The 144,179-nt window shown below is 38.4% G+C and overlaps 1 protein-coding gene and 1 non-coding gene across 11 annotated transcripts; one reads left to right on the top strand and one right to left on the bottom strand.

Moving 5' to 3' along the window:
* Window positions 1–76,677: 76,677 nt before the first annotated feature.
* On the top strand, window positions 76,678–141,606 carry FOXN2 (forkhead box N2). Of its 10 annotated transcripts, none has more exons than XM_063789872.1 (8): window positions 76,999–77,193; window positions 90,844–90,985; window positions 96,796–96,980; window positions 108,519–109,069; window positions 121,376–121,476; window positions 124,959–125,023; window positions 135,623–135,691; window positions 137,238–141,606. In XM_063789872.1, exons 4-8 carry the CDS (start codon window positions 108,533–108,535, stop codon window positions 137,759–137,761), a joined length of 1,296 nt encoding a protein of 431 aa, XP_063645942.1. In that variant the 5' UTR covers window positions 76,999–77,193; window positions 90,844–90,985; window positions 96,796–96,980; window positions 108,519–108,532; the 3' UTR covers window positions 137,762–141,606. The 10 variants fall into 10 exon arrangements, with proteins under 10 accessions (XP_016803994.1, XP_009440711.1, XP_063645942.1 ...); XM_063789873.1 differs by having other exon boundaries at window positions 77,031–77,193; window positions 96,799–96,980; XM_054677842.2 differs by lacking the exon at window positions 76,999–77,193 and adding an exon at window positions 77,342–77,468.
* Window positions 103,017–103,156, bottom strand: LOC112208311 (U4 spliceosomal RNA). The gene has a single exon (XR_002942713.1). It is a non-coding gene; the product is annotated as a U4 spliceosomal RNA (small nuclear RNA).
* Window positions 141,607–144,179: the final 2,573 nt, after the last annotated feature.

The raw sequence follows: 144,179 nt of genomic DNA, 5'->3' as shown, positions 1-144,179 counted from the left end.
ATAAATAAATAAGAACCTTGAAAACAGAAATACAGATTATAAAGAAAAAATATTTTTATACAGCTGTACAATATGTTTGCATTTTAAGCTAAGTGTTATAACAAAAAAGTCAACAAGTTTTTTTTCATTTTATAAGTTTATAAAATAAAAGCTATAGTAAGCTAAGGTAAATTTATTGTTATTAATTTATTTTTCAGATGGGGTGTCCCTCTGCTGCTCAGGTTGGAGTGCAGTGGTACAATCATGGCTCACTGCAGCCTCAGCCTCCCCAGGCTCAGGTGATCCTCCACTTCAGTTTTTGTATTTTTAGTAAGAGACAGGGTTTCGCCATGTTGCCCAGGCTGGTCTCAAACTCCTGGGCTCAAGCAATCCACTCACCTTGGCCTCCTAAAGTGCTAGGATTACAGGTGTGAGCCACCACATCTGGCCAAAATTTATTATTAAAGAAATATATATATATATATTTTTTTGAGAGACAGAGTCTCACTGTGCCACCCAAGCTGGAGTACAGTGGCATGATCATGGCTCACTGCAGCCTCTAGGCCTCCTGAGTAGCTGGGACTGCAGGTATGTGCCACCGTGTCTGGCTTGTATTTTTCATAGAGATGGGGTTTCTCCATGTTGCCCAGGTTGGTGTCAAACTCCTGGGCTCAAGTGATTCACCCGCCTTGGCCTCCCAAAGACTGGGATTACAGATGTGAAACACCATGTCCAGCATGAAAAAATAAATTTTAAAAATAAATTTAATATGGCCTAAGTGTACAGTGTTTATAAAATCTACGCTAGTGTACAGTGGTGTCACAGGCCTTCACATTCACTCACCACTCACTCATTGACTCACGCAGAGCAACTTCCAGTCCTGCAAGTGCTATTCATAGTAAGTGTCCTATACTGGTGTGCCGTTTTTAATCTTACTGTACATTTTCTATGTTTAGATATACAAATACTTACCATTGTATTACAGTTGCCTACCAGTATTTAGTAGGCACGCTGTATAGGTTTGTAGCCTAGAAGCAATAGACTCTGCCGTGTAACCTAGGTGTGTAGGAGGCTATACCATCTAGGTTTGTATAAGTATATTCTATGATGTTCCCAAATGACAAAATAGCCTAATAACAGAATGTATTCTCATCATTATGCAATGCATGACTGTATTTAATAAATTTTATTCTCATCACTAGTGCAAAGGCAAAGTCAAAAGATCACTAACTCCAAAATAGCAGATTCTGAATCTAAAAGCTGGAGGCATCCTTTGACTGCCCAAGGCAGAGATGAGGTGTGCATTTTAGTTTTTACAAAGAGCACTAAAGGCTTCCCCCATCCTATCCCTAAAGCGACCTAAATTAATCACTTTACACTTCACCACTTCTTGTTCTGGGCCTTGGAGTCTAGGGCATTACTCAGTATTTACCCTTTTTTCTCATGGAAATTACCTATTGTTTAACTCTACTTCATACCTAAAATGTACTGGCTTCTCAAGTCAATCTTCCTGAAAATTTTCCCAGTGTGAAGATGGCACCAAGAAGTGTTTTTTTCTTTATTATTATTATTGTTATTTTTAATGTATAGCCACACAGACCCAACAGCAAGAATGGCACCAAGAAGTGTTTTAACAAATGCTGGCAAGGATGTGGCGAAAAGGGAATCAAAAGGATTCCCTTTTCACACTGCTATCACACTGTTGATGGGAATGTAAATTAGTACAACCACTATGGAGAACAGCTTTGAGTCTCCTCAAAAAACTAAAAATAGAGCTACCATGTGATCCAGCAATCCCACTGCTGGGCATATACCCAAAAGGAAGGAAATCAATATATTAAAAAGATATCTGCACTCCCATGTTTATTGCAGCTCTGTTCTCAATAGCCAAGATTTGGAAGCAACCTAAATGTCCATCAACAGATGCATAAAGAAAATGTGGCATTTTTCCACAATGGAGTACTATTCAGCCATAAAAAAGAACGAGATTCAGTCATTTGCAACAACATGGATGGAACTGAAGGTCGTTATGTAAAGTGAAATAAGCCAAGCAAAGAGAGACAAACATTGAATGTTCTCTCTTACATGTGGGATCTAAAAATCAGGATATAGAGAGTAAAAAGATGGTTACCAGAGACTGGGAAGGGTAGTGGGAGAGTGAGGTGGAGGTGAGAATGATTAATGAGTACAGTTAGAATGAATAAGGCCTAGTATTTAATAGCATAACAGGGTGACGATAGTCAATAATAATTTCATTGTACATTTTCAAATAACTAAAAGAATATAATTGGATTGTTTGTAACACAAAGGATAAATGCTTGAGGGGATGGATACCCCATCTTCCATGATGTGATTATTATGCATTGCATACCTGTATCATAACATCTCATGTACCCAATAAATATATATACCTACTATGTACCCACAAAAATTAAAAAAAAAAAGTGGTTAAAATTGCCAGATGAAAGAGACCTGGGAAAATTACCATTAGTTCCCCAAGTCAGTTTTCCTAGTGACCAGGTATAAATTTGGCAGATGATGTAACCTGTGTTGACAGACTAGAGCTCTGTATCATAAACATACAAGCTGACCACTATGCACAAATTCTAGGCTTAATAATAGAAATATAAATTAATAAAGCTCACCTTTCAGCTCTATGACAATAGAGTCTGAACATGGGCTGACTGTCAAGAGATGTGAATATAATACTGCCCCATCATTAATTATAATCTATATTACAGAGCAATTCAGTGGAATGGTAGGCTAATGGGACCTTCTGCTCAAAATCAGGTGGAGGTGGGGCAGATTAATTTCACCATCTGTTATTTTATCAGTAAAGTTCTACTCTTTAATTTTGAAACCTTTTCAGTTTCGATGAATCCTCTATTGAAATGCAAATAACTCTTAAAGGGGTTATACCAGTCTTTTATCAGTTGACATTATAAAGAGTTTGTATTTCAGCAGAGACAGGTACAAATGCAATACAGGCTGGGGAGAGAAGGAAAAACTGGGGCCGATGAGGGAGGAAGGAGGACACTGAAAAAAAATGTGTTACCCTTACAAAACTGCTTGTTGAGGACCAACTTAATTCTACTTGCAATTACCCCTGCTGACCATCTCTGGATCACGGTTGATGGCTTTCTTGAACAGAAGGTCAGTGTATTAGTTCGTTTTCACACTGCTATAAAGGACTGCCCAAGACTGCGTAATTTATGAAGGAAAGAGGTTTAATTGACTCACAGTTCAGCGTGACTGGGGAGGCCTCAGGAAATTTACAATCACGGAGAAGGGCGAAGGGTAAGCAAGACACCTTCTTCACAAAGCATCAGGAAGAAATGCCGAGTGAAGCGGGAAGAGCCCCTTATAAAACCATCGGATCTCCTGAGAACTCACTCAGTATCACGAGAACAGCATGAGGGAAACGGCCCCATGATTCAATTACCTCCACCTGGTTTCTTCCTTGACACGTGGGGATTATGGGGATTATAACTCAAGATGAGATTTAGGTGGGGACAAAAAGCCTAACCATAGCAGTCAGGCTTCTTAACTTGGATAACAAACATAGCAACCTTACCACTTGCTGGCCTTGAATCCAAGGCATGTCCATCTTCCTTATATCAGTAAATGAATCCATATTTGCTTAACTTTTTAAAAGTGCTCAGGTGTCTAGCTGTGATTTTCACCTGGGACACTCATCTTCACAGAAAAGTGCAACACATGACCCTTTTTTGCTTTTCTCTTTTCAGTAATATCAAAACTATCCCTGCAATGCCAGAAGGCTGGAGATCTGCATTTGAAAATAATGAAGGATAGGGAAGACTTATTTGAAATTTTCTTCTTGGCAGTTCAAAATGTCTAGTCCAACCACTAATTGAATTAACAGACAAAATGAACCCCAAACAGCAGTATTGCTGGTACAAAGGAAGGAAGTTATGAATACAAATTGTGGCCTCATGACCAGTTGCAGAAACCACTCAACACACACGTAATTATAGATAATAACCAATAATAGAGATACTGAGCATGTTTTCATTTGCACAAAGGATCATGGCATTTTGTTAGGTGAGAGCATGTTTGGATTGCTACTGTTGTTTAGAAATTAAAGTATGGATAGAAGGATATGTAGAGATGTTAACTGGCCAAAGGAGTGGAATATGTTAGTGCTGGTGGGTCATTTTTAGCATTGATTCCAAACTCCTTATAGAGGACCTTCCTGTATTGCAGAAGCTGGAGAGCTTAAAACCACATTTCTGATTTCCTGAATTCTAAGGTAGTAGATTGGATACACATCTTATTTCTCTTCCTCTTGAAATCCTACACAAGGTACAATAAAGAGATTTATTTTCTAAAACAGATGTAATCCCTCTGGAACTGGGTGAACAAGAGTAGAGACAAGAACAACAATATTTCAGAAGCTGGATAGTGGCAGTGAAGAAAGCAAAGAAACAAATCAATTTACAATGCAAAAGTCTCAAAAGTTTCAACAACTATTTATACCAGGTAACAATGGAATTGTGGTGAAGGGGCATCATGCTGAAATAAGGAGGATTGGGTGAAAGATGATTGAGAAGTAGTGAAGCCCTTAAAGCTGCTTCCCCCACTCGATACTGCTGGGGAACTGTCCTCCTGTATCCTAGTATAGCCTGGTTGTTTACTCATTTTGAAGGAAAAAGAGAGTATTAAGACGGGGGAATGTCAGGCCCCACTGAGGGCTGGGTTCTGTACCAACAAATGGTTCACCCAGATGGGCCAAAGGTAAATTTCTAGATTGGTAAGGCCCACTCACTTGCTCAGAGCTTCTAGTGTTTTCATTCCTCACTCACTTGTTTTTAGTTTTATTTTTTAAAAATTGGGTGGGGTTTTTAAGGTATAATTTATACAGTAGTGCAATGCACAGATTCTAAGTATACAGTTTAAGCAGTTTTGACAAATGTGTACACCCATGTAACTCACATCCCTACCAGGATATGGAACATTTCCAACACCCGAGAAAATTAGTTCCTCACTTTAAATCATGAACAGAAAACCAAGGATTACCAGACATCTGAGGAAAGACCCTAACATGGAAAATGAACATCACAACAAACAAATAGAAAAAAGACAACTTAGAACAAACAGCCTTTTAGGAAAAATAAACTATATATTTTTTAAAGTATATTAATATCCTCAGAAAGACAAGAGAAGATCTTGCACACAGAATGCTGTGAAAAAAATTCAAAAAACAACAAAAAAAGAGCTCTTAAAAATTGAAAAAGTGATAACAGCAATGAAAAAAGTCACTAGAAATGTGGAATATAAATTTGAGAAAATTCCCCAGAAAATAGAGCAAAAAAAAGGAAGAAAATAGAAGAGAAATTAGAAGAAAAGTGGAGCCCAGTCAGGAGATCCAACATCTAAATAACAGAGAAGAAGAAGAAAGAAGTAATGAATAATTCGAGAGAATTTACCCGTTTCTAGACTGCAAGGGCCTTCTGGATGCCCGACAGAATAAGTGAAAATTAGACTCATACAAAGGCATATCATTTTGAAATTTCATTGGATACAAAATGAAAATCCTACCAAAAAATCAGTCACATACTAGGAATCAGAATAGCTTGAGATTTCTCAATAGCAGCACTTGAAACTAGACATCATGGAGCAAAGCCTTCAACATTCTAAAGGCAAAACATTCCTGATCTCAAATTCTTTATCTAGTTACTGCACCAATCAAGCAGGAAGGTAGAATAAAGATATTTTCAGACAACCAAGATCTCAGAAAATTTAACTTCTGCATACTCTTTTTCAGAAAACTACTGGAGAATGTCTTCCATCCAGTGAAGTGTATGGCCTGTGTCCGTAGTCACCACTACTCGGAAGGCTGAGGTAGGAGGATCACTTGAGCTCAGGAGTTTGAGACCAGTCTCGGCAACATGGTGAAATCCCACCTCTACAAAAAATACAAAAAATTAGCCAGACATGGTGGTTTACATTTGTGGACCCATCTACTTGGGAGGCTGAGGTGGGAGGATCACTTGAGCCCAGAAGTTGGAGGCGGCAGTGAGCTATGATTGTGCCACTGCACTCCAGCCTGGGAGACAGAGTGAGACCTAGCTTCTAAAATAAATAAATATTAAAAATGAAGGGAGTAAACCAAGAAGGAAGAATATATGGGGCTGCATGAAACAGGAGCTTCACCACAGAAGAGAGACAAAGGGAATCTGTCAAATTATGGAGAAGGTGGATCCCAAGATGACTGCTGTACACAAAGTAGAGATCTTTTTAGAAAATGTGAGGCCAAGGACAGTGGAGGGCCCATGACCATAGCTGCCCTTGCCTCCACAGTAACTCATGGGCATAGTGAAAACCCGTGCATGGACAATAAAGATGAAACGATGAGACAGTAACAAAGGACGTTTCTAACACACAGGATACACTGAAGCCTGGGGTCTCTCTTTGTCTTAGCAAAACTCTCCTGACTCTCAAAGACTATAATAAAGGAAAACATTTAAATCTGCCCAAAGAAGAGAAATTCCCCCACATATTAATATGCATGTGTATATGTTGTGTGTGGGTGTATATGTATACGTGTGTCTATGTGCTTGGATATATATTGAATATCTCTGGATGGATTATGGAAGCAGATATGAAGAAAATTTACTTCCCATTATCTTTTTCTTCTTCTTCTTTTTTTTTTTTTTTTTTTTTTTTTTTTACCATATGCAGTCATTAGCCATTCAAAAGGATGATTTTATGACCCAGCGTGCACGTCTTGGTGGTGCCATGGTGCGATCGGCCATGGTCTCCTCTAGTAAATGGGCTCAGTGGCCTAGTGTCTCTGTCACTGCCATCCGTGATCATCAGCAGAGGTCCGCAAGGCATCGCCACTGCATTTCCACCAGCTCACAAGCAAAAGCAAGGCAGCCAGCCCCTCCAGCGGCTCACTCGTGGCCACCCACGACTACTACTGGAGCCACCTGGGTTCCACTTGCAGTAACATGCGGAAGAAGTGCCGAGTATCCTGGAGAAGCCATAGCCCTGATTAGCCTTATGGTAAAATAAATTATGTACATTCATACCATAGAATACTTTGTAGTCATTTAAAAAAGAATGTAAAAAACTCCTCATTCAATGATATAGCATAATATCCAATTATTCTATTAAATGAAAAAGGCAAAGTATAGAAGAGAGTTATGATGCAAAAATAGGAGAAAAATATCTCTGACCCTTGCAAACTAAGTTAGATACATTGTCATTATATTATGTGCTTTGCCTATGTGATGCTCATGATAACAATAATTAATGATTATTGCAGTTTAAAAAAAAAGGGAAAGAAAAACTTCTACATCTCATGCTCCCTTGCAGCTGGTTCTGGATATAAAATAGATTGCACCCATCTGATGTATTGTGCAAGATTTGGAAAACAGAGAGACAGGCACCACTTTTTTATGTTCTTGGCTGTTGCTGCTGCCAGTTATAGTCATGGAATTATCGGGGTTTTCTGCAAAACCTGTGTCCAGAGGTTAGCTACACAGACGTCAAGATGCAGTTGCAGTGGCGCTTCCTGATCCCTGAATCTCAGCCTCTGTGATGTCCTCTTAAACTCAGAAGTTCCAGAGGGGGTGCCAGATTTCCCACCTTTCTGACTCTGGTGCCCCCCTGCCAGGACAGTTCAGTGGTGATATTCTAGTTGTCATTAGGAAGAGCCAAGTCCACCTGACTCTGCTATAGTCTGAATGTTTTTGTCACTCCCAAATTCATATGTTGAAATCCTAGGTATTAAGAGGTAGGGCCTTTGGGGAGTGATTAGGTCTTAAGAGTAGAGCCTTTATGAATGGGATTCGTGTCCTTATAAAAGGGACTCCAGAGAGCTAACTAGCTACGTGAGGATGCAGTGAGATGTCTGTCTATGAAGGAAGTGAGCCCTCACGAGACACCAAGTTGGTTGGCTCCTTGATCTTGGACTTCTCAGCCTCCAGAACTGTGAGAAATGAATTTTTGTTATTTATAAGCTACCCAATCTATGGTATTTTGCTATAGCAGTCTGAACAGGCTAAGACCAAAATTGGTACCAAGGTGCGAGAGTGCTGCTATAACAAATAGGTAAATTCTAGAAGCAGCTTTGGACAGGGTAATAGTAGAGACCGGAAGAATTTGGAGGTTCATCCTAGATTAAAGCCTGTATTACCATGAACAGACTGTTAAGGGGAATTCTGGTGAGGGCTCAGAAGAAGAAGAGGAGAGCTGTAGATAAAGCTTCAATATTCTTAGAGAATCCTTAAGTGGTCATGATCAGAATATTGGTAAAAATATGGATGGTAAAGGCCATTCTGATGAGATCTCAGATGGAAATGAGGAACACTGGAAACTGAAGGAAAGTCAGTCCTTGTTATAAAGTGTGAAAGAACTTGGCTATTGTGTCCTAGTGTTTTGTGGAAAGTAGAGCTTATGAGTGATAAAATAGGAAAATTAATGAAATAAATTTGTTAGCAAAATGTTGAAGGCACAGCATGGCTTCTTTTAAATGCTCATAATAACATACAGAGAGAAACACAATTTAAAAATATAATTTATTGGGGTCGGGGGGGGTAAGGGAAGGGAGAGCATTAGGACAAATACCTAATGCATATGGGGCTTAAAACCTAGATGATGGGTTGATAAGTGCAGCAAACCACCATGGCACATGTACACCTATGTAACAAACCTGCACATTCTGCACATGTATCCCAGAACTTAAAGTAAAATAAATAAATAAATAAACAAAATTTCTTCTCAAAAGAAAAACATAACTTAAAGATTTGGAAAATTATCAGCCTGTCTATATTGTAACAAATAAGAAAGCATGGTTAGAAGAGAACACCAAGGATGTGGCCATCATTTAATAAAGAGGTTAGTATTCATTAGCCAGGTACTATTTATCGAGATAATGGAAAAGTGACCCAGAAGGTATTTCATAGATCATCACTGCTGCCTTTTCCATCACAGGCCCAGAATGAAAAGGCACTGAGGACAGAATGATTTCAAAGGAGGAGTCCAGGGAGCCCTCACCCTGGCATTGCCCCAGTGGTTTTCTTTCTGCAATCTGGCACAGCCCTCTTCTGATACCCTAGATGTGGTGTGAGCTCGAGGGCACAGATGGTAAACCTTGGTGGCATCCTCACAGTGCCATCTCCCATGGTGCATGGGGTACATGAGTCATGTGGGCATGGCTACCTACACCTAGATTCCCAAAGATGGAGCCCACATAGCCTAGCCAGAGGGCCATGACAAGGGCAGGACCAACAAAGGGAATCCCCCCTAGGACATTGCCTAGTGGAGCTGCGGGGTCAGGGTTCAGTTGCGACCCCAGATGTGTAGAACTATCTGCATGTGCTTCTAGCCTCAGGAATCTCAATTACAACCCTTGAAAGCTGCACCGTGGACTGTGACCAGCAAAGTCATAAGGGTAGGGCCAACCAGAGCTTTAGGGACCCAACTCCTACCTCAGTGTGTCCAGGAGGCAGAACATTGAGTCAAAGAAGATTATTCTTGAGTCTTCAGGCTTAAGGTTGTCTCTGTTGAATTTCAAACTTACTTGAGACCTGTTACGCCTTTTTTCTTTCCTATTTCTCCCTCTTGGAACAGAGGGAGAAATGTCTATTCCACCACTGTATTTTAGAAGCATATAGCATGTTTGATTTCATAGGTTTGCAGCTGGAAAGCAATTTGCCTCAGGATGAATCATACCTTGAGTCTCATCCATATCTGATTTAGATGATATTTAGCTGAGAATGTGGACTTCAGACTTTTGAGTCGATGCTGGAATTATTTAAGACTTTGGGGACTACTGGGATGGAATGAGTGCATTTTGCATGTGAGAAAGACATAAATTTTGGCGGGGGGGGGGGCAGGGCCTGAATGCTGTGGTCTGAATATTTGTGTCCCTCGGAATGTATATACTGACATCCTAACCCCCAAGGTCATGGTATTAGCAAGTGGGGCCTTTGGGAGGTGATTAGGTCATAAGGGCACACTTCTCACTATTAAAATTAGTGTCCTTATAACAGAGACCCCAGACAGCTAGCTAGCCCCTTCCACCATGTGAGGAAACAGTTAGAAGATGTCCATATATGAAGGATGGTCTTTCTTGATCTTGGACTTCCCAGCCTCTAGAACTACAAGAAATTAATTTCTGTTGTTTATAAGCTACCAAGTATACGGTATTTTGTTATAGCAGCCTGAACAGACACACTCCTAACAACCTCCCCAGCAATTTTGAGAGCACCCAATTCCCTATTTTAAATGCTCTTCTGCCTATTTTAATAGCAGAGTGGTTTGTTTCCTGAACTGATACAATTGATAATAAAAATTTTCAAACAGAAACTGCAAACCTATTTTAGAATCATTAAAGTAATTCATTTTATTTGTATCTATCCTATACACTGAATGCTACTAAAATGAGTGTTAAGTGGTTTAAAAATGGAGAACTATCTAGGAGATTCTCTTCTGTTTGTACTAACTACTGGCACATTTAAAAAAATTACACATCAGCCTGGGCACGATGGCTCACACCTGTAATCCCAGCACTTTGGGTGGTCGAGGCAAGTGGGTCACTTGAGGACAGGAGTTCAAGACCAACCTGAGCAACATGGTGAAACCCCTGTCTCTACTAAAAATACGAAAATTAGCTGGGTGTGGTGGCATGTGCCTGTAGTCCCAGCTACTCGGAGGCTGAGGTGGGAGAATCACTTGAACCCTGGAGGCGGAATTTGCAGTGAGCCAAGATCATGCCACTGCCCTCTAGCCTGGGTGACAGAGTGAGACCTTGTCTCAAATACAAAACAAAACAAACAAACAGAAACAAACAAACAAAAAACACACATCAAGTCATGGGCAGCATGTTTAACTTTATTTTTAAAGTTTATCCAGAATATAGAATGACTGAATGAGTAGCTATTAAGGATTATTTTCTATAAAGTAATATTTTTACTTAAAAAACTGACAAAAATGAACATGACTGGCAGAAGTACAGTGGCTTACTCTATTCTCTAAGAAATGCCTGGTGACATCAGTTAAAAGGTATGCCAGAGACTAACAGCTGGGTCACTCCAAGTTTCACTCTCTTTGACTCAGCATCCTGAAAAGACTCTCAACAGCCTGGGAAAGCCATTAAAACAGCTCCTGGCCCATAGCAATAACAGGCTTTTTACCTTTCAATCCTGGTGATCCTCTGGGAGCTGATGACAATTCTGAATTTTGTCTCTTTTTACACTGTTTGCAATGTGAATTTGACAGTGAGTAAATGAATAAAAGGGAGTGAAACGTGGGAAATTTTAGCCTTTGAGTACCACTGAGCACTTGGTATTATATTTGCTTGTGAGGCAGCTTTTCATATTTACAGTTAATCCAGTGACATTTTTGGGTGTGCTTTTAGAAGAGAAAAATTGATGGCTAAGAGGGCAAATGACTGAGAAGTCACAGCCCTCTCTGCAAATGCAGACACGCAAATTTACAATTTTCTGGCAGACGACAAACAGCAACAAACATTCAAGTCTACATTTTCAGAGGTTTACTCTGTATTAACCAGGTCACCATACAGTGCAGAATAAGATAGAATTGCTTTGACTCTCAGGCCTTTTAAAGACTGGTTGGAGCCTTCTAATGCTTGACCATATGTGAATTATCCACTTGGTGGATTACTTGAAATTCAGCCAGCATAACCCCAAGTGAACTGCTCTGCCTAAGTTATATTTAGAAAACCACTCACTTATTTAAACATTAGACTACTCAAAAATTTATGGGCTGAATATATCCAAGATAAAGTATATAACTATATATATATAAACATTTCTAAAAGTAAAAGGATTTTTTTTTGGTCCCCGAAAGTTTTGGAATTAAAATTATTTAGAGCTGGCAGGGTCCTTAAGACATTTTGTCCAAGAGTTTCATTTTATAGCTGAGAAAACAGACACGATGAGGTTTACTGACTTGCCAAGCAAAACAGTTCATTGTTAAATTAACATTTTTAAATCATAGCTTCCCTTCCATTATCCTGCACATAAGGAAGTTTTTGGAAATATTTTTAGAATTGTCTGTGATATGGAGGAAATAATCCAAGGCCACACCAAAGCTCCCTAAGAACAGAGTTGGACTCCACGGGTGATGGGCTGATATGCTGGGGTATGCAGTTGCGGGAAGAGCCTGCCAGGTGTTCCTTCACTTGTCCTTGTTAGCCCACACTACAAGAAGTCCTCAGAACCTGTCCTCACTTTCTTTTTATTTTGTTTTATAACTCACTCAGACTGCTTAATTGTCCTTATGCTATCTCTTTTCTGCAAGTAAACCTCAGTTGCCTTCTGTGAACTGTGGAATTTTAGGGAGGAGTTGGACCCATGAGTACGGAGAGGCAACCCCACACACTAACAGAAAGTAAGCACCAGGGCTGCTGGAGAAGAGAGGAGAGTACAGTTCACAGTGTATATTTAATGCTGCTGAGCAGCTGGGCATCAGGGATTGTGAGACTTTTCACCCCAGAAGTTGCTCAATAGTGGTCTGTGGGGCTCTGCTAGAAACCAGCAAGGGAGCCAGCAGAGAAAAGGGAGTGCAGCTGGTGAACAAATCCCAGAAGCTCATCTCAGGACTGCTGGCTACCTTTCAGGCTAATGACCTACAGCTGGGGGCTTGCATCTATTTGCAGATGTACTTAGATTTTAAAAGGAAGTCTGTACCACCTGATACACATTAGCATGGCTGCTATTTTTTTAAAAAAGAAAAAACAGAAAATAATTATTAGTGAGGATGTGGAGAAATTGTACCCTTTGTGCACTGTTGTAGGAATGTAAAATAGTGCAGCCACTATAGAAAACAGTATGGCAGTTCCTCAAAAAATTAAAAATTGAACTATCATATAGTCAAGCTATTCTAATTCTTGATATATACCTAAAGAATTGAAAGCAGGGACTTCAGCCTGGGCAACATGGCAAAACCCTGTCTCTACAAAAAATACAAACTTTAGCCGGGTGTGGTGGCATGCACTTGTAGTCCCAGCTATTTGGGAGGCTGAGGTGGGATGATTGCTTGAGTCCAGGAGGTCGAGGCTGCAGTGAACTGAGATCATGCCACTGCACTTCGGCCTGGGTGACAGAGTGAGACCCTGTCTCAGAAAAAAAAAAAAAAAAAAAAGAAAGAAAGAAAAGAAAAGCAGGGACTTGAACATATATTGGCACACTCATGTTCATAGCAATATTATTTACAATAGCCAAAAAGTGAAAACAACTTGTGTGCATTGACAGATAAACGTTTAAGCAAAATATGTACACACAATGAAGTATTATTCAGCCTTAAAAATGGATGAAATTCTGATACATGCTACCAAGTGGATGAACCTTGAAGACATTATGCCAGTCACAAAAAGACACGTATTTTATTATTCCACTGATAAAACGTACCTATAGTCAAAATCATAGATAGAAAGTTGAATCATAGTTTCCAGGGGCTGGGGAAAGGGGGAAATGAAGAGTTATTGCTTAACAGGTACAGAGTTTCAGTTTTGCAAGATGAAAAGTGTTCTGGTGGTGGATGGTTGCACAACAATGTGAATGTACTTAATACCACTGAGCTATACAGTTAAAAATAATTGGGGGGAGGGGGAAGGGATAGCTTTAGGAGATATACCTAATGCTAAATGACAAGTTAATGGGTGCAGCACACCAGCATGGCACATGTATACATATGTAACTAACCTGCACATTGTGCATATGTACCCTAAAACTTAAAGTATAATAATAATAAAATAAAATAAAATAAAATAAAACTGTAAATTTTTATGTGCATTTTGCCACAATTTTTTTTGAGAAAAGGAAGTCTGCAGTATTCCTAAAGTGTATGTTAGCTGAAATTTGTTAAGTATTTGATTTTTTTTCATTGAAAAGAAAGCCATAGCCTATCTTTCATCATTCTTCTCTTAGTTCCTTCCTCTTTCCTTTCTTCCTTCATCCTTCCCTTCTTCCTGCCTTCAAACATCTACTTGATGTTTGCCAAACATTGTGGGAGGCCCCTGATAAAACATACCATGGTCGGGTGCTGTGGTTCACACCTGTAATCCCAGCACTTTGGGAAGCCAAGGCAAGAGGATTGCTTGAATCCAGGGGTTTGAGACAAGCCTGGGCAACAAAGTGAGAGCCCATCTCTACAAAAATAAAAATTAAAACATTTGCCAGGCACAGTGGCATGTGCCTGTAGTCCCAACTACTTATGTGGCTGAGGCAGGAGGATCACTTGAGCCCAGGAGTTTGAGGCTGGCTGCAGTGAGCTATGATCACACCACCCCTGTACTCCACTCCAGCCCAGGCAACAGAGCAAGATCCTGTCTCTTAAAAAAAAAAAAAAAAAAGATAATATGCCATGCTGGTAATCCAGGTAAATAGACATTATCATCTGACCGAGGTCTGCTCTGTGATAGAGATGTGCTCAGTTTCCCACGGGAGCTTAGAGACGGGACACTAATGCAGCCTTGGAGACAAAGGAAAACCTGTAGGATTTTGGGATTCCTAACTGAAGTCTTGGAGGGTGAATAGAAATTAGCTACCTAAAGAAGGAAAAATCTGAACTAACATAACAACATCAGTAATAATATTTTATGGTAATAAAGCTACAATTAATGCATTATTTATACAAATAATGTTTGTTAAACACTAGGTGCCAGGCACAGTTCTAGGTGCTGAAAATATGAAGGTAGACAAGATAAAATTTCTCTCTCATGAAGCTTAGGGGCAGACAGTCAATAAATACATAGATAATATATGGAATTATCAAATTGTGGTAAGTGCTATGGAGAACAACAGTGCAAGGGAAAAGGAAAGGGAGGTTTGGGTTAAGGGAGGGAGAGGACATTACTAATTTTTATAGGGTAGCTAGGGAAGGCCTCACTAATACAGTGGCATCTGAGCAGAGGACAAAAGGTGGGAAGGGAAGGACCCTGGGGGAAGAAGTAGAGACCAGAAGAATACCATAAGCAAAGTTCTTGAGGTGGGAGCATGCCAGGTGTGTTTGGAAGACAGTGTGACCGGAGTTGCAGCAGGGAGGGAAAGAGTATTTGGAGAGGAAGGGGGTGAGAGGAGGGCAGCGTTCCCATCATGTAGGGCATTTGGGACCACAGGAGGACAGGAGCATGTGCTGCCTATGAGATGGAAGCCACTAGAGGGTTTTGAGCAGAGGAATGGCTAAAAACTTGGCTTTTAAAGGGATCATTTTGTTTACTCTGTTAAGAAGATTGGAAGAGGCAAGACTGGATATAACATCACTAATTAGGAGACTATTACAATAATCCAGGAGAAATTGATAGTGGCTTGAACCAGGATGGCAACAGTTGATACAGTTGATGTTGTCATATTCCAGATATATGTTGAAAGTGGAATCACAAGATTTGCTGACAGACTGGATATCAAGTATGAACAAAAGCAAATAATCATGAATGACTCCCAAGTTGTTGGCCTAAACAACTAGAAGCACAGACCTGTCATTTACTAAGATGAAAATCCTGTAGGACACGCAGATTTGGGGTGGGAGTAGGCAGGTAATCAGACATTTGGTTTTGGACACATCAAGTTTGAGATGCCTATCAGATATTCATGTGGAGATATCAAGTGCTGTTATATGTAGAAAGTTCCAGAGTTTAGAGGAGAAGTGTAGCTAAAGACGTAAATTAGAATCTCCCTGCTTGGATTGCTTCCAAGCCATGACCCTCCCTGGGTGAGATTCCCAAGTGGGGAAGTATAGATAAAGAAGATGTCTAATGATTGGGCCATTGGGTACTTGGGACACTCCACTAGTCAGGGAAATGAGGTGGAACCAGCAAAGAAGACAGAAAGAACAGCCACAGAGCTAAAAAGGAGAAGCAAGTGAGTCTCCAAAACTAAGTGAAAAAGATGTGTTTTGAAGAAAAGGGAGGGAGCAACTGTGTTGAGTGCTGAAGACAGGTCAAGTATAAAGAGGGCTGAGATTGGACCACTGGATTTGGCAGCATGGAGGTCAGTAGTGACTGCAAGAGCTACTTCAGTGGGGCGGTAGGAGCGAGTGCTTGGTTGGAGTGCATTTGAGACAAAATAGCTTTTAACTATTTGAATTCTGTATGCCTTGGTTTCCTTATCTATAACATTTGGAGTAACTCAGTACTATTCTCATAGAGTTTTTGTCATAAAAATTAAAGGAAAAAACACATCTGAAGTGCCTGATTAAGGTGCAGTATGTAGTAAGTCCTTAGTAAACATAAGCTATTGTCATTATTAAAATATTATTTTTATTTCAACCATCCAAAGGAAAAATCGGCATTTACTTTTCTTTACCTTAATCAACTTTTTTATAATGCTCAGATAAGAATTGTCACATTTAATGACCATTTTTCTCTTTTTTACATTTATTTTCTGTAAGTACAGAAATAAAATGAGGGTATATAGACAAATACCATAAAAGGGGAGGAGAGGAAGTAGAAACAGATAGAGATAGGACACCTTTAAGGAGTTTTGATGCAAAGGAGAAGAAGAATCTAGCGGTGCTGGAGGGTATTTTTGTTTTTGCTTTTTAAGTTGAGAAAAATAACAATGTATGGCAGGGAAAATGATCAAGAGGGGAAAATTAATAAAAAAAGATGAGAATGTCTTTGAGAGGGAAAGAGGAATGGAATCTGGTATTCAAGTGTACAGGCTGGCCTTAGGAATGTAGTCAGTTAATCTGTTATCGAGGGACAGGCAGCACCTACAGGTGTAAATGCAGGTGGGTGGGCAGATGTAGCAGAATTTCTCATCTAAGGCTTTTTGCTGCTTTCTTAATAAGACATGAAGCAAGATCCTCAGCTGAGAATAAGGAGGGGGAGAAGTGTTGGGGGTTTGAGAAAAGATGTGAAAAGTGAAGCAGTCATCTAAGAGATGAGGAAAATGAATATATTAAGGAAGGGTAGGAGGATTATCTTGCAGCACTGAGGACCTAATTGAGATTGGTGTTGTCTTAGTCCGTTTTTTGTTCCTCTAACAGAATACCTGAGACTGGGTAGTTTATAAAGAAAAGAAATTCAGTTTTTACAGTTCTAGAAGCTGAAAGTCCAAGACTGAGGAGCTGCATCTGATGAGGGCCTTCTTGCTGATGGGAACTCTCCAGAGAGTCCTGAGGTGGTACAGGGCATCACATGGCAACAGGAAAAGAACATGCAAACTGGCATTTATAACAGACCCGATCTGTTGATAACCTATTAACCCATTCATCTATTAATCCATGAATCACCTCTTAAAGGCCCCTCCTCTTAGTATTGTTACATTGGGAATAACATTTCAACATGAATTTAGAGGGGACAAAATTGAATCCATAGCAGTGGTGATGAATTTAACATGGCACAGTCAGCATATTTTCCAATCATGTTTGTCTATGTGGATACTCATTCAGAGGAATTGGAAAGCTGGCATCATCAGGAGGGATTTCATCAGGTGAGCACAATGAAAGGAGAGAGAGGTAAGAGATTAGGTGGGTATGCAAAGGGTAATTGTAGGAAAGAAACATGCAAACTAAGGTGGAAAAGCAAGGAAGTGAAGCAATGAGGAGGTGAGGTATAATGCAATGGTAGAATCCTGACAAGGTACTAGAGGGATGGCATGGGAAAATTAGGAGGTGGGGTCAGAGAGTAGGTTACTTTAAAATGAGATGGAAAAGAAGTTGCAGCTATTGGTAATGACAAGGCATGACCATGCAGTGGGGGCTAAGGTAGGTTGGAAGACAAGACCATTGGAGGAGAGGAGAGGCAGAGGTCAAAGACTTGAGAGGTCAGTGCATGGAAAGGATTATCTGTATGTCATAGAAATTATTCAGAATTAAGACAAGATTACCTTTGGAGACAATGAGAGTGAGACAAGAGCTAAACTCTTCAAGGAATGAAGTGGAGTGGTCCAAGATCTGCAGATGGCTGCAAAAAGAAGGGCTGGCAGTTGTTTATTGCAAAGAGATTCGAATTTTGTGGGGAGGGGTGGTGCAAGTTTAGGAAGAGCAAGGGAAAATGGTCTTAAAGCAGCAATAGGAACACACAGGTTATGCATCCCTCCTCCAGGCCCAGTGGAACATGGGATGTGACAGAAAAGCAGCCACCTCTTGAGAGAACTGCAAAGGAAGCAGTGCCCCCGCAGACAGCTAATTTTCAGTTAGGCCGAGAAGGTGAAGAGAGTATAGGAAATTTTGCTAATGGTGAACTGCACATTCCAGGGAGCACAGTGAAAGTTCTTGTGTTATGGAGGGGAAGGAAATAGGATCAGGTGAAAAAATATACAGAGCGTTATGGGCATACAGTCCTACCTTGTGGCAATACAGGGCACACATATAAGGATAAAGGGCAGGACGAGACTTGCAGCAATGGTCTCCCAGGTAGACTGTGGCAGTGAGACCATAACTCTGATGGGAGAGGAAGGGATGAGGGTTTTACCAGGAGCACGAAGGCTCTGGGCTCTGTCTTCTCTCCTGTAGGGAGGAGGCTAGGAGAGGTTTGATGCCACAGAAGCATGGGGCTATTACAGGAGCCCAGGTAAGGGATGATGATGGCTTGGGTTATTGTAATAGTGGAGCTACCAAGGAGTAGCTGAATAAGTAATGTATTTTTGAGATAGAGCTCAGAGGACTAGCTAATGGACTGATTGATGGGGCAGGACTGGAAGCAGGGACTGGGAGAAAGGGAAATCAAGATGGTTCTAGGTTTTGGTCTGAGAAATGGATGACTGAGAAACAGGGATGGCAATGAGTGACTAAAGAAAGAGCTTTTCAGATAAAGTTTGAGGTGCCTATTTAATGTTTAGATGGAGATAGTGAGTAAGCTGTTGGATTTATGTCTGAAGCTGTAAGTAGAGGAGCTTGGTGACCTTCAGCAAGTTATGTAATTTCCCTAAGCCTATTTCCAACTGGAAAATATAACTATCTATTATTGTTATCTATGTGATGTGAGAATTAAATATGGTAATACCGTAAGTGCTTAAGCTAGAGCCTGGCTCTTGTGCAGAGTGATGCGTAAGAGACATTTAATTATCCCTGAGGGAAAAATAGGGGTTCACTGAACCCAAAGTGACTTTTCCAGAGCTGCTGAATAGTGAGCCCCACAATCAAGGCTTGAATACCAGTCTACGCTCTCTCTACTACACTAGTGGCTCAATTAGAAGTAATATTTATTGACAATCCTCTGCAGCCAGGGGACAATTCTTACCATAGTATCAAAGAATACAAAGAGATATAAACTATTCTTAGAGTGTTTTCATATCAGGCATCTCACTTGTTTCTCCAGAGAGTTATGATATAGGGAAGAGGAAAGTATAGGCTATGAAATCCAAACTGACCTGGTTCAGATCTCAGATTATAATTGTGCTCTTAGATTATTCATCATAACAGCAGATTTGGGGATCTTCGTTTTCTAAAAAGTAAAATTATTAAGTATTTACTCCTTGGCTTTCTGTAGCAACCAAATTCCATAGGTGTAACCTGCTTTTTAAAAATGTTCTTAACTAACTTAAGATCTACATTTCCAGTTAAATAATTACACACACCCCCACCCACAGTAATTACCATTTTCGGAATACTAGTTCTAGACTATTAGCCTTCTTATGTCAACTTTAGAAATCCTAGAGTCTTGTTAATTTTCTCTACGAAAGAGAAGAAAATTGTCCTCCTAATCAGACTCACTACCACTGTTCAATATCCCATCAGAGATAATCTGCCTCATTTTCCTGTGAAATAGAGCTTAGTTCACAGAAGATGATAGAGCTTACTCAGAACAGAAAATGAGCTCTTAGAGGTCTTTGGGAACATTAATTGCAATGGATTAATAATTTACCTTTAACAGTTTTCAACAAATACTTCTTGAGAAAAATCTTATCAAAATACTATAAGCTTTTGCTGCTGGTTAATCCTGTCTATAGCATGATGAACAAATGGACTCAGCTTTCATAACTTCAGGAATACAAAGCTCATTATTCAACTTCCATCCATGGCTTTAGTAAACAAAGATAGAGATTCTGCCCTTAAGGTACACCCTGACTATAGGGGATACAGGCAAGAAAACAAAGAGGTGTATAGTACAGAGCATAACAGATGCTTAAGTTGTAACAGGGTGGAGTCACAGAAGTGGAACAAGGCTTTGTGGGGATGAGGTTGCTGCCAGGGATCATTTCAGAGAATGGTATACCCATGCTGCAAAGGACAGGCCTTGAAAAACCAAACCTGGCACAACTTGCATTTACAAACTGTTTTATTTAATGGAAATGCCTTTTTATAACTTCTATTCATTTATTTAACATTTACTGGGGGCCAGGCAGAGTGGTTCACGCCTGTAATTCCAGCAACTTGGGAGGCCGAGGCAGGCGGATTACCTGAGGTCAGGAGCTTGAGACCAGTCTGGCCAACAAGGTGAAACCCCGTCTCTACTAAAAATACAAAAATTAGCCTGGCATGGTGGCTTGCGCTGTAATCCCAGCTACTTGGGAGGCTGAGGCAGAAGAATCACTTAAAGCTGGGAGGCGAAGTTTGCAATGAGGCCAGATCGCACCACTGCAATACAGCCTGGGCAAATGCTTTTTTTTTTTTTTTTAAGACGGATCTCACTCTGTCACAGAGGCTAGAGTGCAGTGGCGCGATCTTGGTTTGTTGCAACCTCTGCCTTCCAGGTTCAAGCTATTCTCTTGCCTCAGCCTCCCAAGTTGCTAGGATTACAAGCGCCCATCAGCACGCCCAGCTAATTTTTGTATTTTTAGTAGAGATGGGGTTTCACCAGGTAGGCCAGGCTGGTCTCGAACTACTGACCTCAAGTGATCCACCTGCCTCAGCCTCCCAAAGTGGTGGGATAACAGGCATCAGCCATCGTGCCTGGCCACTTCTGCATCTTCACCATTCTGAAAATAAATGATCTGTACAAATGTAGAGTTTAATCAGAACTCTCCCAGATAGCAGTTTTTACTAAGTATTCATTAAAGTCTTGTCTGGCTAAGAAGGATGTGAGACTACAGGTCCTAATATTACTTAATTTCATATTGAGAAATTCCTGTGCTTGCAACCCTAACTCTAGCCAGCTGACTTACAAATGCCCATCATTGGTCATGACAGGAAAATTATTCACTGCATAATTTTTACAGAAGGTAGGTAAGAGGCGCTATCACCAGATGTAAAGGATGGTATATTAACAGACTCCCACTTACCAACTTCTACCTTACAAAAGCAGACAGATATAACCAAAGCCCTGAGCCAGGGTAAAAGCAGGTTAATTCTGCCCACTGACAGATGGCATTAGTAGTAGCTGCAAGCCTTTCAGTACCTGCTACAGCTGCACACTAAATGATTGTGAAATTCATTGAAAATAAAGTCTGCTTTCCAAACCCCAGAAACAAAGAGCATCAGAGCTGAAAGGGATATGAGAGGTCATCTGGTGTAGGCTTTGCCAGTAGATTTTAAAGCTTTATCTAGCAACTTTCCCCACAATGAACCTTTTGCATCTTGTCAACTTCTCTGATTTTCCTGGAACCTCAACCTGTGTTGAGAATCCCACCCCATATTCCTCTCTTACTCCTTCCCACATTCATGGAATGGCTTAAATATCATCACCCTACCCTGTGTTGGGATTTTACAGTTGCAAAGAAATTAAAAAGTGGCAGAATAATGAGAAAACGTTCTGGAGTGATGATAATATCCTATATATTGATAAGAGTGTGGGTCATACAAACATATGTATTTGTCAACACTTTGGAATGGTACACTAAAGATTTGCAAAAAACCCAAAACACTCTTAAAAATATATTGAACTCTAATAAATGAAGACAGGCTGAAGTATTTAGAGATGAAATATGTTGATGTCCACAAATGTATCAAAAATATCAGATGGACTGATGGATGGACCAAAGGATAGATAGACAGGACAAAGGTCCCCATCCAGACCCCAAGAGAGGGCTCTCGGATCTTGTGCAAGAAAGAATTCAGAGTGAGTCTGCAGTGCAAAGTAAAAGCAAGTTTATTAAAAAAGTAAAATGGTGAAAGAACAGCTACTCCATAGACAGAGTAGGATGTTCCCAAAAGTAAGAGGAGGAACGCACCCACCCTAGGTACAATGCTTGCATATACGGGGAGATGTGCTCTGCTACTAGGGTTTGTGATAGAAAATTAATTTTCTTAATTACTATATTTTGCAAGAATCCATATTATTATCTTTAAAGCAAAATTAGGAATGCCTTTATTCTCCAGACTCGGGATATCTGGACACTCCCAAGTCAGGGTCTGTTTTAGTAAACATTATTAATTTGTTCCCTTAAACATACACATCTAGAGGCTAGGAATGCCTAACTTTCTGGGAATGCAACCCAGCAAGTCCCAGCCTCATTTTCCTAGCCTCACTCAAAATGGAGTCGTTCTTGTTTGACTGCCTCTGACAGATAGATAGATCATTATGTGAGAAGGCAAACATGGTAAATGTTCATTGCAGAATCTAGGTGGTTACATGGATGTTTACTGGATAGTTCTTTTAATTTGATTTTTCTGAAAATTTTTCATAAGAAATTTAAATAATTTATAATTTAATGATACATAAAATGCTAGTAAAAATAACTAATTAACAAATACATTGTTTAAGTAGTAACAAATAAGACATTTAAAATTTTTTACAATAAAATGTTTGGTAGGGGAAAGTGGCAGAATCGTTCTTCTTAGGCCAACTCGTCATTTTACAGATGAGGAAACTAATGCTTAGAGAGCATGTCTGATCCTTCTGATCCTATTATTCCACTTCTTAAGATCTCCAAAGGCTCCCTCATTCCCTTTACAATAAACCCAAGCTCTCTGGCTTGGCACACAAAGCACTTCATAACCTGTCCCTGACTCTTTCTCTGACCACATCTTCCATCCTACATGCAGAAGAGCACAGCCATGAGACACATGAGCAATGTAGCAGGCTAATAATCTGTCATCCTTTTAATATGATAGCTCTTTTAAAACTAATTTTTACTTATCAAAGCAATATATGTACATAGCTTAAAATGTCAAGTAGTTCAAAAGGCTTGTAACAAAAAACAGCCGTATTTTCACGCAGCTCTATCCCACCCCCAACATTCCATTATCCAGAGACAATCACTTTCAGCTGTATTAGCTGTTTCTCTTTGCCTCCAATTCCTGGATTTGTGATTCTCTCTCTATTCATCAAGTTAGATATTATCTATTGATTTCATTTTGTTGGTGGTGAGGCTATTAGCGCTGCTACTCTTCCTCTGCCCCTTCTCCCATTCTCCCAACGTAATTGTATCACATCTTTTGGTAAAATCCATATTCAGTTCAATTAATATGACTGTAAATATTGTTTTCTGATGAATCAAGAAAAGTGTTGAGATTACATTTTTTCTTGCATATCTTTTAATTTATTTTGAAGTTGGCAATTGCTTACGTTTTTTCATTTGCTTAGATTTCATTGAACCAATTGTAAGTGTTCCCACAATAAACCAACAGCTGTGTAAAATGCTTCTCAACAAAAACTTTCACATGACCAACCTCTTAGATAATCTAATAGTAGTTCCATTTTTTTCCTCCTGGCACCATCCTTCCTGGAGCCCCCAGTCCCACCTAATTCACACAGGTTATTTTCTGGGCTTGCCACCTGGCCTAGTCTTATCTGTTGGTCTTCAGGGACTTCCTTTGGTCATCATTCTGGAGATGCCCTTCACCTGACTCCTGTGTGTAATCCCCTGTTCCTTGGATCTTTCTTGGTTTATTTCATCATTTGGTGGAACAAATCATCCAGTAGTTTCCTGAGAAAGGATATGTGAAAAGAACGTCTTTTTGTGATGTTACTTTTATAAAAATGTGTATATCCTATCCTCACCCATAATCAAAGGTTTGTTTTGGTGGGTGAGTATAGAATTCTAGGTTAAAAATCATTTTTACTAAGATTTTCAATGGCATTATTCCATTAGCTTCCAGCTCTCAATGTTGTTGAGAAGTCCGGTAGTATTCTTTTACTCCAATCCTTTGGAATGATTTTTTTTTTCTCTTTGAAAGCCTTTTGTCTTCCTCTGAATTTTTGTTTTTATTCTGCTGGTTTCCACCTACGTTATTGGGGGATTTAATCACATCTCCCGTGATTTTTGTGTATCTTTTCTATTCATTTTGTGAAATGAAAATAAATCTCAGGACCCCTGAAACCACTAAGCCAAAGGGAAAAGTCAAGCTGGAAACTGTATAATACAAACCTGTCTCCCATTTTATTACTAAATAAGATAGCTACAAAGAGTTTTTTTTTTTTTGTTTGTTTGTTTTTAACTACATACCTCCTTCACAATTTGCTCACAAGGAAATTCCTTGTGGATAAAGGATAGACAGAACTCAAAGTCCTCCGTCTGTTCACCTGAGACAACTGCCTATCTGACTGCTTACTCTGCCCTATTGTTTCACTAAGGCGGACTGACATAAGTGTCTACTCCTCTACTCTATTCTCACATGTAAATTGTATATTCAGTGAAAGGCTAATCAGAAACTCAAAAGAATGCAAACTTTTGTCTTTTATCTATCTAAGACCTGGAAGCTTCTTCTTCCCCTTTGAGTTGTTCTGCCTTTCTGGACCAAAACAATGTACATCTTACACATATTCATTGATGTCTCATGTCTCTCTAAAATGTATAAAACCAAGCTGTGCCCTGCCCACCTTGGGCACATGTCATCTGGACCTCCTAAGGCTGTGTCAGGGGCACATCCTTAACCTTGGCGAAATAAACTTTTGAAATTGATTGAGATCTGTCTCAGATACTTTTGGGTTAACAAATTATATTAAATAAAACAAGGCATTTGAAAGATGTTTGGAAGCTATTTATATGTTGGTGGCCCTGTCTTCTGATGGTCTTTACTAGATTATAAACAGATGGCCAGCAAACTTTTTCATTTGGTATCCCTACAATTAATATAAGTAGGTCTCTTCTCCGGTGGTATTCGATTTCTCCAGAGAAGGATCACCCCGTCTCTATGAGTGGAGGGGAAAGAGGGAGTGCCGCTAAACCTGGCAGAGAAGGGCATGGAGGCTCTTACTTTCCTCTTTTCAGACTCTAGCACCTCACTGCCAGCTCTCCTCTGTGTGGTACCTGATTTCCTAAGACTTTCTAGCTTAGCTTTTCCATAAACCCATCTTCCTATTTTGTAGAGTGGGTGGGAACCTAGACATCTAGGGGCTTCTTACACACTCTTACTCCCTATTTTCACTCCTTCACCTAGCCTCTGTCTTCCAGGTACCTGATGCCACCAATTCCTGAGTTTTTCTGCTGTTCAGTGGAGTGGACTATCTCCTTCAAATTAGCCTGGCCCTGGGCAGGTACGTTAGTTTGACCTTCCTCCTCTTTAGTTCAGCGCTGCCCCTAAATGGACTTCTCCTTGGAGGAGATGGCTAGAAAATATAAAGTTCATTGATTATATCTATAAGCACCTACTGAATACCACTGGGTACTGGGAATAAAAAGATAAATAAGATCCAGTCCCTGATCTCAAGGAGCTCATAGGCGAATTGTCAAGAGAATCACATAAACAAACAATTGCAGTACAGTGTTATGAGTGTAGCAGTCCAGATGCTTAGAAGACATAGAGACAAAAGAGGCTGTAATTTCCTCTGCAGGAGCAGTGTTTCAGAGCGGTGACACAAGCTGAGTTTTGAAAAACATAAATACGAGTTTACCAGCCAAATAGGAAGAGGGAAAATGTTCCAAGAAGAGGGAGAAAAACACGGGCAAAGGTTCATTTCTTCATCTGTTTAAACATATTTATTAAGAGCTTGCACTAGGTAGTCATTGGGGATACAATTCTTTTGTTGTTGTTGTAGAGACAGGGTCTCACTCTGTTGTCCAGGCTGGAGTACAGTGGTACAATCACAGCTCACTGCAGCCTCTACCTCCTGGGGTTAAGCAATCCTCTCACCTCAGCCTCCTGAGTAGCTGGGACTACAGGTGCACACTACCACACTGGGCTAATTTTTTCTAATTTTTAAATTTTTTTTGTAGAGACAAGGTCTCACTATGTTGCCCAGGCTGGTGTTGATTTCCTGGTCTCAAGAAATCCACCTGCCTTGAACTCCCAAAGTGTTTGGATTACAGGCATGAGCCACCATGCCTGGCCAGGGATACAATTCTGAACAGAACGAAGTCCCTGTTCTTGAAGTTTGCAGAATGACAAAATCAGACAATCAAATTATCAGACAAATATCTAATTACGAACTGTGATAACTGTCACAGATGGAAAGTAATAAGAATGGTAGGGTTGGGAGGGAGGGGTCCCAGCATGGTGTATTCAGGGAACCATAAGCAATTCTATATGGCTGGATAGGAGCAGAACGCCCAGCTATCTTGGACGGGGCAACAAGTCAATTGTTCCCATTTTACCCTTGGGCTGATCCATACTCGTAAACAGTTCTTCAACCCCTGGACAGATTATTATGAATTCTACAGTTCTTTCCTTCTTTCAGCAAGTTTAGCTTTTCTGAGAATTTCACTTACTTCTAAAACTTATGAAGACTCAAGTGAGACTTAACCTGTCATATGGCTGCTTGCTGCCTCTGTCAACATGTTCGAGTCCATCTGGAGTTTCTCAGAATCTTTCCATGTTTTGTTTTGTTTTTTTTTTTTTAACGTCTCCAAACAATTTAGCATCATCAGCCACATTCTCCAACTTAGAGTTCGCCTTTTCTTGCCAAATGCATTAAGCACACTAACAGTTGGAAATTTATTTTTATTTTTATTTTTTGAGATGGAGTCTCGCTCTGTCACCAGGCTGCAGTGCAGTGGCGCCACCTCGGCTCACCGCAACCTCCGATTGCCTGGTTCAAGCGATTCTCCTGCCTCAGCCTCCCGAGTAGCTGGGATTACAGGCACGCACCACCATGCCCAGCTAATTTTTGTATTTTTAGTAGAGACGGGGTTTCACCATGTTGGCCAGTTTGGTCTCAACCTCCTGACCTCATGATCTGCCCACCTTGGCCTCCCAAATTGCAGGGATTAAAGGTGTGAGCCACCGCACCCAGCCAGAGACATTTTTAAAAGCTGACTTTGGATATACACTCTCTTCTCCTATTAGAAATGACTAGTATGTTTTATTCTCATTTAGCAAACCAAGACTGCTAAGATTTCTGCTTGTGTGATATTATCAAGTTGTGGTGTCACTGGCACTGGCTTCCAGGTTATACCAGGCTGGATTCCTCATTTGCACACTAACGTCTACAGTGTCCAGATCTACATTTATAGAGAATACACACCTAGTGCAGCCTATTAAATGTTTCACCTAGAAATGATGTCCAGGGCACCCCACTCAGACTGACTACCAAAGGCCCTCAGCAAAATGGCCAAGTAGGTATAGTTTGCCTTTGGTGCCTACTCATAGCCCCCATCTTTGCCTCATCCCCATGTCCTTTTTCCCCAGCCACAGTTTTTTTGCGCTCAGCTCTACTGCAAAAAAAAAAATTTAGAGGCACAAGGGAGGCATTGAGAGAGATGAAGAGAATTTTTTTTTTAATGACTCTGACAGTAAATGATTCTTTCTGGGAGCATGCGGATGTTTATGTGTCCACCCCCAAACTGCTCTTACACATCTTCAAAGAGGCCCTCAGAGAAGGAGAAGGGGGTCTGTGGGAACAAGATAAGGGAGGGAAAAGGTTCAGAAAGGAGAAGTTCTGATGACAGCCTTGCCCTTGACAGCAGAAGAGAAGCTATCTACATTTCTGGGTAACAGATAAGGATAAAGTTGAACACGAAGTCAGGTTTTTTTGGAGACTTTGTACTTCCCCATGTTGTTATTTTTGTTATTACCTTCTGTTTTTCCATGATAATTAGTCCCAAACGAATCCCTTAAAATGGAAAGGGTCAGTGTATTTATTTTGGTGCACAGCAAGAAGGGAGTATATCCCACCCTACATTCACTCTTGAAGAAAAATGAGAACCAAGAACTTGAAAGTTTAACTGGGAAGTCTGAGAGTTCCCCAACAATCCTTAGAGCAATGCAACCCTCCTCAACTCCAAATGCTCCATGTTTTAACGTGACCTTTCCTTTCTTACCCTTAATCCAAACTTCAATGTGGGTAAAACAGGAAGAGAGAGTACCTGGATCACCATGGCAAAATCGGAGAAGGCGTCACAGAAGAGGAAGATACATATGCGCTTCTTAATGTGGCATCATCTCTAACAAAATACTTGCATAATGCACATACATCAGCCACAGTACCTGGGTCAGTCTCCACGGTATCTTCAGGGCAAGCATCACTTTCCATTTCCCAAAAGGAATAGCTACTTTCTATTTTGTTTTTGGAAAAGGAAGGTAGGGCAGAGTGAGCCCTAAGAGAAACATCCAGTGGAAACATGTTTTAGAGTCTGCTAGATTCACTTCAGAGCCCATGATTCTCTTGCATGTATTCCTGAAAGTGATTATATTAACCAGACACAAATGGGAAACATTTTACATTAATGACTATAGCTGTGTTCCCTTTATCTTGCCAAAGAAAGTGTCTATATGTTTTCCTTTTATTCTGTTAATTATTCAGCATCAATGAAAAGTACCCTTGCAAAATTTTTTTACCAAAATCAGGTTTCCTATGTCACTTTCATACATAATAGGAAATGAAGACCCTGAATCAGCCCATCAGAAGCAGGAGATCCCTTTCGTCGACCTTCTCATTCCATCTCTATGCCGGAGCATTCTTGTGACCTAACCATATTGAAACAGCCTTTGCAAAATATGACTGAGACACTGAAAGAGGTATAACTTCACCAATTCCATCTTGGTTCTAACCTCCAAGCTCTCCTTGATCATTCCTAGGCATAGGCTGAACTAACTTTGGGAGAAACTTAGTTTATAGTTTACAATTTAAAACAGACATGGTAACAGCCCTTTCCTAAAGCAGGCCTCCTTCTTGCCTGGGAACTAGATTGCCTCTGTAGGACTAACATTAGCCACAAGATTAGAAATTATGGTTTAGGAGTCATGCAACTGGAGGCTATAAGATTCTGACCCTCCCTAAACTGCTCCTAAGATCAGTGCTTGAGATATTTTGCAGACCCTGCACTTGATGGATCAGCTGGCACTACCCAGATCAATAAACTGGCTCATCTGATCCTGGGTGGCCCACCCAGGAACTGACTCAGTTCAAGAAGACAGCTTCAACTCCCTATGATTTCATCCCTAACCAATCAGTACTCCCGGCTCCCCCCATCCACCAAGTTGTCCTTAAAAACTGCTCCAGAGTCTCGGGGAGACTGATTTGAGTAACAATAAAACACCAGTCTCCCGCACAGCGAGCTCTGTGTCAATTACTCTTTCTCTATTGCAATTCCCCTGTCTTGAGAAATCAGCTCTGTCTAGGCAGCGGGCAAGGTAAACCCCTTGGGTGGTTCCAAATTGTTTACCTTCCAGTCTTCTAGGATGACCTACCATACACATCCTCAAGAGTCTCTTGAGTAGCACCCATTTCCTTCTCTAGCTTCCCTTCCCTTTGCTTCTTGGGTTTGGGGCTGGTGGCTGGAAGGAATTAGGAGGCTATAGCCTGTTTTAGGGTAGAGTGCAGTAGAGTAGTGGTTATGAGGGTGGCCTCTGCAGTCTCACTGCCTGTATTACAATCCTTGTTTCCTCCACTTAACAGCAGTGTTGCCTTGAGCAAATATCTAAATTCCCAAAGCCTATAAAATGAGGATCACAAACCCTTAACATAGCCAGGTTGACAGTGGCACAAACCTGACTTCTGCTAAAATAACAACTAATAATCCCAAATTGGGTACCCCACTTACACTTGTCAGTAAAGACAACTGACAGCCCTAATCCTGAGTGGGCATTCCACCTGAGTGGGAAGACAACACTTCTAAGCAGCCCAGCACTTATATAATACCTAATCAATAAAGCCAGATATTGCCAGCCAATAAGAGACACTCTAAGACTTGGTTTTTTAATATAGAAGAGAGCTAGTTTGTGGTTTTAGCTTTAGAAGATGTGGTAGCCAACCCCAAGGTGGCCCCCCAATGATCTACACCTCCAGGTATTCATGCCCTTGGGTAGTTCTCTCCTACATTGTGTCAGAGTTGGTCTATGTGATGGATAGAATATGGCAGACATGATGAAATGTCAATTACAAGGCTAAGTTACAAAAGACATTGTGGCTTCTGCCTTGCTTTCTCTTGTACTGCACTTTCTCAGGGACGCCCATTGCCATGGCTTGAGGCCTAGAGAAGAGGCCCATGAGGCAAGGAACTGAAGTCTTCTTCAGTCTTCCTACCTCCAGCAAGGAACTCAGGTCTTTTCAATGAGTGCAGTCAGCTACCACTCTTGCCAAGAGCCACGAGTGTCTGTCATCTTAGAAGCCAATCCTCCATCCCAATCAAGCCTTCAGATGACTGCAGGCTTGGCCAACATCTTGTCTACAACTTCATGAGACACTGTAAGCCAGGAACGTTCAGCTAAGCTGCTCCTAGATTTCTTACCCTTGGAAACTGTGAGATAATAAATGTTTGTTGTTTTAAGCTGCTAAACTTGAGGTAACTTTTGGGAGTACCCAGCAAAACACAACTAACATGAAACACTTTATCTGTCTTTTTTTTTTTTTTTTTTTTTTTTTCAGACAGTGTCTCGCTCTGTCCCCCAGGCTAGAGTGCAGTGGTGTGATCTCAGCTCACTGCAATCTGCACCTCCCGAGTTCAAGTGATTCTCCTGCCTCAGCCTCCCAAGTAGCTGGTATTACAGGCATGGGCCACCATGCCTGGTTAATTTTTGTATTTTTAGTAGAGATGGGGTTTCACCATGTTGGCCAGGCTGGTCTTGAACTCCTGACATCAAGTGATCCACCTGCCTCGGCCTCCCAAAGTGCTGGGATTACAGGCCTGAGCCACCGCGCCCAGCCCACTTTCTCTCTTGAACCCCAGCCCCTAGGGCCAAAACTCCACTGTATGCCTGGTCAACAGTAAAATAAATTTCCACTCAGATCTCACACTGTGGCAATAATATGCCTATTTCATCAAGTTGGGAAGATTAAGCAGGTAGTGCATGTGAAGCGTTTAGTATGAGCCCAGTACATGGTAAGCACTCAACTAATGCTATTTACCACTATTATACAGAGACATAGGCCTGTGGGCGGTTTCTCTGGCTCTTGGTGTCCAAGAGGCTTAAGGCACAGCATAATTAATGAGGACTTAGAGCTCAAGGGACAGGGAAGGAAATCCGAATGGATCTTCCCCACTCCTAGTAGCTCAGAGGGAGCAAGCCTCCAGCTGCTACAGCCAGGACTCCCTTCTATGGGGGCAGAAGGAACAGGTCAGAGAAGAAACATCCCCTTTTCTTGGTCCCTAAATTGACAAAGCAGTATGTAAAATGATAGAAAAAATGTACCAAGTGAGGAAAGGGAAAGAAACAGGAAGTTAAGGTAGGAAAGTTATCTTCATCTGCTTCTTGATTTTGCCCTGGAACTACCTCGTTTATTTTCAGCTTTCCCTGGGCCAAGCAGAATCTGTGCACAACCATGCATTTTAGAGCTTAGGACAAAGCACAAGTCTACTGTCTAGCATCTGCCTGTGGCCTAGGCCATCTCCGGTATGTATGGGCTGTAAGAAAAGTGGTAGGCTCTGGGGGTGCAAGTCAGGAGGTTTATTACTGGATCATTTATTGTCAGGGGAACCATGCCAGAAGGGAAAGGTAGTTGCTTGGAATACAAAGAACAAAGTGCAGACTCTGATCTGAAAGTCTGTCAATCCATGTGCCAAACTAAAGTAATTAGGCAGGAAATAAACTGAAGAACAATTGAGAGCCAAGAGTGGTCAGAGACAGACTAAAGTAAAATGGGTCACTTGGAGCAATCATGGAATTAATTTGGTGAATGTTGTTTATATGCTGAAGCCATTATTGTTAAATACACTAAATGTAAGCCTCACAATTTTCATCTTTTTGATCACAATTATATTCCTAGTACCTAGATCAGAGCCTGGAGTATAGTAGGTGCTTCATAAATATTTGTTAAGTGAACGAATGAATGAATGAATGAATGCAAATGTGATTCAACACAGCTCGAGAAGTTGGGGTAAATTTAGAAAGACCTATTATTTAAGTATATACACAAATTTATTTTAATTTATACAGTTATGATTCACACTTTTTTTAGGGACAATCTCCCATATAACTCTGTAGTCAATGTGCATTATGCATTCTGCTTGGAGACTTGGTCAGGTTTCAAGTTCTTCCTGACTAAAAACTTTGAGTTCCACTCACCAGTTAGACAAATTAGAGTGTTCTAGCTTTGTGGGCTATGGAAATAGAAGGGAGAAACAAGCTGGCTGTTACAAATATGTCATATGAGGAAATTATAGTTTGAATTCACTGGTCAGTACCAACATATTAACAGAATTAATTGTCCTTCAAGGGTTGTAAGCTGCCATATCTTTAAGGGGTAGAAATACTCAACTAGCTGTCTAACATATGGGCCCCCAAATGATCTACTCTTAGAGAAACTCATTTGATGAGACCAACTGTTTCTCAGCCTAAGACTCTCCAGGATCACTGCATTTCTGTTGTTCCATTTGTATGAATAAACAAGAAACCTAAGAAATGTCTATATTTTCTCTGCTCTTCCCAGTCTGGACTAGAGATGTGAACTCTACTTGTTTGACAAGAATCCTTTACTCTCTACCTTTAGGACTTTCAATCATTTCAGAAATCTCTTGCTCAGTAAACAAATCTCTCTTCACAAGGAGATAATGCAGCACAAAGTTCAGCTCAGAGTCTATGCAGGAAAGACTGCAGTTACCCATCGATTGTCCACAGTCGACTTGGTTTGAGCTTCCCCAGAGCTCAACTTGGGAACAGTACTGTCACCTGGAGCCATTCTGTGCTGAATGACAGCCATCTGCTTTCCATGTGCCCTTTCTATTTGGACAAATAAAAATAATCACCCCACATGACAATCCATAAATTCATAGTTCTTCAAAGACACTTAGCCCCACTTCTGAGTAGTAAGACCTCTGACAGCAATTCTTTGGGTATCAAGAATGGATCACCTAGAGCAAACCTGCGAAATATTGAGAACGTGCATTTCTAACAAGAAAAATGCCCTTGATTCCTGTTTTGGAAACTTTTATTTTCCCATCTGTCTGTAATTGGATTACTCAGATGATGCACAAAGAGTGAGTGAACAATTATTTACATGAACCCTGGCTTAAGACCCTAAATTCTGACCATACTGATACTAGTTTAAAATAATATATGATTTGTTATAATCCTATTATTATTCCTATTCATAACGTGTGTCCTTATCTTCAAAGATAATCCACTATTGAAGTATTAGGCATTTGGGAGTTGTGGATAAAAGAAGTGAATTAAATTCATTCATTCAACAAGTATTATTGTACCTACTATCTTGGCCTGATACCCCTGCAGTGGGATGCAGGGGTGATTTTATATTTATTGAGGGCCATCCTTGTGACTTCCCCACTTTCATCTTCATTCAGAAGATACCTGTGTCTTTATAGCTATCTATTAATTGATTTATAACATTATAGGCAGCACTATACCAATGTGCACTATAATTACTTTTTTAAAGCTGGAGTTTTATGACTCTTATATTGTGTGCATCATGAAGTTTGGACAGTTAGCCTGGAACAAATATATTCACCTATTTAGTTCTCCTTTCTGTCAAAGATTATTTTGTCAAAACAAATATAACAAGGAAAACACATATTTTGAGAATCAGTCTTACTGTTATTACAGTGCTGTAAAATTTGCCACTCAACACTACTGATGACCTAAATAACAACAGTTGAGAAGCAGCCAGAGTCCCAGGCTTCCCACATACCACTATTGCTTAGACAAATAAAAAGCAGGTGGTGAGAAACTTCCAGCATCAAAAAAGAGAATCAAAAGCAAAGGTTTACAGCTTTGATGCTGTCTTGCCTTTGAGAAATCCCTCCAGAGGACAAACGGCACTGGGGTGACTACTGTTTAAAATAAAAGTCTTCCTAGAACCACTATGAATGCAGTGAAAAGAAACAGACTTTAATATACACACATAGCTGGGCGTGGTGGTGCACGCCTGTAGTCCCAGCTACTCAGGAGGCTAAGGGTGGGAGGATTCCTTGAGCTCAGGAGTCCAAGGCTGCAGTGAGCTATGATGGTGCTACTACACTCCAGCCTGGACAACAGAGCAAGGCCCCAATTCTAAAATAAATAAATAATAAAAATACACACATACATATGTACATCATATACATATATGCACACATATATGCACACATATGTATGCACACACATATATGCACACATATGTATGCACATATATGCACACATATGTGTGCACATATATGCACACATATGTGTGCACATATATGCACACATGTATGCACATATATGCACACATATGTATGCACATATATGCACACATGTATACATGTATGCACACCTATGTATACACATATATGCACACCTATGTATACATATATGCATACATATATGTATACACATATGCATACATGTATGTATACACATATATACATACATATGTATGCGCATATATGTATACACATATATACATATATAACTATATTATATAAAGTAGTATATGTCTGAGGGAAAGTAATGGGAAGAAGTAAGGGAACCAAAGGGAAACCGTGTGTGAACTCCTCCCACCTCAGGACTTTGAAAGGTAATACTTGGCTTTTTGAAGTAAGCACCTCTCTGAAGGGGACAGTGATCAGAATGAATTCACACCTGGTGAGCCTGTTTTGTTTTGTTAGCATAGCACTAAGCAGCAGAATATGCTGGAAACTTTCTTTGTACAAAGTGCACCTTAACTTCTGCAACTGCTGTGAAGTTGGTCATTTTAGGATTCACAATTTGGAAAAGAAAATGAAAGTACCCTGGTGTTTTTACTTATTCCAACCACTAAAATGGAAGTTTCATGAGAGCACAGATGTGCTCACAGCTATGACCCTACATCTATAAATTGATGGTCCTTAATAAATATTTGTCAGTTGAAGGCCAGGCACGGTGGCTCACGCCTGTAATCCCAGCACTTTGGGAGGCTGAGGCAGGCAGATCACTTGAGGTCAGGAGTTTGAGACCAGCCTGGCCAACATGGTGAAACCCCATCTCTACTAAAAATAGAAAAATTAGCTGGGTGTGGTGGCACGCGCCTGTAATCCCGGCTACTCAGGAGGCTGAGGCAGGAGAATCACTTGAACCCAGGAGGTGGAGGTTTCAGTGAGCCAAGATCGCACCACTGCATTCCAGCCTGGGTAACAGAGCAAGACTCCGTCTCAAAAAAAAAAAAAAAAAAAAAATTGTTAGTTGAATAAATGGATGAAATGAAGGATCAATCAATGAGATCAATGAGTATTGAGTGCTTTCTATATGTAATGGAGAATACAGGAATAGAAGGCCTAATTGCTGCCTACAGGAAACTTTGCAACCAGATAGAGACACAAAGTTAACCACCATAAAGTGATTGGAAAACAATGTTCAATAGTAATAATGACAATAATGAAAGCTGGGTTATGAGCAGTTCCATTTGTAATGCTCTTAAGGTACTTGGAAACAGAGAGATAATGCTGAATTAGGCCTTAAAAATTGATAGGATTTAAATAACACTGCATGCTTACTAACCCTACTCCTCCAAGTGGCACCGTGGGGATTCTGGGGCACATCCTCAGATAGTCTGGGTCTGGTTCTAATCATTTAAAAAATTTTTAAATGTGTTAAATTAATCTGTCAGATCTACCTGTAAGAGTGGCACTGCCTTCATTAGAGGAAGAAGGAAAGACAAAGAATGATTTTATAATATAGCTATGGTGACCATATATTTAGAGCTCCAACTCCAGTCATACAATAGCACATCATATTTGGAATTGAGACTCTGTAGAAAAATCTATGCTCAGTAAATACTTCCAAATTGTCTGATTGATACAGATCCCATGGCCCTCGTCTCACTCATCACAGGTAATGAGTTATTGTGATATAAAGTGGATGCTGTTTCTTTGCCTTAATGATACTTCAGGAAAGTTAGCTTTCAGAGAGAGCTTTGCTGAAGACTTAAAGACTGATAAGGGTAACAAATTGATCTCCGGGTAGCCCCTTAACATCTTAAAGTCAAAAGATCAATAGATGGAATGAATCAAAGCTGTTTTGTTTGCCTAATCTGAATAGAGTTGAGGATGTAGACCTGCACAGACAGTGAGGGATCCTCTAGCTTCTCAGAAAGATTTTGTGATACCACTAAACTAACACTGCCATACCTATACATATACATTCCCAGGGGTTCCACTTAATATTTTTTGCAAGAATATCTTGAATGGCAAGACTTTTTATTTCCTACTTTACTGGCCTCTTTCTTGTTTTCTTCCTACACTGTCCTTAAGTCAGGTTGCAGATAAAATGTGTGTTTGTCTGTTATTCCAGGAACAGTCCTTGTTGAATTTAATGGAGAAATGGGGTCACACTAGGACTTTTGGAAGACATTGACAAGCGTCCTAAAATGAAAGCAATGTACAGCAAAAGTCTCTTCTAAAGCTCTCTGTGTTTTGCATTATTCTTAAGGAAAATAAAAACAAAAAGAAGACAAACCTTTTGATTGAGAAACAAAAGACAGGTACAGAAAAATATACACAAAAAATGTACAGTATAGCTTTATGAGTCATTATGGCAAACACCTTTGTAACCACCAACCAAGCCAAAAAACAGAACTCTGCCAACCCAACCCCAGCGCAGAAGCTTCTCCAAATGCTCATTCAAATTATAACCTCCTCTTTCCCCAAAAGTAACCAGTATCTGGGTACTAAAGCAATTCACTTTCTTTACAGAATTATCACCCAAATGTAATAAAACATCCTATGTGCATCCCTAGACTATTGTTTTGTCTTGTCTGTTAACATTTTTTTTTCTTTTAATTCTATTCCAAGTTATAGGTTCCTTTTCCAGTTCTCTTCTTTATACTCTATCTGTTGAGGAACCCAGACCATCTACTCCCCTACACTCTGAATGTTGCTGATTATGCACTCATGAAGCAGTTCAACCAGTTTCTCTGTCCTCTTTATGTCCCACAGATTGGCAGCTAGATCTGGGGTTATGAGCATACTCAACTTTGATTCCTTTGGGAAGACTAGGCGATGGTGTTTTGTTTCATATGGAGACATGTCTGCCTGTCTCTTTTTGTACCATCAGCAGCTGTTGGTGCTCAGTGCCTATGTCCATTAAATCATTGGGGGTTAAAAAGTGGTGACACTTTATGTCATTTCTTTTTAATTTACTTGTTGAAATAGTTTTATATAAAGATGGTTTCCCTCATTAACTATTTAGTAATATAATGGCACTGTTCATATAAGGTAGGACAAATGCTTAATTCTTTTCCATTATTAATTTTCAAGACAATGATTTAGCTGTCTATCATCTTCTAAAGAAGACCAACTTAAAACAAACAACTATATTTATACATACATATATGTGTATAAATATATAAACTTGAACACATGTATTTAATTATAATTGATGAGTTTTAATAAATTATTATCAACTTTGAAGCTCAAATTGTTATCATCCTGTGTTTGGCCAATGGAAATCTCTTTAGGCTGGCTCCTGGGTCTTTGGACATGACCCTGGTAAGTCCTTGTTCTGTTTTCTTTTTTTTTTTTTTGAGACAGTCTTGCTCTATCTCCCAGGCTGGAGTGCAATGGCACAATCTTGGCACACTGCAACCTCTGCCTCCCGAGTTCAAGCAATTCTCATGCCTCAGCCTCCCGAGTAGCTGGGATTACAGGCACCTGCCACCATGCCCAGCTAATTTTTGTTTTAGTAGAGATGTGGTTTCACTGTGTTGGCCAGGCTGGCCTTGAACTCCTGACCTCAAGTGATCCACCTGTCTCGGCCTCCCAAAGAGCTGGGATTACAGGCATAAGTCACTGCATCCAGCCAGACCCTGGTAAGTCTTGATAGGTTCCCCACTATCTAGTATGACAAGATAGTTGAGGCTCATCTTGTATATTGACTGCCAGTTATGAGTGTAATTATATTCTCCAAAATTCATATATTAAAATTCGAACCCCAAGTACCTCAAAATATGACTTCATTGAGAGAGAGAATCTTTACAGATGTAATCAAATTGAAGTGAGGTCATTAGAGTGGGCTCTAATCTAGTATGACTGGTATCCTTATGAACAGGGGAAATTGGGTCACAGAAATACATATAGAGGAAAGACAATGTGAAGAAACAGGGAGAAGATAGCCTGGAGCTGTGAGACAATAAATTTCTGTTGTTTAAGACACTCAGTTTGTGGTACTTTGTTACAACAGCCCTAGCAAACTAATACATTTCCCAAGATTTGAAATTAGCCATTTCTCCAAGAAGCCCTGGTTTCTTTAAATGAGAATGCTATTCAAAAATCACAATCTGGCTTTTATGGGTGCTGATCACTACAGGATTGAACACTGTTTTTAGGCCTCTTCTGTGGACAGAGATATCAAGGTTGAAAAAGAAAATATCCTTAAACAAAACTGTTTTTAAAACAACACATACAGAAAAGCACACATTGTAAACAAAAAATACTTCTGAGTTAATAGTAACATTTCCAATTCAGATTCAGGACCACAGTTTTTTTGTTTGTTTGTTTTTTAATCCTCCTGTATTCACACAAGAAAGCCTGGTTCTCACCAGGCATGGTGGCTCATGCCTGTAATCCCAGCACTTTGGGACGCCAGGGTGGGTGGATCACTTGAGGTCAGGAGTTTGAGGCCGGCCTGGCCAACATGGTGAAATCCTGTCTCTACTAAAAGTACAAAAAATTAGCCAGGTGTGGTGGCAGGCACCTGTAATCCCAGCTACTCAGGAGGCTGAGGCAGGAGAATCGCTTGAACCCGGGAGGCGGAGGTTGCAGTGAGCCAAGATCACACCACTGCACTCTACCCTGGGTGACAGAGCAAGACCCCCTCTAAAAAAAACAAAAAAACAAAAAAAAACCTAGTTCTCAAGGGCAGAGAATATCTGATAATTGCTGTTTACTTTATCCTGTATTACACATATCACAGGCTCAGAAAAATATACATTTACTGAGAACAGCTAAAATCGTTTCCATATATTCTTTCCCCCTTCTCCCCTCAGTTTTAATAGATGTACTGTATTGACGTTGTCAGATAGCCATTACGTACTATGCTTTCCCTATTACCACTTGTTTAGTCTTAGTCCTACAAGTAACTATTTGATAATGCTCATGAGCCTTCCTTATGTCAATGTCTCTAATCATTTTGGTGTCTAAAGTTCATTTTCTAGCAGATTCCTCAGGGAAAGAAAGTGAAAGCAATATTCCCTGAGTTTTTGCATGTTGATAAATGTTTGTCTTTTATATTTGAAGGTCAGCTTTGATGGATATAAAATCCTTGGCTCACGTTTTCTTTGAGTGTCTCAAATATGGTACTCCCTTTTTATCTGGCATGAAGTATTATTTACAAATTTGCTAATCTGTGTTTGCCTCATAAAATCACATGGGTTTGAGGGTTTTTCTGTTTTTGTTTTTGCCTAAATGTCTAAAGATTTTTTTCCCATTTTTTTTAAGTCCATGAATTTCACTAAATTATGTCTTGGTGTTGGTTATTCTGAATGACTATTCTCAGACTATGGTGTGCTCTTTCAACATGTAACTTAAAATATTTTTTCTTGTTATATCAGGAAAGTTCTTGAATTACGGTTTTGAGTATCTGTTCAGTTCTCTCAGTTTGATTTCTCATATGGGAGACTTCCTATTATCTATATGTTGGATCTTCTTTGTCTTCAATTTTTTCACATTCTATTGAATTGCTTCTCTTTTAACTTTTTTTATTTTTAAAATCCTTATTCCTTTCACTCTCTTTTCTCTTATGGCATTATCTGTAGTTTATTCTCTTGTATTTTTTCTAGTTAAGACTTTATTTCTTAAGTGATTTTTGTTTCTAATTCTCTGGGTTCTATCATCTCATTTCTGAGTTTTAAAAATCTGATTAATAGATTTTCCCATGTCTTACATTATTTTCTTAATGCTTTTTAGCTTATTTTGAAACTGAAAGTTACACTCTTGATGTGTTCTGTGGACACATGTCTCCAGTGTGCTTTTGTTGACTGAACTGATGTCATTCTGCTTTTTATTTTTGCATAGTAACTGATTTGTTGCTCATTTTATGTGAAAAAGGTTTTTCTGAACTTTTAGGAGACATGGTTGAAGGCAGTTTTACTAACTTCGGAAAGTTCCTTGTTTTGTCTTCATAAAGTAATTTTTAAAAGTAACTATTTGCCTCCTGAGATTTTCTAGCTGTGGGTCTTCTTACCTTTGTCTCTGTTGTCTATATCCTGATCCATTTTGATTCCAGTTTCAGAAGTCTGGGTCATGCTCCATTTTGGAAGGAAGCCCTGTTTGGTCAGTTTTATAAGTTCATTGTGGCCCAACTGTTCTAGCTCATTCCACCCTTAATGTGGGCCTCTTGTATTCATCTGCTTTTGGAGTGGGAGAAAATGCCTCCAAATTTCAGCTACTATTCTCAAATAGGTCTGTTGCACTTTGCACTCACAAAATATCTGTTGGCTATTTTTCCTATTCTGTTCTTGGGTTTGTCAGGGGCTCTATTGTTTTCCTCTGCTTTCTCCCACACAAATGGCAGATCTTGCAGATATTAATGATTTGTTCTAATCTGCTTGTATAGTAGTCCCTTTTTATCCACGGAGGATATGTTCCAAAACCCGCAGTGGGTGGCTGAAGCTGCAAATAGTTCCAAACCTTATATGTACTATGTTTTTATTTTCCCGTACATACATACCTATGATAAAGTTTAATTTGTAAATTAGGCATAGTAAGAGATTAACAACAATAAAATAGAGCCATTATAAAAATATACTATAATAAAAGTTATGTGAATGTGGTCTCTCTCTCTCTTAAAATATCTTATTGTACTGTGCCATGGGAAATCACAGAAAGCAAAACTGTGGGTAAGGGGGGGACTGCTGGTATTTGGGGTTTTCCAGGGATGCTTTATCACCTGATTTTATTGTAAATGTTTTTGGTTTTGCTATTTAGTGGATCTGTTTGTTGTTATGTTAGGATTTCGAGAGATTAAAAAACTGTCATTGCTGTTGTAGTCCCAGAATCTTCTCAATCCTAATACATTTTTTGGATATATATTTAAAGAACAACAGAATTCTCCCACACACTGCCCAAAACAACATGACCTCCCGACACAGCAGGTTGCATCACAGATCTTGGAGCTGGAAAAAGCCTCAAGAGATCATCCGGTTCAGCTCCCTGTGGTTAGGCAGGAAAAGCACCATCCTAAATTCAGAATAGATAACAGAAGCACTCAGAAATTAAGTAAAAAGTAGAACCTAATATTGTTTAATGGTTTTAAATTTTGGTTTTTTTTATAGTGTTCATACAATTGAAAATCTAAATGTATAAATATATTCCACAGAATGTTACTCAAATTAAAATAAACACACAAACAATTCCACAGTATAAACATCAAGTTTATGGTACATTTGGGTATGGATGAGTGTTAAAATTTCTGTATTTATTATAGCCATGTATTAATTTAAAATATATACTTTTCAAAATAAATCTGAAAATCAGCTAAATGCAACATCCAGTTCAACCAGTTTGTGAACAGCTTTGTGAGTGAGCCAGAATATTTTAAGGCAAATTCTTGTGAATTATCTAGGGAATGAAATCTGATGATGGTAAAATACTGAACTCACAAATGATAGCTTTTTTTTTAAAGATGGTCCTCCATAATAATGAAAAGAAATAACTGTAATACAAGATGAAAATAACCTAAAAGTAAACAGAACATGTCATTAATAGAGTCCTTCATTATCTAGCGTAGCCTGTAATGGAGGAAACAGCAAGTGTAATTCTCTTATCTTACCATAGGCAGTAAGCACACACTGTAAAATCCATCTCTTCATTTTCTGGTTGAAAAGATCATTGTAGAAAAGGCCTGCCAGGGAGTAGAGGTCATGCTGATTTACTGGCAATTAAACCTGCAGGATTTCTGCACTCCCTTCAAAACAAAGTATCTGAGGCTATTCAGCCAGGATGATTACATAGTGGGCTATCTACTAAAACCCAGGAGTCTTTCCCTTAGTGCACAACAGATACAATTGACTTGGTTGTATTTAGAAAATTACTGCTATTTTCTGTGCAGACTCTTGTTGTATCTTCCTAAAATCGCCTCAGCCCAAAGAATTACCTTGTTAGTCAATTTAATAAAGCAGAATCTTACCAAGTGATATATGATTCAGCTTGGAGGCATAAGAACTTCGGTAAAAATACTAACAGGGACTCACTTGAAGCAAATGAATGTATTGCTGAATCTATGTAATCTGTCTGTGGTGACTCAGACCTAGCTTTCTGAATGTTGACTAGTTTGAGATGATGTTTTAGAGTTTGATACTCAAAATTAATTAGCTTTTATCCATTTCATGTCTAGACACAAACCAAGTTACTTAGGTTAGCTGTTTAAACCACAGACACTACTTACATATGGACATTTTACGTAGACGCATTTTACGTATAGATATTTACATATAGACAAGCAGGCTCAGGTGCTAGGAATGATGGAATCTCAGCAGTACAGGTAAGGTAGGAAAGAGGAAGAAGGTAGAAATAGGATGGGTGAGAATGGAAAAAGTGACCAAATCAGCATTTCTGCCTCTGCCCAACCCCATCTACCAGAATGAATATGTTTATACCTGAGTTAGTTCTCCTTAGAAAGAAGAAGATGGCTACTGTACATTGTACCATACAGGACCACCTGCGTCAGGCGCTAGCCTGCCACCACCATTCCTAGCTTCCTCTTCCTTCCTGCCAGCCTGTGTGGCTATGGTCTCATTTATTCATCCATCCATTTATTCAGTAAATATTTTTTGAGATTTTAATATGTGTCAATTACTGTTCTAGGCCCTTGAAATATACCATGCCTCTGTAATGCACTGTTTTTTTCTTTACTTTTTTACTTATAAAATTCTTTTTTCTTTTTTTTTTCTGAGATGGAGTCTCACTCTGTCACCTAGGCTGGAGTGCAGTGGCTCACTGCAATCAATCACAGCTCACTGCAACCTCCACCTCCCGAGTTCAAGCGATTCTCCTGCCTCAGCCTCCCAAGCAGCTGGGACTACAGGCGCCCGCCCCCATGCCTGGCTAATTTTTATATTTTTAGTAGAGATGGGATTTTATCATATTGGCCAGGCTGGTCTCGAACTCCTGACCTTGTGATCCACCTGCCTCAGCCTCCCAAAGTGCTGGAATTACAGGCGTGAGCCACCGCGCCCGGCCTTTTACTTATAAAATACTAAATAAAAATGATACATTTATTTTAGAAAATAAAAATGAATATAAGGATGATATTTTAATCCACATATAATCCCAACAAATACTGTTAAACATTTCACTGTATATCTTTCTGATCTTTTTACCTCTTCTGATGTTTTTAAGTTGAAATATCCAGGCATACAAAATACTAAAGATCAATAAAACAAACACTCATGTGTCCATTACACAGTTTAAAAATAAAATATTACACTTTTGAAGATCCCCTTCCCAGTTGTATTCAACTGGCTCACTGTCAGGAGCTACCACTATGGTAAAATGTTTTTTTCTATTTTTGACCATATATGTTATGCAGCATATTTTTATTATATACTTGTGATATATAGGACTGTTTTGCATATTTTTAAAACTTTATGTAAATATTATTCTGAATATATTCTCCTGTAATTTGCTTTTTCTCTCTCATCATTTTTGAGATTTATTAACATCAATGTATATAGCTCTACTTTATTGATTTTAACTGTTGTATCACGGATATTCCAGGGATGAATACACCATGATTCATTTATTCTTTCTCCTATGGATTGGCATGTAAGTTGTTGCCAATATCTTTCTGTTAAAAACATGGCAATGACTGTTCTATTCCTGTCTCCCTGAGCACATGAGGGAAACTGTCTCTAGGGTATATAGCTAGGAATAAAATTGTTGAGAAAAAGGGTGCAAATTACACGGATATTACCAAATGGCCCTTTGAAGTGGTTGCATTAACTTACACTACTACAAGTAATATTCACATAATGTACTCTTTATGTATAAATAAATATATACATGCCCACATTCACACATATGTCACATGTATATGATGTGAATAAGGTATATGTATCAGAGCTCAGAAGATCCAAGGCCAGATGGTCCTATCAGCATTTCTTTTCTTTTCTTCTTTGTCCTGATTCATGTCCTCTCACCTTCCTGTCCTTCAAGATCCACCTGCAGTCCCTCAGGAGGCCTTGTTTGTCACCAGGTTCCATACATCTCTCCTTTCCCTGACTTCCCGAGGCTGCCGCTCACATGCACTCACCATCCAGGGGGTGTATTTAGTGTTTTAGGACTTATGCTCCAGCTCTACATCATAAAATCAGCTCTTCAAAGGCAGGGACCATCCTGAGGATCTACTGGCCTCTCCCAGAATCCAGTGCCACATTCATGATGAACCCACCATGTTCTTGATGGGGTTAGTGAATTGTTGATGGAGTGAAGGCAGTTTCATTTTCCTCCCATAGAGAGGTCAGGTCATATTCTTGGAGCAACTTCTTAGGAACAGCTGTCCTCTCCTATATTGGTAATACTTGGAACCACCTAAGATGTTCATCTTCATACCCTTTGTCCCAACAATTTCATTGCTGTTATATACCCTAGAGAAAACCCCTCACGTGTGTTCCTGCCTTTCTCTCACACTCTCCTCTTGGTGAATTCCCAAAGCAGCAACATGTACTTAGGCTAATCTTCCTGAAGCTACTACAAGTGATAAGACTGTTCTTTCAAAACCACAGGCACAAATACAGACTCAGAGTTCACCTTTGTTCAACTTAGAAGAACTCTATTACTGACAGCCTTCAGTCTGTTCAGTTACCCAAGTATATTCTATTCTTAGTTCTGGGTCCCTGAGAAGTCTGGATTCTCCTGTTTCTATTTCTAGCTATCTTCTAGTCTTCTGCAATATCCTGAGCAATATACCCTTTCTGGCATGTCTAATCCCAAACCTTGTTGCGTTTCCCTCAATAGGATATCAAATATTCAGACGTATTTTCTTATCAGATTTTTCTTTCTTTTGTTTTGACAGCAACATGGTGTAGTGAAAAGAAAGCAGGCTTTGGAATGGATAGAACTGTACTTGAATCTCTGCTCTATCACCTTATCATGTTATGTCAAGCAAGTTACAGAACCTCCATCATTTGTCAGGTAGGGAAATCTGTCTTATGGTTGCTGAGAGAATTAAATGAGATAACATAGGTTAACTGTGTTTATCATAGTGTCTTGCATATAGTAGATGCTTGATAATGATTCACGTCATTCATTTCATTTTCCTCCCTCCCTCTGAATTATCAACAGGTATTTCTTCTTGAATAGAGATGGAATAGGAAGTCATCTTCCTACTTGAATAGAGATGGAGTAGGAAGTCATCTAAGTGACTGGAAAGGACTCCATTACAGCCCACCCAAAATAATCTCTACTCCTATTTGCATCACAGAAATTCTACCAGTACCAATTACCAGTTAATTATTTTGTACTCATAATTGACGAGTATTTAAGTACCTTCATTACCTTAGGCAAGTTTATTAGGCACTTTGTCCCAGGACAGAGAAAACCAATGTGAACCTGTTGCCAAGAAATTTAGTGGGGCACTAAAAGGGACACTCATCTGACCAGTTGGGCTGAGAGACCTATTTAGTATTTGGTATCTCCTAAATATAAATGTTTCTGTTGGATACTTATATATCTATGCTTATACTGGCACACATATAGAAACCAATGGTGTCATTACACCAGAGATATCTGCCTCTCTGTGAATGTGTTTTTTATCACGGCTTTCTATAAATATTTTTAGAATATTTCAAAATAACATATTACGTAAAATATTTAATTACATTTTTATAATAAAAACCTCTATTATCAGTAAGATTGTATCAATAAGATCCAGTATTAATTTCCTTCCTCTGTATATCCACAGCAAGGTAAATGCTTTGAATGGTAAAGCAGCTAGAAAAAGAGTTAGTTCTTTCTGAACTACTTAACCGAGAAAGCTATTGGAAGGCCCCAGACACACTTAATTATCAAAGTAGAGCTATCCTAGATCACCGCAGGACTTGGGGAACTTGAGACTAAGAAAAAAGAAATCATTCATTAGGAAGTGTGAGAAATGTCTTAGGGTTGATTTTGTTTAAATGCCAATGTGAACTGATCATTAGCATTTGCGAGAGCTGTGCAAATAACACCACCTAAGGGTCTAAACCAATGCGGAATTGTTACAGAGCAATTAATTCACTTCCAAGCCTTTTGTATTACCTCCACCTTATTTCCCTAGTGTAGATAGACAATTTGTTTTTAAAAAAAAAAAAAAATCAACCAAAAACTGTGATATTCTGCCAACAAGATTACAGGGGTGAAAGAACAACCCCCTAGTCAAATGCAAATTGTAGTCATATTAGCATGTTAATGAGCTAAGTGATAAACTGTGGGTCAAATTTCCCCTTCTCAGCTTAAATAGCACTCCAGAAGGGCTTATTTTAAAATGTTTGGGAAACCTAGGAACGGCAGCAATTAAGGATTATTATGTGAACATGATTTGTTCAGCAATATGAAAAATTAATAGATGGGACTTAACTAAAATGAGACATAATTCTTCCTAATGATTTACAAGTTATCAAGAAACATAGCTTAAAGGAGATATATTTAACTGTTCTAAATTTGGAGTGAAGTCTTTCCAAAATTTCTTATATTGAGGTTTTTAAAATTTAAATCTGTTTTATCTAGTCGAAAGAAATTTAAGGAAGAGCCAAAAAGGAAAATAGAAGACAATGACATGTTTAGGGATATCAATTTCTCTTTCTTGACCACTTATCAAAGAAGTCTTTCTTGATTGAATCTACTCCCATCACCCGATCTCACCCTTAAAAAGCAGGTTTGTGCTTTCATAGAATTTTTCATATTCACTAGCTTTTACATGCTCATGTTCATTTTATAAGCAGGTTTCATTGTATTTTACAGTGCCTAACTCAGCTTCTCGCCTGCTGGTCAGGCTCTGGAAAGCTGAGTGAAAACAGAAGGCAGCCAGAAGGTGCAGTGGGGACAACTTGCAATAGTGTCACATGGCCCTCCTCCCTCTTTCTATGTGCCCATGTCCACCTCTATCCTTGTTGCCACTTGCAGAAGCTTTGTAACCATGGGCAAGTTACTGAATCTCCCTGGACTTCAACTTTGACATTTGTTAAATAGAGATGATAAAGCTTTAGGTCCAAGGCAGTGGTCTCAGCCTTGGCTGCGTAATGGAATCATCTGAAGAACTTTAAAAAATAGTGATGACTATGTTGGATACAGTGAATTCTGATTTCTCTTCAAAGAATCAGTATGTCAGTATGTTCAGTTCTTTATCCTCCATTTTAAAGTTTAACTTCCTCGTAGTTTCAGTAAACAAGCTTTTCCACCAGTTTTAATCAGTATTTCACATCTGTTCCCCTGGTCACCTGCTCTGTCCTGACTCATCCCAGTCACCTGCTTTGACCTGAGTCACCCCTGGTCACCAGCTCTGACCTAAGTCACCTTTAGTTACCTGTTCCTAACCGTCCTTCCTGCAAAACTACCCACCCTGCCACTCTGGCTGATACCCCTGCTCTCTTTAAAATAGCCAATCAGAATTAGCTTAGACTGTGTGGTCCAACCCTCGCCAAGAGGGGAAGGACACAGCAGTAGGGGGCTACCTGCATCAGGAATAAGAACTCCTTCTCCTCCCTTGTTCAGGTATGCTCTTGCCATTACTCCATTCGTGACTCGCACCCTTCTATGGAAGTAAAAATTGCATTGCTGAGAAAATTAAATTTATGTTTGAGTGCTATTTCTTTGCGGCTCCAAGGAACAAGCATTTTGTTTCTAACAATCGAGGAACAGGCATTTTGTTTCTAACAACTGGGTGCATCCCAGAGCTTCTAAATTCATCAGCGTGGTTGTTGCCAGGGAATGGGAAGCTTTAAAGCTCCCCAGGAGATTGTAATGTCCAGCTGAGGTTGAGAACCGATATTCTAAGGAGTGTTATGATAATTAAATGAAACAGAGGGGAAAAAAGCAGCCTATAAGTAGTAGGAGGTAAAAAATAATTTGTTTCTTTCTTTCTCCACTTAGTTTTACTATTTATGTTGATAGCTGTATTTTATCCTAGCTAGAAGCTGAGGGACAGAGAAAGAATTTTGTTCAAAGATTTTTTTTTAACTTTCTATTTTGAAATAATTTTAAACTTATAAAAAAGTTGGAAGAACAGTGTAAAGAATTCCCATATACCCTTCACCCAGGTTTATCAATTGTTAACAATCTACTACATTTGCTGTATCACTCCTCCATTCTCTGTATGCACTTTTTTTTTTCTGAACTAGTTGAGAGATTAAGAAAATATGTCCCTTTACCCCTAAATAGCATACATTTACTAAAAATGAAGAAATATAACCACAGAGACAATTATTTGGAAAATTTAATATTGATACAATGTTAATATCTAATCTATTGTCCATATGTAATTATTTCTAGTTTTCCTAATAATGTCCTACGGCATCCTCCCATTACCCTTCTCTATCCTCACCCCCTTCAGGATTCAATCCAGGTTCATACATAGTAGTTGGTTGTCATGCCTCTTTAGTTTCTTTTAATATGGAATAATTCTCCTTTTCACACCACTGACTTTTTTTTTTTTTAAGTACAGGCTAATTGTTTTGTATCCCATGCCATCTTTTTTGGTAAGCGTATAATTAAATGTTTTTTATTAAACTTACAGGTGTGCAATCATCACTAAAACCCAGCCTTGAACATGTTTATCACCCTCAAATGTTCCCTTTTCCCCCATTCCCACCCCCAGCCCTAAGCCACCACTGATTTGCTTTCCATCTCTGTAGTTTTGCCTTTTTCAGAATGTCACATAAATGGAATCATACAATATATGGTCTTTATGTCTGGCTTCTTTTACTTAGCCTAGTGTGTTCGAGGTTCACCTACTTGTAGCATATCTCTGCAGGTTGTTCCTTTTTTATTGCCGAATAATATTCTAGTATATGGATATGCCACACTTGTGGGCAGCTTCTAAGATAGTCCCCAATGATTCCTACTTCCTAGTATTCATGCCCTTGTGTAATTCCCTCCCATTGAGTATGGGCTGGGCCTAGTGCCTTACTCCTAATGAACAGGATGTGGCAGAAGTGATGGAATGTCACTTCTGAGACCTGGTTATACAAAGACTATGACTTGCATCTTGGGAGCTCTCATTCTCTCTCACTTTCTCAAGCCCCTTGGACTGAGTAGCCATGTTGTGAGCAGCCCTATAGAGAGGTCCACATAGCAAGCAACTAATTTTTCTGGGCAACCACCAGTGAAAGCTGGAGGCCTGCTAGCACCACGTGAGTTAGCATGGAAGCAGATACCCCTTCTCCATAGTACAGTCTTCAGATGAGACTATAGCTCTGGCCAACACATTGCCTTCAACCTCAGGAGAGACTGAGTCAGAGTTACCCAGCTAAGTAAGGTAGATTTCCCATTGTTTTTAGGCATTACATTTTGGGGTGATTTGTTCACAGCAATAGACAATTAATATACCACATTTAAAAAAATCTATTCTCTGCAAGATGGACATTTGGATTGTTTCTGGGTTTTGACTCTCATGAATAACTTTGCTATGAACATTTACACACATGTCTCAAAGGATTTTTTTTTTTTAAATGGCACCAAGCTCACCTGGCTTGTACTACCCCTACTGTTCCAAATACAATTTTGTTCTTTTTCAACTTGTTTCCTTGTTTAAAGCACTCTCTTATTCTGTCAAGTAAAATTGTGCAATCTACCACCTATGCACTTCGGTAATATCTGAAATCAAGAACACATGCTGGAGAGTAAATTGACCAAATTTTAAAAGCCATTCAAGTCCAATCTATACAGAGCCCCTACTACTTCTTGAGAGGGTATTAATGTTTCAGGATATTAAAATATTATTTGGGAATAGTGGTGACAAAACATACATCTCTTAGAAAAAAAACATGTTTAATCTACTACACTTGCACAGTAGTCCTTCATTCCTTTAACTCTTAACAGAGGATACAGTTACCATGACATGTGTCTTTGTCTATTTTGTGCTGCTATAACAGAGTAATACTGACCGGGTAATTTATAAAAAACAGAAATTTATTTCTCTCAGCTCTGGACGCTGACATCTTGTCTGAAAAGGGACTTGTTGTTGCATCCTTCCTGACAGAAGGGCAAGCTAACTGACCATTGCGTGAGGCCTCTTTTATAAGGGCCTTAATCCCATTAATGAGGGAAGAACCCTCATGGCCTAATTACGTCTTAAACACCCTACTTTTTAAGACTAGCACTTTAACAACACCTGAATTTTGGAGGAGACACATTCAAATTTAGGATTTTGTTTGCATAAGCAAGACATGAGCCATTGTATTAGTTTGTTTTCACGCTGCTGATACAGACATACCCAAGACTGGCGGAAAAAAAAAGAGGTTTAATTGGACTTATAGTTCCACATGACTGGGGAGGCCTTAGAATCATGGTGGAAGGTGAAAGCCACTTCCTGCATGGTGGCCACAAGAGAAAATGAGGAAGCTGCAAAAGGGGAAACCCCTGATAAAACCCTTCAATGCATTACATTTTATTTAATCCTTACAAGAGTCTTAATCATCACAACTTCATGAGGTAGATCCTCATCACAGGAAGGCCTTTTTGCATAATTCCATGAGGTGCCATTCACATTGTGACCTTTGTGAATGGGATCCCTGGAATTGTGTACTGCTCGGCTGCCTATTGGTATTATCTATTGCAATCTCCACTTTACAAATGAAGAAGCACAGAAAGGTTAAGTGTCTTGCCCAGGCTTCCCAAGCTTGTAAGTGGTAGAGCTAAGATTTGCATTTAGGGTATCAGGTGTCTTCCAGGGTGATATGGTTTGGCTGTGTCCCCACCCAAATCTCATCTTGAATTGTAGTTCCCACAATCCCCACGTGTCGTGGGACGGACCTGGGGGGAGGTAATTGAATCACAAGGGCATTTACCCTTATCCTGTTATCATGATAGTGAGTGAGTTTTCATGAGATCTGGTGGCTTTATAAGGGGACTTTCCCCCTTTGCTCGGCACTTCTCTCTCCTGCTGCCATGTGACGAAAGGTGTGTTTGCTTCCGCTTCCACCATGATTGTAAGTTTCCTGAGGCCTCCCCAACCATGTGGAACTATGAGTCAATTAAACCTCTTTTCTTTATAAATTACCCAGTCTTGGGTATTTCTTCATAGCAGCATGAGAACGATCTAATACACAGGGTAAGAGCTCTTAACCACTGCGCTCTTGCATAGAATCTTACTGTTTGGCTAAAATGAAAAAGGTTATGTTAGATATACTTCTCAGATGATCATTTCTAGGGCATTGTTTCTCAAGCGGTGTTTCCTGGACTGGGAAGATTATCATCATGTGGGAGCTTGACAGATATTTGAACTATCATGACCCAGCTCCATCCCAGATGTATTGAATCAGAAACTGGGGGTAGGACCCAGCAATCTGTGTTTAACGAGCCCTCTAGCTGATTCCAATGCATGTTAAAGTGTGAGAACTATTGTTTTAGGAAATAACTTAGTTTTTTAAATGAAAAAATATTTTTAAAAACATGTTTTCATTTGTTTTAGAGCAATTTTCCTACTCAGATAAGTTTAAGTGTTGAATATACTCTTGATCTGTACTTTAAGAATTCTAAACTCACAGAATTCAAGGAAAAGGCAAGGGTGGGAACAGGGCAATCATCCTCTTGGGCTCCTCTTTAAAAATGATGTAGCTACTCACTCCCTAGGTCTGTGTGTCTCCTCTCTCAAATGTTAAAACAAGGAGAAATTAATATGTTTAGCTGTGCAGTGGGGTGCATCTCCTTGGGGCATCAAATTATTCATCCATGACTGCCTTACCGAAGTCCAGGGGAGGGGGTAGGGTCACATAGTACAAATGGGCCAGTAAAGTCTCTGTTGTGATGGAAGCAGGAGTCAAAATCTTTTGGAATACAGCATGGATATAATTAATTCATCTCCAATACACAATTTACGTTTTATGTTATATAATATCAAATAGACAAGAATGTATTTTATTCCATCACATTTTTCTTACTTAACATATTGCATTTGAGTTTCTAAAGTTGTTTGGGAAAGGAGGAAGACATAGGTGTGGCCAGAGATCAGAAGTCCAATGCAACACAGCAATTGGTGAGGTATTCAATGCATTTTTCTATTAAATGGCAGCACAGACACCAAAGAAAGGCCCAGTAAATAAAAGGGATAAATTATTCCATTAGCCAGATTAACTGAATTAAGATTGGTAATTTTTCTTTTAGGGACCTGAAGATATGTTTTAAAAGAATGCGAAATGCAGTATTTGCTTATAAGAAAATAAAGTCGGCCAGTCGCAGTGGCTCACGCCTGTAATCCCAGCACTTTGGGAGGCCTAGGCCAGCGGATCACCTGAGATCGGGAGTTCGAGACCAGCCTGACCAACATGGAGAAACCCCATTTCAACTAAAAATACAAAATTAGCCAGGGGTGGTGGCGCATGCTTGTAATCCCAGCTACTCAGGGGGCTGAGGCAGGAGAATTGCCTCAACCCCGGAGGCAGAGGTTGTGGTGAGCCGAGATCGTGCCATTGCACTCCAGCCTGGGCAACAAGAGCGAAACTCCATCTCAAAAATAAATAAATAAAAATAAGAAATAAAGTCAATGGTAGTTTACACTTTCTCAAGGTGACATAATCAGTGGTGGAATTATATATTGTATCTAGCTATTTCCTGAACAATCTATCACCTTTGAATAAACCCTGCCTGGGCCTTTTTGGTCCTGGCTGCCCTGTTTCTGCTATACTGCATTCTCACCGGCTCCAGTTTATTGGATCAGAGGTGGATATCTGACCAAGGAGAAACAAGCTATTTCAGCCAATCAGACTCTCTGACTCAATATTTTAGTACCTGAACTGCATTAATGATGCAGCACTGGACTCTTTGTACTGACAGTCCAGAACTGTATTGATTCTTGTCTTTCCTGAGATTATTCCATTTCCTTTTCCTTGTAGACCATGGGGTGATATTTTTATAATGCTCCTTTTAAAGTAATTTATTATTTAAAGGCATATATACAGATGGTAAAATCTATAAAGAATAACGAGAATAATTATCTCAAAGAGCAGCATAATGGTTGCCTCTGAAGGAGAGGGAGGGAGATATTTTCAGACAGGGGCAAATAAGGGTTTTTTTTTTTTTTTTTTTTTTTGGACAAGAGTCTCGCTGTGTCGCCCGGGCTGGAGTGCAATGGTGCGATCTCAGCTCACTGCAAGCTCCGCCTCCCAGGTTCACGCCATTCTCCTGCCTCAGCCTTCCGAGTAGCTGGGACTACAGGAGCCCATCACCACGCCAAATAAGGGCCTTTTAAGGTACAGCTGTGCTGTATTCTTTACCTGATGGTGGTTACTCTAGAGCTACTTTTAATATTCGTACATGTATATTTCATATACTCTTGTTCCATAAGACGTAATTTCTCAAAGAAGATTTTTAACTTGAGCTAATTTAGTGGGTTTCTATTCCTTTCAAGCAAACATATTTCAAGACCCATTATTATTTCAAGACCTATCATTATTAAAGATAATTTAGTAGTAGTGGTATTCATTCAAATAAATAAAGTGTGTGTGTGTGTCTGTGTGTGTTTAAAGCATGCTATTCAAATCTCACTGAACTCTAGGATTAGAATAAACCTTAGGAATGTTCTAGCTTGTTCAAGGTCTAACAAAAGAAAAGAAAATTGAGAGCCAACTCAGAATCCTGAGATTTTTCTACCAAGCTACATCACTTTCCTAATACAAGAGACAGCAATCATATCAGCAAGAAATGCATATTTCAAAGATTAAATTATTTTTAATGCTTATTTTATTCTTAGAAAACTTAACTGCTGGCCAGGCGTGGTGGCTCATGCCTATAATCCCAGCACTTTGGGAGGCCGAGGCGGGTGGATCACAAGGTCAAGAGATCGAGACCATCTTGGCCAACCTGGTGAAACCCCATCTCTACTAAAAATACAAAAAAAAAAAAAAATTAGCCAGGCATGGTGGCAGGTGCCTGTAATCCCAGCTCCTTGGGAGGCTGAGGCAGAAGAATCACTTGAACCCAGGAGGCAGAGGTTGCAGTGAGCCGAGATCGTGCCATTGCACTCCAGCCTGGGCAAAAAGAGCAAAACTCTGTCTCAAAAACACAAAAACAAAAACAGAAAACTTAACTGCCTCAGTACTGAAAATAAATTATCTTATGTAATATAACATCTATACATAAGCAACATTTTATATCATGATTGCTGGATATCAAGAACATCCAGAAAAGAAATTACTGCAATTTAAAATGGAATTTTACTGACAACTACTAAATTTTCTTTCCTGCTTATTAACGTTAAATCATATAATAAAGTGAATTTAATGACATAGTGAGTCTTATGAGTATGAGAAACATTGCTTCCCCTTTGCTAAACCCATCACATGTAATTGAAGATTAATAATACCACATGTTGTAAAAATTGGCTTATTTTCATTAATGGAAGGCATATCACCATTTCTGATGTTATGTCCCGTTACCTAGAAAGAAAAAAGAAGCAGAATGCCTACAGACAGGACCTGCTACGTAATTTGCAGGGCCCAGTGAAAAACGAAGATATAGGTGCCTTGTTCAAAAAGCAGAGGTGGGAGTGCCATTAAGGGTACTAAAATATCAAACTTTTCTTTCTTCAGATGTTTCTCTTTCTCTCAACTTGTCATGGTGTTTTTTATTTGCTACTTAATGTTGTGCTCCCTTGCAAGGGGAATGCTTAGAGGGCAAATGGAGACACTCACAGGTGCCCGGGGCCCCATTCCTGGATTTGCTATGTTTTCACTGTCTACCAGCTGCCAGGTTCACCCGCTTATCAGCTGCAGGACCAACGTGCTGCACCCTGCAAAGAACAGGAAGTCAACCTCCCCTTCACATGGCCTGCCACTAACCCACAGGATACAGGCACCCTCCTTCAAGACCATAACCTCCACACCAGGAGATATTCAGTACCCAGATCATGGGTGGGCGAGAGACTTGACCCTGCCAAGACACCCATCAAATGTGCCATGGTGCTAACAGCCTAGAGCAGGGATGCTACAGTCATGCCCAGGCCCAAGATGCTACTAGGTGCATGTACCCTACTCAGACCTTTCCCAAACATACCATGGTCCCTGCTGGAGGCAGAGGGTGCCAGCAGATCGCAACCCCACCTCCATGACCTGGTTGCTACCCTGGGTAGAAGTGGTCACTTGGCAGGGGCAAAAAGAGGGAGGCTGGGCAGGGTTTTGGCTGCTGGAACATGGTAGAGCTAGCATCTGAGAACCCCTCCTGGGAGGCAAGGAGATGGCAAGGGGGGGACATGTGTGAGCCAAGGTTCCAAGCCCCATCATATGCTCCATTGTCTCATCAAACTTCACTTAAAAACACAAAATCAAAGATAAAGATTACGAAGATTTTTAAGGAGACTGCAGACATTAAACCCCAAAAGCAGGGCCCTTCTGAGCACCAGGTCCTATGGAACTGTACTGGTTACACCTATGAAACCAGCCCTATCTACCGAACTATATAGTTACTTCCAGGGCATGACAAAAATGAGATCACACATACCTGTGTATATTTACAGGTATGTATTTATATCTGCTCTGAAATGTCTTTTTAGATGAAAATAGTATTACTGGTAGGATTCAAGTCAAGGTATAGTGCCAACCAGTCAAAATGATGAAGGTTATTCTTCCATAAACATACAGCTTTGATAAAGAAACAGATGGGAAAACATTGTGTACAAAAAAACTTTAAAATTTCTAAGGATTTTTTGCTATTACATGAAATACAGATGATTATGTGTCTAATTTTTGGAGTCTCTCAGTCAGTCCTTCAGTTACAAGGAGTCATCATTTCTTTTTCTCTTCCACATTTCATTTAATAGTAATCCTCACCAATCCTCAATGCCCAATCAAATTCCACCTTTTCTTTAAGGCCTTCTCCAGCTATCCCAATGTTATCCTTGGTTTGTTTGTCTCTTTTTTACCACTGGTAATTGTTGATTACCTTCCAACAATATGTGTGTTGTGTTTCCAAACGACACCTTTACTTTCTTTGAGGAGAAAATTCGGATTCTCTAGTATTCTCTGTGTTCTTTATTTCTTTATCTCCCTACTCAGGGTTTAACAGTCTGTCTCGTATTGCGTATACCTAATCACATTCTTTTTTTAAATTAGGGCTCCAAATTGTCTACATTGTTAAGAACTTGCTTAAATGACAGCAAACTCTCCATTGGAAATAAGAGGCCAGCAGGAGATGAGGCTGTATGTGAACATAAAACCTTAGGCCAAAAATCATATTAGGCAAAAATGTGATGCCATCTAAGAGAACATGATCCAGTCTCTCACACAAAGGGCCAGCACCTTCCACTCTGTCCCCTCCCCACGACCCTGAGCACATGCTGTGGTGCCAATGCCTGTTTAACCCTGTTGGCAATATACTTGACCTCCAAGCACTTCTGAAACTCCACTTTCATCCTAACTATGAATGCTTTCCTTTTGTCTTCTTTTCTCAAGGCTTTGCTCACTGTTTATTAAAGAAACTAACCTCAATAAGTGAGTTAATGAAAGATGGAATAAACCCTACCAATTTCTCCCTTCTTAGGTGACGTTATACATTTGTAAAAGATGTTTTGGGGAGTCAGATTCTTCACCCAAAAGGAGCACTCTCATTATGTGAATTTTTGTCACTTTTATGGTCCCTCTCCCAACATCTTCCCTTGAATACTTGAACAGGTCCTTATTAATTCTGCTAATCCAACACCTAAAATTTTTCTTATGTAACCCTGCCATGGGAAGCCTCCATTTTTGCTCCATGCCAACCTTAAGGTAAAAATCAGAACACGTTCAAATCCCTTCAAAAGAAAACCCACCCTTTGGCCAGGTGCAGTGGCTCACACCTGTAATCCCAGCACTTTGGGAGGCCAAGGTGTGTGGATGGCGAGGTCAGGAGTTCGAGACCAGCCTGACCAATATGGTGAAACCCCATCTCTACTAAAAATACAAAATTAACTGGGTGTGGTGGCATACACCTGCAGTCCCAGCTACTCGGGAGGCTGAGGCAGGAGAATCGCTTGTACCTGGGAGGCAGAGGTTGCAGTGAGCCAAGATCATGCCACTGCACTCCAGCCTGGGTGATGGAGCAAGACTCCATCTCAAAAAAAAAAAAAAAAGAAAGAAAGAAAGAAAGAAAAGAAAACCCACCCTTCAAATATTTAAAGCAATGGAGATTTTACTGAAGATTTTGTAAAGAAGCCAAGGGAGGGCTTTATAAACCATACTCTACAGCACACAACTTTATCAATGCCCCCTTCATTTTTCTTCTTTCCCCTGTTCCACCAGTGGAGTGGGGTGGGTAGAGAGTTTTCGATGTTTTCCCATAAAGGGCCAACTCACAGATCGTTCCCTATGTGCTGTTATTCCCCTTCTCTCATTTCTTCACTGCAATAGTCCCTACACAGGCTACTGGCCTCAGGATGAGTGCCTCTCAGCCAATGTATCAGACGAAGCAGTCCTAAAAATAATGGATATTTGGAAATAAAGTTCTGTTCTGTTCACAAATTGGGGAATGCTAATGACTAGAAAGGGAGTGGAAGTGGTATAAGTACTATCACACAACATAAGGAAGATGAACTCTTAGGTGAGGAAATGTGCACATCACTTTAAAGTAGAGTTATATTTAGGACATGGGAATTTTTATGTTAGTATCAAAAAGAAATTAAAAACAGAAGTAGAAAGAAAATGGAAAACCCCTCAATTCATGTAATTATTTGCTTTCTTAAATGACTGTCAATTTGGCTTAGTCTTTGCTCAAATAAGACAGTACAACAAACACATGTAAAACTAGTAAACACAAAACGAATTAATTGATTCAACAAATATTTGTTGGGTGTGTATTATAAGCCAAACAGTGTTCTAAATGCTTGGAACACACCAGTGAAGCAAATAAACACTGCAGCCCCTGTGAGGCTTATGTTTTAGTAGGGGAGACAGAATTAACCAAAATATAATAAATAAGCTACGTAATGTGTTGAAAGATGATTGCTGTGGGAAAAATAGAGTACAACAAAGAAAGGGGATTGGGATTCCTGGGTTGTGGTTGCAGGTATTAATAATTTGCAGTATTAAATAAGAAGGGCAAGGCAAGCCTCATTGAGTAAGTAAAATTTGAGCAGAGACTTAGAAGAGATAAGAGGGTTAGCTAAGCAGGTATCTGGGGGAAGAACATCCCTGGCAGAGAACACGGCTGATCTGGCAGGTTGTGCCTGGCACTGTCAAGAAACAGCAGGGAGGCCAATGGTGTGGGGAGGGGTAGTCAGATCATGTAAAACTTTATGGGCTATTACAAGGACTTTGGTATTATTATTCTGAGTGAAATGGGAGCCATTGAGGAGTTTTGAGCTGAGGAGTGACATGAAATGACAGATTTTAAGAGGATCACTCTGGTTGCCGTGTTAAGAAAATACTCCTGGGGGCAAAACTAGAAGTAGGGAGTTAGGAGGCTATTCAAGTGAGAGGCTATTCAGGTGAGAGATGACTGTGGCTTTGACAAGGGTGGTGGCAGTAGAGGTAGGAAGAAAGGATCAGGTTCTAGATATAATGTATTTTGAAGGTATGAAAAAAACCAAGATGGCTCCCAGGTTTGAGCCTTATACAACCAAAAAGAGAGACTGAAGCAATTGACCATCATTACTAAGAATGCCTTACTCTAAATAAAATACACCACCACTGTGGAGCAAAAAGTTGCATTTGTTATAATTTGAAATCTCTTTAATACTCACTGCTTTTCCTGAACATTTAGCCTGGATTCAAACCCTATTCTGTCTAGGTCGAGGGCGTTTAAAAAACTGCACACACTGTCTCTCCATTTGACTGCTAATTATGGAGGGACCAGAGAAGAGGTATGGAATTTCAGCATTTTGTTGTCCCTAAGATTTTAAATATATATACTTTAAGTTCTGGGACACATGTGCAGAATGTGCAGGTTTGTTACATAGGTATACATGTGCCATGGTGGTTTGCTGCACCCATCAACCCGTCATCTAGGTTTTAAGCCCCACATGCATTAGGTATTTGTCCTAATGCTCTCCCTCCCCTTACCCCTCACCCCCCTGACAGGCCCCCATGTGTGATGTTCCCCTCTCTGTGTCCATGTGTCCTCATTATTCAACTCCCACTTAACAGTGAGAGCATGCGGTGTTTGGTTTTCTGTTCCTGTGTTAGTTTGCTGAGAATGATGGTTTCTAGTTTCATCCATGTCCCTGCAGAGGACATGAACTCATTTTTCTTTAAGGCTGCATAGTATTCCATGGTGTATATGTGCCACATTTTCTTTATCCAATCTATCATTGATGGGCATTTTGGTTGGTTCCATGTCTTTGCTATTGTAAATAGTGCTGCAATAAACATATGTGGCCATGTGCCTTTATAATAGAATGATTTATAATCATTCGGGTATATACCCAGTAATGAGACTGCTGGGTCAAATGGTATTTCTGGTTCTAGATCCTTGAGGAATCACCACACTGTCTTCCACAGTGGTTGAACTAATTTACACTCCCACCAACAGTGTAAAAGCATTCCTATTTCTTCACATCCTCTCCAGCATCTGTTGTTTCCTGACTTTTTAATGATTGCCATTGTAACTGGTATGAGACGGTACCTCACTGTGTTTTTCATTTGCATGTCTCTAATGACCAGTGATGATCAACATTTTTCATATGTTGGTTGGCCACATAAATGTCTTCTTTGGCGAAGTGTCTGTTCATATCCTTTGCCTACTTTTTGATGGGGTTGCTTTTTTCTTGTAAATTTCTTTAAGTTCTTTTTAGATTCTGGATATTGGACCCTTGACAGATGGATAGATTGAAAAAAGTTTCTCCCACTCTGTAGGTTGCCTGTTCATTCTAATGATAGTTTCTTTTGCTATGCAGAAGCTCTTTAGTTTAATTAGATCCCTTTTGTCAATTTTGGCTTTTGTTGCCATTGCTTTTGGTGTTTTAGTCATGAAGTCTTTGCCCATGCCTATGTCCTAAATGGTATTGCCTAGGTTTTCTTCTAGGGTTTTTATGGTTTTAGGTTTTACATTTAATTCTTTAATCCATCTTGAGTTAATTTTTGTATAAGGTGTAAGGAATGGGTCCAGTTTCAGTTTTCTGCATATGGATTGCCAGTTTTCCCAGCACCATTTATTAAATAGGGAATCCTTTCCCCATTGCTTGTTTTTGTCAGGTCTGTCAAAGATCAGATGGTTGTAGAGGTGTGGTGTTATTTCTGAGGCCTCTGTTCTGTTTCATTGGTCTATATATCTGTTTTGGTACCAGTACCATGCTGTTTTGGTTACTGTAAGCTTGTAGTATAGTTTGAAGTCAGGTAGCATGATGTCTCCAGCTTTGTTGTTTATGCTTAGGATTGTCTTGGCTATATGGGCTCATTTTTGGTTCCATATGAAATTTAAAGTAATTTTTTCTAATTCTCTGAAGAAGGTCAATGGTAGCTTGATGGGAATAGCACTGAATCTGTGGATTGCTTTGGGCAGTGTGGCCTTTTTCATGATATTGATTCTTCCTATCCATAAGCATGGAAGGTTTTTCTATTTGTTTGTGTCCTCTCTTACCTCCTTGAGCAGTGGTTTGTAGTTTTTGAAGAGGTCCTTCAAGTCCGTTGTAAGTTGTATTCCTAGGTATTTTAATCTCTTTGTAGCAATTGTGAATGGGAGTTCACTCATAATTTGACTCTGTTTGTCTATTATTGGTGTATAGGAATGCTTGCTTGTGATTTTTGCACATTGATTTTGTATCCTGAGACTTTGCCGAAGTTGCTTATAAGCTTAAGGAGTTTTGAGGCTGAGACAATGGGGTTATCTAAATATACAATCATGTCATCTGCAAACAGACAATTTAACTTCCTCTCTTACTATTTGACTATGCCTTCTTTCTCTTGCCTGATTGCCCTGGCCAGAACTTCCAATACTATGTTAAATAGGAGTGGTGAGAGAGGACATCCTAGTCTCGTGCCGGTTTTCAAAGGGAATGCTTCCAGCTTTTGCCCATTCAGTATGATATTGGCTATGGGTTTGTCATAAATAGCTGTTATTATTTTGAGATAAATTCCATCAATATCTAGTTTATTTAGAGTTTTTAACATGAAGGGATGTTGAATTTTATCGAAGGCGTTTTCTGCATCTATTGAGATAATCATGTGGTTTTTGTCTTTGGTTCTGTTTATGCGATCAATTATGTTTATTGATTTGCATATGTTGAACCAGCCATGCATCCCAGGGATGAAGCCAACTTGATCGTGGTGGATAAGCTTTCTGATGTGCTGCTGGATTCGGTTTGCAAGTATTTTATTGAGGATTTTTGCATTGATGTTCATCAGGGATATTGACCTGAAATTTTCTTTTTTTGTTGTCTCTCTGCCAGGTTTCAGTATCAGGATGATGCTGGCCTCATAAAATGAGTTAGGAAGGAGTCCCTCTTTTTGTATTGTTTGGAATAGTTTCAGAAGGAATGGTACCAGTTCCTCTTTGTACCTCTGGTAGAATTTGGCTGTGAATCCATCTGGTCCCGAGTTTTTTTTGGTTGGTAGGCTATTAATTACTGCCTCAATTTCAGGACTTGTTATTGGTTTATTCAGGGATTCAACTTCTTCCTGGTTTAGTCTTGGGAGGGTGTATGTGTCCAGGAATTTATCCATTACTTCTAGATTTTCTAGTTTATTTGCATAGAGGTGTTTATAGTATTCTCTGATGGTAGTTTGTATTTCTGTGGGGTCAGTGGTGATATCCCCTTTATCATTTTTTATTGTGTCTATTTGATTCTTCTCTCTTTTCTTATTAGTCTGACTAGCGGTCTATCTATTTTGTTAATCTTTTCAAAACACCAGTTCCTGGATTCATTGATTTTTTGAAGGGTTTTTCGTATCTCTATCTCCTTCAGTTCTGCTCTGATCTTAGTTATTTCTTGTCTTCTGCTAGCTTTTGAATTTTTTTGCTCTTGCTTCTCTAGTTCTTTTTCTTTTTTTTGAGCTGGACTATTGCTCTTGTTCCTCAGCTGGAGTGCAGTGGTGCGATCTTGGCTCACTGCAACCTCTGCCTCCCAGGTTCAAGCAATTCTCCTGCCTCAGCCTCCCAAGCAGCTGGGATTAGAGGCATGCACCACCATGCCTGGCTAATTTTGTATTTTTAGTACAGACAGGGTTTCTCCATGTTGGTCAGGTTGGTCTTGAACTCCTGACCTCAGGTGATCCACCCGCCCTGGCCTCCCAAAGTGCTGGGATTACAAGCGTGAGCCACTGCACCTGGCCTTCTCTAGTTCTTTTAATTGTGATGTAGGGTGTTGATTTTAGATCTTGCCTGCTTTCTGATGTGTGCATTTAGTGCTATAAATTTTCCTCTAAATACTGCTTTAAGTGTGTCCCAGAGATTCTGGTACGTTATGTCTTTGTTCTCATTGGTTTCAAATAACTTATTTATTTCTGCCTTTATTTTGTTATTTACCCAGTAGTCATTCAGGAGTAGGATCTTCAGTTTCCATGTAGTTGTGTGGTTTTCAATGAGTTCCTTAATCCTGAGTTCTAATTTGATTGCATTGTGGTCTGAGAGACTGTTTTTTATGATTTCCTTTCTTTTGCATTTGCTGAGGAGTGTTTTACTACCAATTATGTGGTCAATTTTAGAATAAGTGCTATGTGCTGCTGAGAAGAATGTATATTCTGTTGATTTGGGGTGGAGAGTTCTGTAGATGTCTACTAGGTCCACTTGGTCCAGAGCTGAGTTCAAGTTCTGAATACCCTTGTCAATTTTTTGTCTCATTGATCTGCCTAATATTGACAGTGGGGTGTTAAGTCTCCCACTGTTATTGTGTGGGAGTCTAAGTCTCTTTGTAGGTCTCTAAGAACTTGCTTTATGAATCTGGCTGCTCCTGTATTGGGTGCATATATATTCAGGATAGTTAGCTCTTCTTGTTGCATTGATCCCTTTACCATTATGTAATGCCCTTCTTTGTCTTTTTAAATCTTTGTTGGTTTAAAGTCTGTTTTATCAGAGATTAGGATTGCAAACCCTGCTTTTTTTTTTCTTTCCATTTGCTTGGTAAATTTTCCACCATCCCTTTATTTTGAGCCTATGTGTGTCTTTGCAAACCGATGGAGTGTGCTGTATATTTTATCCAACTTGCCAGTCTGTGTTTTTTAATTGGGGCATTTAGCCCATTTACGTTTAAAGTTAATATTGTTATGTGTGAATTCAATCCTGTTATCATGATGCTAACTGGTTATTTTGCACATTCGTTGATGCAGTTTCTTCTTTATGTTTTGGTGTTTTTGCTGTGGCTGGTCCCGGTTTTTCCTTTCCATATTTAGTGCTTCCTTCAGGAGGTCTTGTAAGGCAGGCCTCGTGATCACAAAATCCCTCAGCATTTGCTTGTCAGTAAGGATTTTATTTTTCCTTCACTTGTGAAGCTTAGTTTGGCTGGATATGAAATTCTGGGTTGAAAATTCTTTTCTTTAAGAATGTTGAATATTGGCCCCCACTCTCTTCTGGCTTGTAGGGTTTCTGCAAAGAGATCTGCTGTTAGTCTGATGGGCTTCCCTTTGTAGGTACCTGACCTTTGTCTCTGGCTGCCCTTAACATTTTTTCCTTCATTTCAGCCTTGGAGAATCTGACAATTATGTGTCTTGGGGTTGCTCTTCTCGAGGAATATCTTTGTGGTATTCTTTGTATTTCCTGAATTTGAATGTTGGCCTGCCTTGCTAGGTTGGGAAAGTTCTCCTGGATAATATTCTAAAGTGTGTTTTCCAACTTGATTCCATTCTCCCCATCGCTTTCAGGTACACCAATCAATCGTAGTTTTGGTCTTTTCACATAGTCCCATATTTCTTGGAGGCTTTGTTCATTCCTTTTCATTCTTTTTTCTCTAATCTTGTCTTCACGCTTTATTTCATTAAGTTGATCTTCAATCTCTGATATCCTTTCTTCCACTTGATTGATTCAGCTATTGATACTTGTATATGCTTCACGAAGTTCTCGTGCTGTGTTTTTCAGCTCCATCAGGTCATTTATATTCTTCTCCAAACTGGTTATTCTAGTTAGCAGTTCTTGCAACCTTTTATCAAGGTTCTTAGCTTCCTTGCATTGGGTTAGAACACGCTCCTTTAGCTCAGAGGAGTTTGTTATTACCCACCTTCTGAGGCCTACTTCTGTCAGTTCATCAAACTCATTCTCCGTCCAGTTTTGTGCCTTTGCTGGAGACTAGCTGCGATCATTTGGAGGAGAAAAGGCATTCTGGTTTTTGGAATCTTCAGCATTTTTGTGCTGGTTTTTCCTCATCTTCGTGGATTTATCTACCTTTGATCTTTGATGCTGATGACCTTCAGATGGGGTTTTTTTGTGGGCATCCATTTTGTTGATATTGATATTGCTTTCTGTTTGTTAGTTTTCCTCCTAACAGGCAGGCCCCTCTTCTGCAGGTCTGCTGGAAGTCTACTCCAGACCCTGTTGCCTGGGTATCACCAGCAGAGGCTGTAGAACAGCAAAGATTGCTGCCTGCTCCTTCCTCTGGAAGCTTTATCCAAGAGGGGCACCCACCTGAGGCCAGCTGGAACTCTCTTGTATGAGGTGCCTGTCCACCCCTGCTGGGAAGTGTCTCCCAGTCAGGAGGCATGGGGGTCAAGGACCCACTTGAGGAGGCAGACTGTCCCTTAGCAGAGCTCGAGCACTGTGCTGGGAGATCTGCTGCTCTCTGCAGAGCCAGCAGGCAGGAACGTTTAAGTCTGCTGAAGCTGTGCTCACAGCTGCCCCTTCCCCCAGCTGCTCTGTCACACTGAGATGGGAGTTTTATCTATAAGCCCGACTCAGGCTGCTGCCTTTCTTTCAGAGATGCCCTGCCCAGTGAGGAGGAATCTAGAGAGGCAATCTGGCCACAGCTGTTTTTCTGCGCTGCAGTGAGTTCTGCCTAGTCCAAACTTCTGGGTGGCTTCCTTAACACTGTGAGGGGAATACCTACTCAAGCCTCAGTAATGGCGGATGCCTCTCCTCCCACCAAGCTTGATTGTCCCTGGTTGACTTCAGACTGCTGTTCTGGCAGCAAGAATTTTGAGCCAGAGGTTCTTAGTTTGCTGGGCTCCGTGGGAGTGGGACCCGCTGAACAAGACCACTTGGCTCCCTGGCTTCAGGCCCCTTTCCAGAGGAGTGAATGGTTCTCTCGCTGGGGTTCCAAGCACCACTGGGGTCCAAAAAAAAAAAAAAAAAAACTCCTGCAGCTAGCTTGGTGTCTGCCCAAACAGCTGCCCAGTTTTGTGCTTGAAACCCAGGGCCCTGGTGGTGTAGGCACACGAGGGAATCTCCTGGTCTGCAGGTTGCAAAAACCGTGGGAAAAGCATAGTATCTCGGCAGGATAGCACAGTCCCTCTTGGCTTTCCTTGGCTAGGGGAGGGAGGTTCCAGCCCTTGCACTTCTCAGGTGAGGCGATGCCCTACCCTGCTTCTGCTCGCCCTCCATGGGTTGCACCCACTGTCTAACCAGTCCCAGTGAGATGAACAGGGTACTTTAGTTGGAAATGCAGAAATCATCCACGTTCTGCATTGGTCCCGCTGGGAGCTGCAGACCAGAGCTGTTCCTATTTTGCCATCTTGGCAGGTCCCCGTCCCTAAGATTTATTGAATATTAGGTTTGTTTCTTTTGTTAGCAATTAGTATAGCTTTAAATGTAGCTGTGTTTTAATGAAGTTTAAATGGTCACCTTCTGAGCCCTAGATGCTTTATTTATTTATTTTGAGACGAAGTCTTGCTCTGTTGCCCAGGCTGGAGTGCAGTGTCGCAATCCCAGCTCACTGCAACCTCTGTCTCCCAGGCTAAAACAATTCTCCCACCTCAGCCTCCCATGTAGCTGGGATTACAGGCATAAGCCACCATGCCCAGCTAATTTTTTGTATTTTTAGTAGAGAGGGTGTTTCACCATGTTGGCCAGGCTGGTCTCAAACTCTTGACCTCAAGTGATCTGCCTGTCTTGGCCTCCCAAAGTGCTGGGATTACAGGTGTGAGCCACAGCACCTGGCCGTTTTATTTTTGAGTTGAAAAATGTGATCTATATCAGTGATTCCCAAGTTTTTAAAAATGTGTACTCTTTCAAAACAGGACATGTCTCATCCCTAACATGGATTCATTGTAGTAGTTCTCAATGAGGTGGAGCTGGAAAACAGCCTGGTAGTTTAACAGACCCTGGGCCTGAGGATTCTATTACTTCTGCTCATTCTGTTAGATCAGTGGTTTTCAAACTGTGTTCTTGGAGGAACATCGAATAAACATGCCTGGGTTTTCCAGCCCTTCCCTGCCTTCCAGTATCCTCCCATCTTCAATCAGAAAAGGTCTACTTTGATCTATTTTATGAATTGGGCTTTATGAAAGATTTCATTCAAAGAAAATGAAACAAAACAACTGTTCCATTTTAAACCATCTGAAAACTACTGTACTAATTCATTGCTTCTTACTTTAATGTAATTAGAATTGACAAAAATTCTCTGCTTGACCAAACCTTCTTCCAGCATATTTGTACACTGTCTTGTAAAGTCCATTTTTAGCAAAGAACTCTGCTACGTCAGTTTAGCAAGAACCTCCCCCACCTTTAGTATCTGACTGGATTCTTCATCCTCTGCCATCCTCCAGAGGATGTCTGATTATAGAGGATGTCTATAGCAGAAGAAACCTTCTTAGGTTAGTTTAGCCAGAATCCTCCTTACTGCCGATGTTTGCTCTTAGTAATTTTTCATCCACTGGCCCCTACCTGCTCCTTGGCTATAAATTCCCACTTGTCCTGCTGTATTCTGAGTTGAGCCCAGTCTCTCATCCCTACTGTAAAATCTCATTGCAGTGGTCCCTATACCTATCATGATGGTTCTGAATAAAGTCTGCCTTACCATGCTTTAACAAGTGTCACTGAATAACTTTTTCTTAACAGAATCATTTATGGGATTTTTTAAAATGCAGGTTCTTATTCACTGGGTCTAGAATGGGGCCAGGGATTTTGCATTTCTTTTTCTTTTCTTTTCTTTTCTTTTTTTTTTTGAGACAGGGTCTCAGTGTGTTGCCCAGGCTGGAGTGCAGTGGCATGATCTCAGCTCACTGCAACCTCCGCCTCCCGGGTTGGATTGATTCTCCTGCCTCAGCCTCTCTAATCTCTGGGATTACAGGAGCGTGCCACTACCATACTCAGATAATTTTTGTATTTTTAGTAGAGACAGGGTTTCACTATGTTGGTCAGGCTGATCTCGAACTCCTGACCTCAGATGATCCACCCACTTTGGCCTCCCAAAGCTTTGGGATTACAGGCATGAGTTACCACACCCAGCCGGGATTTGGCATTTCTAATAAACTTCCTGGTGATGCCAATACCGCTGAGTGTGCTTGGGCCACACTTGGAGTAGTAAGGATCTGAAGCTTAGGGGCTTGTTTTGTTTTGTTTGAGACACAGTATTGCTCTGTCACCCAGGCTGAAGTGCAGTGGCGCAGTCTCGGCTCACTGCAACCTCTGCCTCTCGGGTTCAAGCGATTCTCTTGCCTCAGCCTCCTGAGTAGCTGGGACTACAGGTGTTCGCCACCACACCTAGCTAATTTTTCGTATTTTTAGTAGAGACGGGGTTTCACCATGTTGGCCAGGCTGGTCTCGAACTCCTGCCCTCAAGTGACCCACCTGCCTCGGCCTCCCAAAGTGTTGGGATTACAGGCATGAGCCACCGTGCCTGGCCACGAATCTTAGGGTTTTAAAAAATCTAATATTTTTTCTACTCACCCAGAAAAAGTGTTTCTTATCAAAGATTTCCCCACAATGATCTTAAATTTACCAAAATGGTAAATTCTAGATTTTATTTTCTCCTCCTTGACCAAGTCTCAGTCTATCTGCCTCTTTCTATTTACCCGTCTCTTTCTCTCAGTACCTTCTCTCTCTCTCTCTCTCTCTGGAAGGTAAACAATATTTAACCTTCTGGACATGCATTTAAAAATCTTTGTACAGTCAGCAAATATTATGCCTCAGCCAGTTCATCTCAGCAAGAGCTATGCTTGGAGGGTCTGGGAAATTTGCCACAAGTGAGTTATTTAAAGGCAGTTACAGGTGACACGCGCTCCTAAATTTAGCATCTTAATGAATTTCTCCAGAGTAAGAAGTTACAGTCTTTTACCCTTTCGCCCATTGTGTAAAACATTTAGCATACACTTGAGACTGATTATTTTCTTTCCTGTGTTAGTTTGCAACCCATTCCTTTCTCAAAATACTTCCACAGCCACAGTTTCTTTCCCCACCATTATCCTTTTTTTTGAAGACACAAAGGGGTTATCCACTTTCAGAGCTTCCATTACCAGAGCTGATTCCCTGTAAATCTTTATACAGCTCTATATCTCCACATGACCTGTTTACTGCAAAGTCAGCAAACTTTTTTTTTTTTTTTTGAGACCGAGTCTCACTCTGTTGCCCAGGCTGGAGTGCAGTGGCGTGATCTCGGCTCACTGCAACCTCTGCCTCCCGGGTTCAAGCGATTCTCCTGCCTCAGCCTCCCAAGTAGCTGGGATTTACAGGTTCGCACCACCACGCCCGGGTAGTTTTTGTATTTTTAGTAGAGACGGGGTTTCACCATGTTTGCCACGCTGATCTTGAACTGCTGACCTCAGGTGATCCGCTCGCCTAGGCCTCCCAAAGTACTGGGATTACAGGCGTGAGCCACCGTGCCTGGCCAGCAAACTTTTTCTGTAAAGGTCGCCATAGTAAATGTTTTCAGCCTTACGGTCCATTGGTTTTCTGTCTCAGTTGCACAACTCTGTCTTTGTAGTGCCAAAGCAGCCATAAATAGTATGTTAATGAATGTGTGTGGCTATGTTCAATTAAAACTTTATTTACAAAAGTGGAAGGCAGGCTAGATTTGGCCCCCAGGGCCATAGTTTGCTGACCCCTGATATACAAGCATGTAGAAGCTGCATCACTCTGATTACGGCTCCTGGGAATTTGGAAGTGGGACCCTGAGGCTGTGTTAGGTAATAACTGTGGGTTGCTAAGCAGGAAAGTTAGACAAAGTGGGTTGGTAGCAGAGGTGGAGAGCCAAGGCCCGTATCTGGGACAGCCATAATGGGCCACATGTAAGCCTATAAGTGAGCAGAGAGTGAAACAGACACACAAAGAAAAGCCAAGACTACATGGTGAGAGAGAGAAAGGGGAGAGTTCTTGTTAATGTTGGCTGTGCTTCCCACAGTTGTGTCTCACATAATCCCTGCCTATTTTTATATTCATTTCTCCTACTTTAGCCAGCTGGCATGAGTTTCTGTTTCTTGCAACCAGATAATCCCTAACTTGAGCAACCTTTTATATTCCAGACATTCCAAATGACTGGCAGTTCTCTGACTTGAATAATCATGCTCTTTCCCCACTAGGCTTTGCTAGATATGGTTCCACCCCTCCTTCTACCACTCCCATTCCTACCTCTACTCTATATTCTTCTCTCTTCAATCTTTGTTCAGACATCTCCCAGGGCTGAGTTAGGACTTGATTCCCATTACTACTTATGTAAAGCTCTATCACTGCACTTGTATACTGCAATTATATTTTCTGATTTGCTTGTCTGTAGTTTTAACTACTATTTTCATCTCTGTACTAAGTGCAGGGCCTGGAACATAGTCAGTAGTTAATATGTTTATTTAATGAATGAGGTAAAGGTACACAGTCTATCTGTAAAATAGGGATAGATTCTAAGCAGCCTGAAGGCTCAGGATCCTCTGATATCCTTACCAGCTTCATGAGCCAAAGCAGAAATAACATAAACTAATGAATTTCTTCATGTGTAAAGGACTGTAGAAAAGTATTCCATATGTCCTTATACTTAACTTTGCTAATAGCATTGTTCAGACCCATAGTCACTGAATTTTTTGTCTGCCTGTTTTATCAGTAACTGAATATGTTAACATCTCCTCCTAAAATTCTGAATTTTTTATTCCTCGTAGTTCTGTAATTTTTGCTTTATATACTTTGAGGTTATGTTATTGGAGGAATACAAATTTACAATATTTTTATCTTCCTGGCAAATTAAGTCTTCATTATTATGAAGAGTCTCCCTTTCACTCCAGCAGTACTTTTTGTCTTTTTTTTTTTTTTTGAGACGGAGTCTCGCTCTGTTGCCCAGGCTGGAGTACAGTGGCGTGATCTCGGCTCACTGCAAGCTCCAACTCCTGGGTTCATGCCATTCTCCTGCCTCAGCCTCCCGAGCAGCTGGGATTACAGGTGCCCGCCACCACACCTGGCTAATTTTTTTTGTATTTTTTAGTAGAGATGGGGTTTCACCGTGTTAGCCAGGATGGTCTCGATCTCCTGACCTCGTGATCCGCCCGCCTCGGCCTCCCAAAGTGCTGGGATTACAGGCGTGAGACAACGTGCCCGGCCCCAGTACTTTTTGTCTTAGTATCTACTTAATTTAGCTATTCCAGGTTCCTTTTGGTAATTTTGCATGGTTTACTTTTTTTCTATTTTTTACTTTCAAACTTTCTGTATTTTTATGTTCTAGATTATGCCCCTTGTAAACAGCGTGTGGTTATTTTTGCCCAGTGACAATCTGTGGTAGTTGGTTACATCAATTGGTGGCCCCAGGTTCATCCTACTTCCTAGTATTTACAACCTTATGTAGTTTCCTCCTCTTGACTCTAGGCCTGTTATTTCCTTTATCTGATATAATGTAACAGAAGTGACAGTGTGTTAGTTCTAAACCTAATCTTCTTGGGAACTCTGAGCTTGCATGTAAGAAGTGGGCTATCTTTCTGGAGAGGCTACATGGATTGGCCATGTGGAACAGAAGTCCTAGAACTACTTGTAGAAAAACCAAAGAACCCAATCAATTGTGAGAACCAAGGCCCCACACATATGATATCAGTCAAGCTGTTCTAACCCCTGGCCATTGGAGCCATCCTAGCTAGGTGCTAGACATGTGAGTGAAGAAGCTATCTAGAACATTTCAGCCCCAGCGGACATCACCCAGAGAAGAGACAGCCTTCTCCATTATGCCGTGTTGAAATTTCTGACCCATAGAATCTGGAAAAATAATAAAATGGTTTTGATTTTAAGCTACTACCTTGTTTTTTTTTGGAGATAGGGTCTTGCTATGTTGCCCAGGCTGGAGTACAGTGGCACCATCTCGGCTCACTGCAACCTCCACCTCCTGGTTCAAGTGATTCTTGTGCCTCATCCTCCTGAGTAGCTGGGACTACAGGTGGGTACAACCACGTTTGGCTAATTTTTTTGCATTTTTATTAGAGATGGGGTTTCGTCATGTTAGCTAGGCTGGTCTCAAACTCCTGACCTCAAGTGATTCACCTGCTCAGCCTCCCAAACTGCTGGGATTACAGGTGTGAGGCACCGTGCTGGGCCTAAGCTACTAAATTTTGGGGTAGTTTGTTATATAACAATAGGCAACAAAAACAATCTTTGTCATTAAATTATGATCTGTTTTCATTTAGTGTAATTAGTGATATATTTGGGTTTATGTCTACCATCTTATAACAACTTTCTATTTGCTCTATCATATGTTCTTATTTCTCTTCTATCTTGCATTTAGATTATTTTTTATTTCCTCACACGCTCAAATTAGATTGGAAATTGCATAGTGTCCTGGTTTATTTTATGAATCAACTTGCCAGTGCCACTGGTGGCCAAATGTTTGGTCAAACACTATTCTAAATGTTTCTATGAAGGTGTTTTTTGGATGAGATTAACATTTAAATCTGTAGACTTTAATAAAGCAGATTACCTTCCATAAGGTGGGTAGATCTTATCCAATGCCTTAATAGAACAAAGATTTATCTCCCATGGGCAAGAAGGAATTCTGCTAGCCGACTGCTTTTGGACTCAAACTGCAACTCTTCTTTGAGTCTCTAGCCTGTTGTTCTACCTTACAGCTTTTAGGCTACTAAGCCTCCACTTCTGTTTCTCTGAAGAATCCTGACTAATACAGTTTCTTACTATTTTCTCAATGATTATTCTAAAGCTCATAAGATGTATTCTTGACTTACCAGAGTCTAATATTAACTATCACTTTTTCCATACTTCTAGAAAATGCACTGATTTTAGAACACTTGATTCCATTTACCTTCTCCTGACATATACCATTATTTCGTGTGTGTGTGTGTGTGTGTGTGTGTGTGTGTGTGTGTGTGTGTGTGTGTCTTAAGAGGGTCTCTGTTGCTCAGGCTAGAGTGCAGTGCAGTGGTGCAATGATGGCTTACGGGGCTCAAGCAATCTTCCCACCTCAGCTTCCCAAGCTTTCCACTACAGGAATGTGCCATCGTGCCTGGCTAATTTTTTAATTTTATGTACAGATGGGGTCTCACTATGTTGCCCAGGCTTGTCTCTAACTCCTGGGCTCAAGTCCTCCTGCCTCAGCCTCCCAAAGTGCTGGGATTACAGCCGTGAACCACCGCACTTAGCCTACTGTATATTTTTAAATACAGAAGACAAGACTATTATAGTCTTATATAGTCAGTATCAATATTCATTTAGATTTACCTATTTATTTATCATTTTTCTTGATCTTTATTTCCTACCATATCTATGATATAACTGGGATCATTTACTTCCTGCCTATGGAATGCCACTGTGAATACTGTTTTGTTCCTTTGGAAATTCCTTAATTTTACTTTCATTCTTAAAAAATATTTGTTTCATCCCTTTAAAGTTGTCATTCCATCATTTTCTGGCTTCAGCTATTTCTGTTAAAAAGTCAACTGCAAGTCTAATTTTCTTTTTTTTAAGTCCTCTCTTTTCTCTGGCTGCTCTTAAAGATTTTTCTTCTTGTCTTCAGATTTTAGCAATTTTTTCATGATGTGTCTATATATCAGCTGTGTGGATTAAAAAAATATCCTGATGGAGATTCATTGGTTCAAATATTATTTAAGCTGAATACCTTTTCCTTTCCTTTTGGAATGTCATTTATGTTCATATTAAACTTCCTTACTCTATCATCTATGTGTTCTATATTTTCCATCTTTTTTCCTTTTTGTGCTTCATTCTGAATAGTTTCTTCTGACTTACCTTCCAGTTCACTAATTCTATCTTTATCTGTGCCTAATATGCTCTTAAACCCATCATTGAGTCTTTATTTTCAGTTAGTAAATTTTTTTGTTCCAAAATTTTCATCTGGCTCTTTTTTCAAGTTTCTAGTTGTCTGCCCACATATTTAATCTTGTGTTTGATTTATTTGAACATAGTAGGCATTGTTATTTTTAAATCTGTACCTGATAATTTCATTACTTGACCCCTGTTGGGTCTGTTTTTGTTCTCTGTTGTTTCTGCTATATTTTTCTAATTTCCTTAGGTAACTGATTTTTAAAAATTGTGTACGAGGCACTGTGATTTCAAAATTATCTGTAGAAATTATTTGAGGCCTAGAATGATAGTTTCACTCTAGAAAGGATTTTAGTTTGCTTCTGCCAAGTGCTTGTGGGCATGAGCTCAAAGGAATTATCCTAATCCAGTTTCAAGGTTGAGATGATCTGAAACTGAGCTACAGACCTTTTACTTTTATGATGGAGCTCTTTGAATTCCTAGTCCAAAGCAAGGGGACTTCAACAGAGTTCATCTCTTTCTCTCTTAGTATGCCCTGAACTCAAATCTCTGTCCCCCATTCCTGCTCATCCTCTCAGCAGCCCTCTATGGAATTGACCTCCATCATTCCCCAGATCATGGCCTGGTAATTCCTCATTAACTTTTTAGCTTTCTCATGCCTTCAAGCTGATATCTTTTATATTTTGTTGAAGATTGATCCAAATTACTGTTAATACCAAGGCATACAAAAATGTAGATATCATTAAATATAGGTAGTTGCTTTTAAAAAATGCATTGAAAATGATCCTTCAGGAAAAAAAAAATCAGACTTTTATTCATAATTCTAACCTTTTAGCCCAAGTGGCAGACCAGTATTTAGGAATATTATATACTAGTCCTGGTATCGTAAAATTTGAGATTAGTTACTTATTTTATTGACAAACATTATTGAACATCACCACTGTACCTGAAGCTCTTCTTAGAAATTAGATTATAGAAAAACTTGGTTCTTGACCTCAAGGGGCTTGAAGTCTAGACTCCTTATTGACAAACTGGTTATTTTTAGAATCATCAATTCATGATCAAAAAGTCTTTTGTTAAATTTATGTAGCATTATACAATGATAAATACATTTAAAACACAAACAAATATTTGAGCTTCTATCACTTTTTAGCCTAAGCATGGGAGCATTTTAAACAATATATTTTCTAATGCATTTGTCTTCCAGTAAAGTTTATCACTGAATATGTTTCTTTGAAATATTTTGGAGACAGAAGAATAGTAAGCTTCACAAGAGATCTTAAAGCCAGGATCATCTTTTTCCTAGAGTTCACTTCTTGTTTCCTAGCCTTTTTACTGTTGCAAACTCCTGGGAAAAGCTATTCACTCTGAATCATCATTATCTTTAATCAGGGCTTTTCCTTGGCAGATGTTCAAAGTCCTCTAACACAACCTGTAGGTATACAAGTATCCCTGGACTGTAAACTAAGGGCATAACAGATTTGCTGAGACCTCAGCCTTACTCACAAATTTTATTTAAATATGCCCAGACTTTCTGGGTTGAATCAGTCGGTAAGAGGATTAGGAGAGGCAATTTAGAGAATGAAGGTGCAGTAGATTCATCATTTGATCTTGGACAAATTACATAACTTTTCTGGATTTGTTTTCTCATGATAGATTGAGTTCCTGGATGATACATCTCTGAAGTATCGTCCAGCTCTCAAATTCTGTGATCCTTCTACAGTTGAACAGGACTGCTTAGCCACTTGATTTTAAAATAGATGGACGGCACGGCGCGGTGGTTCACGCCTGTAATCCCAGCACTTTGGGAGGCTGAGACAGGGAGATCACCTGAGCTCAGGAGTTTGAGACCAGCCTTGCCAACACAGTGAAATCCTATCTCTACTAAAATTACAAAAATTAGCTGGGCATGTTGGCGCACACTGTAATCCCAGCTACTCCGGACGCTGGGGCATGAGAATCACTTGAACCCGGGTGGCGGAGGTTGCAGTGAGCCGAGATTGCGCCACTGCACTCCAGCCTGGGCGACAGAGCGAGACTCTGCCTCAAAAAAATAAAAAATAAAAATAATAAATAAATACATAGATGGAGTAAGAGCAATGAGGAGAAAGATAATTAAAGTTCAATATATCAAGATATTAGTAAAATAATTTGTAAGAAGATTAACATATATTATGTTAGTAGCCACCACAACAATGGCTGGCAGAGATAAAACAAGACTGAGGTGTGAGGAGGCTATGGCTCCTTTGTGGCTCCATCTTCTTTCAATCTTCCCTTCGTTCTTTCCCCTGCTCCCTCTCTACTACACCCTCGTTCCAAGAATTTCCTTCAGTATGTCCATATGAGTGGGCAACAGTGATTGCTCCGAAGGGAGAAGTCACAGCAACTCCTGTTCCAATTGAAGCACACTGTACATTTGCCTTGTGGCCTCCGAATGTAGCTGTGAGGCCCTCCAGGACAGTGCAAGAAAGACAAATGAAACTGGTAGATGACTAAACAAGTTATATAAAGGCAGCGTTCCATCTGTGGAATGACGGGATCAAATGTTTATATTTTTAAAATATATTCTGATGCCCATAATTCTTCTGCAGCTATCCGCCCCACAGCCTGACTTGTTTTATTGTCAGCAGGTAGCTTGTTTGACACACAGCTCACCTTCTACTCAGAGCCTGGACACACAGTGAACATGCTCAGTCAGTATCCGGGCTTCGTATACCTTTTCTTTTAGTCTACTCAACACCTTTGTGAGATAGGTATCACTACTCTAGTTTTTGAAGATATTGATAGAGAAACTCAGAGATTTAATTATCAGGATCATATTCGTAGCAAACTAGAGCCTTAGTGCTGCCACTTCTCATACCTTTGACGGGTCATTTTTCTAAGTCTCAGTTTCCATATCTGTAAAGTTTCCACTTCTAAGCCTCCGTTTCCGTATCTGTAAAGTTTCCATGAGTTAGATAGGGTTCTCAGATTTAGTAAAACGAACCAAAACAAACAGGAAGTATAACCCAAACGGGGTATTCTTATATTTTTTAAAAAAATCTCCATTTATCTGAAATTCAGGTTTAAATGAGCACTCCTGTATTTCGTGTGGCAAAGCTATGTTATTATTATGGATATGACAATGGATGTGAAGTCCTTAGCTTCTGTAAATCCTATGCACACTAAATTTTGGATTTGATCCCTAAGTCTTTTTTTCCCTACTGCAAACACAGTGACTTGTTTCCACAGAACATTTCAGTCAAGCCAGAGTAACACTACGTTAAGTTACAGCAATGCTTTACCGTTCCTAAAGCGCTTTCAAAGCCCAGGCAATGGCGGAAGGTCTTGCGGAAACCCACATAACTTGGGGTGTCGAGGAAGGTCTCCTTAGCCCGGGCACAGGCACCGAGGGCCGTCCTGCCCTGCGGCAGCCTAGCCGCGCCCCCGCGCCTCCTCGACCACTCAGCGGCCGCGCCGCGCCTCCGCCGCACTCCTATAGGTCCTTCCTCGGACATGCGAGGCCTTTGCATTTTCCCGCTTTCCCCTGCCCTGCTCAGCCCTAAACCCGCACCGGCCTACAGCGCCTCCACCCTGCTTTCCGTGTGAGCCCCGCCCTTCCGGACCCTGCATTTCACCCACACCCCAGCCGCCGTGCCAGGCAGCCAGCCGGAACCCAGGCCCCTCCCTTCGGTAGGAGGTGGGCGGGAACCGGGAGGGGCCGGCCGAGCCCCCTCCCTCGGGGTCGCGGGAGGCGGGACTGGAGGGAGGGGTGGGGCTAATCGCCTTGGCGCCGCGTTGCCATGGCAGCGGGGAAGGGGAGGGAGGGGGAGGAAGCTAGCGGGAGGGGGATGTGGTGCTGCTGGGGCCGCCACTGCAGCTGCTTCTGCCTGCTGGTTGCCGCGTCTTCCCGGAGGCGACTGCTGGAAGCTGCTGGGAACAGCTGCGGTGCTCTGCCATATTGTGTCTTCCCCGGCCGGTCCCTCGCCTCCCGGCCGAGCTGACGGTGAGTCCCGGGCGGAGCGGTGCCCTCCAGGGTCGGCGCTCCCCGCCCCAGCCCGCGCCGCAGCTCCCGGGCGCGGAGGCAGCGCGAGCGACCCGCGCCAGGCGTGGGGCGTGGAGGCGGCTGTCCCGTGACGCGCCCGGACATTTTTGTCCAGTGAGGAATTTGCGCCGGCGCGGGGGTGTCCCCGGCGCGCGTATCGGGTGGTGTGTGGGCTCCGGGGGATGTCGAACTGAGGGGAGTGTGGCTTGTGAGGAGTTAGGAGTTTTTCCTGAGAGGTAATGACCGCCCGGGAGGGGCTGTCGCGCGGCGGAAACCGCGGCGAGGGGTGTCGTCTCTCCGGGAAGGCGTGGAGGGGGCCCCAAGGACCCTCAGGGCTCGGCTCGGGGCTGGAATCTGCTGTTAGGGAAGTACCCCAAGCACCTCGGAGCTTTTGCAACGCCCCCTCCTCTGGCTTGAAGTGGAGCGAGACATGCCGGGCTCGGAGTCCTCGTCCGGCCCCAGTTGGGACTGGCTGGGCCCCGCCAAGTAGTGCACGGGGAGGTGCCGGGGGCGGCCAGGCGTTGTGGTGGGCAGAGGCGGGTCCCGGGTGTGTGTGGGGGCGACCCCGGCACCCTTTCGCCCCTCCACCGCCTCGAGGGGGCCTCAGAGGGTGGCTGTCTTGGGAGCTACTGTTTCAGCGCTGCAGTATGGACACTTCCTGTTCGCCGCCTCCTTTGGGGCCGTGGTTACCTTTGCCTTTCAGTCCTCTTTCCTGGCAAGGTGAGAGGTCTGCGGTGGAAGAGGCCTTCAGCCTTTCAAGTTTGCCCCACTGCAGCAGCAGCCTGTGTGGAACCCGGCAGGACGGTGGTAGTTAGCGGAAAGCAGCCCATGTGCTCCGTGCTCCATCCTCCACTCTACTTAACTCCACCCCCTTTTGCACCTTTGCAAAATGCCTCTTTTTCCACCGCATCTCTCGGGAGTTGGGGTGTCTGCTTCGCTGAGGAGCCACACTCTCGCAGTGTTCTTGCACTGGATTTCTGCTTTAAAGTCTTTTTACAGCAGTCTCTGAACTTCATTTTCTCCCTACTGGGAAAAAAGAGTTTTAGCGTGCAAAGAAATGACCACAGACTTTCTTTCTCCTACCCCAACTCCGAGGTGAGGGGAGGAGGGCAGTTAAGTATTTACAGGTTAGTTGAAGTTGTTTCTCCTATGTTTTTTCTGATTGTGACAGCCACGTGGCCGGCTGAGTGTAATAGAGTGCGCTAGCGGCACTAGGGGCTGAGGTTTCTCTGGTAGCCAGGGGCTTTGTAACTGTGCTGTCGTCTCGCATGTACATTTATCTTGGTGGGAGAAGCTGAACCATTCATGCCTGTACCTGTTCCATCCAAATCTTAAGACTTACCTCTGTTACCTTGCAGTTCTCCTAAGGTGTATACCGACGTTTTTTGCCGTTCTCTGCTGTTTTGTTGATCCATCTTTAAAACCTCAGCATTTTTAGGTACCATCATAGAGTGATGGGGAATATTAGAGTAGTGCATTATGGAGTTTGCCAACTTTGGGAAAAAATATTACTTGAATTTCAAAACCATTAATGAGAGATTCTAATGCAATCAGAAGTAATTGCATTATCTGGATTTCTTTTTGATAGTTTCAGAAAAATCTATTTTTTTCTTTTTACATAAAAATTGTGATCTAAACATACGTAAATAAAATTACCAGTGAAAATACTTTTTTAGGGATGAAGTAGTGATTTGATTTGTGTATATGTGTGCTTTGTAAAGCTTTTTTTGAAAAATGTGAAGTTAATATGAACGTTAACATGAACAGATTTTAAGAGAATGAAATATAATTTTTAGAATATATAAAAGTAGAAGGTGAAAGAGTTGAAGATAAAAAATGAACTTTTGGAGAGTTTGGAAAATTTTTGAATTTAAGGACAATCCTTGTTTACTAATGCATCGTTTCATTTTGTGAATGCTTTGGTAGATTTGAATTATTTCTGTATTGTATGTTTTTATTTGAATCAATTTTACTGGAAGAATGTTAAACCACAGGAACCATTTAAAATCTGCACAAGAACTGTATAGAGAAGTTATAGCAACACCATTTTATTGGAATTTTAATTACCCCATAACAATGGTGCTCAATCAGAAAAGTTAATAGATAAAGATATTGAAGTGGTATCTAGGCCTTAGGGCAGAAAAGACAATACAATTGAGAAATGAGTATATATGCTAACCACTGAGAGCAATTTTTAGTTGAGAAAGAAAAGTAAATGAGGTCATAAAATACTTATATAAGGCTAAGGCAGGAGGCTCTCCTGAGATCAGGAGTTCAAGTCCAACCTGGGCAATGTAGCCAGACTCCCATCCCTTGAAAAAAGGATTGCTCAACTCGTGCCTGTAATCCCAGCACTTTGGGAGGCTGAGGTGGGAGGATCACCTGAGGTTAGGAGTTTGAGACCAGCCTGGCCAACGTGGCAAAACCCCATCTCTACCAAAAATACAAAAATTAGCTGGGCCTCGTGGGGCATGCCTGTAGTCCCAGCTACTCGGGAGCTGAGGCAGGAGAATCGCTTGAACCTAGGAGGTGAAGGTTGTAGTGAGTTGAGATCATGCCACTGCACTCCAGCCTGGGCAACGGGGCAAAACTCCGTCTCAAAAAAAAAAAAAAAATTTTTTTTTTTGAAGGGTTGAGAACAAAGATTGATGCTTTGGGAAACTAACATTTAAGGAGCATTTGGTTTGGTCACATGTGACTTCAAAATTAATACTACAGATGTGTACAATGCCTATAGCCTATAGTATTGCTTTTTTTTTTTTTTTTTGATGGAGTCTGGCAGCCTTTCTCCCAGGCTGGAGTGCAGTGGCGCTATCTTGGCTCACTGCAACCTCCACCTCCCGGGTTCAAGTGATTCTCCTGTCTCAGCCTCTGGAGTAGCTGGGGTTACAGGCCCCTGCCACCAAGCCTGGCTAATTTTTGTATTTTTAGTAGAGACGGAGTTTTACCATGTTGGCCAGGCTGCTCTCGAACTCCTGACCTCAGGTATCCGCCTGCCTCAGCCTCCCAAAGTGCTGGGATTACAGGCGGGAACCACCACGCCCGGCTTATAGTATTGTTTTATTAATAATTTTATATCCTCTAAATGAGAAGGCTGTCCCTGTCCTGCCACTAAATATAAAGGAATCAAAAGAATGTTTATTATTATTTGCTTCTAAGGGATTTTGATCCATATATACTTTTATTTCCCTTACCCTAACTTTTCAATTTAAATAAACTTTTTATTTTAGAATAGTTTTACAGTTACAGAAAAGTTGCAGTCTAGTATACAGAGTATACCTCACCCAGTTTCTCCTGTTCAGTTTCCTACATTACAATGGTACATTTGTCACAATTAAGGAAACAAAATTGTTACAGTACTATTAACTACATACTTTATTCCTATTTCGCTAATTTTTCCCCAATGTCTTTTTTTTTGTTCCAGAATTTCACTTTCTATGACTTCTCTTTGTTTTGATGACTATGACAATTTTAAGAAGTGCTTGTCAGACATTTTATAGAATATCCCTCAATTGAGATTATCTGGTATTTTTCTGATGATTAGACTGGGATTATGAGTTTTAGGGAGGAAGATAACAGAGATGAAGTGCCAGTCTCATCACATCATATCAAGGATACAAACTAACGACATGATAAAACTGATGATGCTTACCTTGATCAGGTGGTTGAGGTCTTTGTGGAGTTTCGCCCACTTTCCTGCCTCCTTCCGATCTCTACTCTTTTGGAAGCAAGTCACTAAGTACATGCCATACTCAAAAACCTTAACCTAATTTTGATTCATGTATTTGTAATTTCCCTCAACCTAATTTTCCTTTCTATAAACGAATACTTAAACTTGGACAGATATTTATTTAGTATCTATTGTATTTAGGTGCTAAGAATACAGTGGTGAGCAAGAGAGACATTTGTTCTGGAGTCTGCCTGATTTAAATATCACATAGGATGTATCTCCTCACCTTAGGTCCTGATTTCGTTAACAGTTTATAAACATAAAATTACTGAAGCCCTGAAAGGCTAAATAATAAATAAAAGCTTGAGTAAACATTTAGAATATATGTTATTAGCATAAAGTTTAAATATATGTACCATAAAAATAGCCATCTCTTTGCTCCCAACACAGATAATGGAAAATTACTTTGATTCTTCCCGAGTAGATACATTACTGTTAAATCCCTGGGATAGTTTAATTACTGTTAACTATCTTCCTATCTTAAAAATGTTTACAGGTGTTAGAAGAAAATTCTTGCCTTCTTGCTAGTGTTTTTACAGATATTGGTGCTTCTGCCACTCAAAAGCCTTTTTTTTTTTCTGAGAAGTGCTTTGAAAGGTGTGTTGGAGAAAATACATGGGGAAAATAACAGGGACCCTGGTCTCTCTATGAGAAGCCATGCTTACATATTTATGGAAAAAAAAATGAGACTGAGGAGATAAAAAACATTAATCAAAGTTTTCAAAGTGATAATAAACGTTTTTGGAGGGAATTTACTGTATATTTAATAGAAGAGTAGAAGAGTGCTGCCATCCTAACATTGGGAATGTTACTGGGAATGTTTTTAACCAAATAATACCAATTTTATTGGAGAATAAAATTTTATTAAAGACTTATTGAGTAAAGATTTCAGTTAATATTTTTCTGGTAAACTGGGTTAACTACAAAACACTCTTAATTTGAACTTTTAATTGAAATTCTTTCTAAAATATGTCATTAATACACTTTAAATTGTATAGCCCACTGAACAGAATTTTTATATATTCAAATTCTTTTTTTTTTTTGAGACAGGGTCACACTCAACCCTGCTGGAGTGCAGTGGTAACAATCACAGTGCACTGCAAGCTCCACCTCTTAGGCTCAAGTGGTCCTCCTGCCTCCACCTACCAAGTAGCTGGGACCACAGGGGCGCTCCACCACCCCTGGCTAATTTTTTAATTTTTTTTTTTTTTTTTTTTGGTAGAGGGGAGATCTGACTATGTTGCCCAGGCTCGTCTCAAACTCCTAGGCTCAAGGGATCCTCCTCCCTCAGCCTCCCAAAGCGCTGGGATTTTAGGCATGAGCCACCTCACCTGGCCAATCTTTAAATTAAATTTTGCATTATACAGGGTTAGTGTGGTTATTCTGGGTTTTATATGTAACCTTGGAGATAGAGAATTGAGGAAATTGACACATTTGTATCTTTGTAGTTTGTTTCTTTTTCTTAAAAGAGGAAATACAGAAAAAAAGGGGAAGAGGTTTCTTATAATTAAGATTTTACTGGTCCTTTTGACTGCACCATGCCTTTGTCCAACCCTTCCAACCTTAAAAATTCAGTTTATATACTACCTCTTTCTATGCTGATTGAAGAATTATTAATAATCATAGCAACAACTGCAGTCTTTATTGTGTTTACTATGTATTGGCATAGTTATACTAGACATATGAGTGTATAATTTAATTTTTTTTTTTTTTTTGAGATGGAGTGTGCTCTGTCGCACATGTTGGAGTGCAGTGGCTCCATCTCAGCTTACTGCAACCTCTGTCTCCCGAGTTCAAGCAGTTCTCCAGCCTCAGCCTCCCGAATAGCTAGGACTACAGGCACACACCACCGTGCCTGGCTAATTTTTGTATTTTTAGTAGAGACGAGGTTTCACCATGTTGGCCAGGCTGGTCTTGAACCCTGACCTCAAGTGATCTGCCCACCTCGGCCTCCCAAAGTGCTGGAATTACAGGTGTGAGCCACTGCACCTGGCCATAATTTAATTTTCAATAATGCTGTAAGGAGTGTCATGTTCTCATAAACAGATAATGAGAAATTGTGTAAATGTAATACTGGGTATTTACCCAAATCTCTCAGACTTGAAAAAAATCATTAATCTTTGTATACAATCTGAAGTCTTTAAAAAATGAGTATTTGTTAGGATGAGATGCTTACATCTTGATCTGTTCTTAAGGAGTAGGGAAGAATACAAGGTAGGGAGAGAAACTAATATTTATAGAATGCTTACTCTGTGGCAGGAATGTTGCTACTTTATTGTTATAGCAAGTTAAGTAAGTGGTATTATTTCCTGGGACTCAAGGAGGTTCAGTCATTTGTCAGAGATTGCCTAAGTGTGTTGGTGGCTGGTGAGTCAGTTTGACTTGAGAGCCTTACTCTTTCACTTTTCTCTCCTTTGTTTTTTTTTTTTAACTTGCCCCAAAGCAATGAAGATACTGTTTCAGTTTTCTAGTACAGCATCTACTATATTTATTCATTCATTTAAACATTTAAATGTTCACTACATGTTATGGTCTGTAGTAGAGCATAAAAATGAATGTATTGAGTTCTGCCAACAAGGATTTATATTCTAGTGTAGTATTTCTTAAATGGGTGACTGAATTGGGGTGGGAAATTTTGACCAGCTTTTATTAAAAAACAATCTAGGCCGGGCGCAGTGGCTCATGCCTGTAATCCCAGCACTTTGGGAGGCCAAGGTGGGCGGATCACGAGGTCAGGAGATCGAGACCGTCTGGCTAACACGGTGAAACCCCGTCTCTACTAAAAATACAAAAAAAATTAGGCAGGCGTGGTGGCGGGTGCCTGTAGTCCCAGCTACTCGGGAGGCTGAGGCAGGAGAATGGCCTGAACCCGGGAGGCGGAGCTTGCAGTGAGCCGAGATTGCCCCGCTGCACTCCAGCCTGGGCGACAGAGCAACACTCCATCTCAAAAAAAAAATTTTAGTATATTTTATGTAGTAAGGGTAAAAGTATTATTTCATGAAAATTTTAGTACATTTTATGTGGTAAGGGTAAAAGTATTATTTCATGAAATTGTGACCAGCTTTTATTAAAAAAAAATCTAAAAAAATTTTAGTACATTATACATGGTAAGGGTAAAAGTATTATTTCATGAAATGTTTGTTTTAGTTAAATATGTATGTATATTGTGGGTCTCTATGAAAAAAATACATTTCTTATTGTGGGATAACATTGAAAGTGAGAACTACAGGTCTAGTGGCTGAGATAGAACTGTAAGCAAATAATTATACATAATTAGAATAGCAAGTAAGTTCCTTTTTTATTTTGAGATGGAGTCTTGCTTTGTTGCCCAGCCTGGAGCACAGTGGCGTGATCTCGGCTTATTGCAATCTCCGCCTCCGAGGTTCAAGCAATTCTTTCTCAGCCCCTGGAGTAGCTGGGACTACAGGAATGTGCCACCACGCCTAGCTAATTTTTTTGTATTTTTAGTAGAGATGGGGTTTCACCGTGTTGGCCAGGCTGGTCTCGAACTCCTGACCTCAGGTGATCTGCCTGCCCCGGTCTCCCAAAGTGCTGGTATTACAGGCGTGAGCCACTGTGCCTGGGCTAGAGGTAGATTAAAATTAATAGCAGCAGTTTATTTTCCTAAATTCTTTTTTTTTTAATTGTAAAGTGAAACAAATGCAGAAAACCACACAAAACAAATGTGTAACTTAGTGAATTATAAGGCTAGCACCTGTGTAACCCTGTCCTTTAAAAAGTAACCACTGTCCTGGGTTTTCTGAAAATGAATTAAGTTTTTGGTTTTATTACTCAAGTATGTGTCCCTAGATGCTATAGTTAAGCCTGTTTTCTTGCTCATGCTCACGCGGATTCTGGCACTCCCCCCTCCTTTTTTTCTTTTTCATTAAGCTTGCTTTCTTAACACCTTCTGTTTCTCTAAGATTTTATCCAATACATTTTTTTCGTAATCCTTTAAGTCTTCATTTCTGAAATGATTTTTTCCCTTTTATTTTAAATTCTTTCTTGAGCTCTATCACCTCATGTCTGAGCTTTTCTAATTCTGATATATTTGATATATATATAATACAATATATATATCTGATATAGGTATTTCTCATAATTTTTTTAAGTTTACTTTGAAATAGGAGTTCATTTTTATCTCTTTGAGCATCTCTTTCAGACTTGCTTTTATTGTTTATAGGGATGTTATTTTATTCTGTTTCTTTTTTTTTTTTAGTTGTAACTTTGTGTGGGATTCAATCTCTTAAAAGTATGAATGCTTTCATTTATACTGTGCTAGGAATAAGATGCATGTAAGTAAATAATTGCATTGTGAGACATATTCTTCTAAACATACATTCAAGGGTATTATGAGAACACAGAGTAGGAGCTTACTTTCCCCAAAGTGTAGGGATTGGATGAGGTGGACTTTAGTCATGATGGAGGTTTTTTATTGGTGTATCAATATTTTTAAATATTCTGTTTTTTTTAATAATTGATATATTTTTGAGGGTACATGTGATATTTTGGTACATGTTTACAACGTGTAATGATCAAATTAAGATAATTAGAATATCTGTCACCTGAAACGTCATGGTAGTTCTGATTTTAGTTTTTGAGGAAACTCGATACCGTTTTTCATAATGGCTGTTACTTTACATTCCCACCAACAGTGTATGCGCATTCCCCCTTTCTCCACATCCTTGCCAGCATTGTTATTTTTTGTCTTTTTGATAAATAACTCTTCTGACTGGTGTAAGATGGTATCTCATTGTAGTTTTAATTTGCATTTATCTGATGATTAGTGATGTTGAGCATTTTTTTCATGTTGGTTGGCTGCCTTTATGTCTTGAAAAGTTACTGATCATGCTCTTTGCCCGCTTTTTGATAGAGTTGTGTTTTTCTTGTTGAGTTGTTTGAGTGCCTTGTAGGTTCTGGATATTAGTCCTTTGTCACATGTGTAGTTTGCAAATATTTTCTCCCATTCCACATGTGGGTTCTCTTTATTGATTATTTCTTTTACTGTGCAGAAGCTTTTTAGCTGATTAAGTCTCATTTGTCTGTTTTTGGTTTTGTTGCAGTTGCTTTTGAGTTCTTAGTCATAAATTCTTGTTCAGGCCAATGTTCAGAAGAGTTTTTTCTCGGTTTTCTTCTAGAATTTTTATAGTATAGTTTCAGGTCTTACATTTAAATCTTTTCTGTAGCTAATTTTTGTATATGGTGAGAGATGGGTCCAGTTTCATTCTTCTGCATATGGCTATCCAATTTAGTAGTGCTTTTTATACAAATGAATTTACTGTTGACTTCCTTCAATTACTACTTTGAAATACTGTTCAGATGGAATTAAAATAGTATTTTAAAAATTTTCTTTTGCTATACTATTGTCATATGTCATCAACTATCTCTTAAGTAGAGACCTGAAATTTAGAAAGTGAAAAGGTCACAAAGTAGAATGGAAAACATAGTATAACGCATAGTATTCTGTACGTGAATGACAAATTGCTCAGTAATTTGTGTGTGTGTGTGTGTGTGTGTGTGTGTGTGTGTGTGACGGAGTTTCACTCTGTCTCCTAGGCTGGAGTACAGTGGCACAATCTTGCTCACTGCAACCTCCTCCTGGGTTCAAGTGAGTCTCCTGCCCCAGCCTCCCAAGTAGCTGGGATTACAGGCACCTACCACCTTGCCTGGCTAATTTTTGTATTTTTAGTAGAGACGGGTTTTGCAATTTTGGCCAGGCAGGTCTCGAACTCCTGACCTCAAGTGATTTGCCTGCCTTGGCCTCCCAAAGTGCTTGGACCAGTAAATATTTTAATGAATATCATATTTCATCCTTCAATTTTTTTTTTTTGTTTCATGTAGTTTGATTAAAATGGCTTCTTTGTTTAGTTAAAACAAAACTTAATGATGTGGTATGGTTTGGGTATAATTTTCCCTTTGTACTTCTATTCAAATTGGCAGCAAGTTAGAGCCAGGTTGTGCTTGCTTTTGAAGTACTCTGCTTAGGGATATTGAGTCCATTGTTTTCTATTTTCTTTCTTTGGTTAACGATACTTTTGACTTGGTGTGTATTAAGTATCTTATAAAATAACTTTAGTGTTTATGAAGTGATCTCATGTCTATTGTTTCTTTTGGTCTCTTAACATAAATAACTACAGTAAAAAAGCGGAAATGTAAATGCAGTTGGAACATGGAGAGATTGAAAGACTCTAACAGAAAAAAGTTGGGGTGGGAATTATGTGGAGGAGTTGTCGTTAAATTAGGCCTTAAATATTAGGGTTTGACTGAATGATGAGAGGGAAGGTAGACAATCCAGTTGTTAGAATATCAAAAGCAAGCATATAGAGAAATGTATTTGAACAGAATTAGTATAGTTTGGACTGACTTCTAATACAGAAGCATTAGCTTGAGGATGTAGATACTGAATTAGTTATTGATTTTTGTTTGTTTGTTTGTTTTTGGTCTTTTGTACTTAAAAAGCAATCTAGGCAGGATGTCAGGCTAGTGTAGCAGTGAATAGTGTGAATTCTGGAGCCAGTACTTCCAGTTTGGAGCACACCGTTTAATCCTTCTCTATGTGTGTTTCTGCATATAAAATAGACACTAATAATGGCAACTACTTGATAGGGTTGTTATGAATAAGATTAAAAGAGTTAATACTAGTAAAGTATTTACAACAATACCTGTTACCAATAAGCATTCAATGAGTTTAATTTATGAAAGTACTAGCTCTTTCATTTTATATGTGTGTGTGTATTTGTAATGTACACATACATGAGTGAGTATATATGGAATATAATGTGAGTGTATGTGGAATAAATACCGAAAGGAAATGTAGATCTCACATGTATGTATCTATAGGAAAGGTAGTAATATTTGAATTTCAGTTTTGATTAGAATTTAGATTATTATAATAAAGTCTAACATCTCATTTTACAGATGGAAAAATTATGTACTAGCAGAACTAGAACCAAGATTTGCCAGACAACAAATATTTGAGCAGTAAACAAAACAGACAACTAGCTCTGCCCTTATGAAGCTTTCAGTTAGTCAGGAAAGATATGTATTAAACCATCTCAGGTGTGACAAATGTTATCAAAAGTTTCGAGTACTATGGGAGACTAGAACTGGGTCCCCTCCATAGTCTGGGATTTTAGAGAATTCTTCCCTCAAGATTTCTTTTTTTTTTGAGGCGAAGTTTTCCTCAGTCGCCCAGGCTGGAGTGCAGTGGTGCGATTTTGGCTCACTGCAAACTGTGTCTCCCAGGTTCAGATGATTCTTGTGCCTCAGCCTCCCAACTAGCTGGGGTTAAAGGCACATGCCACCACGCCCAGCTAATATTTGTATTTTTAGTATAGATGGGGTTTTTGCCATATTGGCCAGGCCAGTCTCAAACTTCTGGCCTCAAATGATCTGCCTGCCTTGGCCAACCAGATTGCTGGGATTACAGACATGAGCCACCGTGCCCGGCCTTCTTCTCCCAAGATCTCCAAGCTGTGGTGTGAATAATAAATAGCAGTTAGCCAGGGTTAGGTGGAATGAAGAGTGTTCCAGGCAGAGGGAGTAGGATTTGTATAGGCTTTGAGAGAGGAGAAAGCATGGTCTATTCAGATATCCGAAATGGAGAGAACAAGGGAAAGAGTGGCAAAAAATGTGACCTGAAAGGTTAGAGCATGGCTAAAATATGCAGGGTCTTGTATACAAGGTTAAGGATTTTGACCTAAGGGTCCCCTTGATGGATTAAGCAGGTAAGGGACATTGCTAGATTTACATTCTGCAGTATTACATTAGTGTATTACAGAGAACAAATTAAGAGAGAGTCTGGCATAAGTTTAGGGAGATTAATTTAGGAAGATACTGTAGGAGCTACTGTGTGTGGTTCTGCAGAACACACCATAGGGGTTTCCATTCATGTATACTGGTTGAGCATCACTAATGCAAAAATCCAAAATCTGAAATGCTTCAAAATCTGAAGTTTTCTGAGTGCCAACATGCCACAAGTGGAAGATTCCACACCTGACCTAATGTGATGGTTTGTAGTCAAAATGCAGGTGCACAACACATAGTTTATTCAGCATCTCCAAGGGAAAAATAAAATTACCTTCAGGCTATTTGTATAAGATATATATGAAACATAAATGAATATTATGTTTAGACTTGGGTCCCATCCCTAAAGTATCTCATCATGTATATACAAGTAAATATTCCAAAGTCCCAAAAAATCCCAAATCCAAAGCATTCTGGTCTCAAGAATTTTGGATAAGGAGTGAGTATTCAACCTATACTACCTTTGGAGTGGTCTGGATGAAAGATAATGTTGACCTAGGCTATAGTTGTGACAGTGAAAATGGAGAAATGTGGACAGATTTCAGAGATATTTCAGATTTAATGACTCCAAAATTTATCTCCAGACCAGACCTCTTTACTGAACTTTACGTCACGTATATCCCAAATGCCTGTCCTACTTGGATATCTCACAAATGTCTCAAATTCAACAGGTTTTTAAAACAAAACAAAACAAAACAAAACACTGCAAACATTAATCTGTCTCCAAAAAGAAAAAAAATAGTCATTTTCTCTTCCAGTATTTATAGTAGCAAATAGAACTAACATCCACTCACTTGCTAACCATGTCTACTAGTAGTGACCACTAGACTACTTAGCTATATGTAGCTGCAGTTGATACGGCTTTTTAGAATTTAGGTTATATTCCATATAAGTTTATTTAGAAATATTTATTTTAGAAAGTATTACTTTCTAAAATGATCTGGAGATAGTCTTTTTTTTTTTTTTTTTTTTTTTTTGAGATGGAATTTCACTCTTGTTGCCCAGGCTGGAGTGCAATGGCACGATCTTGGCTCACTGCAAACTCTCCCTCCTGGGTTCAAGGGATTCTCCTGCCTCAGCCTCCCAAGTAGCTGGGATTACTGGCATGCGCCACCACGCCCAGCTAATTTTGTATTTTTAGTAGAGACGGGGTTTCTCCATGTTGGTCAGGCTGGTCTTGAACTCCCTACCTCAGGTGATCCACCTGCCTTGGCCTCCCAAAGTGCTGGGATTACAGGTGTGAGCCAACGTGTCCAGCTGGAGATAGTCTTTAATAACATTAATATCTTTAATAATTTTTTAGCATAAATATATTTTTAAGTCAGAGTACATATGAGGTTAATATAGCCCTATTTAAAATCAACTTAATTCTGTTAATTGTATTTTTGTTTTGTTTTTAGAATTACATATAAAATCAATATATTAAACCAATCAGTAGAGAGTCCTAAGTTTTACTCTTGCTTTCCAAATTTGACATTGGGGCTATTAGTAAGGTATCATTGTCTGCATTTATTAGATTTATTTCTGATCATGAATATACTTTTAAAAGATGCTTCTTTTCAGTGGAGCGATTTATTTGGCTACAGGTGATATACTGCATGACTATGACTTATATTCAAGGCATTGAAATATTATTATACATAAACAAATTTTGATGACAAGACCACGTGTTTATATTCAAATGCCAACCAGATTTGTCCTTTAGGACTTTCGCTCTGTTGACTTTTTAAGTTTCTATAACTTTGTTCCTTTCAGTGTTGTTTTTCAAGTGCAATGTAGTCATCCCTTGATATCATGGGGGATTGATTCTGGGACCTCCTGAAGATACCAAAATCCACAGATGCTCAAGTTTCTTGTATTACATGGTGTAGTATTTGCATATAACCTACCCACTTCCTTCCATATACTGTACTTTAAGTCTCTAGATTACTTATAATACCTAATACAATGTAAATGCTATATAAATAGTTGTTAAACTGTATTGTTTAGGGAATAATGACAAGAAAAAAAGTCTATATCTGTTCATTACAGACACAACCAACCTTTTTTTCCCCCCAAATATTTCTGATGTGCAGTTGGTTGAATCCATGGATAACAGAACCCACAGATGCAGAGGGCTGACTGTACAAGTCTGTCAAAAAACCAAACTGCTGGTTGGCTAATAATTGGTCACTGTATGACTTATAGTACAGGTGATATTACTTCTGATTCTAGATGGTAAGTATATTTTTCTCCTTTAATTATTATTTTTGCTCTTTGATTTCTGTGCTGTCAGTTTTTTTCTGCTTTTAACATAGTTTTGTTTAGATGTGGCATTGATAGCAATCCTAAAGTTTAAGTAGATGGGTTTTCTAAGTCAGATTTACTCTAAGAGCTGTAGTGGTTCTTTTCTATTGTATTTAGTAACATGTAGGGTATGTAAGTGTTATGTTTGAGATAATAGAACTTTATAAATTATTTAGTCACCAGTTTTTTTTTAACCTTTGTTCAAAATAGCCATTTTTCTTAAAACAGTTTTTACTCAATTTAGATCTTTTGTGGTACTGCTTTTTGAAATCCGTGTTTCTGTGAAACGGAGGAGGATTGTGTGCTAGAGACTCATCTTGATGTATTTGGTCTTTATGCAGAAAATATCAGGTTTGTAAGTTATTGCTTCATTTTAACTTCCCCAAGAAAGGGACGAATGACTACACTTTTATTTTTGAGACAAATGCTGCAACATTGTGTAGAGGAAGTCTATACACTGTGTACAATTGACAGAAAATTATTAATATTTAAATAGAAGTGGCATCTAAACACATGGTTTACAAATTGAATCTGTGCAAGTTAGTATAGGAGAAAAGTAAATTCAGTGGAAGGTTGCCACACATATTTTTTTTTCTGTTTTTCAGTTTTAATGGTATCTGCTTTTAGTATGAGTTGGAGAAGGTTTTCCCCCCACTCACTTTTATTTCATTTTTTACTCTCATTTGAGAAGCAATTTCTCCATGAGACAGATCTTTGACCCTTTTGTATTCTGCACTCCCATCCCCCTTGACTAGAAAATGCAGCTGCACACATTTTTTGTTTAGAGACAATGGATCACATGCTGTGTCACCTAAATCTATGACCAAGAGGCAGTTTTATCCCTAAGAGACCATAATGCTTCAGTTCTCCTGGATACATGACATCATGTAGCATTATAATCAAATATACATCTTTTTGCAGTACATTTGGGATTTGATTTTACCCTCTAATCTCAGTATTGGATTTTATGGGGATAGACATTATTTATAATGGAGAATCTTAATCAAAACAAAAAATGTATTGTTAAATCAATAGGAAAGGTTGTGAGTTCCTTCCTTTTATATGCCTTTTTTTTTCTTACATGAGGTTTACCAGTGTTTTTAGATATTCTGAGATTATAGAATATCTTTAAAGCTGTAGTGGCTGTTAGGTTTATTACACAGTGCATTGCAAATAATGTGTGTTCAGTAAATGCTAGACTTTATTTTTGCTACTGACTAGACAAATTAACAGGAAGAAAATGGTTTTCCTTTTTTGAGTGAGAACCAACCTTAATTACCAAGAAAAATAAATAAATAAATAAAAAATTGTTTTCCTTTTTAAAAATGAGGAAGTCTTCAGATTTAGAAAATATTAGTATCTATAAACTGCTAAAATATATTATGTCATTTATTATAATAAGCTGATAATACTTTTGAATAAATCTGGAAAATACAAAGCTGTGGCTTCCAGTCTTGAGAAATGGTACCTTATTATAATTAATAAATATGATTCATTCCTAAGAATATTGGAGGTGAGGAAAGGAGAGGAAAATTGAATGGAAATTTCTTTTATTATGTATTAAATCTTAGTGGTAAAGCTTATAAAATTGCAGTGAATAATTGAACTAATTGCTATGCAGCTTCCATAAAATTCACAAACATTTGGATTTCTGGGCTTTGCCATAGCTCTGTAGCAGACATTTCTTTTTCTATGAAAAACATTGTTTAGTGATCTGAATTCAGTGAATGACTACCTCTTTCTCTTTACTAGGGTTATCTTAGCCTCAGTCAATTTGTTTTTTTAATATTGGTTACTTGAGAGTGATTGGATAAGAACGCCACAAATCTGAGATGATGCCTACTTTCTGGTTGCTCTTTTGACATTTGTGAAATTGCTTGATTTGCTGACGACATGCAGTTCTTGGTGGGTGGTAAAATAGCAAGTCAATAACATAAAGTTTCCAAATATCTTAAGACCACCTAAAAAGAATTAGAGATAGTAAACTTAAATTAAGTGTAACCCAAAAATCCTATTCTTATATGCTTCAGGATTCACGTGTTTAAGTATTTAATGAGACTGATTTTAAGTAGGAAGCTGGAGTAGTAGGGTCAAAATGGTGAGAAACAATTTTATCTGTAGGCTAGATGCTGCCATATAGTTTGAGGTTAATTATTCCTTGCTTAAAGCATGGGACTGGCTACAGTCTTCCTCAGGCCCCTTGGTACAGTTATTCAAGTGTTGGTTTCAACTTCTTTCCAGTTCTAGTAGAAATAACAGATGGCATGGTTCTTTTTCACTCCATGTAGTAAAGCTTATTAGAAACAGCACAATTGATGTTCTTCATTACCCAAAGAGGTAATAAGGAAAGATATTCAGTGACTGGCTCAAGGGTACAAGGAAAAAATAAATTTGCCTAAGTTTGCTTTGGACTATCAAGAATTGACTATTGTATTTTGTTTTGATCTGAGTCTTTTCTCAGTGCTATATTTTATTTCCCAGTGAGAATTCTTAGACAATATAATGGATGAAATATAAATTTTAAAAAAGTAAGCAATTATTTAGAAACAACATAGATTTAGGACTCTAAGAACTATAGTATAGGTAAGATAGAAACAATTAAAATTGAAAATGTAGCATGAAGAGATTCAATAATAAAACTTTAAAAGCACTTTTTAAAGGTATTGAACTCATAATTAATCGAACCAAGTTAATTGCAGCTATTCCTTATTTGCTGTGGACCTATGTAAGTTATTAAAGAATACACTAAAAATCATTTATGTTGGCCAGGCACACTGTTTCACACCTGTAATCCTTACAATTAGGGAGGGGCCAAGGCAAGAGGATCACTTGAGCCCAGGAGTTTGAGACCAACCTGAGCAACATAAGGAGACGCTGCCTCTACAGAAATAAGAAAATTAGCTGAGTGTGGTGACACACACCTGTTGTCCCAGCTACTCAGGGAGCTGAGGTAGGAGGATCGCTTGAGCCCAAGAGCTTGAGGTTGCAGTGAGCTATGATCATGCCACTGCACTCCGGCCTGGGTGACAGAACCAGAAAAAAAAAAAAAGAAAGAAAAAACCCAGAACCTTTATGTTCATGAGAATTTCTGAACTGAGCTGGATTTTTTTTGGTCATTAAATATATATTCATATACCCATATTTTTAATGTACTGTAGCTGCTAGGCTGAAATTAACCATGTTATTTATATATTTTTCTCAGATCTACCGCATTTGTTAAAAGTAGTATCTCAAAAATGGATGGAAAATTATTATTTTGAGTATTTTAACTTAAGAATTCTGAAACAGAATAGTACATTCTAAATTAGTTGGATACAATGAATGTAACTAGGAGATATTTGTATTCCTGTCCTGTTTTCATGATGCCATTACATTTGTTGATGTGTCTTTTCTTTTTGTTTTTGAGAATGGCATTAATAGTGAAAACTCATGATTATTTCAGAGGTAGTATAGTTATTTTTATTGTTCATAAATTCTTTTTTTGTGTGTGAGAATGTTGGCATCAGACAAAGCTGTTAATAATTTAGACCTTTCTTGGCCATTAATAACAAAATATTAAAAGTTTATAATAAAGTTCTTTTGAATTAAACTACAAGGATTAGAAGAAGGGTTCTATCATGTTGCATGATTGGCAAAATATCTGCAGAGTGCATGGGGACAAATAAGGAAGTGAAAGTCGAATCGTAAAGAAAATGATGAAAGACGTATTGTGGCACTCTTCCAAGAAGTCCTGACCTCATTTGGCCACCTCGTCAGTGGCTGTCATTGGTCGTGAGGGAGATCTATCCTTAACACTAGACAAATATGTTTTTAATTTCAAAACTTCAAAATATAAAGCATTGTTACTGATTTTGTACCCTAATTTTTATATTTGGAGGTTATAATATTTATACATCTACTTTAGGAAGAAAGCTAATAATTTTAAAATTTATAGTAGTAATAACCATCATTACTATCTCTGCAGCGAGTATTCATTGTATACTTACTCTGTACCTCTGTTCTAAGTGCTTTATTTTTGTTGTTTAATTTGTACTAAGAATCCTATGAAAGTAGGTAGTATTATAATTCTAAGTTGATAGGTCTCATAGCTTAGTGAAAAGCAGGGCTGGGATTTGAAGCCAAGCAATATTTCTTCACAGCTCATGCTGGTAATCCTTTGGTTCACTGTCTCCAGATGTGATTAATATCAAGGTAAATGATTTAGATTTTCCTTTTTCAATTTTTAAATTAATGAAGTTCCTTATCCTTCATAATTTCAACTTCAAATATATTGCCTCCTCAAGTTTCTGCCCAATATCTCCTAGTGTTATGTATGTTAATCCTTTCTAAAGGAAGAAGGCTTTCATTTTATAATTATATAATATTTACGATAGACTCTAAGCATGACAACAGAGCCATGCATGTAGTAGAAGCAAGAAGTTTCTGATTTGAAGCCTCTTAGAAAAGAACCAGCAGAGGTTCTTCTGAATAGTATATCTCTTATACATCTCTTTCTCTACCTTTTATCTACATTACTAGATGCAGAGATACTATAATCATAGTCCAATATAGCTAATACTTTAGCTTTAGCATTTAAAATTCCTATATACATTTTATATAGATTTAAATTTCTATATTTAAAATTCCTGTATACATTTAGGTATTTCTGACATTATAGTAATTCATAATACATTTCCTTATCAGAAGGTTACTTACTCTGTATCCTCAACTGTTAAACCACAGATAGACAAAAAAGAGACTTACAAGTATTTGTTGGGGGGAATCACGAAGTTTATGCATTAAATTCATGTCCCTTAAGGTGAGCTCTTTACCCTTATTAAGATTTTATTCAGATCTGTGATATTATATGAAATTCTAATGAAATTTACCTGGCTTTCCATTCTGTAACAGATAATAAATCTAAAAGTCCATTTCCATGATTTAGAAATCCAAAATGCTCCAGAAGCCAAAAGTTTTCTTAACCCTATAGTGGCAAAACATGATCTGAGTGGATGTAAGGGTATTGGTGGTCTTTATTTACAACCCCTCTTTACTGTAAATATACATTTTGCCACAGAAATATTAACATAGTTATTTTGGGGTGTTGCCTCAGACTTCACTAGGATGTGAGATTGTGTGTGTGTGTATGTGTGTGTGTGTGTGTGTGTGTGTGTGTATGTCACCTTTCTGAAATCCAAAATATTCTGAATTTTGAAATATATTTGGCCCTAAGGTTTTTAGGTAAGGGATTGCAGACTGAATAATCAGGTACATTGACTACATACAGTACCATTGAGGACTAAGATATGGAAGTAAGGTTTTTTTGGTAACTTAAATATAGCAATTTGAGACCTTTCAGTATGGAGCAGTGCCCCTCTCAAATAATATGGATCTTTTTTAAAGAAAAAAAAATCTCGTTTTGAGAATCTCCAACTATAGTTCTTAAGGCAGTTTTCTTTAAAAATATCTCTCACTTTTCTCTTTGAAAATGGTAAAATACATTTTTTATTATTGAAATGAAAGCACAAAATGAAAATTTGCAACACTTGTGTGGCCTGTAGAATGTATCCATTAATCTTTTACCTCCAGGGATACTTCCAATTGAGATTCATTGTCATAATGACAACTCTTGTTAGAAGTATGTCAGACTTCTCAAGTGTGCTGAGGGAGAAAGGAAAACATAAGAAATTATGTGCTAAAATAAAGGATAATGTACTTTAGTGATGTTGTCATCAGAAACTAATGTAAACATATGTTTCCAGCAGCATGGTGAACCACGTACCTGGATCAAGGTACCAAGTACCTTCAGCTTTCTGCTGAAAACAACCTAAAATGCTGGATAAAATAAAATCTTAAATGCATCAGTGCTCTGGCGCAAAGGGGAGAGTACTTAGGCCAGGCTGAATTCTGAACCTGGCTATTGCTTTGAGGATATTTGCCGAATCAGGTGAGCTTCTCTGTTCATGGCTTTGTGGGGCTCAGGGATCAGGAAGCAAAGCCTAGACCCAGTCAAGATGGAGCATTTAGCAGGAAATAGTCTTCCTCATTAATTTGGAGCCCCATTGTACTGTACCTTTATAAGAGTGATAGAGAAATTATTTCCCTTTATGCCCCCAGGGTTTCTACAGAGAAATTTTCTTCTAGAATATTGCTGCAAATGGAGAAAATGTCACTGAAAATGTGCTACCACAAACCAGCTCTCACACTAGTTTGCAGCATAAATTCACACTAAACCTTAAGAATTTAAAATGATCCTGGGCTGTTACTACTCCCAAGGGCCTGATAAAACCTAACATATAATCATCATTATCAAAGAATTCCCATTGGTAAAGTTCTAATGAAAATAAGTGGCTTATAATAAAAATTACAGGCCATCCAAGGAAAAAGGCACAATATAAGAGAATCATTTGAGTCAGATGTGCAAATAGTTCACGTTTTGGAATTATCAGATGTAAAATAGAAAATAAATACGTTTAATATGTTCAGTAACAGGCTTAAAAATGAAGAAAAGAGCAAACATGTTGAAAAGGAACCAGAAGTTTTAGAAATGAAAATAGTAATTGAAATTAAAATTCAGTGGATAGGTATAAAAGCAAATATGCCGTTGAAAAGTTAGCATAATGAAAGGTAAATCTTAAGAAATTTAGACCACAAGATAGACAAGAAATTGGAAAAAATAAAAGAGGTTAATAAAGGGAACATTTTTAAGAGAAAAGACAGATTACCTCCAAAGGAATATTCAGGTTTCGATAACAGTAATGGAAATAGTAGTGGACTATGAAATGATACGCAAGACAAAATAACAGCGTAGAATTCTATAGCAAAAACATCTTTAAAGATCATGGGCAAAAACATGTTCATACAAATAAAATGTGAAAGTTCAGTGACAGACTATTTTTTAAGCAGAAGTAAATGATCAGAGGTAGAAAATCTGAGATTTAAGAAGAAATGATCAAAGACGGTGACAATTATATAGGTGAATAAAAGTGGACTCCATAAATAATAATAGCATCTTATGAAGTTAAGAAAAAGCTATATTGGCTGGGCACGGTGGCTCACGCCAGCCAATATAGCTTTGGGAGGCTGAGGCAGGCGGATCATGAGGTCAGGAAATAGAGACCATCCTGGCGAACACGGCGAAACCCCATCTCTACTAAGAATAGAAAAAAGTTAGCCAGGCATGGTGGCAGGCGCCTATAGTCCCAGCTCCTCGGGAGGCTGAGGCAGGAGAACGGCATGAACCCAGGGGCAGAGCTTGCAGTGAGTGAACATCGCACCACTGCACTCCAGCCTGGGCGACAGAGCGGGACTCTGTCTCAAAAAAAAATAATAATAAAATAAAAAATAAAAAGCTGTATTATAAACCAGGAGAAGGTGATTGGAGCTAGCATTTAAAGGACTTTTTATTGTTGCTTGGCACGGTGACTCACGCCTGTGATCCCAGCACTTTGGGAGGCCGAGGTGGGCAGATCACTTGAGGTCAGGAGTTCGAGACCAGCCTGGCCAACATGGTGAAACCCAGTGTCTACCAAAATATTTTTTAAAAAAAGCTGGGTGTGGTGGTGCACGCCTGTAGTCTCAGCTACTCAGGAGGCCGAGGCAGGAGAATCGCTTGAACCTGGGAGGGGGAGGTTGCTTTGAGCTGAGATTGTGCCACTGCACTCCAGCCTGGGTGACAGAGCAAGACTCGGTTTCCAAAAAAAAAATATATATATATATATATGTATGTGTGTGTGTGTGTATGTGTATATATATTTATTTATTTACGAGCAGTCTAAAGATAACTGGATTTTTAGAAGTATATATCAAAATTTATAAGGTGACATTTCAGTGATAGAAATATGTATATAATTTCCACACTAGTAGAGGATTAAAAAAAATGGAATGAGAAAAAAGAATCATTCCAAAGAAGGCAAAAAAAGAAAGAGAAAAATTAACATGGAAAGAGCAGGATACCAAAAAGGATGGTAGAAGTAAATCCAAATACATGCATGCCTTTAAAAACAATATTCATTTATATGGGGTTTAGGATAGAGACTACAAGGAAACAAAGGAAAATGTTGAAAGTAAAATGATGGAAAAACATACACCTGGCAATTTTTTTTTTTTAATTTTAGTGTGTACATAGTAGGTGTATATATTTATGGGGTACGTGAGATGTTTTGAAACAGGTATGCAATGTGAAATAAGCACATCCTGGAAAATGGGGTATCCATCATTTCAAGCATTTATCCTTTGAGTTACAGATAATCTAATTACATTCTTTAAGTTATTTAAAAATATACAAATAAGTTATTATTGACTATAGTCACCCTATTGTGCTATCAAATAGTAGGTCTTATTCACTTTTTTTTTTGTACTCATTAACCACCCCCACCTCCCTCCCACTAATCCTCCACCACCTTTCCCAGCCTCTAGTAACTATCCTTCTACTCTTAGACATTCATGATTTCATTTGATTTTTAGATCCTACGAATAAGTGAGAACATGCGACGTTTGTCTTTCTGTGTCTGGCTTATTTCACTTAACATGATCTCCAGTTCCATCCATGTTGTTGCATATGATTGGTTGGATCTCTTTTTTTTTTTTTTTTTTTTTAGTGATTCGGAGTCGTCTCCCTTTGTTGCTTAGGCTGGTGTGCAGTGGTGTGATCTCAGCTCGCTGTAACCTCCACTTCCCAGGTTCAAGCAATTCTCCTGCCTCATCCTCCCAAAGTAGCTGGGACCACAGGTGCACACCACCATGCCCCACTAATTTTTGTGGGGTTTTTTTTTTGGTACAGATGGGGTTTCACCATGTTGGCCAGGCTGGTTTTGAACTCCTAATCTCAAATGACCCACCCACCTCTGCCTCCCAAAGTGCTGGGATTACAGGTGTGAGCCACCACGCCTGGCCTGATCTCATTCTTTTTCGTGTGTATATGCACCACATCCATTTCTTTCTTTGATGGACACTTAGGCTGCTGCCTGACTAATATTAATGGAAAGAAAGCTAGTATATAATTTCAAATAGACTTAAAGACAAAAAGAATTGATACATAATGGGAAATGGCTAATTTGGCAGGAATATATATGTTTTAAAGTTACATGCAATTAATAACCATAGCCACAAAATAAAGCAAAAAATTAACAGATGTACAAGGAAAAAATTGAAAAATTTTTCCAGTATAGCAGGAGATTGTAATATATCTGCCTTAGTATTTGATATAGAAAGCAGACCCCCAAAAAAGATTAGTAGGAATATAGAAAATTTAAACAGTGTGATTAACAAGCTTCATCCAATGGACATATATTTCATCCACGCACCATAGAAACATCAAATGAATCATTATGAAAATTAATCATGTACTGGGCCATGAAACAAGTTTCAACAAATTTCAGAGAATTGATACCCTATACACTATTATAATACCAACTCAGTTAAGTTAGAAATAGGTAACACAAAAAAACTTCCCTTATCACGTGGAAACTAAAAAAAGTTTTCTCAATATCTCATCGATCAGAGAAGAAATGCTGGAAGTTGGCCTGTTCTTTAGTAGGAGATGTTAAATCATACCTCAGGTTTGCTTGCAGCAAACAAAAAACTGAGAAATGGCCCAGATAAAAGGCCTTGCATTCTTAACAGGTGAGAGTGTGCAGGGATGCTAAGGACTGATGGTGGATAGGTTCTCCTAACAGGAAGGATGACTTTTTTTTTTTTTTTTTTTTTGAGACGGAATCTCGGAATCTTGCTCTGTTGCCCAGGCTGGAGTGCAGTGGCGCGATCTCAGCTCACTACAAGCTCCGCCTCCTGGGTTCACGCCATTCTCCTGCCTCAGCCTCCCCAGCAGCTGGGACCACAGCCGCTCGCCACCAGGCCCAGCTAATTTTCTGTATTTTTAGTAGAGGGGGTTTCACCGTGCTAGCCAGGATGGTCTCAATCTCCTGACCTCGTGATCCACCCGCCTCTGCCTCCCAAAGTGCTGAGATTACAGGCATGAGCCACCGCGCCTGGCCTGAAATTTTTAATAAATGGTGCTGGAACAATTTTATGTTTATATGTGAAAGATGAAATTGGATAAAAAATACATGTATACATTTTTGGTGAGTTGAAGATTTAAATGTAAAAGGCAAAAATTATAAAACAAACTGTAGACCATAAACAAAAGGGTTAATAAATTCCACCATATGAAAGTAAAGAAATTTCTTATTAAAAGCAACCAATAAAGAGATTGAAAAGACAAGTCATCTACTGGGGAAAGATATTTGCATCACATATAAGTTATTAGTATCCAAACATTACAAATCATTAAGAAAACCCATAAAAAAATGGGCACAAGGCTTCAATAGATACTTTATGGAAGAATAAATCCAAATGGTATATGTATAGATATATATTCATAGCTATATGTTCATGTATATCTATACATTCATATTCTATATATCCATATACAGATATATATGAATGAATAAAAAGATCTTCCGCCCTGTTACTAGCCTGGGAAATGCAAATTAAAACTGCAAGGAGATACAGTTTCAGAGTTGATATGGTCTGGCTCTGAGTCCCCACCCAGATCTCATCTTTAATTGTAATCGGAATTGTAATCCCCAAGTGTTGAGAAGGGACCTTGTGGGAGGTGATTAGATCATGGGGGTGGTCCCTTCAAGCTGTTCTTGTGATAGTGAGTTCTCACAAGATCTGGTGGTTTTACAAGGGGCTTTTCCCCAGTTTGCTCAGCACTTCTCTCTCCTGCCACCATGTGAAGAAGGACATTTTTGCTTCCCCTTCTGCCATGATTGTAAGTTTCCTGAGGCCTCCCCAGCCATGCAAAACTATGAGCCGATTAAACCTCTTTCCATTATAAGTTACCCAGTCTCGGATATGTCCCTCTAGCAGCGTAGAAATGGACTAATACAGTAGTCATCAGATTGGCAAAAACAATTTTGGCAAGTACATGAAGCATTTGGTATATACACTTCTGGTTAGTGGTAACTGATTCAGCATTTTTTGGTAAGCAGTTTGTCATCAATTAAAGTTGAAGACTATTCTGTGACCAAATAATTCTACTTCTTGACATATGTTCAACTTTTAGATGTATACTCAAGAGAAGTTTTTGGCACTTGTATACCAGGTGATATGAACAAAGACTTCTATAACAGTAGTACTTGTAATAGCCCCAAACATAAACAATTAAATGTTCCTTAAAAGTATAAGAAATTATTGAATATTCATAAAATGGAATACTAGTCTCTATAAAAATGAATTACTGCTACAATAATGTTAATGAATTCGATGGGGGAAAAAACAAGTCTCAGAATGTCTTCCATATAATGTAATTTTATGTGATGTTTAAATGTGGAAGACTAAGTAATGTTTAAGGATTCTAACATCTGGGAAAAGTGTAAAGAAAAAACCTTCTGTTAACTCGGTCTTTAATCAGTTAAAAGTGTGGAAAAGTAAGTCAAAATTCTGATTGGTTAAATCAACATTTTGTGTTTAGTAGGTTTCTTAGTTATTTTGGGCAAAAATGGCTATCACTGTGACACATCTAATTCTCTGTAATGCAGCATATTATGTTTTAGGTAATGCTGAAAATTCTGTGGCTTTGTTTCCCTTTTCTTATGTAGTCTCTGAAGCATTTCTCTCTTACCAATGTTAATACCAACCTAAGCAAAAATGCTCTCCTATGACCTTTTGGGAAATGATCAGAGAATTCCAATACATAATTTTATATTTCTTATCCTAGAGTAGGATATCACTATAACATTGAACGTAATATGCAGATGTGCAAATCTCTGTTAGACACCTTAGGAGATGCATGAGCTGCACAACTGTGAAAAAAAAAATAGTACATTTAAATCCGAAGCCTTCTTCTCAAGATACCGCCATGGCAGGCACACAGTCAAGCTCTAGATGGGTTCCAGAGTGATTGTACTGGGTTGGTTTGAACTCTCCACTTTTATTTTTATTTATTTTTCTTATTTTATTTATTTATTTATTGATGTCTCCATAGAGACCGTCAAAAATTGCCAGTGCTGACTATATCGCAAGTAATTGCAGTGGGGTATTGGGAAAAGTTTCCAATTAGCAATAATTGCACTCAGATAAACCTCATTGGCTACGATACTGCTACTGCACAAAGCTTGAACTCTCCACTTTTAAAATTCTCCTCGTGAATAATTTTTTTTCTTTTTTAGAATGTAGAAGATGGGAGCCTTAACACAAATGTGTACTTTGCTAAAGTGTATAGTACATTTATCTACTTTTTTGGATAGCAGTGTCTTGGCTTAGAAATTCGTTTATTAGTGGTTGTATTAATTACTTGGATTAAGCTAGTTATACTCCTAAAAATTAGAATATATTTTTTAAATCCCACATCATACTATTTTGGCCTTTTTTTTGAGTAATATTTGTTATGTATCACAATTTTATGTGATTCATTGAAATACTGTTCTTAAAGGAGTAATAAAAAGAAATGTTACATCACAGGCCCAGGTTTCCTTTTATTTATGCATTTGGCTTTATGAAGCAAACTGACCATGCATATTATTAATGCTGTGCTAGTGAATGTTTTCATTTCATTTTAAGATGCAGTTTCTCATAAGACTATAATTTTTAAAATAAATAAAATAGAAAGTTTTCTTGATTTTATTGTGAAATATACAGATCTTTTTGTAGTAATATTGCATATTTATATATTCCTGAACACACTAAAATTGTGCACAGCTGATGGGCCAACTCACTCAAAAGTGAAAAATATGCAGCTTTGTAACCAGAATGCTAACAAAAATAAATCTTAATGAGAATACTAGAATATATTAAAACATATATGAAATTTGTCACAAACAAGTAATATGGTCAGTTTAGGATTTTAAAAAGAACATGAACACTGTGCAAGGAAGGGTTGAAGCTACAGGATGATGGACGCCAGGGTAAAATGCATAAAGATTTGGAAAGAAGAGCTCATTAAACACTTCCAAGAAAGAGCATGTGGCCAAGCTGTGCCAAGAGGAAGAACATGGGTTGAATGAGAATTGTGTACCATACTGTCTTTTCAGCAGCTTGCTGCTTTCCACTGTGTTAGCCTATTTTGGGTTCAGCTGTTGTTGTTTGGTAGTACAAAAACATAGGCTGAGAAGAATCATGTACAAACCAATATGACTTACATTATACTAAAATCATTCCCTTATTAACCAATGGGCTAATTCGTGTTATGGAAAAGGTTTGTAACAGAACAGGCTGTACTAAGAATATAAGAGGTTGCTTCTGTTTTTGACTTGAGCTCTCTGATAAGTCCATGACCTTTTTAAGATTTGATTTTTGTGTGTGAAATGGAAATACTACATCTAAAAGTAATGTAGTACAGCCTTTTCTCCCTTGAGCTTATTGTTTTAATTTTAAACTATAAAAATAATAAGCACATTAAAGAAAAATTGGGAAATAGAACAACAAAGACAAAAATTAGTAATGTAAATCACCGTTTTCTTTTTTGTATGTATTTTTTACTTTTTCACTGGTTTTTATAAGCTTTTTAATTTATTCACATTCTTCAAGTCAGTAATTTTTAATGGCTACTAAATATTAGATTGAATAGTTGGGCTTTAGTTTACCATTTCTCTGTTATAGAAAATGTAAGTTGTTTATAGTTTTCCGTTATCTTTAATAATTCTTGGATGAATATCTGTGTGTCCCTCCACACATCGTGGGTTGGGAAGGGAATATCTTTTTCCCTACATAAGATTATTTCACAAAAGTGACACATTTGGAATTGTTGGGTCAAAGAATGAAATTTTTAATAATTCGTGATACACATTTCCAGTTAGCTTTCCGAAATGGCCCTAGGTCCTTGCCCAAAATTGTTTATTTTATATTTTTTAAAATAAGTTTTTTATATAATTTTTTAATTTATGTATTTGTTTGCTATTTGTATTTAATATGTGAGAAAAGATCATTTGCCTGTTTATCCATTGTGGTGGACTTGGTGTTCCAAATGGATAGTGCTCTGTCTACGGTCATAGCACCCTGAACATGCCTGATCTCATCTAAGTGGATAGTGCTCTAAAGTGTTCTATAAGGATAGTTTATAAACGACTTTTTTTCCTTCTTGAAAACACAATGACAGTTCAAACCTTACTAAGATAATGTCAGCCCTTGGTTTTTAATAATGTCAATACTTGGTTTTTAAACTTTGCTTGGATTAACACTCTGTAACTCTTTGGCATACTTTGCTGCCATACTATTTCTTTACATCTTAAAGTAATGAAATTTTTTTGTAAACTTTTAATTCAGAGGAATAACATACTTGCAACCATTTAAATTACTTATGAGAAAATTTAGTCAATAGTTATCAGGAGACTGATTTTTGAGTATGTTACATTAATAAAACTCACTATTTCTGTTTTAAGTAGTATTGATAAAAATTCAAGTTTCTTGAGCAATTGAGAGTGACTCTAATGGCCAGAAATTTGAATATTGAACTTAGCCTCGTTTATAATTTTGGCTCCGCTTTTTATTAGCTTTAGAACCTTAGGGAAATGGCTTACTTCATTTCCATTTCCTTATTCTTAACAATGAATTTCAGTTTTTTTTATTGTTACCATTTAGGATGTTTCCTACCATTACGGATTCATTTCCAAAATAAATTAACTCTTCAAGGCAGTTAGTGCACCTTTTTGCAGAATAGACAAATAATTTGTATTATGAGTTCATTTCCATCTGAAATAATTATGATTTGAGTGTCTACTCATACTCAACATTTTGAAAAGATTCATTAGGAATGCAAAAGTAAAAAACTCTTATCCCAGCTAGGCATGGTGGCTCATGCCTGTAATCCCAACACTTTGGGAAGCTGAGGCAGGAGGATTGCTTGAGGCCAATTGTTTGAGACCAGCCTGGGCAACCATAGCAAGACTCTGTTTCTATAAAAAAAATTTAAAAATTAGCTGGGCATGGTGGTGTGTGCCTGTAGTCCCAGCTACTTGGGAGGCTGGGGCAGGAGGATCGCTTGAACCCAGGAGGTGGAGGTTACAGTGAACCATGATATCGCCACTGTACTACAGTCTGGGTGACGGAGTGAGACCCTGTCTCTTTAAAAAAAAAAAAAAAAGACTCTTGCCTCCTCATGGAATTCACAGTCGGAAAGGAAGGGCATTTATTGAACTAAGGAGTAGTTCAGAGTAAGTAGAGATGATGCATTTTAAAGCCTATGACATAGAATCTAATGTAGTAAAATCTCAGCAAATTTTAGCCACTGCTGTTTGGTAATGGAAGATAGATGGAGATTTAAGTGACAAGGCAAAAGTGAGACATTAGAAATTAATCACTCCCTTCTTTAACTGAACACTGGGTACACTGAAGAGTGGTTTTTTGTTTGTTTTTTAAGGAAGCAAGACATTATTCAATTCTCATTCGTCGTGTTTTTAAGTCTCTATGAATAGAGAGACTTTGATAAAATGAATAATTTGGTCACTTACATAGTACAGGGTATCAGTTCTGAAATACATTGTGTGCTCATATATGTGAATGTTTATGTATGTGTGGTTTTCATAAGAGATTGAAACAGAAACCAAATCCGTTATTGTTTGATCTTTTCCTTTTTACAGTGTTTTGATGTTTCAAGTTATGGGTGCACAGGAGAGAGATAAGAACTGGATATGGAAAGAATGCTGTTAAGATTTAAAATGAATAGGATTTGAGTCATTGGCGCTCATGGGTGTTGTGTACATACTGTTGCCAGCACATATTGTGGTTAGAGTTTTCTTTCTGGAGTCAGTCTGCCTGGATTTAAATTCTGACAGTTCCACTTACGCTTAACCTCTCTGATTAATTTTCCTCATCAATAAAGTTGAATTAATAATAGTGCCTACCTTATAGGGTTTAATTGACAGTTAATTGAGATATCATATGTAAATTGTTTAGCACAATGCCTGGGCACTAAAGTATCATCTAAGGCTGTTGCTAACGGAGTGCTCTGAGGCTAACTACTTCTGGTGGTAGCTCCCAGAATCCAGATAAACTGTTCTACATCTAAAATTAACTAGTTTTCTCTTTTACATAACTGACATAAAAAATAGAAATAAAATTAGCCGGTTTTCAGAATTCTTGAAGTAACCTGCCATCTATGTCTTAAGCAAAACAAACTCTGGAGGTACCCCCCCCCATTATTTCAGTTACACAAGCATAAGTGGGTTGAATAGGATAATAGTCGGTTTTTCACTGAATTTAGAAATGAGTTATCGTTATGAGCCATTGAAAATTAATTAAATAGCACATTAGCCTATTGCTTTCTTCTCTGGTCTGTTATTGTCTCATGATAAAGTTTTTGAATAGAAGGGGGTTTAAAGTGCAAAACAAAAATAATTTGAGAAAATAGAAATGAAAAAAGAATAGTAACAGCTATTTTTCGCTCTCCTTGAAAGTACAGGGACAGTTCATACCTTACTAAGAGAATGCCAGCCTTGCAATGTCAGTACTTGAGATGATATAGAATGCAGAGTTTAAAAGTACTGGGATTTTAAAAAGAAATGATAACTTATAGTGAATTTAATTTAGCCAATAATAAATTTAGTGAATAAGAAGTGTTATCTTGTTAGACTTACGGAAGTATAGAGTAGAACGGTTGGTAACCAGATATGGGTGGTGGGGGTAGGAGGAGGGTGTAGGGAAGGGGGAGATGTTAGTCAAAGAGTACAAAGTTCTGGTTACACAAGAGGAGTAAGTTCTAGTGACCTATTGCATAGCATGATGACTATAGTTAATAATAATGTATATTTCAAAATTCCTAAAAGACCATTTAAAATGTTCTCACCACAAAGAGAAATAGGTATATGAGGTGATGGATATATTAATTAGCCTGATCTAATCATTTCACAATATATACATGTGTCATAATATCACATCGTACCCCATAAATATATATAATCATTATTTGTCGATTCAAAATAAATAATGAAATAAAAATGTTATCTCTTTTTAGTATGACGTGCTGTAAAAATAGTATACATAGTTTCTTTTTATAGTAAATATTTGAGATTTGAGGAAAGGGTTTATTTTAAAATATTGCTTAAATATTTCAAGTTTATTATTTTCAAGATTCAACTATTTGTATATAGTAAAATCATAGATTCTTAAGATACGTATAAAGTCTTATAGTTCAAAGAAATAGCCTGTCCACTTTAAGTAATAATAGCCACTTCCTATTAGGTGATTAGTGTGGGCTAGGTACTTTACTAAGTATTTAAAATACATTATTTAATTGTGTTAATATCACCCATACACCTGGTCCTATAAAGCTGCACTTTATTTACAGCCATTTCAACTAATATAAGTTATTTTCCTTGTATTATAACCATTAGTATCTTCATTATACAAATGTGGTGCTTAAATATTATGTGGGACAATTGATTGCAAAATTTCTCTGATTTGGGGATATTTACATATGTATTTTCTTTTTCCCACAGTTTAAGAATCTAAAGTATTACATTGATAATTGTTTCCTTTGTTGCAGAACTGTAAGAGTAAATGGGTCCAGTAATTGGAATGACTCCAGATAAGAGAGCTGAAACCCCAGGAGCTGAAAAGATTGCAGGATTAAGCCAGATTTACAAAATGGGAAGCTTGCCTGAAGCTGTTGATGCTGCCAGGCCGAAGGCCACTCTAGTGGACAGTGAGTCAGCAGATGATGAACTCACAAACTTGAACTGGCTTCATGAAAGCACTAATCTTCTAACAAACTTCAGCCTCGGAAGTGAGGGTCTTCCAATTGTTAGTCCATTGTATGACATAGAGGGAGATGATGTGCCATCCTTTGGACCAGCTTGCTACCAGAACCCAGAAAAAAAATCAGCAACTTCAAAGCCCCCATACTCCTTTAGTCTTCTCATTTATATGGCCATTGAGCACTCTCCAAATAAATGTTTGCCTGTCAAAGAAATTTATAGCTGGATTCTGGACCATTTTCCGTATTTTGCTACTGCACCAACAGGCTGGAAGAATTCTGTTCGACATAATCTGTCCCTGAATAAATGTTTTCAGAAAGTGGAAAGAAGCCATGGCAAGGTCAGTGTTTATGAACATTGCTATATTTGGTGAGGTGGGGGGACTAATTAACATGGAGCCCTTAAAATATCTGGAAATCGGGGAGACAATAAGTAGTCAAGTCAAATTACTTCAGCTGAACTGAATTATATTCATTTGTTTTCACCTGAGATGTTTTAAAATTTCTTAAATATTGATATAAATTTAGCAGAATTATGTTTTGTCCACTATAGGTACCTAGATTAGTCTTTTTATTATTTTAGTTCTTTGTTTCTAGTTTCTGTAGTGTTCCTATAACTATCAGCATTTGATTCTTTATTCAATATGATAATCTCTGCCTTATAATCAAAGTATAGACCATTTAAATTAACGAAATTGATATGGTTGGGTTTAAATCTATCACCTTGCTATTTATTTGATTTTCTTTTCCACTTTTCCTGCCTTTTGTGGGATGAGGTGTTCTTCACTTTTGGTTTTGGTGTTTTGGTGCTTTTTTTTTTTTTTTTTTTTTTTTTTTTTGTGAGACAGTCTCGATCTGTCACCCAGCCTGGAGTACAGTGGCGCGATCTCTGCTCACTGCAACCTCCGTCTCCTGGGTTCCAGCGATTCTTAATGCCTCAGCATCCAGAATAGCTGGGACTACAGGTGTGTGCCACCACGCCCTGCTAATTTTCGTATTTTTAATAGAGATGGGGTTTTGCCATGTTGTCCAGACTGGTCTTGGAACTCCTGACCTCAAGTACCACCCACCTTGACCTCCCAAAGTGTTGGGATTACAAGTGTGAGCCACTGTGCCCAGCCGAGGTGTTGTGTGTGTGTGTGTGTGTTTGTTTTTTTTTATGCTTCAATTTTATCTCTACTATTGCCTGATTATTTATGTATTTTAGTGGTTGCTATATGGTTTTCAGTATACATCTTTAATTTATCATTGGTCCACCTTCAAATAATATTATACCATTTCACTTAACTGGCTCTTTACAGAAAAAGTTGCTTGGCACCTGATGCCCTATTGGATTAATTCCTTTTGCCTGGAGAAGTTTATTTAAAATTTCTCATTATTCGGTTTTGCTGGCAATGGTTATTTTAAACTTTTTTGTGGGGTGCAGGTTTAGAATTCTAGGTTGACATTTTTTTCTTCTATGTATTTTAAAGATGATTTATTGTCTTCTGGCTCCCATAGTTTCTGGTGAGAAGTCTGCTGTCATTATTCCTCTTTATGTAATGTCTCTTTTTTTAATTGCTGTCTTCAGTGTTTTTTCTTTCTCTCTTTATCACTGTTTTTCAGCAGTTTGACTATAGAGGGCCTAGATGTGTTATTCTTTATTTTTATCTTGCTTTGGGTTCTCAGTGGTTCTTAAATATATGGTTTATTGCCTTTCATTAAATTTAGGAAATTTTTGCTTATTATCTCTTCAAATATTTCTTCTGCCTCACTCCTACTTTTAGGACTCCAAGTAAAAATATATTAGACCATTTGCTATTTGTCTTACCTCTTGATTGCTTTGCCTTTCCTCCACTCTTTCTCTCTTAGTTTGGATAATTTTTATTGATTTTTCTATAGGTTCACTGTTTTTCTTTGTTGTGTTCATTCTGCTGATAAGCCCCAATGAAGGACTTCTTCATGTTTTTAATTTCTAATGTTTTCATTTTCCTTTTAAAAAAGTTTCTGTCTCTGCTAAAATTCCCCACTAGATCCATAAACATATTAATTATAATTGTTATATAATGTCTGTCAGTTTCAATATCTGGTCCATCTCTGGATCTGGTTTTGCTGACTGTTTTAATCTCTTGTTTTTGTATGTATTTTATAATTTTGGATTGAATATCAGACATTGCAAAAGAATGGCAGGGACGGAAGTATGTAATATTTCTACCCAGAAATAGGCATGCCTCTACTCTGTTAGGCTGTTAGTGTGAACAGGTATTGGTCAGTCTAGTTAGTAATTGAGAAGAGTTTTGAGTGTTTGTGGTTGCAGTAATTACCATCAGCATACCACACTCTTCAGACTCCTACAGAGATGGACTGCCAATACTTTGTGTTTAAAGTGAGGCCTGGAGCAATAGATGACTTTTTTGTTTCAGCATTACTGCTACAACTTCATCTTCCAGCTTGTGCCACATTTGTGGTTGGGAGAGAGGTAAGATAGCTCTCTCTGTTGCCCTTCCTACAGCACTAGATTGCTATTGCTTGTTACTTGGAGCAAGGCTTTTGGATGGGGCGGAGTAGGATCCTTGATTCTTCTCCAGCATTAGTCTTAAACAGGTTCTGCATGCCTGTGCTTCAGGTGTGAGTCTTTCTGTGCCTCCCCCAGGAGCAGACAGTCTCTCCATCTACTCAGTATAGAGTCCAGAGTTGCATTTTTCAGTAGCAAAATGTACTCTTTAATGCCAGGAACCATCTCACCACTGCATTCCAGCCTGGGCGATAGAGGGAGACTCTGTCTCACAAAACAAAACGAAAAACATTGGATTCAACTTTGGCTGAGTGCAGTGGCTCACACCTGTAATCCCAGCACTTTGGGAGGCTGAGACAGGTGGATCGCTTGAGCCCAGGAGTTAGAGACCAGCCTGGGCAACATGGCAAAACCCTGTCTCTACTAAAATTAGAAAAAATTAGCTGGGCGTGGTGGTACATGTAGTCCCAGCTACTCAGGAAATGGAGGTAGGAGGATTGTTTGAACCCTCGGAGGTTGCAGTGGGCCGAGATTGTGCCAGTGCACTCCAGTCTGGATGACAAAGTGAGACCCTGTCTCAAAAGAAAAAAATAAGCTGGACGTGGTGGCTCATACCTGTAATCCCAGCACTTCGGGAAGCTGAGGTTGGCGGATCACCTGAGGTTGGGAGTTCAAGACCAGCCTGACCAACATGGAGAAGCCCTGTCTCTACGAAAAATACAACAAATTAGCCAGGCATGGTGGCACATGCCTGTAATCCCAGCTACTCGGGAGGCTGAAGCAGGAGAATCGCTTGAACCTGTGGTGAGCCTAGATCGTGCCATTGCACTCCAACCTGGGCAACAAGAGTGAAACTCCGTCTCAAAAAATAAATAAATAAAATGTGACAGGGTCCATCCTGTGAGGTGAGATGTAACATATGAACTCTTACCTTTGACAGAGCACAGAAATGGCAGTCGTAAAAGAATGTAAGAAAAAGAAGCCACCCAAATTTTAAATCAAATTATTAAAGACCAAATGTGAGCTAGCATGACAGCTTAGAATCCCTGACATTCCCAGAAGAAGAAGAGTCTGCATCCACTAGCTAGGTCTTTTTCCACTGGCCTCCATCTGGTGCTCCAGAGGAAGACTGCAGGCAGGCCGGGAAGCCTAAGAGAAACCCTTATGAATGAAGACAGATGTACAGAATCTGCCAAGATTTAGGCAAAGATAGAGCCTAGAGCTGCATTCTTCAGTTGCCATTTATCCACATGTGGCTAGTGGTTGGCATATTGAACAGCTATAGGATATTTCTGTCATCATAAACAGTCCTTTTAGACAGTGCTGTTTTAGAGTTCAAGCCAGTTTTCTGCTCATTCCCATTATGGTGGAGAAACTCAGCCTAGTCTTAGTGGGAGGTCTTGGACAAAAGTGAGTGACCACTCCCTTTCCCAGTGGCAGCAGTTCTCTGTATCATCAGCAGATTTGAGCGTGAGCAGATTTTCTGCCTTTCTTCTAGTGGCACATGGCACATTGCCTTGTTAAATATGGGGATAGCTAGGTTTTATGCTTCTCTTTTAGCAACAGCCATCCTTTGCCTGGGACTAGAGTGGGCAAAGTATTTTGCCTCTTCCTCAGTGGCAGACAGCTTTTGCTTTGTTTTAGAGAAGAGTCCAGGATATAGGCAGGTTTGTGTCTGTCCTACACCACTATCTGATCTTCACCTTGTGCTTGTTCAGGGTCTAGAACATGGATGATCTTTGCCTAAACCTTGGCAGATTCTGTACATCTGTCTTCATTCATAAGGGTTTCTCTCTCAGGCTTCCTGGCCTGCCTGCAGTCTTCCTCTGGAGCACCAGATGGAGGCCAGTGGAAAAAGACCTAGCCTAGTGGAGGCAGACTCTTCTTCTGGGAATGTCAGGGATTCTAAGCTGTCATGCTAGCTAACATTTGGTCTTTAATAAATGTTTTAAAATTTGGGTGGTGTTTTTTTCTTACATTCTTTTACGACTGCCGTCTCTGTGCTCTGCCAAAAGTAAGAGTTCATATGTTACATCTCACCTCACAGGATGGACCCTGTTACAATTTATTTTATTTTTTTATTTTGAGATAGGGTCTCACTTTGTCATCCAGGCTGGAGTGCAGTGGCTCAATCTCGGCCCACTGCAACCTCCGAGGGTTCAAGCAATCCTGTTACCTCCGTTTCCTGAGTAGCTGGGACTGTAGGCATGTACCACCACACCCAGCTAATTTTTTCTAATTTTAGTAGAGACAGGGTTTTGCCATGCTGCCCAGGCTGGTCTCTAAATCCTGGGCTCAAGCGATCCACCTGTCTCAGCCTCCCAAAGTGCTGGGATTACAGGTGTGAGCCACTGCACTCGGCCAAAGTTGAATCCAATGTTTTTCGTTTTGTTTTGTGAGACAGAGTCTCCCTCTATCGCCCAGGCTGGAGTGCAGTGGTGAGATGGTTCCTGGCGTGAAGGAGTTTAAGTTTTAAAAAGTAAGAAGGCAAACAGTTAATCATAATACAATATAGAAAGAAATAAAATAATAGCAACATGAACAGAGTCAGAGAGAAGTTGATTAATTATTACCTAGCACAGTGGTCCCCAAACTTTTGACGCTAGGGACTGGTTTTGTGGAAGACAGTTTTTCTGCTACCTGAGGTGGGGACATGGGATATGGTTTTGGGATGAAACTGTTCCACCTCAGATCATCAGGCATTAGATTCTCATAAGGAGTGCACAGCCTAGATCCCCTCACATGCACAGTTCACAATAGGGTTTGAGGTCCTGTGAGAATCTAATGCATGGGCTGATCGGACAGGAGGCAGAGCTCAGGTGGTAATGCTTCTCAACTTCCACTCTCCTCCTGCTCTGCGACCTGTTTCCTAAGAGGCCATGGACCTGTACCGGTCTCCAGCTTGGGGGTTGGGGACCCCTAAACTAAAAGATTTGGGAAATTTTTATGGAAAAGTTTGCCATCGAAGTGTGCTTTGAAAAAAGAGAACAGGTTTTAGAAGGGTAACATATGCCAAAGGGCAATAGTATATTCTGCTGGGAGTTTGGGTCAGTAGGCATATTCTCTGTTGGTGAGGAATGTATGAGAGCAGGGTGGAAAAGCAGAGTGATGCAGAGTAGAAGTGTGATGAATATCATGCTTGGACTTCAGTTTTGGACTTCAGTTGTTTGGACTTCAGTTGTTTGGACTTCAGTTTTGAGAGCAAACCAGTGAGAGTTTTTAAGCCAGGAGCATGATGGAGTTTCTCTGTATTTGACTTGTGACAGTGTGAATGATAGGGCAATATATTACCTTAAACAATATCTGAATTCATTTGCCAAAGGAATGTTACAGTTAGTAGTACCATGCAAACAGATAGTTTCAGTGAAGATGTGGGATTTGAACACTTTGTAATCATTGCCCTCCTTTTGTCTAAATCCACTTTAGTCTTCTTTTCTGTCTTACTCAACCTAAAACCGCATTATATGATATGATTAGCTCTGGGAATTCATCTTTTCTTTGATTTGTATAACGCTGTGCTTAATTCTTTGTTTACCTGTGTGGACTCTCCATCTTTTTCTTTTGCCACTTGCCATTTAAACTTTAGTGTTCACTATTTTGTCTTTTTTGTTGATTTAGTGTTTTCTTAATCTCATTAATTCCCATGGCTTAATATGTCGTCTGTGATCTTATGACTTCTAGATCTTTCTCCTAAAGCCCAGATGTAAATTTGCAACTAATTATTAGATCTGGAGGTATCTCAAATTCAGTGTGTCCAAAATTGGACTTTATTCCTCTGTCTTCTCCAAGGACCTATTTGGGTCTCAGCTAGAAATCTGAGTCATCTTGGGTACCTGCTCTTTGCAATGCCTAAGTTATTTGAATGTCAAATTTGAAAGGAATATAGACATTATCCTGATGAACTTCCTTATTTTATAACCAAAAAAGTGAGATACGTGGTATTAATTGATCCTGGTCTAGAAAGCCTGTCAAAGCCAGGGGTTAGATTCAAGAAAAAGCAGTATCTAGTAGCACCTATAAATACCTACAAGTTGCTTTTTGATTCTGGCCATTTCTTTTAGTTTTTACCATAACATTGGCCTTAGTTCAGGTCTTCCCCTCATTTCTCATCAAATTGAACTATTATATAAGTTGAGGAGTCAGCATGAAGGATTGGATTCAGGTATGTTCCTAGATCCAGATAGATGTGTGACTTGGTAAAGTTAGACTCTCTGAGCCTCATTTTTACTTTAGTTTTTGTAACTAGTAACCTTTAGTAAATATGACTTACTAAATAAAAGCCAAACTTGTTAACATGGTTTTCAAGACCCTCCCCAGTTTGGCTTCTGCCTGTCTTTGCAGTTTTTTTTCTTCACTACTCCGTGATCTACCCCCACAAGACTACTTGCTATTCCAGTATACTATAAATAGTCCTTGTTTATTTTGTTCCTCTATCTACACTGCATTTTCGTAATTCACTTTCAGTGGAGAGAACATTTCCTCAAAGCCCAGCTCAGAAGTCACCTCTCAAGCATTTCCTGCTTTTTTGTACTCATTTTGTGTTTTTATAGCATTCTGTTTGTTACCTTTATAACATACATATCCCAGTTATGTATAGATTTGCTTCTCCCACTAGGGAAGATATGAGAGCTCTCTGAGGTCAAGGCCTTAGTAGAATAGTCACTTAAGACTGTGTGTGTGTGTGTGTGTGTATGTGTGTGTATGTGTGTGTGTGTGTGTGTGAAAGAGAAAGGAGGGAGTGATATTATTCAATAACCTTTTAAAAGCTCAGCATCTTTTTTCATCTTAATGCATAATTCTCTTTAATTGTGATGTGGATGAACATTTGGGTTTCTAATTTTTTGTTATAAACACTGCTACGGTGAAAATCATCTCCCTATCCTTCCTTCTCTTTGCCTTCTTTGAAATTGATCTCCCTTTATTCTTTTTCCTCTGTTGTGTTGGTATTGTTATCCTCTGTCTTTTTTTTTAAACACTGTACATATTTCATAATTATTTTATGTAGTCTCCGTTTAAATTTACCCTTATAGTTAACAGTGTCATTGTTTGCTATTGTTTATGCATTTAGAATTTCCTTAGTGATTTTATTCTTGAATTGTGTCACTTAATTCTTTTATACTTTTAGAACTATTGTGTTTATACTTATGATGGTACATAAAAGGTAACCATCTACTAGGTACTTAGAAATATAGGCAGGAATAGAGGTGATGTGGTGAGATTACAGCTCTTAAGTTTGGAATTTATCAGCATTGCTTCTGAGTGGAATAATCTAGGAAAAGTATGGTGTAATGAAGCCAAGGAAGCTAAGCTTAAGTGTGAATGGCCAACAGTGTCAAATGTTGCAGAACACTTGAAAATGATTGGCTGAGAAGAAGTTGTTGAGAAAGTAGCAGCCAAAAGATTAGGATTCAAAATATATAATAAGTGCTGTGCTGGCTGGGCGCAGTGGCTCACACCTGTAATCCCAGCACTTTTGGAGGCCGAGGTGGGCGGATCACGAGGTCAAGAGGTCAAGTCCAGCCTGGCCAACAGAGTGAAACCCCATCTCTACTAAAAATACAAAAATTAGCTGGGTGTGGTGGCGCGTGCCTGTAATCCCAGCTACTTGGGAGGCTGAGGCAGGAGAATCACTTGAACCCAGGAGGCAGAGGTTGCAGTGAGCTGAGACTGTGCCACTGCACTCCAGCCTGGCAACAGAGCGAGACTTCGTCTCAAAAACAAAAAAAAGTGCTGTGCTGATAAATGTTTAACAACTGGCTAGGGACAGGCTGTTTAGCTTTTGCTAAATGTGGAGTTGAGAAGCAATGTTTACTATCAACAGTATACCATTATAGAAGAAACTCATAGAATTCAATAAGAAAATGAAAATCTAATAGAAAAATGGGCAAGTATATGAATAGGCAGTTCACAGAGGAGGAAACACAAATAGGCAATAAACATAAACAAAGATGTTTATCTTACTAGTAATGTGTGTGAGGGACATTCAAATTAAAAGAACAAAAAATGCTTTTTTATCTATTAGAATTCAAAAATTTTAAATATTTGAGGACATGAGTAAATATTGATACTTTCACATCATTGATAGGAGTATATTAATATGACCATTCTTGAGGGCAGTAGTTACTAGAATTAGAAATGGGCTCTTCTTTGATCTAGCAGATCATATTCTGATTTCTCCCCTAGAGTAACATTCATAGTTGCATACAAGAAGATGTATGTGAAAATATTCACAGTGGTATTATTTTTAGTAAAAGTTACAAAATCATATGTCCAATAGTATGATTTGTGGTAATACTCAAAAGGGAGTTGGTCACGTCTATAATTTTTAAATGTATACATTTTTAATGTAATTAATCTGAGTGTTTTGAATGTTCAGAGAAAGGAAGAAATTAAGGAAGTGAGAGCTAGAGAATGGGAAAGGATGCAGTCCAGAGTATAGGTAGAATTTGATAACGAAAAGGAGAGAAATCATCTTACAATTTTAAAAAAGGGATAAATATAGAAATGGTAATATATTGGCATAAAAATTAGCAAGCTATCACCACGAGTCAGGGTGGGAGGGAAGGAACTTGTAAATCGTCTCATAAAAATCAGTTAACTATTTTGCCTAAATGTCTGAGATTTAGACAGAAAGAGATACATTCAAGTAGATTTGGGAATGCATGTGGATTTTTTTTTTTTTAATTTATGAAATGTTTCTTGGGTCAGTGACAGAATGACAGTATTTTTCTTCCAATCTGTGGAAGCCAAATATACTTAGTTGCACTAAATGTTAGAATTGGATTTGGCAACCTTGACAGCACTTTTCTGATGAATGGCGGTTATCTAGAGATGATAATCCCAATAGAAGGCAGAATGGCAAGGTCTAGATCAAACTATGAAGTGGTAATGATAGCCAGCTGATACAGCTGCTGATTAAGATGTTTTTCTCCCTATCATCATACCATTTTTACTACTCTGAAAAGACAGGTCTAACAATCCTGGTTTGGTATTTATTTGTCTCTGGATTTTAAATTTGTTAAAATTATATATGGTTGTCTTTTGTTTTGGTTCAGCTTGCTTTGGTTTGGGCTTTATGTTTTAAATGTTAACATCTGGCTGGGCACAGTGGCACTTACACCTGTAATTCCAGCACTCTGGGAGGTTGAGACACGACAATCACTTGAACCCGGAGGCAGAGGTTGCAGTGAGCCAAGATCGTGCCACTGCATTCCAGCCTGGATGACAGAGCAAGACTCTGTCTCCAATTTAAAAAATAAATAAAAATTGGCCAGGCGTGGTGGCTCACGCCTGTAATCCCAACACTTTGGGAGCCGAGGCAGGTGGATCACTTGAGGTCAGGAGTTCGAGATCAGGCTGGCCAACATGGTGGAACCCTGTCTCTACTAAAAATACAAAAATTAGCCGGGCATGGTGGTGCACACCTGTAATCCCAGCTACTTGGGAGGCTGAGGCAAGGGAATCGCCCGAACCTGGGAGGCGGAGGTTGCAGTGAGCCGAGATCGCGCCACTGCGCTCCAGCCTGATTGACACAGCGAGACTGTCTCAAAAAAAAAAAAGTTAATATCCAAGTCTTGTATGTACTTTTCTAAATTTTTATAAAGCCCATCTTAAACATTATTACTATGAGACTTTAGCTGGGAAACATGGAATTAAATTTTTTCCTAGTGTGGTAAAATTTTAATCAGTTAATTATTTTTAATTCAGAGGTTCTAAAAGCCACTGAAAATCATTACCACTTTATAGTTTTATCTAGGCCTTGCCATTTTGCCTTCTTTTTGGTAGTAGACAAGGTGAGCAACTCTATTAAAATATACAGGACAAGTTCATAAAAACATTTTAGGAATAATGAACGTTGCCTTTTCTCCCAATCTAGTCTTTACCACTTCTGTTAAGACAATTCTTTTTAAAGTTCACCTTTTAGTATATTCAAAATTTCTTCAAAACCTTTAGCAGTTCTCTACCAAGTAAGTTCAGAAGCCTTAGAGTTCTAAAACGCAAAATAATAAAATGAGAGAATGCTCATTTCCTGTTTCCGTAGCACAGAAGGCTATTTTGTTATAGGCAAATTTAGTTTTAAACAGTTATTATTTGTATTCTCTCATCTAAGCCCAATAATATAGGACCAAAGCTTTTAAGTGGAAAATTAGTTAAAAATAAGTTTCTTTTTGCTGTAGACTTTAAAATGTAGATTAGCAAATACAGAGTTTTATCTCTTGTTCATGATAGTTCATGAACAGACCCAGTGAAAGGAAGTGCTGCCATGGTAACATAAACCAGACTGTTACTTGAGATCATACCCAAGATACTTAACTGCCCTGAAACTGCACGTTTTCAATACCAGTTTTTCCAATTTGCTATTTCAAGGAAATAGCAACTCTACTGTGATCAAAACAATTTGCAGTCCCCTCACAATAGAATTTGAAAAGTAGACTTGAACTAAACAATTTCTAGGAGCGTAATCTCAGGAATTCCAAGGTAGAGCATGGCTAGCATTATTAAAATAATTGTCTTGGTCTGTGTATGAAAAGTAATGCTGCGTATCTTTTCTATATGAAACTGAATTGGCTTTGGGGCAAAAGATGTTGTAGGTGCTAACATTTTAATTCTTCCTTTTTTTTTTTGAGACAGCGTTTCACTCTGTCACCCAGGCTGGCCTCAGCCTCCTGAATAGCTGAGACTATAGGCGCGCACCACCACACCAGGCTAATTTTTTCTATTTTTGTAGAGACAGAGTTTTGCTATGTTGCTTACGCTGCTCTTGAACTCCCGAGCACAAGCAATCACCTTCGCCGGCTTCCCAAAGTGCTAGGATTACAGACGTGAGCCACCGCACCTGGCCTGGTGCTAACATTTTTTTCCTTGTCATCAAAACACATTTATCATTTGGTCCAGGTGACTGAACATATAGCTAAGTTAAGAAGTTTCATTTAATCCAAAAATACATTTGTAAAACTTGTCTTTTCTTGAAAAAAAAAAAAAAAGGAAAATGTCAAATACTTTTTTAGTATAGTTAATGTGATATCTTGCTGCTAAACACCAGGAAAATGTTTCTCCTGATAATCCAGTGCATTTCTTTCTTTATGACAGTGTGATATGACAACCATGGTTTTTCTATTTATATAAATTGCCAGCATAGTAAAAAACTGCCTTACACTCAATTGCTACACCTTTTCACAGGCAAAAGGTTTTATTCTCTCCTAAATTAATTTTATCCCTTTTTTTTTTTTTACCACCTAACTTTTGCCTTTTATTCAGAACTAATTTATTTTTTTCTTATTGTCGATTTTTTTTCAAAATTCCCTCCTCGGTGGAAAGTAAAGGAGTAGGAACATACTATTATTCAACCAACATGCAGCAACCCTTACGTATGTCAGTTTCAGAATGGCCCCTTAATATTCACCTATTTTGCAGCTATGTCTCTTGCATATAAATCCTCTTATTTGAATCTCATTACAATTCAGTGAAGTGGCCTGCATTGTTGTTTTACTTTACGGGTAAAATGTAAATGAGAAGTCTGACTCTCAAAAATTAAATGATTTGCCCAATATCACATAGCCAGTCAATAAGTAGTGATCGGGACCTTGGTTTTTGAACCTATAGAACGGTGTTCTTTCATTTTGCCATTCTGCTATAAAAATTATGAAATGATATTCAGAGATAAAAGAGCCTCAATAATAGACTAGTAGTACCTTGAAAAAGAGTGTGGGAAATGGAAGGACTCTGGAGATCATCACATTAAATCTTAATAGCAATCATAATAGCTTATATCATAGAAGATTTGATACACGCAAAAAGGAGTATGAGAATGGGAAACAAGTAAATTTTGTTGTTATCTAAATAATTGTTAATGTAGTCGTAAAGGTAATTCAAATTTTAAGAAAGAGTTTTTGAAGTAGAAAAGGCATAATATAAAACCAGAAGCTAATAACATTTGAACCTCACTAATCTTGTGAATTAGAGGAAGTTTTGTACATCATAGGATGACTTTTAGTCACTACAGTGCACACATAGCAAGCTCACTTCAACCTTAGTTTCATACTCAAAAGGTGCTAGAGATTATTTACCCCTGCACATTTATTTAAAACATTTAGACGCTGACTGTTTATGTATAAAAGTTCCTAGTTAGTTATTCTTGTGCATTTTATTCTAGGTTAATGGAAAAGGTTCCTTATGGTGTGTTGATCCGGAATATAAACCCAATCTTATCCAGGCACTGAAGAAGCAACCTTTTTCTTCAGCATCTTCACAAAAGTAAGGATCTTCCATATAACTGTCAGTGGTGATTTATAGGATTTCACTGTGTGAGATGGAGCAACTTAAAGGTCCAGGGTATTATGTTTCTGTTTTATTGTATAAAGAAGTATTTATGTTTTATTTAGTTTTTAGTTTTTAGTTTTTGTTTTGTTTTGTGGACAGAGTCTTACTCTGTCACCTAGGCTGGAGTGCAGTAGCGAGATCTCGGCTCACTGCAACCTCCCTCTCCTGGGTTCAGGTGATCCTCCCACCTCGGCCTCCCTAGTAGCTAGGACTACAGGCACGCACCACCACTCCCAGCTAATCTTTGTCTTTTTAGTAGAGACACGGTTTCACCATGTTGGCCTGGGTGGTCTCTAACTCCTGACTTCAAGTGATCCTCCCACCTCTGCCTCCCAAAGTGCTGGGATTACAGGCGTGAGCCACCATCCTCGGCCTGTTTTTTCTTTTCTTTTCTTTTCTTTTTTTTTTTTAAGAAGTATTTATGGATAAGACATTAGCCTAAGTTAGTTTTCCTTATGGTCTAATTTGTGTTTCTAGAATACAGGAAATTGGTTATTTGAGAACATACACTCTGGGAAATATAGTCAATACTGAGTATAAGTAAACCCTAAAGAAAGTTGTAATATAATTTCAGTTACAAACAGGTCAGATCATTTTAATTGTCTGCAATACTAATGCTAACCTAAAAATGAAGGAAATTAAAAATACATTTAAAATTTTTTAACAAGATTATTAAGTTTGTCATTATAACATTTTATATACATATGTAGGTTTCTTTTTCTGTTTTAGGTTTTTTTTCGTAGTACTTAATATTTGAAAAGTATGTTCAAGTCTAAAATTTTTAAATGTTTGGCAAATAAAATAATGCTTTGAACTTTGTTTTTATTTTTTCTGGTAAATATAGTTGTACTGTATTTGCTTATAATTTTCCTTGTCTTTGTTTTCAATCCCAGTAACCCCTGTTGATCTTCTAGCTTCCTCATTTTAAGTTAAATCGGAAAATAATATGACCTTCTTAAATCTGATTTTTGTTTCCTTTTTCTAAAGAAGACTTTAGAGTCTTCTCCAATTTATTATATACCTTCATTTGAATTGAAAATCCCAGATTTGGTTAAAATACTTTAAGGGTAGTTTATAATGGCTAACTTGTTTTTTGAAAAATTTAAAAAGATTTTTAATAAAGTAATAAATGGAAATTTTTAAACATGGAAAAAAGTAGAGAGAAAGTTATAATGAACTCCCAGCTGCAGCAATCATCAACGTTTCATATAGTGGTTAATTTGAATTCTTAAAGTATTGTTAGATAACTTGTAGAGGAGTGGTTGTAGCTGGAATACAGTAAGTAGCTGGGAAGTTGAAATATCAGTAATATATTCACTCACTGAGATTGTAAGCTTCTTTACCATATTATAGATTAGATGGATCATTATAAAAAGAATAACTGAGTGGTTTATCTTTATGAAATGCAACCTAGAAAAGAAGTTACCAGATTTTATATTCTTACTTGGAAATTGATATCTTTATTAATTAATTTTGGTTATTATGAGGCATTTTAAATAATAATTTAGAAACTAATGGTGAGTTCTACTGATGTTCACCTATGTGTTTTACTTAGCTGTGTTGGGTTTTTTTTTTTTTTGCTGAAGATTAAGCCTGGACAACATGGCGAAACCCTGTCTCCACCAAAAATACAAAAATTAGCTGGGCATGGGTAGTGCACGCCTGTGGTCCCAGCTACTCAGGATGGTGAGGTGGGAGGATCGTTTGAGCCTGGGAGGCAGAGGTTGCAATGATCCAAGATGGTGCTACTGCACTCCAGCCTGGGTGACAGACTGAGACCCCATCTCAAAAAAAAAAAAAAAGATTATATGAAAGAATTGGCACCATTTTTTCTAAACCATCACAAATATATTTTGCTGTCTTTGATATATTGTATTTTCATGTTTCTATCTTTTAGCCTTAATCATAAGTTTAAATGTTAAAAGTGATCTTGTGGCTTTAAAAGAAGATAAAAACTATGGTCAGGTGAGGTGGCTCAAGCTTGTAATCCTAGCACTTTGGTAGGCCGAGGCCACTGCATCACCTGAGGTCGGGAGTTTGAGACTAGCCTGGCCAACATGTTGAAACCCGTCTCTACCAAAAATACAAAAGTCAGCTGGGTGTGGTGGCACGCGCCTGTAACCCCAGCTACTCGGGAGGCTGAGGCAGGAGAATCATCTTGAACCCAGGAGGCAGAGGTTGCAGTGAGCCGAGATTGCGCCACTGCTCTCCAGCCTGGGCAACAGAGCGAGACTGTGTCTCAAAAAAAAAAAAAAAGATTAAACTACAACATAAGGGTTATATATAACCTTTTGACTTTAAACCCTTAATATAAAATGAAACATTTTCCCCTTTATGTTGTTTGGCAAAATAACAGTTCCATCTGACATGCTTTTGTGTAGCCCTTGCATATAAGAATTTGTAAGTCTGAGGAAAAGAGTGAGATACGGTATATGTAAAACTATGAATAGGAAATAAACTTTTAAGTTCGTTAACAAATAGATTTTTTTTTCATGCTATCATAAATTCCAAAGAAGAGAAGTAGTTTTTCCTAAAAATATTTTAATTCCTGGATTTAAAAAAGAACTGTTGGTGTCTTTCCATGAATATAGAAAGTTTAATTTTATGTTTATTAATAAAATCAGGAACATACCTGTTTGCTATCACTACCAAGTGTTCCTTAACCATGAATTTTGGTAAATGCTTTTATTTCTGTGGTAATACCTGTATTAGTATTATATCAAACTTAAGAATCCAATGCAAAACCAAACAGTAACTATCATGTATTATCTATAGTTCCAGGCATTTTAAATGCATTATTCTTATTTAATTATCACAACAGCCTATGTGGGAGATTTAATTATTCCTATTTTACAGATGAAGAAACTAAGAGATTAATTATTTTGCCTAAGAACATCCAAATAGTTGTGATTTACCTCTTTTGGCTCCTATGCTGTTTCTGCTTTGGCAGACTTTCTAAATTGAGTAGTATTAGCAAAGAAAACAAGGTAAAAATAGTTTGTTTTTGGTGGTACAAATTAGCTGTATTTGTGACTAAGTTCTATAAAAAGTGAAACAGTTGGGTGCAAGTGGCTCACGCCTGTAATTCCAGCACTGTAGGAGGCCAAGGCAGGTAGACTGCTTGAGCCCAGGAGTTTGAGACTAGCTTGCACAACATGGTAAAACCCTTTCTCTACCAAAAAAAAATTAAAAATTAGCCACACATGGTAGTGCATGCTTGTGGTCCCAGCCACTCAGGCAGCTAAGGTGGGAGGATCACCTGAGCCCAGAAAGTCAAGGCTGCAGTAGGCTGAAATCATGCCACTGCACTCCAGCCTGGGCGGCCAGCAGAGTGAGAGAGAACCTGTCAAAAATTAGGGGGAAAAAGTGAAGTAAACATTTTTATAAGCATATTTGCTTTTCTGTTTGTTTTTCAGTGGTTCTTTATCACCTCACTATTTAAGCTCTGTAATCAAGCAGAACCAGGTGCGAAACCTCAAAGGTATGTGTGAATATCAGTACAGTCATGCACCACACAACAATCTTTTGGTCAACAACAGGCGGTGCATAACAATGGTGGTCCCCTAAGATTATAATGGAGCTGAAAAATTTCTATTGCCTGGTGCCCTGGTAGCTTGTTGTAACATTGTGGCACAACGCATTTACTGAAGTTTGTGGTGATGCTGGTGCAAGCGGACTCACTGCACTGCTAGTCCTGTAAAAGTATAGCACGTAGTTATGTACATATGTTAATACTTGATAATGGTAATAAACTATGTCACTAGTTTATGTATTTACTATACTTCTTACTGTTATTTTTGAGTATACTCCTTCCACCAATTAAAAAAAGTTAACTGTAAAAGAGCCTCACACAGGTCCTTTAGGAGGTATTCTAGAAGGCATTGTTACAGTAAGATGACAGCTCCCTGTGTTTATTGTCCCTAAAGACCTTCCAGTGGGACAAAAATGTAGAGGCAGAAGACAGTGATATTGATCTTGACCCTGTGTATGCTCAGGTTAATGTGTGTATTTGTATCTTTGTTTTTAACTAAAAAGTTAAAAAAAAGTTAATTTAAAAATAGAAAAAAGCTTATAGGTTATAAATAAAATGTTTTTATACAGCTGTATTATGTATTTTATGCTGTCATTACAAAAGAGTAAAAATTTAAAAAATTAAAAAGTTTATAAAGTAAAAGTTTACAGTAAACTAAGGTTAATGTATTATTGAAGAAAGAAAAAATTAAAAAATCAATTTAGTGCAGCCTAAGTGTACACTGTTTATAAAGTCTACAGTAGTGTACAGTAATATCCTAGGCCTCTACATTCACTCACCACTAACACTCTCTGGCTCACCCAGAGCAATTCCGGTCCTTCAAGCTTCATTCATGGTAAGTACCCTATACAGGTGTACCATTTTAAATATTTGTATAGTGTTTTTATTGTACCCCCTTTTTTGTTCCCTGGCAGAAACTAATAGATCATTTACTGTACCTTTTCTGTGTTTAGATACACAAATACCATTTGTGATACAATTACCTATAGTATTCAGTACAGTAACATGGTGTACAGATTTGTAGCTCAGGAGCAATCCTAGGTGTGTAGTAGGCTATACCATTTAGGTTTAAGCACACTCTATGATGTTCACACAGTGACAAAATCACCTAACAGTACATTTCTCAGAACATATTCCCATCATTAAACAAAGTATGACTGCATTTTTATTTATTTGTTTTATTTTTAAGAGATGGCGTCTTGCCATGTTGCCCACACTGATCTTCTGAATGCCTGGGCTCAAGTGATCTCCTACCTCAGCTTCCCAAATAGGTGGGACTACAGGTGTACATGACTGTATTTTAATTCATAAAAAAATCAGATAAAAATTTGGGATATTTTGTTGTTGCTGTTTTAACATTTTTCTATTTTAAAAAGTATTATGTATTTATTATAGGAAATTTGGGCAATAAAAACATTTATTAAAGAGAAAGTAAAGTCATTTATCCCATTGTTAATATTTTATTTTTATTTATTTATTTATTTATTTGAGACAGGTTCTCACTCTGTCACCCAGGCCAGAGGGCAATGGCACAGTCATGACTCACCATAGCCTCACACTCCTGGGCTCAAGCCATCTTCCCACCTTAGCCTCCCAAGTAGCTAGGACTACAGGTGCCATCACACCTGGCTAATTTTGTTGTTAACATTTTGATATAATTCCTTTGGGTTTTTTTTAATGCCACATATGTGAATAGATACACTTGCATGCATGTATGTACAGGGACACATACATAAACACACACATACTTTTTCTCCAGATACTAGATTCACACTGTGTATACAGTTTTATATCCCTTTTCCATTTATTTTTATGGGTATTTTTCATTGAAAATAGGATTGAATTTTTTAGTAATATCAGTAGAGTTACTACCTTTTCAGGTCTATCTTAGACTAGAAAAGGGGTTGGCAAACTATGGCCCATGGCCATATCTGGCCTGACATCTGTTTTTGGGTGTCCCATGAGCTAAGGATGGTTTTACATTTGTAAAATGGTTGGAGAAAACAAAATCAAATAACAATAAAATTTCAAGACTGTGAAAATTCATTGCAACAGAGACCTACATATTATATCCTGGGTTTTGCCTCTTAGCATGCAAAGCCTAAAATATTTACCTTCTGACCCTTTACTGAAGAAGTTTGTCATCCCTCGAGTTAGAATATGCTTGAAGATATTTCTCCTGTAGGTTATTTAATCTGAAGAACTTTAATTTTAAAAGGTAATAAGTTGACTTTTTAAAAGTATATCAAAATTCTGAATTAGTGGGTTTTTTTCTTGTAGATTAGTAGTATATTAAAATCAGTTTTCCTAGTGTTGCTTTGGAGCCTAGAGACATTTTCATAACCTTTAAAAATAGAAAATTTCGGATGAAAACCTTTCTGTGTATCAGAAATATTTTGGCTCTTTGGAACTATACTAAACTGAGCCTCAGAAGCAGTGTGCTGATATCTTTAAAAATAAAGGAGGAAAAGAATATGAAAAAGTTCTAGAGAACCCTGCAAAGAAGTTAAATGGATAGGGGATCTGTTTCAAATAATGTTCTGTCTTAACATAAGACAAATATCCGTGTTCCTGTTACCTACATCAGTCAAATGTGGTTTCTCTTTACATTTAGGTATTGCCAAAATGCCTTTATCTTTGTATTGCCTCAGTAAAGTCTGACACTTATTCTCTAAAGCTCAGTTCGTATACATATTTTGAGAACATTTTCTTTGTGAATTCTGGAGTTTACTTAAAATCTTTTCTTGCTCTTGTTCTGTTCTATCCAAATTCTTTCTTTCTTTGGGGAACAGACATTTCCACAAGTTTTTGCTGCTAGTTTCAGCTGCATGTTTTTCATTTACTAGGGCACAGGTACTTCTTCTTCATCTAATGACTTGTACGTGTTATGCATCATCTGTCTAGTGCTACCAGCACCTTACCTCCATTCCTATATGCATGAGTCTTAGGCCCGTTCCTCTAGTAATAATTAACTTAGTGGGGAGGTCGTTGGCATTCTAGGTTAAAACAAATGCACATCTGTCCTGGAATATAATACAAAATTCTCCATGAATTTTAAGGGAAGAAAACATAAAACCTCACAAAAATTTAGGGAATTTTATTTTTGAACTTAGTTGTTTTGGGGTATATTTCTGAGGAAATTTTCTCTTGCCTCTTTATATTATTTCTAGAGAGAAGTTTAAAAAACACCAAGTGGATTAGACATTCATTACAACTAATACTGTTGAGCCAGACTCCTTGTGCCAGACACTGTTGGAGGTTCCTTGGGATATGCATAGATGAGAGACCCAGGCCCTGCTCTTAGAAAATATATACTTTGGCTGGGCATGGTGGCTCACGCCTATAATCCCAGCACTTTGGGAGGCCGAGGTAGGTGGATCACATGAGATCAAGAGTTCAAGACCAGCCTGGCCAACATGGTGAAACCCCATCTCTACTAAAAATACAAAAATTAGCTGGGTGTGTGTTGGCACACGCCTGTAATTCCAGCTACTCAGGAGGCTGAGGCAGGAGAATCACTTGAACTCGGGAGGTGGAGATTGCAGTGAGCTGAGATCGCGCCACTGCACTCCAGCCTAGGTGACAGAGTGAGACTCCAAAAAAAAAAAAAAAAAAAAAAAAAAGATGGAGAACACCTGATTATCAACGATTTGTCCAAGGTACAACCTCAAACTTTGTGGAACAAAAGTTCTCCCTGGCAGAGAGAATCATAACAATAGAGAGAGTTGTCTGGCAGTTGCTAGGAATCTGTCTGGCATGTTGATATAGACCAGGTAGACGTGGTCATTTGCGTGGGCAAGGCAAATGTAGCAGAAGTTTAAGAGCTTATTTAGCATAATAAGGACTTTGAACATCCTCCTCTGCCTAGAACAATTAATAAGCCTTAAGTTGCTTACTTGATGCTTTGCATGCATTATCTAATTTAATCCTTAAAACAACCCTCTGAGGTATTGCTGCCCCTCTTTTACAGATAAGCAAACTGAAGTTTGGGGAGATTAAGTAACTTCTCAAGGTCACACAACTAGTAAGTGGCAAAGAAGGATTCAGATTGAATAATTCTAATTTCAAAGCCTGACTCCTACTAGATAAGTGGCACTGGGAGACCTGCTGAAGAACTTTAAATAGTGAAGTGACATTGTCAGTTTTATGTTTTATAAAGATCACTTAGGTATTATCATTGGCCTCCAATATTAAAACTTACATATTCATCTAACACTTCATAGAATCATCTTTACTGATCATTATATTAGAGCTACCTTTAGACACGGAAAACTAAAGGGAGAGATTAGGCTTAGAACTCCAGAAACTGTTATCAGCCTAAACAGGTGCAGCAGTGTGTTTGTTGTCTCTTGATCAACTTACAATGACTTTTATGTGACAGTATCAATGTTATGGCATTGTATAATAGATAGCAGGAGACACAGGATTCTTACACTGAGATAGCAGAACAAAATTTTTTTTGGTCAATAGTTTGGTTTGGTGTGTATTTAGAGTAAATTCACCTGTTTAAAAATATTACTGAGCTGTTCTAGACACCAAGGTACATCAGTGAAAAAAGCAGACAAAAATGGAACTCACATTCCAGTTAGTAAATTTTAGTAGTTATACTAACTGCTAAAAGCACCTGGTATACTACAAACAGATATAAAATTAAGGTAGTTGATGGTGATGTTAGGGCTACATGTAAAGCTAAGATTTGTGTCTTATTGAAATGAAACTAAACCAGTGGTCCAGACAGCTTAAAGTGTTGGTAATTTATTGAAACTATTCTTCTACTTCAGAGAATTACAAGAGACAGCTTCTCCATCTGGATGCTCTGCAAATGTATATATTAGTTTTGATAGAGACAATAAATCCTTTTGTAATTACTACAAAGCTTATACCATTTGAATTATTTCTATAGTTCTCATATCATTCCTTACACAAATGGACTGAGAGTCAAACAACAGAAATATGCTCGACTTATAACCTTACTCTCATATGGCTAAAACTAGTGTCTTTGAATTGTTTTTAATTATTTTTAATCATTTCCCAACATCAAGGTTAAGGAAATAAAAACCAACAGGCACAAATTAACAGGTTTTTTAAATTGTTGTTTATTTTTTGTTTTTTGAAATGGTGTCTTGCTCTGTCAACCAGGCTGGAAGTACAGTGGCACGATCTTCGCTCACTGTAACCTCCACCTCCTGGGTTCAAGTGATTCTCCTGCCTCAGCCTCCCAAGTAGCTGGGATTGCAGACGCGTATGACCTCACCCGGCTAATTTTTGTATTTTTAGTAGAGACGGGGTTTCACCATATTGGCCAGGCTGGTCTCGAGCTCCTGACCTCAAGTGATCCACCCACCTCGGCCTCCCAAAGTGCTGGGATTACAGGCGTGAGCCACCACGCTTAGCCACATTCATGGTGTTGACACGGTTTTGTTTGAACCAGTTATGAAATCAGTAGCATGTTTGAAACTATCAAATTTTGGTTCCTTTTGAACTGGATATGTTAGATAATACAGCTAATAGTGTTATTGTTTTTAAAAACAGAGCCACCTTTAAAATAGCATAAAGTACTTTATCAATGAAAAAATACCATTATGAAGTATTTTCAAATGTGACAATAAACAAATGAGTCTTCAGTTTAAATTTCATAGCAAAATTGGCTGAACGCGGTGGTTCATGCTCGTAATCCCAGCACTTTGGGAGGCCGAGATGGATCCCTCAGGAGTTCAAGACCAGCCTGGGCAACATGGTGAAACCCCATCTCTAGGGCAACATGGTGAAACCCCATCTCTACCAAAAATATGAAAATTAGCCGGGCGTGGTGGTACACACCTGTGGTTCCAGCTACACGAGAGGCTGAGGTGGGCAGATCACTTGAACCTGGGAGGTGAAGGTTGCAGTGAGCCATGATTGCACCATTGCACTCCAGCTTGGACAACAGAGTGAGACCCTGTTGATAAATAATGAACGAATCAACAAAAATAGATTGGGTACTATAATTAAAAATTGTAAGTTCTACCCAGAGAATTTTTATTGCTTTTGTTCCACGAAGTTCAAGACTGTACCTTGGACAAATCATTGATAATCAGGTGTTCTCTATTATGATGGTGATTTGGATCATTCATTGCTTATTTTTAATGTTGAAGTTAAACTTTTTTTCACAGTTAATTGGCAAGGCATTGCAGGAAGCACACTTATAAATGTTTTAAACAAATAAGATACAGGCAAAATCCTTTTGCAAAGAAGTGTTTGGTTTCACAAAGTTAATTTCATGTTGGAGATTTCAAATTAATTTGGCTATAAGTTATCTACCATAAATAAATCTATTTAAGGTGTATTTTTCCTACCATTCTACTGTTATAGAAACAGTACTTAATTTGTTATCACTTTACAATATTCAGAAATGGTATTCATGTAGCTTTCTTATGTTATCAGGATAAGCCTCTTACCAGTTTTAGGTGTTGTGTTTCAAAATAATGTTCCTTGAATCATAATGGATGTTTGTTAAAAGAAGTGAAGTTAGGCCAGGCGGGGGGCTCACGCCTGTAATCCCAGCACTTTGGGAGGCCAAGGCGGGTGGATCATCTGAGGTCAGGAGTTCAAGACCAGCCTGACCAACATGATGAAACCCCATCTCTACTAAAAATACAAAAATTAGCTGAGTGTGATGGCGAGTGCCTGTAATCCCAGCTACTCAGGAGGCTGAGGCAGTAGAATCACTTGAACCCAGGAGGCGGAGGTGGCAGTAAGCTGAGATGGTGCCATTGCACTCCAGCCTGGACGACAAGAGTGAAACTCCATCTCAAAAAAAAGAAGTCAAGTTAGAGATATACTAATTTTTTAGTAAGTATATTTTATAGGTGCTTCATTTATAAGATAAAGTTTCTGTAAGTGGTTTCTCATTATAGTGCATTTTCTTGTTAGATTATTTTACCATCACCTTACTCTTTTATAAAATTAGAAGCAAGGTAGATCCTTTTTATTAAAAAGAAAAATTAGGCTGGGCACAGTGGCTCACACCTGTAATCCCAGCACTTTGGGAGCCTGAGGCGGGAGGATCACTTGAGCTCAGGCAACACGGTAAAACCATATCTCTACAAAAAATACAAATAAAAATTAGCCAGGTGTGGTGGTACATGCCTGTGGTCCCAGCTACTTGGGAAGCTAAGGTGGAAGGATCGTTTGAGCCTGGGAGGTTGAGGCTACAGTGAGCCATAATTGTGTCACTACACTCCAGCCTGAGTGACAGAGGGAGACCTTGTATCTCAAAAAAAGAAAAGAAAAAAAAAAAAGAAAAATTAGTTTATGGAGAAGTAATCTCTCTGTTGGGGCTTTTGCATAATGCCATGCAAGTTGTGCCCTCTGCAAGTCCACCTGGCTTAAGGCAGTGAGTGGGGCCTGAAATTCAGCCCACATTCCATTCGTCTAGCTGTGTGCCTTGAATAGGGAACCATTCACCTGGAGGAAGATTTGCCTTTTTTCCAACTCACACAGAGACACAATATGGGCTAGCGGCTGCAAATGTTCTTCTTCAGAGGTGTTAGAATACTGAACTCAAAAAGAATTGCCTCAGGCTTCATCCTAAAAGACAGGAATTGGAGAGGTCATTGTTTTTGCTAGCCTCTTGGATGTGGCATGTGGGCATCATTGATTCAAATCCTTTGTACTTGCTCTTCTTTCTGCCCAATACTCTTTTCCCTCAGATATCATTCTTTCCCTCCCTGAGGTCTTTGCCCAACTGTGTAGCCTACCTTCTCCTTCAGGATTTCTCTGACCTCTATATTTAAAATTGTAACCACTTTCCCCAACACTCTATTTCCCTTTCCTCTTAATTTTTTTAAATTTCTTGGCCATTTGTATGTCTTCCTTTGAGCAATGTCTGTTCTGATCATTTGCCCATTTTTAAATTAGAGGATTTTGGTTTGTTTGTTTTCCTGTTGAGATGCTTGAGTTCCTTTTATATTGTAGATGTTAATCCCCTGTCAGATGAGTAGTTTGCATATATTTTATTCATTCTGTAGGTTGTCATTTCACTGTTGTTTCTTTGCTGTGCAGAAGCTTTTTAGTTTGATATAATTCCGTTTATTTTTGCTTTTGTTACCTATGTTTTTGAGGTCTCATTCATAAAATCTTTTCCCAGACCAATGTCCCGAAGTGTTTCATCTTTGTTTTCTCCTGGTAGTTTTATTGTTTCAGTTCTTACATTTAGGTCTTTGATCCATTTTGAGCTGATTTTTGTATAGGGTGACAAGTGGGAGTCTGGTTTCATTCTTCTGCCTGTAGATATATATCCAATTTCTTTTGTATCATTTATTGAAGAAACTTTCTTTCCCCCAGTTAGTATTCTTGGCACCTTTGTCAAAAATCAGTCCACTGGCGGAGGGGGTGGGGCGCGGTGGCTCATGCCTATAATCCCAGGACTTTGGGAGGCCGAGGCAGGCAGATCACTTGAGGCCAGGAGTTTGAGACCAGCCTGGCCAACATGGTGAAATTCCATCTCTACTAAAAACACAAAAATTAGCTGAGTGTGGTGGCACGCCTCTGTAATCCTAGCTGTTCAGGAGACTGAGCACAAGAATCACTTGAACCTGGGAGATGGAGGTTGCAGTGACCCGAGAACACTCCTCTGCCTTCCAGCCTGGGTGGCAGGGCAAGACTGTCTCCAAAAAAAAAAAATAGTTGGCTGTAAATATGTCAATTAATGTCCAGGTTCTCTATTCTGTTCCATTGGTCTATGTGTCTTATTTTTATGCCAGTACCTTGCTTTTTTGGTTACTACAGCTTTGTATTATATTTTGAGGTCTGTTCATATTTTGCCTCCAGTTTTGTTCTTTTTGCTCAAGATTGTTTTGCCTATTTGGGGTCTTTTGTAGTTCCATACAACTTTCAGGATTATTTTATATTTCCGTGAAGGATATTATTGGTATTTTGATAGAACTTATAGATTGCTTTGGGGGTAGTATTGTCATTTTAACAATAGTAATTTTTCCTATCCATGAGTATGGGATGTCTATTTGTATTGTCTTCAACTTTTTTGTAGGTATTTTAATTTTATTTTTTGTAGCTATTGTGAATGAGATTGCCATCTTGATTTCTTTTTCAGCTAGTTTGTTGTTTTGTGTATAGAGATATTACTGACTTTTGTGTATTAATTTTGTATCTTGCAACTTTACTGACTGTATCAGTTCTAAGAGTTTTTTGGTAGAATCTTTATTTTTTCTATATATAAGATCATGTTGTCTGCAAACAGGGACGTTTGACTTCCTCTCTTCCAACATAGATGCCTTTTATTTCTTTCTCTTACCTAATTGCTCTGGCTAGGGCTTCCAGTACTATGTTGACTAAGAGTGGTGCAAGTGAGCATCCTTTTCTTGTTTCAGTTCTTAGGGGAAACGCTTTCAGCTTTTCCCAATTCAGTAAGATATTAGCTGTGGATCATGAGGTCACATTTTACTTGGGGAAAAAGAGGTAAAGTATTATGTGTTGTTTCATAGTGGCCAGCATCTGATTTACTTAAGCCTGTTAGTGTTATCAATAACAACAGCATTTCCTACCTTAAGAGAGTTTATGGTCTAGTTGGAGAGAAAACAAGTCATTATCTTCATGGCTTTATTATCTACAATAACTTTTAAATTAGACATTGAAAGTAAATAGGAAATCTTTATGGTAATAAAAATTTCCACCTTTGAGATATAGATTAGAAATTTCATATCTGAGTCTTATTTTAAATGTCTTTTTGTAAGCTAAAATTTATAAACATTTTCTAACTTTTCTAATTATTAATGGTGTAATTTAGATTATACCATTTTACTTTTCTTTAGTTATTCAGACTAATATATCACCAAGATGAAGAACTTACAGCAGTAAATATAAGTAGGTATGAGAGCATAACTTTATCTGTTGTAGAACCTGCTGATTTTGCCAGTCTTTTAAAGCCCATTTTTAATGGAGTATCCATTTGACTTCATGAATATTATATAAATTTGTCGTACATGTAGGCTTGTGTATAATCATGACTAAAAACAATAATAATTATTTTTGTTTCTGCATAATTATTCACTTAGCATTTATAGGTTTACATGACCTAGACTGACGAATTACATATTTTTATCTCCTGTAACTGGCATGTAATTAACATAGTACTTCATAACTGCAGATATGCATAGGTAATGATAGTATTCAAGTAAAAATGCAAAAAAAAAAAAGGAGTAACGATGTACATTCTTAGCTAATTTAATCTGTTTAAGGGGAAACCTTACTGAAATACAGTTTAAGTTTTCGTTTTCATTGTGAATAATTAAAGAAGAGAACTTGCATTATTTCTGGTATCTCTCCATCTCTTTTACACAGTATTGTTCACAAAACTGTTTCGTGATTTTAAGTGAACAAAATCAGACTTCCGAATAATATATAATATCTCATTTTTGTTTGATGTGCGTTTATGCTTTCTTAGAATATACACCAAAATTGTAACGCTGGTTATCTTCGGGGGCATGCAAATACTTAGAATAGCCTCTCCTTTATAAAGAACATTAATATTATTACTTTTTCCCTTTTCAGAATCTGATATTGATGCTGCTGCTGCAATGATGCTTTTAAATACTTCTATAGAACAAGGAATTTTAGAATGTAAGTAATCATGCCTTTTTAAAAAAAAAATTTTAGTGCCTTTTCAAATTTAACCTAGACTATAAAATAACTATTACAGACAAAATTACTTCTTTCCAACCAAATTGTATTTTGATCTGAGTAACTCGGTTTCTGTTTTATTATACTTTCATTAATTTATGTGAGCAATTGAGAGATTGAAGTTAATGCTGTGATTTTTCTTACATTGACCAAGAAATGAAAAATATAGAAAATGAACTCAAAGAGCTAAAAGTAAAAATGAAAACTATAAACAAGAAAATATAGTAAGTAAAGTGTATTTATGAACTTGGACTAGGAGAAGCTTTCTTTAAGATACAAAATGCAAAATCCATGAAGGAAAAAAATGGGTAAATTTAATAAAACATCAAAATTTTAGCATTCTGGTCAGGCATGGTGGCTCACGTCTGTAATCCTAGCACTTTTGGGAGAACAAGGCAGGTGGATCACTTGAGACCAGGAGTTCCAGATCAGCCTGGGCAACATGGCAAAACTCCATCTCTACAAAAATTAGCCAGATGTGGTGGTGCATGCCTGTAGTCCCAGCTACTCAGGAGGCTGAGGTGGGAGAATTGCTTGAACCTGGGAGGTGGGGGTTGCAGTGAGCCATGAGCACTGCAGTGAGCTGGAGAGCACTGCACTCCAGCCTGAGGGACAGAGTGAGACTCTGTCTCCAAAAAAAAAAAAAAAAGCATTCTGACAACAAAATATATCTAAGAAAAGTGACATAAAATGCTGGAGACATGTTTTTTCCATATATAACAAAGGATTAGTATCAAGTATATACATAAAAAGGATTCTGCAAGCAAGAAATAAGAAAACAGTTCAACCGAAAAGTCAGCAAAATATATGACTAGGTGGATCTTAGAAGAGGAAATATATGTGGGCAATACACATGTGAAAAGATGTGTAACTTCTCTAGAAATTTGGGAAACACAAAATGAAATAATATTGAGGTAACTTTTTTGTCCATAAAATTATAAAAAATTTAAGTAATTGAGAATGGTGTTAAGTAGGGAATAAGTTTTGTCATACACTGTTGGGAGTAAATTGGTACAACCACTTTGGAGGGCAATTTGAGAATACCAATTATAATTTTAAATGTATATATCCCTTAGCAATTTTTTCATATCTCTTTTTAAAAATTACTTGCATATATTCAAGAAAAGGCATCCAGAAGGATTTGTATTGCAGCATGATTTATACTAATGAAAAATTGGAAACAGCCTAAATATTAACACGGAAGTGATTAGCTAAACAGTGGTACATTCATATTGAGGCATTCTTTGTAAGCAATTCAAAATAGTTATATATGCTATAGAAAAGTCAAGACATTGTTAAATGGTTTTTAAATGTTTCAAATTAATGCTTGCAAAATGATGTGATCTGGGTAAAAAAAAATAAAAAATCTACAAAGCATCATGAATCTAAAACATTTGTTGCTCAAGAGTAATGTAGTAGTTTAAAATTGGTCTGTTTTTGCAACCAAACACATTTGACCTATTGATGGAACTTTTATTTTCCACAGGTGAGAAGCCTCTTCCTCTTAAAACAGCATTGCAAAAAAAGAGGAGTTACGGCAATGCATTTCATCATCCCAGTGCTGTACGATTACAAGAGAGTGATTCTTTAGCCACCAGCATTGATCCAAAAGAAGATCACAATTACAGTGCAAGTAGCATGGCAGCACAGCGTTGTGCATCCAGGTCTAGCGTGTCTTCCCTGTCTTCTGTGGATGAGGTATATGAATTTATCCCAAAGAATAGTCACGTGGGAAGTGATGGCAGTGAAGGATTTCACAGTGAAGAAGATACAGACGTTGACTATGAAGATGATCCTCTTGGAGACAGTGGCTATGCATCACAGCCTTGTGCAAAAATCTCTGAAAAAGGGCAGTCAGGCAAAAAGATGCGAAAACAGACATGTCAAGAAATTGATGAGGAGCTCAAAGAGGCAGCTGGATCTCTGCTCCACCTTGCTGGAATTCGTACATGTTTAGGTTCCCTAATAAGTACTGCAAAGACACAAAATCAAAAGCAACGGAAAAAATAGAAATACTTAAAGTGTGGCAATACTCTTTCACTTAATTCTTTACAAGGGATATCAAAGCCATAATGGACTTCGTTAGTTTTAGGGTAGGGAAGGGATACTAATTACTTATTTCTTTCAAAACATTTTTGGTTTTTGGTTTTTAAAATTTTTATTAAACAATTGCTGTTAGGATCATGCCTGATCAGAAATACATGATGTGAAGTCCTAAAAGCATAATTTTTGTGATAAATGTGTCCAAGATTTGAAAATTTTTATATAAGAAAATCCCCAGCCTCTGTCTTAAACTTGTGGGACAAAAATCCTTTCTTCTGTTAATATGCCAGAATGTAAGATTTGGCAACTCGATAAATTTTTTTCATTTTCTTTTCCAATCTGTAACTATAGTTACTGAACCAGCTAAAAATTTTGCTGATGTATTTTTCATATACTTCTCTCCTGACACGCAATCCGGTAACATAAGATTGAAATTTTTTTACTTTGTCTTAATTTGTTTCTAATTTTTTTGTTGTTGTCGTGTGAGCAAAGACAAACATAAATTGAAAAACATCCTGATGTTTAGAAAGTTTCTTTTGGTTACATAGGTAGAGAATACAACAAAGAGTTCTAAGACTTAGAAAAGACAATTTTGTGGTGTCATTTCATCCAAGAACACTCCCAATTCCTATTAGAATGGTAGCTTTGAAGTGTTTTTACTTCAGAGATCCTGCATAGCATTTATTGGGGCCTTTTATTCTTTCCCGAAGTGCTTTGCAAACATTAAGTTTTAGCCACTAGCTGCCTTTGTTGAGTATAAGTTATCCAGTGAGAGGATATAGCCAATTAAGTGTGTTATGGAGTACACCCATTTTGACACACTTGTAATAAGAGAATCTTTCATTTGCCTGCCATGTGTACTGTATTCTGAGAATCTTATAATCGGAATGGAGTGAAATGAAACATTTTGAGTACTGATGGCATGTTATCATACATAAAGTAGGTCATTTAGGAAAAAACTTCTGTCCAAGCTTTGTATGAATTAAATTCATAAGTATACCAAATTAAATCTTAATAGATTTAATGCAATTTTACGGACACAATACCTTCATGAATTTCAAAATTCATATAAAATTTGATCTTATGCAATACACCCTTTTGAGGAGGCAGTGTAATAACCTATAGTGCCATTGATCCATGAGAAAAAGATTTTCTGGTACTACTCCAAAAGTGCTTTGACTAAGTATCTTAACTATTTGAACAGTCTGCTTATATGAGACAGTTTTTCATAGTATCATTTGTATAATTTGATTAGATTATTCAGAAACAACAGGATGCTAAACTAATTCATTGTATCTTTTTTTTTACAATGGTGGAAGCAACTTTCTGAAAGTTCAGTCTTATGCTACATCCTAAGTCATAGACAATGACCTTGTTTTCATTATTCTGATAGATTGTATACATATGTACACATACATATACACATATGCACAGTCAAGGTCATGATGTTGATTTGCTGCTTTCAGCTGTTTCTGTGATTATAAAGCATTTTTTAAGAGACAAATTTTAACTTTTAATTTTTATTTTGGCAAAACTGTCAAATGAGAGAAATGATTTTAAAAACTTTTTTTTCAATTGACAAGACTTTAAGTCAGGGATAACAGTATTAATGTTCTCTGTTCTGTTTCCATGTTAAATTTAATTTAACCTGGATAGCCACATTAATGAACTGGTGCTGTCAAAATATAGTAATTTTAAAATTTGTTAATAATGAAAACCTCAAGCATGCAGGATGAGGTATTTGGGTTTTTTCTTTAGATCGATCACATCTACAGAAAATGGCTAAACCAAGTTAACTTTTATTATAGACAGTGAATAAAACACCAAAAACCCAAAAATGCTTTAACCACAGTATAAATAATAGATAATACACATCATCTTAATAACTATTTTTAAGTTATTTACCATAGCCTCTGGATAGACCTTAGGAACAGTGTTTCAGTGATCTGGCACCAGTTTATTTTGTTCTGCTGAAATTCTGTATCACAAATGTGCTACCTGGTTTCTGTCCATTAGATAATTACTCTTTATAAGAAAAGGAAAGAGAAGCAGAGTTAGTTCCAGCTCTAATAGGGATCTTCAAAGTTATTTTGTCTTGATGTATGTAACAGTAATTCTTTACATCTTTTGATTTTTCTCTTTTTATTCACTCTTCCCACGAATTTAAATGTTTAAGTTATATTCATCACTAGCAAGGATGATAAACACTTGTGCACTGAAAGCTAACAGGGAGAGGTTACACAATATTTTACAGTTTCTTAAACATAATTTAATGCATCACCTTCCACTTGCTAACATACCAAGTCAGTTATTTTCAAGGGAAGAACCTTTTAAATTATGGTCCTCCATTTACTACTTCCATTGAGAGTATGCTCTCATTCCTCAGGTGTTTTGAGAAACATGACTAATAACCACACAATTAAGTAGAGTCATTCCAAGTCCTATGGCCTGGAAATTGTATTCCCTATAATAATACAAATTTTCCTGTAATAAAGTCAACTTAGAAACTCCAAGGAGGTTACATGTTTTCCAACATATCCTAAAAACTGTGATATAAGCTAACATATAATTTGCCTTACGTCAAAAGAATATGTTTTGTTGCAGCTGATTCCGGTTTATAATAGATCCCTAGTAAAAAGCTTTGATTCAACACAATTGTTCATCTTCACATCCCAAACAGAATCAGTGTTTCTTGAATATATATTTTTGAAGTTTTTTTGTGCAATATATTACTAAATCAGTTATTATTTTACTTTTCAAATTCAGAGAAAGAAAACAGATTACCTGAATTCATGGAAAAGGTGGATCACCTCCCTTTTTCCACCTTCAAGCCTTTCCTGTCCTCATAGCCAGCATGACTTCTTTTAACTTGGATTCCTTTGTATATAGTAAAGTTTAGTATATATATATTTTTTTCTTTTTGCTACTTTCTGAGGCATTATGTAAAGGGCTCATACTAGAGGTTCAGTTAAATATACTTTAGCACAAAGTCAAACTAGAGAATGTGTTAAGGAGGGAATGTATATGTCTTGGTAGACCAGGAGGCCTTTGCCAGCAATTTAAGCAACAGATGTGAATACTTCACAAAGCTGTAAAGACCATTGTCTTAAATACTACAACAACTTAACACCCTTTTGTGAAGATCACAGCATTTATCTAAGAAACTTTGAGGCTTTCTGGTTTACATATATCTTACAGGTGTTTTTTTATATATATTTTTTTTAGTTTGAAATGTGTAAGCTTTGATTTAAACCAAGTTTACTTCAGTATGTTAATGATGTAGTAAAAATATTTATTGAAAGGTGAATTCGAGTATTTTAATGTTATACCTGCCATTTTTTTTCTTAAAGCATATTCTTTGCATCTAACTGCCAGTGCCATTGTCAAAACTTATTTTTTAAATCGTTGTACATTTCTTATTAAACTAAGTGCTTAATTTTAAAGTATGTTGCCATCATATAGTGTATAAAAATGTATAATTGCCAATTGATTGTAACTATTATTTATTTTTAAATGAAAGTGTAAGAATGCTTTCTGATTCAACAAATTTGTTATCAAACTGTTTCCTTATCCTCTTTTCTGATGTAGCATAAAAATTGTCCCGGTTTGAGTTATAACTGCCAGTAGATGACCAGTCACAAGTGAACCACTTCTCAGTTGCCAGTCTTTGCTCATATTAAAAACAACTTACAAATACTTAGTTTTTGTATCTAATCTCTGATTATTAAAATGTTTATAAAGTTTATTTTTACCAAAGAGATGCAATTCATTATGAGAAAGTATTGCATAATAAATTTTGTTTTATAACTTTTTTTGTGCTTTCTCTGATCTTTTGTAGGATAGGGTGGGACAGGAGAAGGATGGTAGGGCAGATGTGATGGCTATACTGCTACACACACTTTCCATTCAAATTGGAGTCAAGGAAATGAAAAATGCAGTTTAATTTCAATTTTTTTAAAAGTATTTTTTATGGTTTTTAGATGTTAATTATTGAAAGCTAAAACGACATTAATTAAATTACTATCTTCCTAAAGTTAAACTTCTTTTCCTATTAATTTACATGTATCTGAAATATTTTGAAATATAACTGGGAAAAATGGAGTAGAATATGAAACCAGCCTGGCCAACATAATGAAACCCCGTCTCTACTAAAAATACGAAAATTAGCCAGGTATAGTGGCGAACGCCTGTAATCCCATCTACCCAGGAGGCTGAGGCATGAGAAATGCTTGAACCCAGGAGGCGGAGGTTGCAGTGACCTGAGATCCCACCACTGCACTCCAGCCTACACAACGGAGTGAGACTGCATCTGAAAAAAAAAAAAAAAAAAAAAAAAAAGTCATCAAGAGCTTTATGCCAATAAGTTCAACAACTTCGGTGAATTAAAATGCAACAATAAGAAAACCCAATCTAAAAATGGGCTAAATACCCGAACGGACACCTCACCAGAAAAGATAAACAGATCACACTCATTGATATTTACCCAAATGAGTTGAAAACATGTCTAAACAAAAACCTGCACACAATTGTTATAGCAGCGTTGTTCATAATTGCCAAAACTTGGAAGCAAATAAGATGTCTGTCAGTAGGCAAATGTATAAACTGGTACATCCAGACAGCAGACTATTATACAGCAATTTTTTTTAAAAGCTATCGACATCCCAAAGAAGATATACAAATGGCCAAAAAGAACATGAAAATATCCTCGACATCACTAATTACTAGGGAAATGCAAATAAAAATCACAATGAGATACCACCTCGTATCCATTAGAATGACTACTATTAAAAGGTTAAAAACGCCACCAAAACTAAGTGACGAGTGTTGGCAAGGATTGGAACACTTGTGCAGCCACTATGGAAAGCAGTATGGAATTCAAAATAGTGCAGTCACTGAAAAGCAGTATGGAAGTTCCTCAAGAAATTAAAAATAGACCAGCAGATTTACTTCTGGGCACATACCCAAAAGAATTGAAAGCAGGTTCTCAAAGAGGTGTTTGTCTACCCATGTTTAGAGCAGCATTATTCACAATAGCCAAAAGGTGGAAGGTTCACAAATGTTCATCGATAGATGAATGAATAAAATATGGCACATACAGACAATGGATTATTATTTCACCTCAAAAGGGAAGGGAATTTTGACGCAAGCTACAACATGGATGAAACTTGAGGACATTATTCTAAGTGAAATAAGCCAGTCAGAAAAAGAAGGATACTGTATGGTACCTACAGTAGTCAAACTGATAGAGACAGAAAGTAGAAAGATGTTTGCCAGGGGCTGGAAGAAGAGGGGAATGAGAAGTTGTTTAATGGGCATGGAATTTGTGTTTTGCAAAATGAAAGAGTTCTAGAGATTGTTTTCACAACAGTGTGAATGTACTTAACACTATTGAACTGTACACACAAAAATAGTAAATGTTATATATATTTTACCACAAATAAGAAAAACAAATGAGATATCAAGCTATGATGGAAATTTAAACACGTATTACTAAGTGAAAGAAGCCAATCTTTGCCTTAGTTGAAAGGTTCACTTACTGAGCCTTAGAAGTCTCATTTCTGTGATTCCAACTACGATCTTGTATCGCTTAGCAACAGGAATACCTTCTGAGAAAAGTATCAGGCTGTTTTCTTATTGTGGGAACATCATAGGGTGTACTTACACAAACTTAGATGGTATGGCCTACTACACAACTAGACTATATAGTAGATAGCCTACAGCTCAGGCTACAAATCTATGCAACATGTTACTGTCCCAAATACTGTAGACAGTGGTAATGCAATGGTATTTGTGTATCTTAACCATATCTAAACATAGAAAAGGTACAGTAAAAACAGTATAAAAGATAAAAAATGCTCCACCTGTATAGGGCACTTACCATGAATGGAGCTTGCAGGACTGGAAGTTGCTCTGGGTGAGTCAGTGAGTGTGAGTGGTGAGTGAATGTGAAGGCCTAGGACATTACTGTACACTACTGTAGACTTTTTAAACACTGTACTCTTAGGCTATACTAAATTCATTTTAAAATTTTTTCTTCAACAATAAACATTAGCTTACTGTAACTTTATAAACTTTAATTTTTTTAAACTTTTTGACTCTTTCACAGCTTAAAACACAAACACATTGTACAGCTGTACCAAAATATTTTTTCTTCATATCTTATAAGCTTTGTTCTATTCAAATTTTTCTTTTTACTTTTTAAACATTTTTCTTAAAAACTAAGACACAAACACACACATTATCCTAGGCCCACACAGGGTCAAGATCATCAGTATTACTGTCTTCCACCTCCACATCTTGTCCCACTGGAAGGTCTTCAGGGGCAATAATATGTATGGCGCTATTATCTCCAATGATAGCAATGCCTTTTTCTGGAATATCTCCT

Source organism: Pan troglodytes, chromosome 12 (genome assembly GCF_028858775.2).
Source record: "Pan troglodytes isolate AG18354 chromosome 12, NHGRI_mPanTro3-v2.0_pri, whole genome shotgun sequence".
Lineage (NCBI taxonomy): Eukaryota > Metazoa > Chordata > Mammalia > Primates > Hominidae > Pan > Pan troglodytes.
The sequence above is the reverse complement of the archived record's forward strand: the minus strand, read 5'-3'. Positions and strand labels throughout refer to the sequence as shown.

Coding starts and splice junctions, on each gene's coding strand:
- FOXN2 (XM_016948505.4), top strand. CDS start 108,533: ATGGGTCCAGTAATTGGAATGACTCCAGATAAGAGAGCTGAAACCCCA. Junction 125,024..135,622: donor CCAGGTGCGAAACCTCAAAG/GTATGTGTGAAT, acceptor TTCCCTTTTCAG/AATCTGATATTGATGCTGCT. Junction 135,692..137,237: donor AGAACAAGGAATTTTAGAAT/GTAAGTAATCAT, acceptor TATTTTCCACAG/GTGAGAAGCCTCTTCCTCTT.